The 144,179-nt window shown below is 47.7% G+C and overlaps 1 protein-coding gene across 1 annotated transcript; it reads left to right on the top strand.

Moving 5' to 3' along the window:
• Positions 1-33,617: 33,617 nt before the first annotated feature.
• FSIP2 (fibrous sheath interacting protein 2) lies at positions 33,618-84,891 on the top strand. The gene is made up of 15 exons (XM_059704841.1): positions 33,618-33,698; positions 34,875-35,033; positions 35,580-35,719; positions 36,675-36,816; positions 38,900-39,010; positions 41,214-41,340; positions 50,265-50,416; positions 54,706-55,111; positions 55,205-61,212; positions 61,273-63,688; positions 65,947-75,356; positions 77,848-78,234; positions 80,588-80,685; positions 82,949-82,995; positions 84,755-84,891. Exons 1-15 carry the CDS (start codon positions 33,618-33,620, stop codon positions 84,889-84,891), a joined length of 19,821 nt encoding a protein of 6,606 aa, XP_059560824.1.
• Positions 84,892-144,179: the final 59,288 nt, after the last annotated feature.

Genomic DNA, 144,179 nt, shown 5'->3' on the forward strand with positions numbered 1-144,179 from the left:
ATTGGGCCAGAGGGTTTGATGGGAAGAATTCAAAGGAGAGGTTTACACAGGGGGATGGATCCATGCAAAGGAAGGGCAAGAGGCATTTGGATGATAGTTTGCGAGAGGGCGGCTCCCTGGATGACCTGTTTGTAAGCACGCCAGGTAGAAAAGGCGGAAGTTTGCTGACCTGAAGGTTCTAAATTAAGTTTGGCATAAAGTTTATTTGGTGCCAGTTTATGTAGATGAAGCTGAGAGCTAACATCCTGTTATGCAGGTATGTGCGCTGGGATTGCCACTGTGAGAGTATTTGCAGGAAACAACCCCATGCATGGTGACAGGCTCAGTAAATCACACGTGTGAATGTATTGCCTCCTCTAGTCCCTGGGTTTTCTGTTTCTACACTGTCCTACCTGGCCCGCCGGCTAAGGAGCATGATTAATATAATGATCAAAAAAACCATTTAAGGGTTTGAATGACCTTGTTCTTACTTTATGTAAAAGTTGCTTAAAATCATCAGGGATGCTTAAATTATACTTTCAGACTCCCAATATAGATGGTTTATATTTTTACTTGGAGTCATCTATAGACTATATTTCTACTGGAAAAGAAGAAATAGAGATAGAATGGCAGAGTGTGAAGAGCATAATCACCATACAGTGACTATTCCAGCATAATATACTACAGTTTGAAGATTCTACAACTTACTTATACATTCTACCTAATGAATGGACATGTAGGCTGTTCCCCATTTGGCATTCATGAATACCCTTAAATAAATATTCCTGTGTATGTTCTTTGATGGATGTATGCACTCATTATACATGAATATATGCAATTATTTGTCCGCTATATTCATGACATATAGCTAATCTGATCTAGTGAGCAAGAAGTGGATAGTACCTAACCAAAGCCTAACCAAATTTCCCAGCAGCATTTATTGAAGGCCTTGGTAAGATGTGTCTTCCATTTCATGGTTAAGTTCATACCTCTCACAATACATTTTTTATTATTATTTGTCATTTATAGTTTTCATTTCTAAGTATTCAGTTAATATATTACCAATAGAGTCCAAATTACTTGTCCCATTCACTCACTCTCTCTGTCAATAAATAGTTAATGAGCATTGCTCTATAAAAGACTTTATATTAAGTATGTAGACTATATGTATATATATATATATATGTGTGTGTGTGTGTGTGTGTAACCTATGTTTATATACAAAACTATGACTCATAGTATGCTTATTTAATCTACATTCTGCATTCCTACATAACTAACTGTAAGACTAATTTCGTAGAGATTTTTCATACAACTAACCAGTAGACTTTGAAAGAAAATAAAAGACTATCAAATTGGTCAATTTTGTCTGAGAGCTATTAACAAAATTATTTAAAGCAGAGAAACATATTTTGGTTTATGTTTCTCTCCTTTTTTCTGTACAGCAGGGATATAAGAGCAAGCAATATAATTTGAAGGGAGAAGATAATTTCTACATTCTAGGTTAATCTCTTAAAAAAACTAACGAGCAAAAAAGTACATTTATTTCTTAAGTTGATTAAACTTCCATTTTACTACTAACATTGACTTTGACTATTTAGAAGTTTAAACAAAAGACTAAAATTATAGTGTCAGAATTACCAAAAATTTATCATTGTCATAAATTAATATTAGCAGCATATGAAGACAATTTAATTGAATACAACTGACCTTGTTTATGAAACATTATCCTTGTAAAAATCTATCATATTTTACAATGGAACATCTGGCAGGCTCCATGACATTTATTAAATTTGGCTCTTTCTAATGTAAGGCATGCCAAAGTTTCATCTTAATGAACACTGATGGCTCATGCCAATCATTTGTTCCCTGACAGCCCAGCTATGCATATTTGTTTTGAAGGATTTGGGGCTATATGACATTCAAAGTAAAGAAAGCAATGTCATCAGAGTCAAAATGAAATCAAATTACAGGTAAAAATTATATGCACAGAAGGTTTTTACTTTGCTGTAGTCCCATTTGTTTATTTTCCCTTTAGTTTCCATTGCTCTAGGAGCTGTATCGGTGAAGAAATTGCTTCGGCATATGTCTGAGATTTTGCTACCTTTGGATTCCTCTAATATTTTTATGGATTCCCATCTTGCGTTTAAGTCCTTTATCCATTTTGAGTTTATTTTTGTGTACGGTGTAATTTGGTGGTCTAGTTTCACTTTTTTGCATGTGTCTGACCAAATTTCCCAGCACCATTTATTAAAGAGACTGTCTTGACTCCACTGTATGTTCTTGACTCCTTTGTCAAATATTAATTGAGCATAGTGGTTTGGGTCAATTTCTGGGTTCTCTATTCTATTCCATTGATCTATATGTCTGTTCCTGTAGGAATATATCCCAAGAACCCAGAAACACCAATCAGAAAGGATATATGCACCCCTATGTTCATAGCAGCACAATTCACCATAGCTAAGATTTGGAAACAGCCTAAGTGCCCATCAGCAGATGAGTGGATTAGAAAACTTTGGTACATCTATACAATGGAATACTATGCTGCTATAAAAAGGAAGGAACTCCTACCATTTGCAACAGCATGGATGGACCTGGAGAGCATTATGCTAAGTGAGATAAGCCAGTCAGAGAAAGATAAATATCACATGATTTCACTCACTCATTTGTGGATTATAATGAACAACATAAACCGATGAACAAAAATAGATCTAGAGACAGAGAAGCATCGATCAGATGCTCAAACCTCAGAGGGAAGGCAGGGGAGGGTGGGGCTAAGGGGGAGAGATCAACCAACAGACTTGTATGCGTGCATATAAGCCTAACCAATGGGTACAGACACCAGGGGGTGAGGGCATGAGTGGGGGGATGGGGGGACTATGGGGGGATAAGGACACATTTGTAATACCTTAATCAATAAAGGAAAAAATAAAAATAAATTATATGACATCCTAATTTACAGGTAAAGGAAATATATAATCATTTGGAACTGTTTGATTGATACAACCTTATCCATATGTAATGAAAAAGTACCCTAATAAGAAAACAGGAACCAAATACTTGATAAAGACAATCTCTGTGTCATTATAAACCATGGACATCCAGTTCTGGCAACGCTGGCATCCATCCCAGCACAGAACGAGAATGGGCAGAGTCAAAATTCACCCCGTCCTTGCCCAAATACAGGCAACAAACATGAAATACATTCTCTGTTCTGAGTACCGCACCCATCCTTTCCATCACAATGTCTTCCTACCCTTTTAGTGCCATTGGAACATCCTCTCTTGTGTAAACAAACTAGGCCTCCACCTCTTACAATACTTTCTCCACTAGCCTTTCCCCTTCCCCAGCACAGCTATTCTCCTTGATGCCAATTGTCACAACCCCGTGGATCAATGCCTGCATGTTCCTTACACATCATTTTCCTAAATATATTTTTATTGATTTCAGAGAGGAAGGGAGGGAGAGATAGAAACATCAATGATGAGGGAGAATCATTGATCGGCTGCCTCCTGCACCACCCCACCCCCCCGCCATGGGGATCGAGCCCGCAACCCAGGCATGTGCCCTTGACCGGAATCAAACCTGGGACCCTTCAGTCTGAAGGCCGACGCTCTCTCCACTGAGCCATGCCTGCCGGACCTTACACATTTTTTTACTTGGAAGAGAAAGGTCAGAGCTGACTTAATTCCTCAGGGGAAAGGCATTCTTTCAGAGATTCTACCTTATCTCATGGTAAACAGGGAGATTCATACGAATCCCAAATTAAATTAAATGTTTTCCTGTAAATGTAAACATGTTTATAATTTTGCTTTTGAAATTATTTGGTATTAATTTACTCAAGATCATTGAGAGCTTCCTTTTGGCAATTATCTATCATGTTCAGGAATTATTACAAATTTGAAAAGCTATCAAATGCTGTTTTTTCAGGTGGGATTTTTAGCCTCTCTGCTATATTCTCTGGTGCGTTTCTGGGGGTTCCCTCTGTACATGGACTGCTGAGGAGCCATCCAACAAATTCAGGTGAGTATTTTAGAAACTAGGTGACCCCTCTTTCTCAGTTCTAGCACTTTTCAGCCCAAACTCTGATCTGGGAATCCACGGCCCAAAAATATTGCAGCCAAATCCTCGGATTCTTTCAGTAAACGTGGAACTGTGAACATGTGTCCTCAGGAAAAAATCCAAAATGAATGTGGTTTCTCCTCATATTTACCTTTTCAAATTTTATAATTGCTCAAGCCCTGCCGACATGGACTCTTTCTCCACCCCTTTAATCACTATTTGTTTAAATAATAAATATCTGTCCAATAATTAAAATTGCTTCAGAAGGAGGGCTAGCTCAATATAAGCTACTTCACCACAAGCAAAACTGGAAGTCATATTTAAGGTGTGTGTTTTTCCCTTTCCATGTGCAATACATACAAAGTCCACTCTACCTCACATGTTGTGTGTAAATTTCTCAGTAACCTCTTTGGGAAGCTATCAATACCATCTTATTTTGCTTATATTCTATCATATTTGGCCACCATCATAGAACCTCTCACACCATATTGTTTTTCTTTCATACATCTGTTTACTTGATTTTAAAGAGCATATTTTATTTTATTTTTTTCAAGATGATATTAAATCACTTCTTGATTACCCAAGATAATGGATGATACACAGGCCTCATTCCCATCTATAATTTCATCTGGTCCCATAATTCAGTTTATACGTATTGCATAGGCTGTGCCAACAATCATTAATAACCCAGTAACGTCCATGACTCTGCTCGGGCGACCCTTGTAACGGTGACCTCCAGGTCACAACACCGCCAGGGTCAGCCCACCTGCGCCAGGGGCTCTGACGACAATGGCTCTGTGCCCAGCGAGTGGGAATAAAGTTCAAGTGGAACCTGCCATCACTCAGAGGAACGGCCGCTGCTGGTAACTTACCCAGAAGCCTCCTAGAAGACTCACTCTACACAGCACAGTTAAAAAGACTCATTTCCTCAGCGTCATTACAGACCATTACACTTAGCAATCTCCAGACTCTTCATGGTATTATTTTATTTGTATAGGAAAATAGAGAAAGATCACCAGAAATTTGAGAAAACCTATAACATACAAAATAAGAAATGCAGTTTAAAAAAACACACACAAAAACAAAAGAACAAGAAAAGAGGTATTTTAGCAACAGAAGTGCCATCCTACATAATAAAACCATAATATGCAAATCGACCAAACGGCCAAATGACCCGCAGAACGAGCAGTTGCTATGACACACATTGACCACCAGGGGGCAGACGCTCCATGCAGGAGCTGCCCCTAGCCCGCAGGTCCCAACTGGCGGCAGTGGGGGACGGGGCTGGCGAGTGGGCAGCACCAGGCTGCCAACCAAAGCAGGTGCCAGCGGGGCCCCCCCAACGGCCCCGCCGATCACCCCGCAGATCAGCCCTGACCGCCAGCCAGGCCAAGGGAAAAGTACGTGACCCTGCCCTGCACAAATTTCATGCACCGGGCCTCTGTTAAAAATAAATTGTCATTTTTTAAAAAAGACATTGCAGTGTCTAAAAAGCAAAGGTCTATAAAAATGAACTGGAAATTGAATAAATTTAAATATCACTAGTTATTGTTTACTTAAAAAATAGAATTTTAACCATTTAAAATCCAAAAACTATCTCATAGAACAGACAAAATAGACAGATACTATTAACATAAATTAAAAGATGGAGGATCTATCTGAAACCAGAAAATAGAGAAAAGCAAGAGGTAATACTTTAAATAGATTGTGAGAAATTTCATATAGCTAGAGGAAACATTTATGTAGACAGGGCTCTCTGTAAACACATTTAAATAACATGTAAATTTTAAAAATTATTTTCACCTTGGATGCTTTTCTCAGATACATTTCTAATCAAGTGTGGAAATGGAATCTGTAGGATGCAGAAACTTAATGCCCATAAGCCTTTTCTAGGAAACTATTTTACAATCTGCTGTAGAACACAAGGACATAAGCCAGCAGCTAGAACAGGAGATTGGACAGGAGCGGTACGGCGTCCAGGCCCCTTCCACAAAGCAGCTAAATGAGGCAGATGTAAACGCCTGTCAGAGAAGGATAAAGGGCTGCCATCTTAAAGAAGGATGATGATTTACCAGAACAGATCACAGTATCCAGACTTCAGAAATCTTTATCATAGAGTGAAAACAGCTGAGGGAGTCTGAGCAGTCCTTCTCAGTCTTACCAAAAATTTCTTTTAGAGCCCGGAACACTGGATCCCTATTAAAGGCTATCATTGCCAATTCAATTAAAGTACTATATTTGGTTATAATTATGTAAAAGCTATATATTGGCCTTTTAATATTTGATATGACAATATATCCATTGCATTGCCAGGCGCCTCCCCCGGGAGCCACACTCGGCGTCTCCCCACCAAGCCGCCACGGTCTGGACCTGTGTCGGAGAACCTGGGCTTTATCTCGATTTCCTGTCTGCGTCCCTGAGCAGTGCATCCTAAGGTAACAGCTTCTTCACTTTGTGCCATTTGGGCTGACGAAAGGTTGCATCTGAAATGCTCTATTTTCAGGGAGTCTCGAGTAATTCCTCCGTATGTTTCCCTCATTACCCTGGTTTCCAGTGTACGTTTTGCGGTCTACATACTGATAATGGATTTGTCATCAACAGCAGAGTAATTGCAGCAGTGGTATCCCTGGCATTTCTTCATCTCTGCACATCTGCATCAAAGGCATGGCTTTTCATTAGTTCACAGCACAGCGGGTTGACAGTGTGGTGATCGCACAGCATTTGTTGCCAAATCTCATTATTGCAGCTGGACTGACGTAGGAAAGGTTACTGCTATGCTCGTGTGTGACACACTGGCAAGCCCTGACTCTGCTCCTACAACTTCTTAATCAACAGCGTCCTTACTATTCAGCTGGTGCACCGCAGAGGGGCCCACATTCATTACAGCTCACTGAGAAGTCAGCGTGACGGTCGGGACAAATACTGGAAGTGATGCTGTTAACGGAGGCGATTTATGATTAGATTCAGATTTTTTTTTAACTTTGCCATTTTTCCTCTTATGCAATATGTGTGCTTGGCAAAAAGTACGTGGTTATATGTCTAAGTATTTCTCACTGTCTACTCTTTTAATTTTACTCTCCTATTGTATCACTTTAAATACATTATTGTTGAGATTTCATATTGAAACACCAAGGCAATATAACTTATTAAAGAAAATCCAATCAGCCAGCGTGGCTCAGTGGTTCAGCGCTGACCTATGAACCAGAAGGTCATGGTTCAATTTCCAGTCAGGGCACAGGCCGGGTTGTAGGCTCCATCCCCAGTGGGGGCATGCAGGAGGCAGCCGACCAATGATTCTCTCTCATCACTGATGTTTCTATCTCTCTCTCCCGCTCCCTTCCACTTTGCAAGGTCAGGTGTAATGTCGAGGTGTAAAGTCCGCCGGTGTCCCAGCCACTCTCTTTCTACAAATCAGCGTCATGAGGCAGCAAAGCAGCTACACTTAGACCTCAGGCATCGTCCCCTCTTAGAAAGCACTGGCCTGTGCACTGCAAAGTCATACAAATGTAAATGGAACAAAATGCAATAGTCTCGCCTTCAGGTTGCGTGCAATCTCACCAGGGCCTGGACAATCGTTTTGACACGACTACTGGTTCTTGGCACTGGTTAGGTTCTCCCAGTCCCCTGTTCTTTGAACCGGTGACCTCTCGCTACGCTTTATGAAGCATTCCCTCATGTCAAAATGCAAACTATAATGTCTGCTCAGAGATCTCTTCCCCCTAACTTTTAATCAATGTTTTCACTCTTAGGTTTCTAAGCTGTCCATCATGAGAATAAAATTTCAATAAAGGGCTGATCAATACTAATTATAGTAGGGGATTACTCTGTAAACCCTATAAACTATAGACCTACCATACCTTTCTACATTGCTATTTATTAATTTATTTTTCTACATTGCCATTTCTTTTTTTTTCTTTTCTTTTTTTAATATATTTTATTGATTTTTTGCAGAGAGGAAGGGAGAGAGATAGAAAGTCAGAAACATCGATGAGAGAGAAACATCGATCAGCTGCCTCCTGCACATCTCCCACTGGAGATGTGCCTGCAACCCAGGTACATGCCCTTGACCGTAATCGAACCTGGGACCTTTCAGTCCGCAGGCCGACACTCTATCCACTGAGCCAAACCGGTTTCGGTTACATTGCCATTTCGATAAACAAATGATATCATGGAAAACATCTCAATGGCAAACGGGCCTTCCATTATGTCATGTCCCATTATGACCATTTCCCCACATACCTGTAAGACCTGAAAGTGTAAACTCCTCAAGGAAAACATAAGCGAAAAGCTTGGTGATGCTGCAGGGATATGACACCAAAAGCACAGCTAACAGAGCAAACACAGACAACTAAGACTGGATAAAGCCAGAGTTCTGCACAGAAAAGGAAACAATAGAGCAAAAAGGCAACCTATGAAATGGCAAGAAATATTTGCAAACCACACATATAAAAGGGATTATTATCCAAAATATATAAGGAATGACTGCAACTCAACAGCAAGAAGATAAACACCCAGCTGACAACGGACTGAAGACGGGAAAAGGCATTTCTCCAAGAAGACATAAGCATAGTCAATCTATATAATAAAAGCCTAAGCAACCCTTATGGTGAAATGACCAGAACGACCGATCACTGTGATGTACACTGACCACCACAGTGCACAATGCAGCAGCTGCCCGCTGGTGGTCAGTGCGCTCCCACAGGGGGCGCGCTGCTCAGCCAGAAGCCAGGCTCAAGGCTGGTGAGCACAGCGGCAGTGGCGGGAGCCTCTCCCCCCTCGGCTAAGGAGCGGTGAGCCTAGAGGTAAAGAGCAGCGATCAGGCAGGTGGTAAGGTGCAAGGGGTCCCAGTCATCCCCTGAGGGGTCCCGGACTGCAAGAGGGCACAGGCCGGGCTGAGGGACCTCCCTCCCCCAGTGCACGAATTTCATGTACCAGGCCTCTAGTAGGTATATAAAAGATACTGAATGTTACCAGTCACCAGGGAAATGCAATCAAAACTACAGTGAGAGTTCAGCTCACAACTGTGAGACCAATAGCAAAATAATAAAAACAAAGAGAAAATCAAACAACAAAAAAGAAAATAAATGTTCCAGGGGATATGGATAAATGGAGAGACCCGCACACTGTTAGTGGGAATGTGAAATGATGTAGCCGCTATGGAAAACAGCACGAGGTTCATGAAAAATTTGAAAATCAACGACCACATGATCCGGCCATCTCACTTCTGATTATCCTGAAGGATCGGAATCAGCACCCTGAGGAAGTGTCCAGACTCCAAAGTTCAGGACATCACTATTCACAATAGTCGCGGTGTGGAAACAAACTTAATGTCCATCAAGACACAAACAGACAAATAAAATGCGGCGCATACCGACAATGAAATATCCAGCATGAATGAAGCCAGAGGACATTGGTGATGGGAAGTGTCAGCCACAGGAGAATAAATACAGCAGGGCCCCTCACATGAGGCATCCAAGAACGGTAGCCCCCAAGGGCTGGAGGTGTGTGTGTGGGGGGGGGGGGGTGGGAAATTGCTAATCAATGAGCATAGGTTTCAATTATGCACAATGAATGAGTTGTAGAGATCCACTGTACAAACTGTGCCTATACTTAACTACACTGTTCTGTACACTTAACACCTGCTGAGAAGAGAGATCTCATTTCAGGTGTTACTTCCACAATAAAAACAAATTAAAAAACAAACCTGTAGGTAAACTGATTCTAAAGAGAGAAAGATACAATAATTACCCAAATCAGAAAAGAAAAAGGGGCCACCAGTACACATCACGTAGGTAAGAAAAGAAAAGAAATGCTCTATCACCACAGATTACGCAGTTACTGGAAAGAAAGGGTGTGTCTACACCTTATTCCAATCCAGTGAGCAGCTTAGACACAGTGGGCAGATGACGTGGAAGACAAATGCTGTCCCTGAGCATTCGATTCATTTTCACGTGTGTTTCCTGGAATTCTAAGTTTAGGAAGAGTAGGCCTGTCTTCCCCATTCATTTCTTTATTCAAATGTTTATATTATTCATTTAGATTAACATGGATATTTATATTATTCTATGAGTTCTAATCCGGTTTACTTACTTATTCGAAGTGTTCCAGATTGGGCCATCGGGAGCTACTGAAGGTTGGCATTGGTGTCCGATGTAGACGTCTTCATCATCATCCTGAAACCCTGAAATGACAAACCCAAGAGCTGTTTTTAGCGAGGTCCATCTGTTACAAAAATACTAACATTTTACGAGAGAAATTTACATTAAACTTGAAATAAAGCTCCAAAACACACTTTTCTTTAAATGACCGTGTCTTCTAGAAGCAGGTACTCTTGGCTGGAAGCTGATGGTTTTTCATCTGCTTCGTGCGACAGACGGAGAGCGGGAGCTTGCTAACCCCGAGACAGTCATTCTATCTAACAGAGAGTCTGTGTAAAATTACATCTCAAATTCATAAAGAGAAGAAACTTATCAAGAGCAAACAAATGTTAAAACGTATAAGCTTTTTAAAGATTCTCCAGATCCTCATTGGGACCATGTGTGTAATTTGTTTCAACAAGATGACTTCATTGCTGTTCTCATGTATGCCCGTGCCTGAGTGAGTTTTAATATTACTTATGCACAGTTTTAGTGTCTTTTAACTTGTATTAAAGAAGTTTAATCAAGTGGAATAAAAATCCCCGATTGAAGATATTCTTTTCTTTCTTTATTAAAAGTAAACGGCTGCCAAGAGTCTGGATGAAAGTCTCTATCCAACAGGAAATCTTATTTTTAATAAAAAGAGATTTGATGAATTCTATGCTTGAAGCAAATTTCAAAAGCAGTTACTATAGCCACAGAGCCTTTTAATTCCTCAACTCCCACACATAAGTCTTAATAACTTCCTTTTGACTGCAGGTTTCAGCCACTTCTCTGAAAGGAAATGGGTTTAATAACTACATTGTAAACTTGGCAAAAATATATATTTGAACATGTCATGCAGAATTCAGAACTTTCCAGTTAATAAAATAGTAATCTCATCAAAGTTTTGAACACTTCCAATTCTTTAAATGTCATTTCTTCCTGTGTCCTACATAGCCAAAGGCAATGCCATAAAGAAAACCCTGAGATCGAAAGAAATGTTTGGATAATATAAATAATTCTGGAAATACTTCTGTGCTTAATTGATAATAGATCTAATATTATTGTGCATTCCCTAAATATAAACATAGAGCTGTCAATCATTTAAACAAGGCAAACATCACCCTTAAATCCCCACCAGAATTTAAAAGCAGGTGTTGTATGAGCTCACTTATATGTGGAATCTAATGAACAAAATAAACAAACAAAATAGAACCCGACTCATAGAGACAGAGAACAGACTGACAGCCGGCAGAGGGAAGGGCTTGGGGTGGGTGAAAAGGTGAAGGGATTAAGGAAAAAACAATAACTCACAGACACTGACAACAGTGCGGTGATGACCAAAGGGAAAGAGGGGAGGAGGAGGCAGAAGAGGGTGAAGGGGGTAAATGGAAATGGGGGGAGACTCGCCCCGGGAGGTGAACATACAGTACAATTCACAGATGATGCATCGCAGAGCTGTCCACCTGAAACCTATGTAATTTTATTAACCAATGTCACCCCGATAAATTCAATAAAAATTAAAATAAATAAAATAAAAACTCTAAATAAATAAATGGAACAGGTCCTGTGATTAAAGCCTTTTCGTAGGGGACAGACTTGGCTTCTTACCAGACAAAAAACAAGGATCACAAGAATGTTTAACATGCTCATCATGCAAAACTATTTTGTAGGAGGAATTACTTTAATCAAATTAGTGCACTTTCATGGAAGCCTTTCCTGCTTCTACCGTTTGCTCTTTTGACACCTGGTCTGTTCAATGAGGTGCTGCAAATGCCCTACCGGAACCTCTACCCAATACTGCTTTCCTAGCCCTGCCGGCGGCTCAGTGGCTGCTGCATAGCCCTGCACACCTGAAGATGGCGGGTGTGTTTCCTGGGCAGGGCACACACCTAGGCTGTGGGTTTGACCCCTGGTGGGGTGCATACGGGAGTCTACACTGATTAGTAAGAAAAAAGAAAATCTCTTTATTTGCATGTCACGCAACAACATATAAAAATTCTTACTAAAAATATCCTGGCAAGCTACGTGTATTAAAAGGTCAATTTTGCATGGATTCAGCATGCAACATCAACATAAAAAATATAGATTTGTTTCTATGTACTAAGCACAATATTAGAAATGAAATTCAAGAATATAAACAATTTTGCAAAGCATTTTAAAAACTACTCAGAGAAGTTTAAGAAAATATGTCCAACCCTGTGTGTTGAAAACTACAAAATATTGCTTAGAGAAAATACTAAAAGACGGCCTCCATGACTTTAAAGACAGAGTTTATGGTTTGAAAGACTCAATATTGTAAAGATGACAGCTACTGTCAAATTGATCTGCAGGCTCAAAGCGATGGCAGTACACACCCCAGCCAGTTTTTCTGTAGATGTAGGTAAGTTATTTTAATACTTGAATGGAAACAAAAGAACCCATAATAAGCACGTTTTAAAGGACAATCAACTTGAGGGCTCCCACCCCCTGGTTTCTATTCCTTCTCTGAGCCTGCATAACCGTTATTTATCCTAGAAGACTGAGCTAACTAACCTATGCTGAAAAACCATGACAGTAATTCTTTAATATCCGAATTTAAAGTGCTCATTTTCTGTAAAACTATGTGGTATTTCTCTTAAGCGTGAATTGCTGAATAATCTAATTAAGTTATTATTTAGATGAGTTCTACTATGTAAAACAGAATTTACTTTGGCTAAAAATGACAACTTTATTTTGGGTTCAGCACCCGGTAGAAGTAGACTCTAAAGTCATGAGGACTGTCTTTCATTAAGCAACTGAAACTGAATATATGTAGCTTTCAATTGGTTATTAATTTCAATAATGGAAAACTGATGTTGTAGATTTGTACTGAACTAAAGTGCCAACTGCCTAAAAACTTGCCCTGAAAGTTTTTTATGAAGAATGCCACATCTAATTAAAGTTCACAGTCAAAGGAAAAAGCCTTTTAAACGTTCCTAGGAGTGCGATAACTACACCTTTTCAACAAGAACACAGTACCAAGCTTTGTGTAACATTTCTGATTTTTCCCCTCAGAAGAGCAATTCCAAATTACAGGTAATGAGCCATTTTGTATTCCTCGAATTACAGAGTGAATAATGTGAGTTAATGTGATTTACCTTTTAAACATTTCTTAAATAGTTTTCCTAAGTTTCTTAAAGAGAAAATGTGTTTCAATCACATCAAAAGTTAAGCGCCACTATTCCAGGTGTGGAGAATTGCTGTTCTGATTTTATTTCTTTTCGGTAGATGAAATAAACAGAAAAAGTGGTATCTATAAACCTATCACTTGATTGAGCTCAGTCAGGTAAAGCTGATGTTTTAGAAAAATATCAAAATATCTCACTTTGGAAATAAAAATATATTTTATAAGAGGAAGCAACGTTAAAACGTATATTCTCCTCTCGGTTATCCTCTCCACTGAGTGTTAGGTTTATGGTCAGACAACACTTCTCCATGCCCAGAGTGACCCTCATTTCGTGGAGTAAGACTCCCGGTATTCTCCTAACATGGTTTGCAACTTGACAGGTTATAGGCATAGAAATCCAAAAACCACCACACTTCGCCTGAGGCGCTTACAAATATGAAGGAAGAAGAAATTACTCATGAAAGTTAGGTAACACTGAATGCTGTCATTATGACATATACAATGATTTCAGCCACGCGGTCAGCAAAGTGATTTTTAACTATTTAGGGCCATGGGTACAGTGTTGTTTCTTCCTTTCTTCTAGAAATGCCTATTGTCTTTGCAAATTTGCTGACGTGATGGATGTGTTCATTCACTGGATGGTAATCATCATTTCTCAATGTATATGCACATTAAATCATCATGTGTACCTTTAAAAAATCAAATTCTAGAACATATACACAATTTTTACTTGTCAATCATATCACCTCAATAAAGGTGGGGAGGAAAAAACCAATATAAAATAAGGCCATAAATAAATAAAATACAGATGGCTTCCAAAATAAATAAATGCTTAGCATCGACAAGTGCCAAGAACTAAGCTAGGCATTTATTTGGAACTAGAGGCCCAATGTTTAAGAGCAAGCTCTAAACGAAGGGAACAAAAAGAAATTATATTTCAGGTCAGTAGAGTGGACAAAAGACCTACCCAGTGGAAAACTAAAAGTGGGAATTACAGAAGCAAATACAAAGCATCCTGGAGATTTCTGATAGCAAGAACATGGCACCTATATTCTTCAGATTCGCCCAAAAGAGACGGAGGGAGGGTGTCTGAGTTGTCGGGAGAGCAAAGGGAAACTCACCGCCAGCATCTCACGAAAGGCTCAGAACACAGCGGGAGCAGCCAACGATCGCTCAGCATCGAGCCCAGCGTAGGGCCCCGGTGCTCGGTGCCCACGACAAAGGGTCTTGTGAGTCACAGAAACCAGAAGCCACCACCAACTGCCCAGGAAGGAACCCCCCTGCGCTCCGGAAACCTCAGCGAGAAGTCTGAGAACACCCGTGCGAAGGGGCTTCGAGACCTGGGAGCAGCTCCGGGGGCCCTGGGGAACCCCAGGAGAGCGTTTCCCTTCACTGAAGAGCTGTGAGAACAGGCCAAACACGAGCCCAAGTATAGCAGGACACCCGTGTCTCTCTCCATCTGCAGCTCCAGGAAATCAGAGAGTGCAACCGACGGCATGTCCTGTCTAATGGGGCGCTGGTCCTTTAAAGGAGGAGCTGTGCCCTGGCCGGTTCGGCTCAGTGGACGGAGCATCGGCCTACGGACTGGAGGGTCCCGGGTTTGATTCCAGGCAAGGGCACATGCCTGGGTTGCAGGCTCGATCCCCAGTAGGGAGCGTGCAGGAGGCGGCCAATCAATGATTCCCTCTCATCATTGATGTTTCTATCTCTCTTTCCCTCTCCCTTCCTCTCTGAAATCAATAATATATATATATATATATTTAAAAAACACTTCAATGAAAATAAATAAATAAATGGATGGATAGATAGACAGACACACAGACAGACAGACAGACTAAGAGAGGAGCTGCGTGCCTGTACAAACAACTGTAGTGCATTTGGCCTCTGGTCACCCAGGACAGACGGCAGAGGTCAGGAAGGCCTTGTTTCTCCCGTTCACTGGATGCCATGACCTCGCTGCCCGTTCCCTTTTTAAGTCACGCGATAGCTACACAGATAACGTGTGATCAGTGTCTCCCCTCCCCCACCCTGTGCCCTCGTCCTGTGCTGGTGAGGAACTTGGAATAAAAGAGAAAGGCAAACATGGGCCGCTTTCAGGGATGGGGACAAATAGTTACAAATGGAATGAATGTGTCAAGATAAATTCTTTGCAGTAACTGATTTCCCAATTCACAGCTTCCCCAACGTCCTTTAGGACAGAGAACCTGATGGGAGGGCTCCCACTCCTTGTAAATCTATTTACTGTCCTCAAGGGGACTGTGTTTACACAGTTCTTTCTATATACATATTTTTACTGATTTCAGAGAGGGAGGGGGAGGGAGTCAGGGCAAGGTGTCAGCATGCTACTTGGAACGGTACACAATTTAAAACTCATGAACTGCTTATTTCTGGAATTTTCCATTTAACATATTGGACTGTGGTTGACTGCAGGTAATTGAAACCACAGAAAGCAAAAGTGCAGATAAAGGGAAACGACTGTATTTATTCTTAGGAAATAAAAATATATGTTATGTTCATTAAAAACAGAAAGATTATATCTATTTCATTCTGTACGCAATGTGTATTATTGTATAACATAACGGTATAGTAAAATATGCATACAATTTATAAAAATCCAAATTAAGTATCAGAACGCTTAATATGGTTTTGCCAGTCAGGTAAGTTGCACAGAGAGGTACGCAATCGATAAAGTTTGGACATCGCACTGTCTTTGAGGGCGCACTGGAGAAATGGAGAGGAGAGCTGAAGGCCGTTTGGAGGACAAAGCAATGATCTGGAGATAATTACAGACTAAACTAAGGGAAAGGCCTCTGACTGAGGAGCAGCAGTTCCTGCCCGAGACCTCGCCTCTGGGGTTTGTCCTGGAAGGCCCGGACCAGCCCTAAGCCATGACACTTGGGGTTCGGGGCCACCCCGTCGGGTCCTGCATCCCTGAGCCAGCATCGCGGCGCCCGTGGCCGTGGGTCCCTTCGACAATGCGTCCTGCGTCCTGTCTGCAGCCTGTTCGCCCGGGCACCCTCCACGGTGGCCAGGGGACGGGAGAGCAGCCTGCCTCTCCCAGAAAGTCGCCATGAGCCGCAGCGGAACAGGCAGTGAGCAGGGACAGCGCCTCCTTCTTAGGTGTTAATTTAAAAAAAAAAAAAGAAAAACAAGACAAAGAAAAAAACAAGAAAACCCATCTGGAGCTTTTGGTTAGTTCCGAGGTTTTGGACTGGGGGTGTCCATGGAGGGAGCTGAGGGAAACTTTTACTCCAGAGATGAACAGAGAAGGAATTGTCAACGGGGGAGAAAGAACCGCCATCGGGGCTCCGTTCCCCGGACAGCCGTGTCTCCAGCAAGTGGTCCTGCAACTTCAAGCCCAGAAGGCCGGCGGCAGTGGTACCAGCTGCCGCAAACCACGCGCGGCCTCTCAGCCCGCCGTGAGCTTTACCGAGAAATGGAAGCTTTCGCCCTGATTTGACTCGCGGAGATAATGCTGAGCCACTGACCACCCAACGCACCCAGCAGCCATCGCCACCTCTCCCTCCCGGAGGCCACAGGGTCCAGAACACATTCATATGGAACTTCCTGTTGTGTTTCCATATTTTGCTTTCCTAGTCGTGGTTTTTTCAGGACATAAAGACATAAAGAAGTAATTTAGACTTTGAACCAAGAGGTCCAAAAAAATCAAGAAGTATTGCTAGTTTTTATATTTTCTGAGTGGCAGAGAGTTCATTGGAATTCGTATGTTTAAAATAAAGCTCATCTTGCAATATACTTTGCCATGAAATTCTAACAGTCAATCCAAGTGCAGTTAGCAAGAGGAGCTTTATTTTTTCAATGGCAGTAGGCCTAGAGCAGCAGTTCTCAACCTGTGGGTCACGACCTCTTTGGGGGTCGAACGACCCTTTCACAGGGGTCGCCTAAGACCATCGGAAAACACATGTATAATTACATATTGTTTTTGTGATTAATCACGATGCTTTAATTATGTTCAATTTGTAACAATGAAGTTGGGGGTCACCACGACATGAGGAACTGTGTTAAAGGGTCGTGGCATTAGGAAGGTTGAGAACCACTGATCTAGAGCTTTCAGAAAAAAAAACTTTCAAAGGCCACCAATTACCGATCGCTTTCAAAACTGCCTCATGCCATAATAATATGACAAACTTCATTTCATTATTACGTTTTCTTTTTAAATAAATGGAAGTTGAATGGGAAGAATAGATGTTTTTAAATTACATCTTTAAAATATTCTCTATGTTACTTATATCCGAAGACATAAATAACACTAAGGGAAACTTTAAGAACACAATCGTTTATAATTCCCCGTATCTTCTGGAAGTTCTACAAAGTCAACAATATAAGAACTAAGGGTTAGCCAGGAAGCAAGCCATTTGTTTATGTGACAAATATTTATCGAACGATATTGATCAGCAGGCTCGGTGCCAGGCACTCACAGGCCATTGCAAACACCGCAGAGAGCTTGGCGGGTGCTTGTTCATGGCGGACGGCCACGGCCCCAGGAGGAAGAGCCTGCAGGTCCGAGAGGGTGTCCAGCCTTCCCGCTCACAGCTGCCAGGGCCAGCGCCGCCCAGGAGCCGGCTGGCGTCGCAGGAGCACTGAGCACACGCACGGGAATGACATGAAGCATGACTGCTCCTGTCGGACCGATGGAGAAACCCGGGTGCAGTCAGATTAAACACATCACGAGCTAGTCTGTGGCTGAGTGGGTATTAAGACCTCTTGTTTCTCCAAAGCCCGTGTGCTCCTCTCTGAGTGTTCCTGATGCCCCTATCCTTCAAAATCCGCATTTTCCTGAAAGAAGACCAACTGCCGACTAAATGGAGCATCTATCACCTACAGCAGTTTCCAGGAGGCCTTGGAACGTGGCTCATAAGAAAGCAACAAATCTGCCCTGGCCAGTGTTTCTCAGTGGACAGAGCGCCAGCCTGCGGACTGAAGGGTCCGGGGTCCATTCCGGTCAAAGGCACGTACCTCAGCTGCAGGCTCCTCTCCGGCCCGGGCCCTGATCAGGGTTCGTGCAGGAGGCAACCAGTCTATGTGTTTCTCTCACAGCGATGTTTCTCTCTGTCTTCCCCTCTCTCTTCCACTCTCCCTAAAAATCAATGGGAAAATATCCTCAGGTGAGGATTAACAAAAATTTAAAAAAAAAATTTAAAAATAACAAATCTGCTTAGCCTTTCTCAGCTGTGGGGATTGTCTGTGCGAGATGTTTCACTGGAAATGTATCTAAACTGCAAGAAGTGAAATACCTTTCTCTCTGGGCCTCTCCCGCCCTAAGGGCTGCTCAGATCTACACGCAGGAAGACGGGCTCAGAGAGAACAGCCCTTTGTCCCCGCCCGGAAGCCGCACATCTTAGGCCAGAGGTGAACCAGCCACCGCAGTGAGTCCCGGTAAGAGCGAACGCTCACCTATCCCCACCGAGAGCTGAGGGTGGCCCTGACCACCTGCCTGTTGGAATATTAGTAGATTTCCGGCTGTATTATAGGCCAGCTATTTTCAACGGGCGTGACACAGCACACTGGTGTGGCCACAGGCACTTTCAAAGCATGCAACACCTGACTGTTCAGTCAGGGCACTGACCCCTTTCCCCTTAGTTTGTCAAATAAAAAAATGACAGCGGCCAATCCGATAGCTCTCCAGTGTGAACGAATCAAAATTATCCCTATTCTTATTCTGTCAGATCAGCCAAAAGTACATTTTCGGTATGCCACAGAATTTTAGTAATTAGTGCATGTGTGGCAGGAGATGGAAAAGGCTGAATATCACTTTCCATGCATTGCACAAAAAAGAGAAACTCAAATGGCTCTCCTTTTCCTAATTATATACCTTTGTGCATTGGTTCCTATAAATGCGAAAGGCATTGTTAACAGAATACACGCCTCTAGTTCTGAGGGTGGCTGTGCAGCGATGAGGGAAACATAATTCTGACCTTGTATTCATGATCTGAAATATTGCAGTGGGACAGCCAGGAAGGTGTATGGGAGAACTGGCACTAAACTAAAGACATGGAAACGTAAGGAAGTTCAGCCAGTCTACATAATGGCCAAGTTCACCAGTGAAGAGTCCAGCTAATATGAACAACTTGATAAAAATGAACAACCCTCTAACCTGATTACATATGGCATCGCTTTACATCTGTCTCATTTTATGCGAAGCAGTCATAGAAAACACAGTCAGAAAAAACAACTAATGCTTTAAAAAAAGATATAAATATGTTAGGTTTCGCTTCACTCACACTCCACCTCATTTGGGATTTTTAAGAATAGGCTAATATATACAATGTCTAGATCCCATGGAAATTAAAGACAACGTAAATGTGAGATGAGCTTACTTTGATTAAATCTGCTTTTTTAAACAGAAAACTGTGTTTCTATTCTAAATTTCTCCGTTTTCTAGTCCAGAGATGGCTGTGTAGCTAACAAACAGGAAGGAGAAGAAAGCCAGGCATTATTCTCACATGTCTGCTTATTGTACATGTTCGCTGTGTTACAAGACCTTTCGAATCTCAAATAGTGTGACACCAATAAAACATGGGTGCTGGCTTCATTAGCATTTAATGAATAACAAATTAGCTGGCGTGGGCTGGTCCTCCTGCGTGTTCATTTACGCCATCTCCTCTCCTGCAAATTACGGAGCTGCACCAACACAATGAGATGAGGCAGCCAGCTCTGCAGCAGGGAACAGGGAACCATCGCACAGTGAATTACAGATCTATGTCCTCTTCTGCTGGCAACCATCACACAGGGCAGTGCAGGCAGACTCCAGCTTCTTCCTGCAGTCTCCTCTCAGGTAGAAGTCACATTAACACAAAGACAGCGTTCAGGGAAATGAATTAACTTGTTTTCCCTATTCTGTTTCTCCCATGAATATTCGATGGCGTCAAGTCTGGGGGGACCGCACAGCTGAGCATTTGTGCTGAATCCGAAGGCGCACCCTCCCCAGAACTGCTGCTCCCCCCAAAACAGGCAGGGCACGCCGCCCGCCTCGCTGCCCACGTGATCTGGCTTCCCCAGCAGAAGGCGGGTTCTTCAAACCAAAGTAGAATTGGACCCAGCCCCCCGGGGTCATTTCCCAGAAACAAATAAGAAGTGGCTGCCGTGGCGCAGGCTCCGGGTGGAGCCATGGGGTCAGCGCCCTGTGTTTGCGCCTCTGCGGCCCCCACTTCTGCCAAAGCTGCCCAGGCATGAGACGCACCTTCGTCCAACACTCCCTCAGCTGCCCTGCGACACGATGCCACCCTCCCCATCATCCGTGCCTGAAAAGGAGCGACATTTTAATGCACAGAACTAAGTGCAGGCAGCAAATGACACAGCAGTAAAGGGTCAAGCCGGTGCTTACACACAAACCCGAGTGACTCCACAAACTACTCCTCGTCTTCATCACACTGACAGCCAGGACACAGGGCTTTTTCTGGGAGGAAGGGAGGGGGAGAGGGATAGAGACATCAATGACGAGAGAGAATCATGGATCGGCTGCCTCCGGCACGCCCCCCTCAGGGGATCAGGCCCCCAACCGGGCATGGGCTCTGACCAGGAATGGGACCATGACCTCCTGGTTCATAGGTCGACACTCAACCACTGAGCCATGCCAGCTGGGCCCCAAACATCTTTTAAAACCTTTTTATTACAACTTCTAAGACGACTGTATTTAATATCAGAGTATTTTAAAATTCAGTTACACATCACTGTTCATTTGATTATGCTTCTTATGCTTTAGACAACAGTAACCATTTCAAGAGAAAACGACGTCAGAGGATGTGCGGACAACCTCTCAACAACACGCCGAGACTCTGCCCCAGGAAGCTGGGCTTTGGGAGACGGTGCAACTCGTCCAATGAGGTCAGTGCCCTGACAAGAGGGTCGGGGAGGAGGGGGTCTCTCCCACCAGGTGAGCATCTGAGAAGACAGCCATCTGCAACCAGGGCGGGGCTTGGCCAAGGACCCACCATGCTGTCAGCTGGACCTCAGACTTCCCACCCAGAACTGTGACAGATGAATGGGTGTTAAGACACCCAGTGTATGGTGCTCTATCTTACAGCCCTAACTAAGCCATCAATGTTATGAAAAAAAAAAAACCCACTATTGTCCAATGCTTTGCTGGTTATTCTTGTGTTGGACCAAATGCTCGGTAAAGACCTGCCTGCAAACTTGACTTGAGGGCACCTTAGTCGGGCCTCTCTCCTTTCCCCAGACCCCTGAACTCTGACCCACCATTGAGCTGAAGCAATGAAATGGAGAACAATGTCCTGTTAATATTAATGGCATCTTTTTGAAAGTCAGTGGCCACAAAGAAATCACTTTCTGCTCATTTCTTTGACCATGCCCCCTGCTCACACCACCCTCTACACCCAGTCCTTTCCAGCTGTTTCCTTGTCCCTAACGAGAAGAAACCCCCTTCTTTCTTCACGCTGAGACACTGTCCCTTTGCCAGAGGACTTTTACATAAAATCTTTCCTCATTTAAGTCTGGGCATATTTCATCATGATAAGTTGAAATAGTTTACTGGGTGGATTGACCTTGGTAAAGTTCAGAGAGACATTTTTGAGGACATGAAAGATGGTTGTGTTGAAGAGATCTTTCTTTACTACCCTAAAATCTTTAATTAAAAATGATGAGGCCTGGCCGGCATGGCTCAGTGGTTCAGCATTGACCTATGAATCAGGAGGTCACGGTTAGATTCCCAGACAGGGCACATGCCTGGGTTGCGGGTTTGATCCACAATGTGGGTCATGCAGGAGGCAGCCCACCAATGATTTTCTCTCATCACTGATGTTCCTATCTCTTTCTTTCTCTGACTTCCTCTTTGAAATCAATAAAAATATATTTTTTAAAAAATTTTTTAAATGATGAGAAATTTCAGAGTGTAAACTAACTTTTTAATGTTGACGAAGAGCAACTAAAAAAACTTCATTTTAACTCTTGTTGCGCATCTGCAATGAGACAGAAAATGAACTGAATGCTTCCAATGACCATCTCCTTCCTGTTGCCATTCCGCTGGGAGAGTTTACCTCACTTTCACTTTATGAATGAGGAAAACCAAGCTCATGGACACAGGCGTGCGCGTTTGAAGGTCACACAACTGGCAGTTATATGAACAGTTGCCATTTGAAGGCAAGTCTCTTCGTGCCAAACCAAATGCAGCAGCTGCAGCAAGAGCCCATGCACTATTGGCTTGTAAAAGAAAAAGAACATTTCTCTGTATAATACTGAAAGTTGAACACTTTCAAAGTCATTTTTGGCATCTACAGGCCCTGAGAATGTTGTTATTAAACAAGGAAACAAAACACAGTGAGGACACTGAGGGAAGTCTTTCCACACAATGAGACAATGTAGTGCCCGACGGACACTTGCGATCTTCCCATTTGTTGGTGGCATTCAAGAGAACCGAGCATCTTACATGACGTGTGAGGGGTGTTTTCCATGGTTGCCTGTTATTGTTCTTCTCTACTTGGATTGTTTATACTGCCATTATTTGAAAAAACATAGGAAATCTTTCAAAATTATTTGAAAATTAATGCACGTTATATTCTATTATTACTCAAAATTATTTTGTGTAGAAATAAAATAATTTTTAAAAATTTTATTACAATTTTCTCTTGGTATCTTAAGATTGTTTTATTTTATTCTCTACCTGATAAAAAAAAAAAAAAGCACTTAACAATTTTGGTCTAGCGAATGACGAATCATCAGTTATCTCGACAAGACTCTAACTAGGTGGGCTTACGTGTCAAGGTCATGGGTACCGAGTCCCATCGGGCAATCTCCCGGCTGCGTGGGACTGAAATTCTTAAACTCATCTAGAATGTGGGTCTTGGTCTCTGACTCTGGTGCAGTTGCAAGTCCACTTCAAAGAAAAAAGTTCTAGCTCCACGAAGACACTTGACAAGTTGTAAATTATGATTTACACAATTCTTCCTTTCTTTCTTCCTCTCTCTCTCTCTCTCTTCCTTCTTACACTCTCCCTTTTACACTCTTTCCCTCCCTCACTATTTTCCTCCTTCCTTCCTTCCTCCTTCCATTTTTCTAGTGAAGTGTACATGCTATATAGAACTTGTTTTTGTTTACGCAAGTCTTATTTGGGGGTAACCTGACTTGGAAATTTTCAAGTGCCAACACCCAAGTATTGCCATTACCTGCACATTACGATACAATGGCTCTGTGCTATCTTTAAATAGGATAACTATTCACTATTAGAGGCTATGCCTCTCCCAAGAAGACCTCACCATTTACATATATCATCCCTTTATCATGTTACTGTGTCTTAAACATGTGGTTTTATTTAATTCTATTTCAACCCTAGTTGAAAATTATGATTTACACAATTCTTGAGAAGAAAGAAATTTTAACCTAATTTCCTGTGCACAACTTCTCAGAATTTTTTTTAAATAGAATTCACTGGGAAACAACTTAATATATATATATTAATTTAAGTTTAAGAATATATATGTGTGTATATATATATATATATATATATATATATATATGTTTCTATAGTGTCCCAAAAATGTGTACACACATTTTGAATAATTATAAAGACAGTGTTTATTAAAATACATTTTATTTTCAAAATTGAGCTATCAGCTGTTAATATGTATAGACATTTTGGGGGGGACACCTATATTCTAAAAATTCCTTGGGTAGGAGGTTAGTCCAAGAAGCTAGGGGAGGGGGGTGAGGTCAAGGTAACCAGGACATCAGAGATCAAGATCTTAGAGAAAGGAGGTCTAATCTCAGAGAGAATGGAAGTGACCAGAAGCGAGCCTCGTCCTGGCCGGTGTGGCCCTGTGGTTAGAGCATCGGCCCATACACTGAAAGTTCTCAGGCACAATTCTGGTCAAAGGCATGTGTCTCTCTCTTACCTCTATCTATGTTTCTCTCTCTCTCTCTTTCTCTCCCCCACTCCTTTCCACTCTAAAAATCAAAGGAGAAAATATCCTCAAGTGAGGAGAAGGAGGAGGAGGAGAACAAGAGGAGGAAGAGGAGGAAGAGGAAGAAGAGGAGGAAGGGGAAGAGGGAAAGAAGAGAGCCTGGCACCCAGCAGCGTTACCCTCAGGGCTGTTCTAATTGAACGGGACAAGTAACGGCATCAAACCAAGGAAGAGCCGCCATCCAGTCTGCAGAGCAGGGGCACCTCCTGATGCTGAGCTGAGACTCGCAGCGCGGGCTTCCCCGGACTCTGGGAAGAGAGCCCCGGTGAGCACGCAGCCAGCGGCTGGGCCTGGAGAGCAGGGCCTAGGAACCGGTGCCAGCGGGAGAGGGACTGAGCTCCCAGCACTGCAGTCCCATCGGGAGTCAGCTCGGTCCGCGGTTTGCTTGTGATAATCTCCCTTCTTCTATCTCTCTGCAGAAGGATGGGATAAATGCTCAGCGACAGAACACGAAATAAGTCGGAGCCGATAAGATTTGACACAGACAAAACCAAAAAAAAAAAAAGTTATTAAAAATTGTTTCTTAAAACAACAACAAAAAGCAGACACGGAAATAAGGGAAATCAACTCAGAAACAAAGCCAGATGTTGCCAAGCATTGGAATGATGATTAAAAAAAAAAGAAAAACATAATATTGTGCTAAGTGAAACAAGCCAGTCAGAGAAAGACAAATACCGTATGATCTCACTTATATGTGGAATCTAATGAACAAAATAAACTGATGAGAAAAATAGATCCAGAGACACAGACGCATGAAACAGACTTCGGAATCGCAGAGGGAAGGTGAGGGAGGGTGGGAGGGAGGAGATCAACCAAAGAACTTGTATGTATATTTGCGTATCCCAGGGACACAGGCAATACTTTCAACAATAAAGATTTAAAAATATATATTAAAAAACAATAAAGAAAATAGTCGGTAATAAATAGAATCTTACCAGAGCACTGGGAACTATGAATAAGAACTGCATGGAAATCCGGAAGTTAGAAGAGCAGTATGTGAGACCTAGCATTGAAGAGCTGCATTCACTAATAGACAGATAGAGCGGAAGGCAGATTAGATGAACACGTGGATCAGCTGAGATACCAAAATCAGGAAAAAAGAAAACTCAGCAAGAAAGACTAATAAACACATAGGACTTGAATGAAAGCCCTAAAATATATGTCAGTAGAGACTCAGAAAGGGAAGAAGCAATCTGTGAAGAGACAACGAATAAGAATCTTCTAAATCTAATTTTTAAAAATCAAGGTACAATTTAATGAAAATTGAGGAAGATGAACACATAGAAAACCACAAGTAGTCATGCCTTACATAAAGCTTCTGCTAATCAAAAGACAAATAGGCCCGGCCAGCATGGCTCAGTGATTGAGCATCAGCCCATGGACCAGGTCACAGTTCGATTCCTGGTCAGGCCACATGCCAGGGTTTTGGGCTTGATCCCCAGTAGGGGGCGTGCAGGAGGCAGCTGATCCATGATTCTCTCTCACCAGTGATGTTTCACTCTCACTTTCTCCCTCTCCCTTCCTCTCTGAAATCAATAAAAATGTATTTTTAAGAAGACAAACAGAAAATCATGAAATAGCCACAGAAAAGAGATAGATTATTTGGGAACAAAATAAAACTGACAGCTTCGTTCTCAAGAAATGCTGCCTTGGCCAACAAGGGGAAAGGCAGCATCCTACAGACCCTACAGGCATCAAAAACATGAAATTGTCTGCTGCCCAATTATCGGGAATCTGAAAATTACTTGAATGAACAAATTCTTAGAAAACCATCACTTAAAATTAATCACAAGAATAAATGGAAAATGTTAACATTTCTATGAGGTTGAATCTATAAGTAAAAGCCTTCCCACAAAGAAAATGTCAGTTCAAGGTTGTTAAAGGCCATGCCTCCCTGACATTTAATCAAACACAAAAGAGCGCCAAGGTCAGGAACGCCTTCCCAGAGAACAGGAAGCGGGCGAGCGCTTAGCACTTAGTTTTATGCAGAGAATATCTTTTCTTACAAATGTGGACAAGAAAATTCCGGAAAAGGAAAAGTACTGGCTAGTCTTGTTAATGATCGTTTAGCATGAACTGCTGGCTCCTTTACAAATGGGCACAAGAGTAGAGAACTAGAAGAAATCTCCCAAAGGCGAGAAAGGTCTTATTTCAGGAACTACAAGGTCCTATTTTTAACCAATTGAACACAATAGGAGAGTCCATGGGGTTAAGAAAAACGAAGTTACATCTTTGAGAAAGTGACTCAAAACAGTAGTTTTCTAAGATCACTCTGTCAACCAAAGGATTATTAATTAAATATTTACATATAAATTTCAGAAACTCAACCTCTGTATTTAAGAGTATTTAACATTAGTGCCTTCAATGCTAAACGTGTTTTCCCCTTGCTTATAAAACTTGTATCACATAAATATCTGTAGATAAGTTGATCTATTTACAAAATAACTGTGCTTTTTACCATAGCATATACAAGGCCTTAGACCAGGGGTGGCAAACTTTGTGACTCGAGGGCCACAATGGGTTCTTAAACTGGGGAGGGCTGGAACAAAAGCATGGATGGAGTGTTTGTGTGAACTAATATAAATTCAAAGTAAACATCATTACATAAAAGGGTACGGTCTTTTTTTTCCAATAGTTTTATTCATTTCAAACCGGCCGGATCCGGCCCGCGGGCCGTAGTTTGCCCACGGCTGTCTTAGACTATTCTCCTCTGCACTCCTATAAAGTTTTTATCTGTGTACTTCAAGCCACCGCTTATTGGTAAAATAATAAATCATAATAAAAATGGAAATCTATTAGTTAGAAAGCACTCGGAGTTCATACCTTCATTACCTACAGCCTCACGTGGTTGCTGAGGAGAATGTGATGACCCTAAACCCGATGACGATGACAAGCGTTCAGAGCTGGAGAGGGTGGGGTTCATTCCTTGCTGCACCGCCTCTTACCTGGAGCCCATATACTAGTAATGACCGCTCGGCATGGAAACCCAAGTCCTTATCTTTAGGAACATGGCTTCTATCATCAGACTATGAGTCAACACGGATCACGTATTTATAACATCGTCTGGCGGAGTAAGTCAGGGTTTGATTGATGTCTAGAAATCAGAATGCTACAAAAGGGGGGCTATCCACACCTTTCTGAAGTCAGCCTGCACTACTGCCCACGCCACTGCTTCCGGCAACGCGTCCGTGTCACAGCCTGACATCCACTCCTGGAGGGACCACACTTGCTCCGAAGGTGATGTGTTGTCTCGATAGTCACAGGCGGTTCACGCACTGTTTTCACTGTCACTGCCCAAGACCAAGTCACACTTCCACAGGGACCTTCTCTGCTACATTGGGGTATAGAAGCACCTTCTTTGAAACAAGAGGGGTTGCAGTAACGCTGTCTGGATTTCATTTTGGTTGTGACAGATGTTGTAGAGACAAGAGGGAAATTCTAAATTACTTTTTTGTGTTGTTTTCGTTACCATTTCGTCTCTCACAGTATCTGAAATGCCTACAGTGCAGACAAGTAAGGAGACAACAGGCACACAGTCGTTGCAGATATCCCTAAAGCCGGCTTGGCTCCCTGCTGGTCTGGTTGGCCGTTCTAATGGGTAAAGTAAAACAGGAAAATGGGCACAAGTCCATTGACATTTTGGAATCAACTATTTATCAATCAATATGAACTTATTTTAATGCAAGGGGAACATTACACTGTCTGGTTTTCAGTCAAAGTTCTCCATGATTTAGAGCAAAACCATTTGACTTTTCCATTCTTTCTGAAGTATTATGTCACAAATTTTGACACTCCCCAAAGTATATTTCAAATTTGGTTTGTGGCGAAATTTTCATCTGTCTTTCATCAGAGGGGCCTTTAATGCAGCACCATTACAGATTTCGATGAATTCTGCAGTCACCTCAACCACCTAAAATTCACAGCCAGAGTGCCAGTACGTCAGTCACCTTTGAAGACAGGCATGCTGGTGAACCTATGACACGCGTGTCAGAGGTGACACTGGAACTCATTTTTTTGGTTGATTTTTCTTTGTTAATATTAAAATAAATATCAAAAATATAAATATTTGTTTTACGACGGTTGCAAATATCAAAAAATTTCTCTACGTGACACGGCACCAGAGTTAAGTTAGGGTTTTTCAAAATGCTGACACGCCGAGCTCAACAGGTTCGCCATCACTGGTTGAGGCCATGAGCAAACATCTGAGGTGAGTCTCCAAAACCCTGAAATGCTGGTCCTGCTGCCTCTATTCGTGTTCTTGCTCCTTTCCGGTCTCTGCAGAAGGAACCGCTCATAGAGTACCATTCAATCTTACAACGACCGAAAGGGATGGCAGAAAAACGAGTTTAAAGTTGTTAACCTGGAAATACAAAGCCCAAGTGAGAGGCAACCAGCGTTTATTTGAGATCAAAGAACTTGCATCGAGGGGCTCGTTCAGGCAGAAGCCCGAGGCTCGCGTTGCCCGTTCGCTCGTTCCAGAGGTTCAAGGAGGCAGCTGTGCCCGGCAGCGCCTCTCGAATGGCTGCTCTTGCTCCTCTCGGAAATGGCTCCACTCGTGCCAGCTTCCCACAAACAACAAGTACAGTGACAAGTGCAATGGCGTTCAGTGTCCACGGAATGTCTGTTGGTTATCTGACACGTTCTGCTAATTAACGCTACTTGAACTACAAACATTGAGAAAAGACTGCCGTCCCCGCCAAAGCGGAGAGAGACCAAATGAGGTCAAGCTGGCACCAAGCGGCCGGCTGGCCTCGGGAGGGAGCCGACCAGGACCTCGGCCCGGCCACGGGCGCGCTGAGCGGGTACAATAGCCACAGGGACCCTGGCGGGAGACCTCATGATGCTCGAAGTCAGCTACTGCTTTGTCGCCAGACACACACAAAGCCAGCACCGACAGTAACAGCCTATTCTCCATCACGGTTCGCTTAGGGAACAGTTCGGAAGTGTTTCTGCTGGACGGTTTGGCTCACACACTCAGGTCCCTGCAGATCGAGGGCGACTAGAGCTGGAGCGGGGGGTGGGGGGGGGCAGCAGTCTCACAGTTTCAGGAAGAGTGAGGCCTGTGTTGCTCAGGGGGTGAGCTTCAACCCATGAACCAGGAGGTCAGGGTTCGATTCCCAGTCAGGGCACAGGCCTGGGTGTGGGTTCAATCCCCAGGGGGCGTGCAGGAGGCAGCTGGTCAATGATTCTCTCTCATCATTGATGTTTCTGTCTCTCTCTTCCTCTCTGTAATCAATAAAAATATAGTTTTTAAATAACAGTGAAAATAGACTCTCCTCCCCCTTCTCAATGACTGAAAAACTGATTCAGGAGAGGAAAAGTGAAAGGTATGAATCTGAAGTATTAGATGTTGGTTTTATATCTCTATCTATCTGCCTATCTGTCTATACATAAATATATAAAAATACAAGTTGTATGTATTATATACATAACGTTTACTAATCTGTAAAAATATGAATGCACTAATAAATAGCTTAATAGGAATAAATTTTATTAGTATTAATCTTACATCTATCTCTCTTCCCCAAAAAGCATAGAAAAACAACCATTTTTAAATAACATACCATGCCAGATTTTTTAATAACATTCATTGTCTATTCAACTATCCCCAATTCCTTAGTAGAGATCTGCAGCTCCATAACACAAGTTAGTTGTACGTGACTTATTTTTTCTGAGTGTGAACAGATAGGACATATTTTATTGTAACTTCTTAAGACTGGCTTATATTTAAATGTATTTTTAAATTGCCCGACTAAGGGAAATTGCTCATGAGAAGCAATGCTTTTTATTGCATTCTTTCTAATAGCTCACAATGACCATGTTAAAATGTGCTTCCACTCCTTTTTATTTTTATTTATTTTCTCTTTAAGAACCACAAGGGTGTTATTCGTGTATTTGCATTTCTTTTCTGATACAAAACTCAGATCTGCGTCAGGAGTGCTGATGTGACCCTATAGTCCATCTGGCCATTGGAATGTACTCTGAACCTGGCGTGCGGTTCTAACCCTGTTCTCGGGCTGATGTTCGAAATAGTAATAAGCTACATGTAAAAGTCAAAACAAAAAATGGAAACATGGGGCTGAGGACACAGAGGAACTAGAACAAAGGAGAGTTTTAAGTTCAGAGACGAAGGTTTTGAGCGAGATGCTAACATGGTGGCCCAGGCACAGCTGCAGAGCTTGAACAGCGGCCGAATGGAACCACCCGGGGAGAGAGACCCCATGAGCAAGGCATCGCCCCTCAGCGCATAGATAAAAGGCAGGAGGGCGAGCCCAGAGGCCGGGCGAATGGAGGCTGCGGTGCACTCCCAGGACTGCAATGGGCAGCCTGTGCTGAGCCAGCAATGCTCCTGCTGCAGACACACCCCGGGCCTCGCGGCTCTGGAACAACACCTGCCACCCCGACCTCCTGCCTGAATCCTGCTTCCTCAGGTCACCCATGGGCGCTGATCCCCGGCTGGACGTCAACCCACAGGCCAAACCCAACATGTCCAATCTCTGCCCTCCACTGTGCCCCCAACATGCATGCAATCCCATTGTTCTCACAGGGTCTGGCCAGAAGCCTGGATGTCATCCCTAACCCTTCTCTCTCTCTCTCTCTCTCTCTCTCTCTCTCTCTCTCTCTCTCACTTTCTCTCTCATAAATACATTTTTATTGATTTCAGAGAGGAAGGGAGAGAGATAGAAACATCAATGATGAGAATCATGGATTGGCTGCCTCCTGCACGCCCCACACTGGGGATGGAGCCCGCAAACCGGGCCTGTGCCCTGACCGGGAATCGAATCCTGACCTCACGGTTCATAGGTCAATGCTCAACCACTGAGCCACGCCGGCAGTGCCTTTATTTCTCTCTTACACGCCTTATATCACATTAGTCAGGAAATCCACTGCCTCGAACCAAACATGTACCCAGAATCCTACCACCTCTCGCCTACCAAGAGGCACCTTCCTCAGCCGCCACACCTCCCCCCTGAGACACAGAAACAGCAGCCTGGCCGGTCTACGCAGGAATCGGGGGCCCGAGAGCTGGGACAGAGGGGACACTAGCACCATGCAGGCGCCCCACCACCAGAGCCAGGGACAGGCAGAGAGCCCCCTGTGGGTTTCACAGACCCGGCCTGCAGGCCTGATCTCACACGACCCGCCTTCAGAAGGACAGGACAAAGGATGATGCTGCTTTAGGCGGCTTGCTCTGAGCTACTGCGTTAGGCAGTGCTGGAACCAATACCATGTTTGTGGAAACTTTCTGTATTCTTTTTAAATGTATTTTATGTTATTATTGACACTATTACAGATGTCTCTCGTTTTCTCCCTTTTTGGCCCCCACCACCTAACCTACCCCCACCAGGCCTTCACCATCGGGCATCTAGGGCAGGTGTGTCTTAGGAAGGGAGTGGCAGTAGGATGACACCCCCCAGAGTTGTCTACATCCTCATTGCCAAGACCTGTGACTGCTCTGTCCCATCGTACTGGACAGTCAAGGCTGCTGGTGGCATGGAGGCTGCCAATCACCTGACCTCGGAACCAGGACATCTCCTGGGCCCTGGCGACGAGCCCAGCGTCATCCAAAGACTCTTCATGGCAGGAGAGGGAAGCAGAGGTCTGAGGCGGAGGGCGGTCTGAGGGTGTGATGTGCTGGATCTGAGGTGGGAGCAAAGGGAAGCTTCTAGAAGCCAGAAGGAACAAGGATGTAGACTGTGCCCTACAGACTCCAGAAAGAGGCAGACTTGCTGGCACCTTGATTTCATCACCGTGGACTCATTTCAGACCGCTGACCTCACCTATGCCACGGTCACACCTCGGTGCTGTGTAAGCCACCAAGATTGGGGCCAGGTGTTCTGGCAGCAACGAAAAACCAACACGGGACCAAGTCACAGAGGCTGCTACGTGCTGTGTGTTCAGTCTCCCTGGGAGGAATCAGGAATCTAATGCGGGTAGAGAAACGGCAGCAAAGACGAACTTGGTAAGAGACGATGGACTGTTGGGAATAAAGGTTTGTTCTGAGGCTGTGGAAATCAGACCAAAAAAACAGAGATAAGCTGATGGCCTGGGGAGTGCTGTAGAGATGGGTGAGAGAGGACCAATAATTTCAGTGATGAAACCAGTAGGACTGAGGTCACATGACTGTGGGGAGGAGGGGAGGGAAAGTACCCAGGAGCACTTCGCAGCTGTGAAGGGTGGATACTGGTGTCCCCACAGAGATGTGAAATGCAGGAAAAATGGGCCCTTTGTGTTGTCCGTTGAGGTGGAGAGTGTGGGTTGAGATTTGAGGACCCCGAGTTTCAGAGGGTTGTGGCCCATCCACGTGGGGAGCGAGGGTGGACTCTATGCCCAGGTTAGACTTCCAACTTAGGTGTCCTAAGCGTGTGAGCAGCATCACAGCAAAGCAAGACACTGCCTCTGGGGGCTCCACACCATAGTGACTACGATTCGTCTTTAATCTTTGAACAGAAACGGGTGATTATCCGCAAGGCTGTGACCAAGATTCAATGTGGTGCTTAGCCCAGTGTCTGGAGTTAGTAGTATATTCTCAAGAAATGGTAGGTATCATTACTAAACGGCCCAGGAATCACAGGGAACAGCAAGGCTATGGAATCCACGAGGCTAAATCCAAATTCCTGAATCAGGACCAGCCGCTACCCTCGATGTCCTTACTGCCTACATAGCTCCTAGGAGAACAGGGTCGTATTTCAGTCCCTGCCCAACTCAGTGACTGGCCAAGGGCGTCAGGCTTTGTGTACGTTCTGGCCAAATGGCTAAGAGGAGAAAGAGAGGAGGCCGAGAGGGGGGAGGAGAAGAGAGAAGAGAACTAGAAGGAAAAGAGGGAAACTACCAGGAGGAGGGGAGGAGGAAGGCAACATTCCCACAAGGGAGCCAAAGTATGTTACGAAGATCTGCATGGGGAGGGGCTGGGGGAGCCTGGGGTGGGGTGTGCTCATCGTCTGGGGGCACAGGGGGCAGCCAGGCCTCTAGCCTTGGGACAGGCAGTACAATCACTCCTGGGGTTTTTGTTTTATTTGTTTTGTTTTCTGGACTCACAGCTCTTTGGAGGCCAGAGAAACTAGCCAGCTGTGCACCAGCAGAGCCACATATGTCGTGAGTCGGGGTTTGCTTGGACCGTTGGTTTGGTGTTGGTTTCAGAGAGAAAGGCCATTTCGATGGTGGGACCCTTAGACCAGGCTCTGGAACTGACCGATTTCCCCAACTCTGGGAGCTCAGGCCTCAGGCTAGAGGGGGACAACCCTGAGGGTTCTGCCCATCAGGGCCCCCACATTCTGACTTGGAACTCTGCCACAGTGAGGTCTTGGAGACGGGGGTCCTGCCACTCCTGGTCCCATCGGGACAAGGGACGGGAAGGCGAAGGGTCGGGCGACGATGGAGCTGTACTTCAGCTCCTGCTCCAAGGCGGCCAGGGCCACCTCCACCAGGACGGCTGCCAGCAGCCTGGGTGACGAGGTGAGGGCAGGGAGAACCCCCACAGGCCCCACGTGGTAACCAGGCACTTGGGGCGCCCTGGGGGGCTCAGTGTCAGCTGCTACTGGCTGGTGGGGGACCCCAGGTCCTCTGTGCTGTCTGCAGGGGGCGCCCTTCAACCCTGGCTGTGTGGCTCTTCACTTCCTTTGTTTACAGCCGAGGTAGACAGTCCTCACCCAAGGAAATACAGCCCAACAATACAGTGTTGTTCACTCAGAATGTGTTAAACAACCAGCTCTCTCAGTGTTCTTACTGCAAAATGAAAAATAAAAAGAAACCCAAAAAAGTCTGGGAGACGTTAGCTATGTATCGTCCCCTTGATTGTGGTGATGGATCAGAGGTGCTTGCCTATGGCCAATCCCATCATAGGGATTATACACACGACGTGCGTGCAGGTCTTAAATGCCTACTGCACCTCAGGAAAGCGGGTGGACGGTAGAGACACCGTCCTCACCTGATGAAGCGAATCTAAGACCATCCACAGCCCGGCTCTTCCTCCTGAAGGAAGCCTGGCCTTTGCCGTGTCATCAGGAAAAGGGTAGTGACTCCCACTCCCAGCTCTCCTCCGGGCGTGGCCCAGCCTTTGCAGGAATACAAAATCTGACAGACAGAGAGACAGGAAAGCAAGGAGGAAACTTCTATTGAGAGTACAGTTGTTTCAACAAAAACTTCCATGGAATCTAAATTATTAAAATTTGTAAATGAGTATGGCAAAGTTCAAGAATAAAAGGATAAAATAGCAAAATCAGATCGGTCCTATTTTTAACAACTGTTGTTTAATTGCCATTATTATACACAAAATGTAAAACGCCCGGGGGGAAATCTAGCAGAAGATGCTCGCTCTCTCTGCGATGTAAACTGTGAGTCGTTAATGACAGAAAACAATGAAGATGTAACTATATGGAAGGGAAAAGGAGGAGATGGGGGTCCATGTAAGTGGAGCAGCCCTTGTTTCTGACAAAGAGGCCAAAGCAATTAAGTTTCATCTGCCTGGTGTTGGTTTCAGAAAGAAATGATATTTCAACTCTGGGCCTCTCAGACCAGGCCTAGGACTGATTTCCCCAACTCTGGGTGCTCAAGCCTCAAGCCAGAGGGGCCAGCCCGCTCAGGGCTCTGCCCTCTGGGGCCCCCACATTCCGACTTGGAACTCTGCAACAGTGGGGTCTTGGAGACGGGGGCCCTGGCGATTTCAGGTCCCGTCAGGACCAGGGACTAGGAGGGGAGGTGCCAGCTACGATGGAGCTGTACCTCAACTTCTGCTCCAAGAAGGCTAAGGCTGACTCTATCAAGACGGCCACCAGTAGCCTGGGGGAGGAGGTGAGGGGCCAGGCCAGGTTCTGGTCTTTGGTGGGCGGGGCAGGGAGAGCCCCCACAGGCCCCACTGGTAACCAGTGCCCTGGTGGTGCTCAGCGTTAGTGTGAGCGGCGGGCAAGGCCCCAGGTCCCCTGGCTGCCCTTCCACCCTGACTGTGAGCCTCCTGGCTTCGTTGGCAACAGTAGGAGCAGGGAGGTCTCACCCCCGGAAATAGAGCCTAAAGGAAAGACGAACACTCCCCAACTGGCCCCGACAGGGAGGCTACGAGCCCGCTCCCCAGGCATCGAGTGGGCGGCTGGAAAGGGATGATCTTTGTCTCCCCTTCTCAGGGAGAAACGTTTCCTTTGGTTCAGTTTCCCACGTCTGTAATAGACGCAAAATACACTGAGATGGCGTTCAACAGAATTAGCTCTTCAGAAAGTACAGGGGGGTTACTGGACACTACGTAGAAAAAGGCGTATCAATGGGACGTCCTATTTCTGGTAAACTTTACACTGTATATGCACAGAGATAAGCGTATGTGCACGGTGCACACTTTTATTTTAATAGAAAATGCTTACAAGGCAAGTCAATCAACTACAAGACAACCACCAGCTACCTGGACATCCTGAAGTTACCCAGTTCCAAAACTGGATGCTGATGGACCGCGTCCCATCTTTCAGGGACCAGGAGCGGCTCATACGGCACAGGTAGGGCTGGAGGGGAGGCCCGGTGTGTGTGCACCCTGCACGCCAATAAGCTGGGAAAATACTAGAAAGAACTGGAGTTGGGCATGTTTTAACACAGTCGACACGATCTAACGCCACTCTTGCCCTCAGTCCAGAGAGGCAGGGAGACCAAGGGGCACAGAAATCGGGAACGTGGATGCCAGGGAAGGAAGCGCAATTTCCAGCAGAAACGCTAGGGCTTCTGGGAATCCAAGAGGTGGTCCACACTGAGGGCAGGGGAAAGACTCCGACTCAGTCCTTGCTGCAGCTGGAGGGAAAGACCTCTTAGCACACTTAGCCGCTAGCAGCAGCTTTTTATGGCTCATCTTTAAGGGCCGACGGATGGCACGAGCCTGAGGAAGTTAGTGCAAAGTCAAAAACGGAGGTGGATTAAACTGTCTCTAATGCTGATGTGGAGCTGCACCGTCCCTAAAAGAGACAGTGTGAGCGCTCAGGTCCCTCCTCCTGTCCCACCGCTGCCGTTCTGGGCCCAGCCCGTAGCTGAGGAAGCGGAAGGGCTTTATCGTTTGTGGGCTCCCCCTCCTCCTGTCTCCTCCTCCGTGAAGGTGAGGGGTTGGGCGGCACAGCCTGACTTTCATGTCCGCGGGATTTATTTTGTGGTCGTTCTGTAAGCATATGACATACCCGAGACCGGACTCCAGATGGTCAAGGCTTTGTGAGTCCCTGGGGACCTGGGATACAACTTTTTCTCAGGAAACATGGGTCTTTTTCTCTCTGTCTGAAATCAAGTTCTCGGTTATTTCCATCTCCTTTGCGAACGCAGACCCTTAGAGCCGCTGAGTTGGGAATAACATGGTGCCCCATGGTTTCACCGTGTCTGCTCCCCTCTAACCATGGTCCCGTCCGCAGCAGACACTGGTGCCCACGGGGAGGGGTGGGGGGGGATGGAAGCCGCTCACCCGCGCCTGCGCTGCAGGTACCTGGACATGATCAACCGGGAGCTGGAGTACCGGGAGCGCCGGGCGGAGGAGCAGCGCCGGCTCTGGATGGACCGGGAGGACCGCCGGCACTGGGACCACATGCGCAGGAAACTGGGGCTGCGCAGGAAGATCGAGGAGGTGAAACGCGGGCGTGGGGGTTTCATTCACAAGTGACTTCGCTGTCAGCCTCCTGACGCCATGCCAGGCCTGGGTCCCGTGCCCACACGCATCCTCTCCTGGCTCCCCCAGGCAGCGGCTGCACCCACCAGCAGCTCACATCACAGCTCCACGGGCCTCCACAGGCCTGTCGGACCCGAGAGCCATGCCTGTGAACATCACAGACATCATTTATTTCTATGTGTTTAATATATATACACGAGAGGCCCGGTGCACAAAAATTTGTGCACTTGGGGGGGTCCCTCAGCCTGGCCTATGCCCTCTTGCAGTCTGGGACCCCTCGGAGGATGTGCACCTACTGGCTTAGGCCTGCTCCCCGGGGGATTGGGCCCAAGCTGGCAGTCAGACATCCCTCTGGCAGCCTGAGAGCCCTCGGGAGATGTCCACTTGCCAGCGGGGAGCAGACCTAAGCTGCAGTCAGACATCCTTAGCGCTGCTGAGGAGGCAGGAGAGGCTCCCACCACCACCGCTGTGCTGGCAGCCATCAGCCTGGCTTGTGGCTGAAAGAGCTCCCCCTGTGGGAGCGCACTGACCACCAGGGGACAGCTCCTGCATTGAGCATCTGCCCCCTGGTGGTCAGTGTGTGTCATAGTGACCAGTCTTTCTCAGTTGTTCTGCTGTTAGGGTCAATTTGCATATTACCCTTTTATTATATAGGATAGATGTCTGGTACACTGGTGGGGGCCAGCTGGTTTGCCCTGAAGGGTGTCCCGGATCAGGGTGGGGCCCACTGGGATGCCTGGCCAGCCTGGGTGAGGGGCTGATGGCTGTTTGCAGGCTGGTCAAGCCCGCCAGTGGGGACCCTCACCCCATGGGGGTTTGGCCAGCCTGGGTGAAGGGCTAATGGCTGTTTTCAGGCTGCCCCAAATCCCTTCAGGGTGGGGGTCCCCACTGGGGTGCCTGGCCAGCCTGGGTGAGGGGCTGATGGATGTTTGCAGGCTGGTCAAGGCCCCCCTCAGTGGGGACCCTCACCCCATGGAGGTTTGGCCAGCCTGGGTGAGGGGCCAATGGCTGTTTTCAGGCTGGCCACACCCCCTTTAGGGTGAGGGGTCCCCACTGGGGTGCCTGGCCAGTCTGGGTGAGGGGCTGAGGGCTGTTTTCAGGCTGGCCAAGCCCCCCCGGCGACGGAAGCTCCCAGCCTCTCCTTTTTTTCTTTCTTTTTTTTTATTCTAAGATTTATTTACCTCCTATAATTGAAACTTTGTAGCCTTGAGAGGAGCTCAGAGCTGGCCAGGACAGGCAGGAGGGAAGCTTGGCTTCCTCCATCGCCAGGGGCAACCAAGCCTCCTGCTTGCTCCAGCTCCGTGGCCACGGCCGGCTGAAAGCAGGTATCTGGGGGTTATTTACCTTCTATAATTGAAACTTTGTTGCTTTGAGTGGAGCTCAGAGCCACTGCGGCAGGCGGGAAGCTGGGTTTCCTCCATCATTGGGGTAACCAAGCCTCCTGCTTGCTCCAGCTCCATGGCTGCCGGCCACCATCTTGGTTGGGTTAATTTGCATATAATCGCTCTGATTGGCTGGTGGGCATGGCTTAAGGCATAGCAAAGGTAAGGTCAATTTGCATGTTTGTCTTTTATTAGTGTAGATTATTATTGTAAGTATTACAGATTTTTTAAAATATATTTTTATTGACTTCAGAGAGGAAGGGAGGGAGAGAGATGACACATCAATGATGAGAGAGAATCATGGGTCTGCTGCCTCCTGCACACCCCACATTGGGGATGGAGCCCACAACCCGGGCATATGCCCTGACCGGGAATCGAACCTTGACCTCCTGGTTCCTAGGTCAATGCTCAACTGGCCGGGCAAGTAGACACTAACTGGTCTGGAGACCTCAGTGTGAGGAGGGAGCTTTGGGGGGAAAATGCCAACTTCTCCGCCTGCCTTCCCCCGGGGCCGGAGGAAGGAGCCCCCTTTGGGACCAGTGCCCACGCTCACTGCCCGGGGCCTGCTTTCGGGGCCCTGACTTGGTCGCATCTGCCGGGTGGTGGTGGACAAGGACAAAGGCTTGGGGTGCACACTCACAGCAACTCTGCGCCTCCAGGAATGGAAGACAAAGGAGATGCTGCTGCTCACGAGAATCGTAGAAGACGTGAAGCGAGAAGCACGAATAGAGGAGCAGCGGCGGCGGAACCGGGAGGAGAGCGACAGGAAGGTAGACAAGGCCTCCCCTCTGCCACATCGGGGGTACAGGCGGGGGCTAGTGTGGGCTCCCCTCTGCCACATCGGGGGTACAGGCAAGGGCCAGTGTGGGCTCCCCTCTGCCACATCGGGGGTACAGGCGGGGGCTAGTGTGGGCTCCCCTCTGCCACATCGGGGGTACAGGCGGGGGCTAGTGTGGGCTCCCCTCTGCCACATCGGGGGTACAGGCAAGGGCCAGTGTGGGCTCCCCTCTGCCACATCGGGGGTACAGGCGGGGGCTAGTGTGGGCTCCCCTCTGCCACATCGGGGGTACAGGCAAGGGCCAGTGTGGGCTCCCCTCTGCCACATCGGGGGTACAGGCGGGGGCTAGTGTGGGCTCCCCTCTGCCACATCGGGGGTATAGGCGGGGGCTAGTGTGGGCTCCCCTCTGCGGGGTACAGGCGGGGGCTAGTGTGGGCTCCCCTCTGCGGGGTACAGGCGGGGGCTAGTGTGGGCTCCCCTCTGCCACATCGGGGGTACAGGCGGGGGCTAGTGTGGGCTCCCCTCTGCCACATCGGGGGTACAGGCGGGGGCTAGTGTGGGCTCCCCTCTGCCACATCGGGGGTACAGGCAAGGGCCAGTGTGGGCTCCCCTCTGCGGGGTACAGGCGGGGGCTAGTGTGGGCTCCCCTCTGCCACATCGGGGGTGCAGGCAAGGGCCAGTGTGGGCTCCCCTCTGCGGGGTACAGGCGGGGGCTAGTGTGGGCTCCCCTCTGCGGGGTACAGGCGGGGGCTAGTGTGGGCTCCCCTCTGCGGGGTACAGGTGGGGGCTAGTGTGGGCTCCCCTCTGCCACATCGGGGGTACAGGAAAGGGCCAGTGTGGGCTCCCCTCTGCAGGGCACAGGAAGGTAGCTGTGGCCTCCCTCTGCGGGGTACAGGCGGGGGCTAGTGTGGGCTCTGAGGGACACGTGCGCTGCAGTGTGTCGCCCCGAATGGGGTCGCCGGCAGCTCCGAGCGATGAACACGGTTCCCACTTGGGCCACACTGGGTTCTGACTACAGTTCAGAAAGCACCACCCCAGGGTTTGACGGTCCCACACCATGAACCACACTTGAAATTCCTACAGGAAACAAGTGATGGGACTGATTTTTTTCTTAGAATCAAAATTTCTTGGGAAAAGTTCTCCATTTTCACCCATCAGTTAATTTCAGAGTAAATGCTTTTAATTTTAAATCAGATATAATATTTTAAGATTTTGAGTCTCAAAAAAGAGAGCGAGAAAGGATTGGCAATCCCAGCCCCACGCCATGAACGACTGGCACACGCCCTCCCAGAGGCACGCCTCGCACACAGTATCTCTGGGGGCGTCTGGGATTGACGTATTTCCTGATGCTTTGTATGCTTAGCTGCCTTTGAGCGGAGGCGCGATACACCATGAACTTGACTTTTGGGGTGCTGAATCTTTTTCTTATAAATACTATTAATTGTTGTTGTTTTTCTTGGATGGAGATGATTTATTTAGAACCCCTTTGATCAGTGTGGTCTTGCTTTATAAAATGTGTTAGACGGAGCCAGACCGTGTCTAACCTGAGACTAGTTACCCCCCATCCTGCTTCTCCACCCAACGCACCGTGAGCGCCAGTTCCCAGAGTGGCTGTGGGGCAGGCGTGACAGGCGGCCCGGAGCGCGGTGCTCCCGACCCTTCGGGACGGTCCTGGCCGTGGTCCGGGGCCGCTGGCCACGTGCAGGTGCTGCTCCGCTCTCTGCTCGGGAACCGCCTGAGGAGGGCGGGGGCTCGCTCTGGGCAGCTACCCCCTTTCTGGCACCTCCAGGGCCACTCTTAGCCTGGAGGTTCACAAAAGGAAGTCGCGTGTCACGGTTCTATCATGTTTCCCTCGGGTCGGCCTGAGTGACTGTGGGTGAGTCCCTCGGAAACCCCCCCGATGGAAGGTGATTAAAACGTCCTCAGCTTCCCGGACGCTAAGCAGTCAGAGCCCCTTCCGACCGGACTCTGGACGAGGTCCCCGAACACCTGCGGGGAGTGAACTGTGTGTGCCCATCGCGTCTGAGCACAAGTGGAAGCGCACCCGGCTCCCCTCCTGGCGGCGCCCCAACAGCCTGACCGGCCACCCGCCAGGAGGAAGCTTGTGTCCCAGGCGCCCTCGCACCGTTCGTGTTTGTTCTGCGTTTCTCAATGGCCAGGTGATGCTAACCGATGCATTTTCTTTAACGTTTCAGAAACAAGTTCTTTTAGAGAAGAAAATGGCTTATCACTTACAAAAAATGCAACAAAATGGCCTCAGAAGAGAAGACGCAGGGAAGAATACACCAGATTACAGAGGACAGGAGGGCGCGTGCTCTGAATGTAAGCACTCGCGGCAGAGGTGCTTCTGTGGAGAGCATGTTGCTGTGTGCGTAGATGGAAGTGCTTCTGTAAAACAGGGCTTGCTCTCCTTGCTGTGTACCAGGCGCAGCTCTAGACGTTCCCCTATTCCGTTCAAGGTGAAGAGTAGACATGTATGTAAAAACACAGCAAAATAACCTTACAACGTGGTTCAGTAGACGAGGCTGCCTACGCTGCAATTCTAACCAATTTCTCTAGATGTAAAGTCCTGTCTTCTTTGCTGCTACAGCGGTTCTCAACCTTCCTAATGCCACGACCCTCTAATACAGTTCCTCATGTTGTGGTGACCCCCAACCATAAAACTATTTTCGTTGCTACTTCATAACTGTAATGTTGCTACTGTTATGAATCATAATGTAAATATCTGATATGCAGGATGGTCTTAGGCGACCCCTGTGAAAGGGTTGTTCGACCCCCAAAGGGGTAGCGACCCACAGGTTGAGAACCGCTGCTAATGGCTAAAAAAGTTGCGTGAAAGATAATGGCCAAGATATGCCAACCGAGTTTTCTGCGATGTTGCCAGCCAGGAAGAATAGCAGTCAGTTCCAGGACAAAGCAAGGAAGGAGGGGGGCTGAGGACTTAGAGAGGGAAGGGGAGTGAGGAAATTGGAAGGGAAAAAGGACATGAAAGTTTAAGGAAGGAACATCAGGCCACAACTTGGCCAGGCCCGATCTCTACTGGATTCCTTCCATATATAATGTTATAAAACTATTGGGGACTTTATCGCATCAATTTAATTCATAACATGAATATTTCATGGCCAGAACACAAAGATGTAGACTCGTTTTAATGATCTGTGACTCTATAGTATCGGGAACACACGGTCACCCCCATGCAGCCATCAGCACAGCATCCCAGCCAACCAGCCTCTGCCCCCTGGTCCTCTGTCCAGGTGAGAGCCTACCTGAGTCACCCCCATAAATCCCTAACTGGTCCCCACCAGCTCTCCATGTAACCCACTTCAAACCCATTTTTAAACAATGACCTAACGATGTTTTAAACTCTCCTGATTGTTTCTGCTCCTGGCCCCACAACTTAAGGAGCCCAGGACCTCTCAAATGGAGCTCTGCCTTCGTAGGCAGCCGGTCATCTCATTGATCGCCGTCTAGAGTCCTCACCAAGTCTAATGTTTCACTGTATTTCCTATGTCTCCTTGAAGGCAGCTGCGATCTAGTCGCTAACATGTCCAGGCTCTTGAGCCAGATGCGAGAGTCCACGCCCCGCTGTACCGCGTCCCTACCATGCAAATAGCTGGGAAGGTCACTTCCCTCCCCTGAGCCTCAGTGCCATCGTCTGGAGACAAAGCGCATACTCCTGTTTAAAAGTTCTGGCCCACAGTAAGCACTCAAGTCAGTTCACTGTCCAATCAAATGAGATGAAAGGCCGCTCCTAAAACACACATCACCTTCCATATTTCCAGGCCTCCCCTTCCCAGTCTCCTCAGCCTGGTCTGCATGCTCACTGACCAGCTCTCCAAACCCAGCTGTAAAGTCAGCTCCAGAAAGCCATCCTGAATAGACCCAGCTGGAGCGTCCCTCTCCTTGGGGTCCCTGCAGTACCTTGGGTCATTCTTTTTCCTTTTTGATGCATTCAAGCCACATTGTTATTTTATTTTTTAATTCATCCTAGAAAGAGGAAGGGGGGGGAGAGAAGGAGGGGGGAGGGAGTAAGGGAAAGAGAAACATCGATGTAAGAAAGATCAATTGGGTGCTTCCCGTACAATGCCCAACTGGGAATCGAACCCACAACCTGGGCATGTGCCCTGACCGGGAATCCAACCCACCATCTTTTGGTGCACAGAACGATGGTCCAACCAACCAAGCCACATGAGGCAGGGCTGCTTTGTGCCATTCTTGACCCACGTGTTACACACTCCCAGCCACCCTCACCAGCCCTCACATTGCAACCTCGCTGTTTCTCGGGCACCTCGCACTCTGCGCACGTATGTACGTATAGACCACATGTATGTTTGCTGAATGAGCTAATTCGATCGATTCAGCTCTTTGGGATAATGACAGCAATGCCCCACTTCCGAAATCACTTCAGTAACTATACATATTCCTTTCTCATCAACTGGGAACTTTCTCACTTAGTAGGAAAAGGAGTTTCGAGTGGGCATTTTAAACCCTTGTTACCTCAAATCCCCCTTTTGTGAAGAAGTAGGTTAGAGGTGAATATATGCTATGGAGGCAACAGAGGACAGAACATGTTTCTCAGATGACATGAAAGCATAGCTCGGTAGTAATGTCATCCCCACCAAGCACACGGCTCCAGGGGCACAGAGAGAGGCCAGGAAGGGCCTACTGAGGGGATCTGCTCCGGTGGGGACAGATGGGTCTGCTGTCATCTCTCTAACGGACCCCCTGAGCGCACCGTGAGGACCCTCCCCTTACATGGTGAGGACCGGGAGCTAGGAGAATCTTCTCTGTCACAAACAAGGGGTCAGTATGGACGTGGCCGCCTACGCTGGGCTGTGGGCACGTCTCAGGACTGCAGTGGCCATGCTGGGCTGCTGGTGCGCTCCCCACAGAGGGGAAACTACCCTGTCCACTCGAGCTGGGGTAGCCTCTCCTCTCGTCCAGGAGAAAACACTGGCTCCCATTTATTCATTTTTTATTTTTTTATTTAAACTAAAAAAAAATAATAATTCATGCATATCTCCCTCCCCCCACCCCTGCCTCTGGCAACCACCAACCTGTTCTCTGTATCTATGAACTTGGCTTGCTTACTTTTAGATCGCACACAGAAGAGAGATGATCTGATATTTGCCTTTCTCTGTCTGTCTTATCTTACATAGTGTAATGCCCTCAAGGTCCATCCATGTGGTTGCAAGTAGCAAGATTTCATTATTTTTTATGGCTAAACAATAGTCCATATTTTATATATATCACATCTTCTTTTTTATTATATATATATGTGTGTGTGTGTGTGTATTATTGTTGAAATTATTATAGATGTTTCCCATTTACCTGCCTCCACCCGCCCCGTACCCAACCCCCAGGTCTTCACCACCCTATTGTCTGGGTCCATGGGCTCTGTCCCTCATTTGATCAGAAGGGATACTCTTTCAAGAGCTGTTGTCTGTCTTCCATTCCACATCTCCCAAGCTCCTCATTGCCTCCCCACTGGCCCACTGGAAATCAGCATAGAATTTAATTCCTCAGGCCAGGAAAAGGGGGTCTATCTTGGGTAATTCTGTCATCACCATTATTAAAAATAAGTGTTTTCTTACATTTCTTTAAGCTTATATTCCAATGAGGAAAAAGAAGGCTTCTGAAGACATAAAGACAATTTACACTGTTGGCGACCAAAAACCACATAAAGGAGGCTATGGTAATTGATTAGTGAGATAAGAAATACTAAAAGAGTAATTTGGGAAAAGGCTGGCTTTAGACGCCCCTTTTGCTTCAATGCAGATACATCCTCTATTCTCTGTTGTCCAATGACTGGTTGAGAGGGTTTCTTACCAGAATTTGATCTCTAACTACTGACTTAGTGTTTCAAACTTAACACGATAGCATCATTTTAGAAAAATTCAGTGAAGGTTCAGCGCCATTAAACAAACGGTACAGGAAACCTAACAAATTGAAAAATAATTTTATAATGCTCAAAACGATTTTAGGAAACTCTGAAGTGAGTCATAAATTAAGTACGTGAACTGCAAAGCCACCGTGAAGTTATTTATCTCATACCGTACTATGTCACGTGTCTGTCAGAGCTCACCCGAACCCAGCAGGCAGCAACATCCTCCAAATCAGCTGTTGCCAACCTTTGGGACCTCACGGACCACCAGTTGGTGGCCATGCTCCAAATGATACATGATCAAAAGTACAAGACTATTCAAAATGGAACACTGATCTCCTCCCACAATTAAATTTCTGGGGGAAAGCAACATGTGACAGTTAAGTCCCCGTGTGCTTATCAGTTAGCATCTAAAGAATAAAATCCAAACTCTTTCCTCCCTGAGCCTGTAATTCGCTGAGTCTCATCAGGATTCAGAAACCTGGGAAGAGACAGGGCTGCCTTGGGGGCAGCCTAGTGTCACTCAGAACCACGGAGGTCCAGGTCATACATCTTGAAGCTCCATGGATCCCACTTTTATTTTTTTAAATATATTTTTAATTGATTTCAGAGAGGAAAGAAGAAGGAGAGAGAGAGAGAAACATCAACGATGAGAGAGAATCATTGATGGGCTACCTCCTGCACACCCCCGCCAGGGTTGAGCCCGCAACCCTGGCATGTGCTCTTGACCTGAATCGAACCTGGGACCCTTCAGTCCACAGGTAGACGCTCTATCCACTGAGCCAACCCAGCTAGGGCAGATCCCACTTTTAAATTCCAAAGACTTTTGTATAAAACACCAACGGGGTCTTACAACACACACAATGATGACACCACTGGCCCCACGTCTACTAAAATGTAGACCCTGAATCTAAATTCTCTATGTCTAAAGCAATTATCTCACCCACAGTGATCTTCTCAAACTCAGGGGTTTAATGCAGCCCAGGCTGGTCTTACTGATATTTATAAAACAAACTCAGTGGTACTGAACGAAAAGATGCTAGATATAAATTCTTGTTTTCAGCCTCACCAGGCTGCCAGTCTAGCTGAGACAACTGTCGGGGGATCGGACCTACAAATTTAAGTCTAGTTGGGAGGAATTTTCCACGAAAAGATGAATTCTGGAAGCGCAGTGGTACCTATCGGGCACGGGGTGGGGTTGATCTATCTAGTCTCCGCTCTAAGAGTGGCATGGGAGCCATTCTTTTTTTTTTAAATATATTTTTATTGATTTCGGAGAGGAAGAGAGAGGGGGAGAGAAACAGGAACATCAATGAGAGGGAAAAGGCTGCTGCTCGGGTACATGGTATGTAAAATGGTAAAACCACTTTGGAAAACACTTCGGCATTTCTTAAAAGTTACACACACACACACACACACACACACACAGAGAGAGAGAGAGAGAGTAAAAGGAACAAATTTTAATACAGGTGACATTGTGTTAAGTGAAAGAAGCCAGGCAAAAAATAAGAGTACATCCTCTAGGATTCCATTCATGTAAAATTCTAGAAACGTGAAATAACATTGTGTGAGAGGCACAGAGCAGTAGTGTTCAGGGATGGTAAGAGCAAGATGGGTGGACTACAAATGTGGGTGAAATCTTTTGAGGGTATTGGGAGTGTTATTTTGATTTCAGTGATGGTTTCACAGCTATAGCCATTTTAAAATTGATTAAATCATTTAATTTAAATAAGTACAGTTTTTTATACTTCAATCACACTTCAATAAGTTGTTGGGTTTTGTTGTGTTGTGGGTTTAAAAAAAAAAAAAAAAACCTAGTGTTTTTTTCTTTCATTTACGTTTAGAACAGACAATAGGTGATCGTCAATCTCCAAGTACATCCAAGAATATTACCAGAAACTCATCAAATCCAGCTATGTTTCACGATAACAGTACTGAACAAAAGGTATGAAATGATGTCCCCACCTTTTGTATGGTGAACATTAATTTACCTAGAGAACTTTCACCTCTATGAACTATCTCTTTCACTATTCGCAGGGCACTGACTATTTGGGAATATTAGGGTCTGTTCTTGAGATCTGACCCTTTTCCTTGACACTGCTGAGTTACCTTTGTGTAAACTCATTCTATAATTTCGGAGAAACTAACCTAATCAAACATTTAGCAATTATAATCATAGCTAATATTTACTGAGCATCTACTGTTGGCAAAGCTCTGTGCTAAGCCAGAGGGAAGGGAGGATGAGACAATGGGGTCACACAGGATACAAAGATAAGCGAGACAAGCACTTGAGAACTCCTTGTCTAGCAGGCCAGAGAGACACAGTAAAATGTTTTTACAATAAAATGAGATTCTGTGATGATGAATTTTATTTTGATTCTAAGCAATGTGTTCATTAAGCATTAGATTAGATTAGAGCAGATTGGATTATCTTTCCCTGAAACAAACTGAGTGACTCTAAACTTTTAGAACTGACCATTGAATGGACTCCATGCTTTAAATAAAACATGGGATATTAGAAGAGGAACAAATTTGTACATTGCTATATGCCGAAATCAATTTCAAAATAGTTAGATTTGAGATTCCCGTGAAAGGTGTCCGAGAAAGTTGGTAAGACCTATTGTTCCTGAAACAATTTTCATGAGAGAATTAGGAGATAAAGGGGTGAAAACAAATCTGTATTTGGTTCATAGAAGGCAAATTCTTTTCGAGTACAGTCACCAATAAATGTTTTTTTCTCTTTAATGTTGTATCACATAGAAAGATGGATTGCTAACTAAAAAATCAAGTATTACCAATGGCAAAGGTAAGAAAATGAAAAAAATATAATTGTTTTGTTGTTTATTAAGAATATAATTATGGTTTCATCATAGTTTTTCAAGCTATTTGTTTTACCTTATTATAAAAATGGTGGTTATCTTAGAAAATAAAGCATGGTGTAAGATTGTTAATGATTATAGATGTTATAATTAGCCCAAACACCTGAGTGATTGCTTTGTGAGTGTGGCTTTTGAAATTGGCCAAGTGTGGAAATGAGGGCCCCAGTATGGCTGTGTATCATAACAGGCAGAGTAAGTTACTGACACTTTATGGCTCAGCAGGTTACAGTAAAGAAATGTGTCCCCAGGAAGCAGTGCCAGCAACCCCCGCCAGACAGCACCTCCGATTTCCCATACCCCCTTGAGTGGAATGTACATTAAAGAAATAATTAGGCCCTAGCCGGTTTGGCTTAGTGGATAGAGCATCGGCCTGCGGACTCAGGGGTCCCAGGTTCGATTCCGGTCAAGGGCATGTACCTAGGTTGCGGGCACATCCCCCGTGGGGAGTGTACAGGAGGCAGCTGATTGATGTTTCTCTCTCATCAATGTTTCTAGCCCTCTATCCCTCTCCCTTCCTCTCTGTGAAAAATCAATAAAATATATTTTTTTAAAAAAGAAATATTTAGAGGGAAGGCAGGGCAGGAGGAGATTAACCAAAGAACATATGCATGTATGCATTACCTCTGACACAAAAAATAGGGTGGTGAAGGCCTGGGGTGGGGTGGGAACTGGGTAGAGGGAAGTAATGGGGGTGGGGGATATCTGTAATACTCTCAACAATAAAGGTTTTCTGGTGTGTTTTTTAAAAAATACATTTTTATTGCCTTCAGAGAGGAAGGGCAAGGGAGAGAGAGAGAGAGAGAGAGAGAGAGAGAAACATCAATGATGAGAGAGATTCATTGATTAGCTGTCTCCTGCACGACCCCTACTGGGCATGTGCCCTTGACCAGATTCGAAGCTGGGACCCTTCAGTCCAGAGGCTGATGCTCTATCCACTAAGCCAAACCAGCTAGGGCAAAATAATAATAATAATAATAATAATAATTATTATTATTATTAATAATAATAATAATAATAATAGAAGTTTTTATGTGTCTTGTTAGATTTCTGGAAGTCCCTAAAAAGTTCCTTCCTTACACATATCTAAATATACAAGCAGAAAATATCACACATCTCCATCCAGTGGCCAATGATGACCTCAAATTCGATACAGTCAAATGCATCATCTTCCTGACCCAGTTTCACCCAGGAACAAAACCGAGTTATCTTGGACTCTTCTTCTTTCTTGTAGTTTGCATCCCAAAGCTGTCTCTTTCTGTCCAATCTGCCCTCTTCATTTCCCTGGCCGTCTCCTCTGCTCCATTCGTACAGCTCCTGCCCAATGCTAGTCCCCTTCCTCCCGCTCTTCCTCCTCCTCCTCACGCACCATGCATTTGCTGTGAAAGCGTTCTTCCTAAGAAAACAGCCTTGGGCCCAGCTGGCGTGGTTCAGTGGTTGAGTGTCGACCTATGAACCAGGAGGTTATGGTTCGATTCCGAGTCAGGGCACGTGCCCAGTGTGGGGCATGCAGGAGACAGCTGATCCATGGTTTCCTCTCATCATGGATGTTTCTGTCTCTCTCTCCCTCTCCCTTCCTCTCTTAAATCAATGGAAATGTATTTTTGAAAAAACACAAAAACAACAACAACAAAAACCCAACAGCTTTGGTCATTCAAGTTGTTAGAAGTTTTTCATTGCAGACTGAATGAAGTGAAAAGTGTTCCAGGCCATGGTCTGTGGTTAGTTATAGGGATTAAGCTGGTCATCATATTAAATAAATTAGGAACAGAAGTTAAAGATTTGAGACTTTTCCTTGGAACCGATGATGAACCACTGGAAATCTGTAGTCAGTGAACATCAAAAAAGGCCATGCTATCATTTCACTGTATTTTATTTTATTTTATTTTATTTTCCATGCTGTCCTTTTAGATACTTCCTTAACTCAGACAAATCCCCCATATGGTAATCCAGTGACTGTAATAGCTCAGCAGGGAGAACACTGGATCAATTCTACTCATGAATATTCACCCAGGCCTAGTGGTCGGCAAACTGTGGCTCGCGAGCCACATGCGGCTCTTCGGCCCCTTGAGTGTGGCTCTTCCACAAAATACTGACTTTTGTGCATGGGCCACGAAGTTTCAATCGCACTGTATGTGCACGCCCACACGTGGTATTTTGTGGAAGAGCCACACTCGAGGGGCCAAAGAGCCGCATGTGGCTCACGAGCCGCAGTTTGCCGACCACTGGCTTAGTGGCTAGAGTGTTCGCCAGCAGGGGTTCAATTCCGGTCAAGGGCACATACCTAGGCGGGGAGGGCGAATGTGGGGGGTCACCAATCGATATGTCTCTCTCACATGGATGTTTCTCTCGCTCTGGCTCTTCCCTTCCACTCTCTCTAAAAACCAGTGGGAAAATACTCCCAGGTGAGGATTAACACCAGTCCACTCACCCCTGCTCCAGCAGTCTGGCCTGCTCTGTGTAAAAGCATCGCTTTTTCTCTCTAGGTGCCGCGTACACCTCAGCTCCAGACACCCTTCTTTCCGCTCAGAATTCACCCACAAGAAATTTTCACAAATCTTCACAGTCTTACTTGGGGCCTACAAAAGTTGACGAATACAACATTTCTTTTGCCCCACGTACAAACGTATTGAATGAGGTACCATTTTAAGACCATCCTTTGTATAAAAGCATGTCGTTTGCAAAGGGACCATGCAGAGGGGAGCTGCCAGAGCCGGCTGCAGGCAGTGACCTCAGCTGGCAGGGCCGGCCTCGGGTGGGTGCTGGGGAACGGGCTTTCTCACATCCCTGCCTGACACAGCGCTTCCTCCTGGCGAGGGCGGCATTGGGGCGGTCTCGCCTCTGGAAAGAATGGCATTTTTGCTGAGCACCTGACTGCCTTCGGGGAAGTGGGAATTTGCTCTGCACGAAGGCAGGGGGTCTTCAATCGGAGCCCTGAGCGCTGAATTTCTCATGGATTACCCCGGAACACTGACTCGGTTCGGCGTTTTTCGTTGCTGGAGAAGAGAACAGGTTTAAGCCAGGGCCTCCCGCAGGAGAGAGAGCACGAGGGCCACTGTGCGTGGAGTTCCCCAGACCCGCCCGTGTCTTCCCCCTGACTGGTCCTACAGGGGGTCTTTTTGTAATAAATCTTAGATGTCAGTACACACACATTCTGAGTCCCAGTGGCTTAACAGGTCACCAAGCGGGTGAGTGCTCTTGTGGCCCTCCTATGATGCAACTGTGCTGTTTCCAATTCTGTTTAAGTGACAGACGTGATCGCAACAGCACGCAATGGCATGCATCTTAAAAACTGACACGTAAGGGATGTTCTCCAAATCTTAGATTTCTGCAGGGAGGTACATAGATTTAGCTGATGCTCCAATCCTGGGGAACCCTCTGAGGATATCTGTTTGTTTTGTTGGTTGGTTACACAGAAGGACATAAACGCTGCTTGGAATAAAAGACAAAACAGGAGAGCGAGCTATGGCTACGACGCAGGTAAACACCAGCCCAGCCACTGGGTAAACACGCTGTCTTTTCACTCATCCTTTCCACCAACACTTACTGGGCTCCAATTCGTGCCGGGTCTGGGGCTGAATGAAGAAAACCCCGGGTTCTCACCCAGGGCTGTGCCCGTGAAGTGGGGGGACAGGCCTGCTGATAACGGCGCACGATACAACAAGTACGGTAAAGACAGTGCGTGTGCACACACATCAGGGCAAGTAGAGAAACAGCCAGAGATTTACTGATGCCGCAGATGGTGAGCAAGGCTTCCCGAGAGGCCAACGCAGGCTGAGTGAGACCTGAGACACGTTACAGGAAGGCAGCGGGTCCTTCCGACAAAGGACGCAGCACAACCAGGACGCGGAGGCACGGAGACGGAGTCCAAGAGGGAGTTATAAGCGTTTCTGTGTGTTTGGACCACAGTCCATACCTGAAAGACCAGCCGAGGGGACACTGGCCAGGGAGGTCAGAACAGCAGAGTGCGGGGTGCATGCTATGCCTTGCTAAAGGAGGGTTGGCGCTTCATGACAGTGAATTTCTGCAGACTTTAAAACTAGGCCAGGACAACAGAGAATAAACACCCGCTGCAGGGGCGTAATTGCAGTTGTGTAAGTTGCTAGGGAAGGGTACCAACTATAATTCTCTTTTTCTGGTAAACAGGACTACAGGATCCGGACCCAGTCCCAAATGCTTTCCCTCCACAATTTTTCACAGACATGTAAGTATCTAAGGACATTCGTGTGTCATTGTAAATTAGTATTTTCATAATGACACACGCTCCAGTCCACAGTGAATGGTGCTGTGCCACCGGGATGCAGTGAAGGTTCTGCCTTCGGGTCCCGCTCAGCACTAAGCTCAGATGCTGGAGCAGACAAGGGGGATGTTCTTCCTTCCCCATCCGCCTCTCCTCTCCGTGGCCCCACACTCTCCCTGTGGGATTTTCAGGCGGACGTGTGTTTTATGCAGTTTATACAGGTATGTTCTATCACTCCTCTGAGTAATAAAGCATGTGGGTCAGTACAGGAGGAGGAGGAGAAATGGGTGGGTCTTGGAGGTGGGTTGACAAAAGTAAAGTTTATTCTTCCTTTTGAGTTTCTGTAGAGAAGCTCTCAGATATAATGGGGAGACACTGATCAGAAATGATCAGAAATTTTAGAAAAGTATCCATAGATTTTTGGCCTTAAGTAATAACTCAATGATCCCCTTTCTTGACTTTACAGACAACGGAATCACCTACAAAAAAAAGTACGTATCATAAAATCCATTGATAAAGTAACAAATTAATAATACTTTCTACTGTGTCATAATAGGAAAAGAGCTGTGAAGCAAATAATGAGTAATCCTCTATGGCTATCAGTCTCTCTCTTTGCCCTTATTTTCTTCTTTAATGTTTTCTTTTGGTTAATTCTTGGATTTTGCAGGGGTCTAGAGTTCTTACCAAAGGGGATGCTGGCCTTGCAGGAGGGGGTCTCATGGGGACAGAGGGGCAGGGGCGTTAAGGGACCTGCCCATTATAAGGACATCATCAGACACACACACCCCCTCTCCCGTGGGAAACCATTAGTGCAGACTTGACTGACAGGCTGGGATGCCTGGGTCTGTCCCTCGCCATTTTCATAGGAAGAGGACTAGTCACCCATGAGAGTCACATAAAAAGGCACCTGGTCACCCACGAACTGAGACGTGCAGCAGACGGATAGGAGGGTAGGTTTGTAAGTCACAACCAGGTAGGAAAGAACAAGGGGCTGGAGGACAGCACGTATTCCGGCATGCTTTTATCTCATGGACACCTGCTCAGTCCATAGTAAGTGGAGCAAATACAAAAGCTTTGATTCCAGGGAATATTTCGCAGTTTAATATCATAACGGGATAGAATGCAACTGAAAACTAGAGTCTATTTTCCATAGTTCACCACATAGAAAACTTTAGGAATATCTCTTTTTCGCATCTCAAGGTTGGAAACACTTCCTCCCCCCTAGCCAAAGAATGACACTGCAGATCTGTGGCCTATTACCTCTGATTATAAGAAACACAATATACTCGTATATTGAATGTCTTCGTTTGTATGTGTTAGTGGATTAGGACAATTACTTCCTCTGTGAAAATTTAGATTTTATTCTTAATGTAGTTGATTTAGGATACGATTATATGAGACAAGTATTATGCAACACATGCTGTCATCCAACAGATGTTGCACAATCAGTGAAAAAGTATCTCTAGGAAATGAAAAAAATGGCTGTCCCTGGGGTGCCTCCGAACACTCTCAAATGCATCAGGAGAGAGTATGCTATGGATGTGTTACCTTGTCGTTGAATGTTGGCCTGAAACACGGAGAATGCCACGCTAACGTCAGGCAATGTTGGGGATGTGAACAGCCTCATTACAAGAATCCTGCCGTTCACCTTGTACCTACACAAAGCCTTGCATGCTTTGCTGCCAATTCCTGTTTGCAGCCTTCATGTCTTAAAAGTAGTAACAATTTAAAAACCAGTCTACTAGTTTACGACAGGCAACAAATCGAGATTTTTGCAAGCCCAAAGGAGATTCTCAGTAATCAGGGGTACGTAGAGTGTTCTGCTTCTACTCTTGGTCCTGACCTCTGGGGAAATGGCCATCCTTTGGTTTATACTTCCAGCTCAAAAGGAGAAGTTCTCCAACTCCCGACCCTGGCTCAGCCCTCCTGACTCTTACAGACCCAGTTCTAGCTCGGCCCTTGTTATCTATCTAAGCTAATAGTGCCTCCATTGCATCATCTTTTCTCAGCCTTCCTACCCAAGACACACTGCACTGATACTCTCTGGTTGGGTACAAAGGCATTCAATCTCCACAAAGCATTAACTCTAGGTTTTCTACCAAATAACCCTTGACAACGAGCTGTAGTCACTCACAGATCACAGGCTCATCCCTGCATCAAGGAATGGGGCAGAGAGACGAAATATTTTCCATCCTCTCATGTTAGCTAGGCAGGTGCTTCTACAGGCACCCACGTGTTTTGACAACATCGGTTTTGAAAATACTGTGTTAGAAATAATCTGGTGTCTTTTTAGAAATCTGCTGGGTCATAGACCCGATGCTCTTCTTGCTAAAATACTTGCATGTTAGGATTCTAGAGAGCAATTTAGTGACTTTCTTTCTTTCTTCCTTTCTTTTTAATCAAAAAGTCATCTATCCCAGCAAAATAAAATGTTGGGGTCAGGGAGAGTTCAGCAGGAATGTGAATCAAATGGAAACATATCTAAAAGTATTTTACGGTAGAACAGATGAAACCAGCTAGAAATTAATCAGAAGGTTTCAATAGATTCTGTACCTGTTCTCTTTATGACCACGATGACATGCAGCGATGCACGGCTTGTTATAAAAACAGGTAAACGCTACCCTCGCTCCCAGAAGGGAGAGAGTGGCTCCATGGTTTTCCTTTCCTTCCTGCCTGCTCCCTCCCAGGTGACTTCTGACGAGCTGAACAGTATACTTCAGAACATAATGGCCTGGGTGGTGGCCACAGTGACCAGCATCCTGTACCCAGCCATCACCAGGTATGAGGAGAGGCTGCAAAGCCAGGCGTACCCCAGGGGCGCGGAGTCCACCCTGTCTTCGGAGAGCTCCAGCTTCTGCAGCACCTGCAGCGAGGGCTTCGCCTACGGCAGCTACACCACGGCCACCACCAAGACCTTCCCCGGGGAGCCCCGTGCCTTCGCCGTGGACATCGCGGTCCGGCACCCGCCCACGCCGCTGAAGCCGCTCTCCGCCCACGTGGAGCGGACGGTGGTCGAGAAGACCTACCACACGGAAGGCCCCCCTTCCGCCCACATAGAGCGGACGGTGGTCGAGAAGACCTACCACGCCGAAGGCCCGCCTTCTGCGCACGTGGAGAGAACGGTGGTTGAGAAGACCTACAGCACCGACGGCCCACCCGTGACCACGACCCTCACATATAAGACAGCCACCGGCGTCTATGTCCGCCCCAAGCTCAGAAGCTGCAAGTCTGACAGCCACCTCCTGGCCCTTTTTCAGGGAGGCGCGCAGAAGTCCAAGGACGCCACCACGGAGACGGACGGCCTGGAGAGCCCGCTGCTTCCGAAGCGAAAAGCCAGAGCTGAAATCAAGAACTTGGAGAAGATCTTTGTGAACTTCAAGTGCCACCTGAAAGGGGAAACGGAGCTGATTTTAGAGAGCGTCTTCCAGGAAATCATGTCCGACCTAACGCAGGCCGTTCCCGCCATTTCTTCCGTCACCGCCGAGGTTTTCGTTGAACCGAGTGAGCCCGAACTAGGAGACGTCCTCTCCAACGTGGACATCAGCTCCGTGGCTTCCGAGATCGTGGAAAACATGCTCGAGACGCTCCAGTCCGCCGTCGAGAAGAAGTGCGTGGAGATGTTTTCGCAGGAAGAGTGGCCGGCTGACATGACGCCCAGCTTCCTGCCCATCGGAGAAGGCCCCCGCCCGCCGAGCGGGAGACCCCCGTCGGCCCCCCTGCCGCAGCCCGGGGAGCCCATGTGCGACGTGGCCGAGGACATGGTGCGGGACATCCTGAAGAAGCTGATGGCTCTGGCGTCGGGTAAGCCGGACGAGCCTCCCCACCTGGCGTCCGTGGCGAAGCCCCCCTCTCAGCAGCGCATGCCCGGCCCCGTGGGCACGTCCCTGCAGAGAGCCGACGCCAAGAGAGGGGGCCCCGGGCCCGACGGGGCCAACTTCCTGGTTAAGGAGGAAATACAGAGTTTGATCTCCAGCATCTTTGCCCAGTCCTCGCTGGTGGGCTACATCGAGGAAGCCATCAGCACCATCCTCGGCTACGTCCAAACCGAGCTGAACAGCGAGCGGCTGGTGGCGTCTGAGGAAACCGTGGTCTTTCTGCGGCTGCTGGACGACATCTTCACGCAGCTGCACCAGGAGCCGGTCAGGGCTGAGGCGCCGAAGGGCAGACGCCCCCGGCCCAGACGCCCTCCTGACACGGAGGAGAAGTACCGGCTGGCCGGGCCCACGCCGGCCAGTGGCTCCCGGCCGCGGAAGCCGCTGCCGCCCATCAACGTGCCGGGCATGGTCCTGTACTCCGATGACGACAGCGAGGAGATAGACCGGATCGTGGAGAACGCGCTGGACTCCTCTCTGAGGAACGAGAAGGCGGGATCGCAGGAGCAGGACCCCGAGTGCTGGTTCACGGGGAGGAGCGGGCGTTCGGACAGAAACAGCAAACTGGCCCCACGGCCCGCTTCTCTCAGAAGCAAAGTCGTGTTTTGCGAGGGATCCAAGACCGAGGGGTCGAGTGTTCGCAAGAAAGAAGTTTTCAAGGGAAAAATCTGCTCGAATAAAGACACGCTGACCTTCAGCCAAGACCAAAGGCACCAAATACAAGAGGCGTCGGCAAACGTGATCAAAGGCATTTTGACGGAGATGCTCAAGGAGCAGCCGCCTCCTCCTCCGCGGCCCTCGGGCGGGAGAGCCGGCACGGACACCGCAGTCCTGCTCTGCGGGAAGCCCCGAGGGCTGCCGGCGCAGGGCCAGTGGGACCAGCTGTTCTCCGTGGGAGAAGTTAACACGGTGGCTCAGGACATAACAGAGGCCGTGATCAACATCCTCCACGAGGCACTGAACCGCATCCCCGGCACCCCCAAAAGCTCCCTCCTACCCGCGAGGCGTCAGACTCCGCCGGGCCATTCGCACACTCCCGACGTGGCCAAAGAGGCGCCACATAAAAAACCTTTGAAAATATGGTTTGACAGTGAGAAGAAAGTGAAGTATTTGTCGTCACTTGACGTAGGCCCTGAAACCCCCTCCCCGTTTGGGTCTGAGGCGTGTGAGCCGAAGGCTGTAGATGACATCTCGGAGGACATCATTGACACGGTGTTCAAGAAGCTGAAGGGACTCATTTACCCAAAACTGCAAGTGGGCTCCACACCGCCCTGCCCAGAGCCGTCCTCGCTGCACCACCAGCTGAGCGCCTACACGACCAAGGTGGTGGGCATCGTTCTGCAAGCGATCCAGAACGAGCTGGAACTCGATCAGAAAAGCCAGAGCCCGCGGGAAGCCGACGACAGCAAGCCCCTCCGAGGCAGAGAGCTCTCGGCTGACACTGACGACGCGGATCTCAGCGAGGACATCAAGGCCTCCCCACTGCTGACTTGCATTTGCGAGATGTTGTCAAGCGCACGTTCCGACCGGAGCGGCGTCTCCCTCCCTCCCGATGAGCCAAGGCCTTCGGTGGCGTGTGGGCCGGACGGTGTTGGCAAACCATCCACGCTTCCAGGTCGGCAGGAGAAACAAGCTTTTTACCAATACCTGGCGACCCCATGTGCCGTCCACAGCGGCCCCCGTGGCAAAGACCTCAAAGACCAGGGCAAGCTGCAAGTGCTGGACAGCATTGGGGAAACCCTGTACGAGATGCTGTGCAAGCTCCTGGGGGCCCGCCCGGAGGGCCAGCCGCCCCGAGAGAAGACGAGTGAGAACCGGGGAGCGGCCACGAAGCTGCAGCCTAACCTCCAGCTCCTCTCCCAGGCCATCCTGGACGGCATCCTCGCGAAGCTGTGCAGGGTCGACGCGGACACCAGCTGCCCGGGTTCTGGGATGACAGCTGCCTCCGAGTGCCCGGATATCGATAGCCTATCGTTCAGGTCGATCATCGAGGAAATGGCCAAGTGCACCGACATCATCTCCGGCATCGTGTCCAGGATGCTGCGGGAGAGTCACAGAGAGGAGACGGACAGGGACGCGAAAACCGTTGCTCCCGGGCCTTGCACATCAGGGAGCACGAGAGAAACGCATCCAAACAGGCTGACGGCCATGGCCACCGACATCCTCAACGGGGTGTTTGCGAAGCTGGAAGGGTTTGCCAGTGGCAACCTAGGAGCCCTGGACCCCGTCAGCAAGGGACACAAGACCCGCGCCCAGGTGGACCTGCAGTGCGACGGCGCCAGCGAGGCCGTGGACGCCTGCGAGGAGCTGCTGCGCTCGGCGCTGTACATGCACGCGAAGAAGGCGTCCGGCGCCATCCTGAAGGCCATCCAGACGGAGCTCGGTGGGAGCCCCGGGGACCTGCGGGCCAGCGCCAAGAGCCCTTCCCCGGAGAAACAGCTTCTCAAGAATGTGATCAACTTGATTTTAGACGTGGTGTCCTCAGACGTGCTGGACGACACCGAATCCGAAGAGAGAACCATGGAATCCTGCGGGTACCGGCCGACCTACGGGAACTTCCTGCCCGGAGGGGCCGAGCCAGACCCGTGTCTGGAAGACGCTGCGCCTGCGGAGAAGGAATTCGGAGCCGAGGGAACCCTCCCGAGGGGAGAAACGCAGCCGGGTTCTCTGAAGCAGTGGGTTCTGGAAAGGACCCTGAACAAAATTGAAGGGAAACTGAAGGAGCCACAGAAATCTCCCATCGTGCCCATCATCAGGAACATTTTGAACGAGATTTTCCAAGGGGCTCTGGTCAACCAATTAAACGTGCTTTCTCTCTCCTGCCCGCCGCTGGGGGGCGCCCCGCATGATGTGGGTGGCGAGCCGCTGGCGCCGACGTGGGTCCCCTTCATCGACCAAAGGACGGGCCCCTTGGTGTCCGAGGCCGACGTCACCATCGTGGTGGGTGACGTGGTCACGACTGTGCTGCATAAGCTTTACGCAGCGGCCATGACGCAGAGAAACGCCGGCGAAAACAGGTACAAAACCATCACCTTTTCAGCGAATGTTTCCTTCCACGTCCCCGCCTGCGCGGAACAGTCCTCAGTCGCTGTGCTGGATGGGAATCCGTGTCCTGTCCCGCCCAGACTCAACGCCAAAGGAAACGTGGCTGAAGACATCATCCAGGAGATACTAACAAACCTAGAAACCTTCGCTACTTACAAAGTAAAATCCCTCTTTTGTCCCCAAATCAAGTTCACGGTCCCAGTGGCTTTCCCTGTGCAGCAAGGTAAGAGCATTTTGAGCAAAGCGTTGTCCGCCAAAGGCCTGTACCCGGATGATGGGTTTTCTCCCTGCTCCGTGGATCATTTTCTGGAAAAGACCAACTCGTGCCAACTTTCTTTAAACAAACTAAACACACACGCAACCGAAGTGGCCAGAAAAATTTTACAAGGCATCAAACACGAGCTAGATAAAGAAAGGGAAAGTCCTTTCTTAACGCACAACATCGTGGTTTCTGAAGGGATCGCGAGTCAGATCGTGAACACGGTGCTAGAGATCGTCTCGTCCAAAGGCAAGTTTGACAAACACGATTCTGACGAAGAGCTTCCCTCGGGTCTGCAGGAAGGCGTCATTGAAAGGATGTTCAACAGGACCGAGTATCGCAGAGGGCTTCAGTTCCAAATACAGGATGTCATGGAAGGCATCCTGTGCGACATTTATGAAAAAACGCTGCATCAAAACAACCTGGCCTTCGCCACGCCCAGGCCGAGCGGCCTCACCGTGGGACAACACCCAGCCGCGGACGCCGGGCTGCCCCTGGAGGGCGCCAACGCGATCGTCCCCCCACTTCCTGTCCCCAAGTCGGACGTCATGCTGATCTCCAACGACATCGTGGACCTTGTCCTTCATAACCTCAGCTCCGCCGTCACGCTCGGCACAAAACCAGAGCACGCTCCTCCGGCACGGCTGCCCCTTCCCTCCTGGGATGTGTTCCCACAAATAGGGTGCCAGCTGCCTCCGCTCACGGGCTCGCAGAGGGGAGGAGACACAGAGCGTCTTTCATCGTCAAACCATGTGAGGCCCGCGTGCGCTGTGGCGAGTCAGATAACTGTGGTAGGGAGGGAAGACCCCACAAGGCCCGCCCCTGACCCCTGTGAGGAAAACGCTCACTTCATCACCAAAACTATCGTCAACCAGCTGGAATCTTTCGCCACCGAGAGAATAGACTCATTAATCACTCTTGCTTCCCAGCCCACAGAGAAGCCCTTTGCTCGCCCTGGCCTGGAGCCCGGTGAGCCCGAGGACGGCGTTTTTCGTGAGCCCAGCCAAAGGGCGTCCAATGTGAACGTCCTGAAACTATCGACGGAAACTGTTCTCAGCCACAAACTTGCAGATCCGGCGTTTCTGCGTTACGGACAAAAACGGGGGTCCACCGTTCACCTCTCCCAAGCCAGCCTTAAGGAATACGCGGACGTCATCGCCAGTGTCATTCTGAAGCTTATTAAAAACGACTTGGACCTGGAGATCCAAAGGGCATATCTACACCCAAACAATATCTCCTTCCAGGAGAACGTCCTTGTGAGTGAGATTGTCAACAACACCTTAAAGGTTCTGAACGCCAAGAGGTCTGTGAACGAAGTTCAGTTTTACGCAAAAGACCACCCCGGCGCCTTTGCACCGTTAGCTGTACCCACGGAAATGCGGCTAGGACAAAGAGAGCTGGGCCAAAACACCAGGTTATCTCTGTTTTCACGGTACCCGTTCGAACCAAACCAACGGGCAACGGGGAAGGAGAGCCAGAGCGTTGTTTTGGAAGAAATATTTCTGAGACGCGGGGGGTCCAAGCACAAAGAAAAGGCGGCCTTGCTCGCTCCAGTGAGAGAGGTTTTAAGGAAAGTGCACCAACAAGTAACGAAAAGCAGAGGCCCCCTGCCTCCGTTCAGTGAGGCCCCCCCGGCGGCATCTAACTCGAAAGCCAGAACATCAGACGTAGCGCACAGAAGCTTCGTCCAGTCCCACATTAACGGCGTAGCCAACGACATAGTCGAGAGTGTGTTGGGGGAAATGTACGCGGTGGTTGTGACCTCCTTACGGGAGAGTCACCAAAAGGAAGCCGTCGAAGACAACGGCCCCTTCCCTCAGCCACCGCCGTGCGTGGGAGAAGCAAAACCAGCCGGGAGAGGAAGTAATCCCACGGGGTACGTGACGCCACAGGCCGATCCTTCCCCAGGCGACCCAAACGCCCCCCTGTTCGAAAGCAGTTTCCAGCAGCACTCGCCGCTGCAGGTGGGGAAGGAGTTGGTCCAAACGGTGCTCGATAAGATCACACATTTTGCCTCAGTTTACCTGGAAGAGGCCCCTGAAAGATGTGCTGATGAGCTGCAACCTCAAAGGCTCCAGAGCCTTAAAGTGAGCCTGAAGGGCAGCCTCCCGCCAGGTTTTAAGACAAGTGTAAAAGCAAAGGCAAAAGTGACCTCTCTGCCTAATCTGAGGACAAAGCTGGCCCCGGGCCCTGGTGGTGCTAAGGCCAGAAGCAAGACCAAGGTGGGGCCCGGGGAGAGGACTCTGAAGAGCAGCCAGTCCAAGACCCGCCTGGGGCTGCCGCACACGCTCACCGCCGGGGACGCCAAGGGCGCGCGGGGCGCCAGGCTGCCCGCCGCAGACCTGAGGGCGCACGCCACGCACGTGACCAGCGTGATCCTGGAGACGACCGTGACCGAGTTTGAAAAGGCCACGCAGACGAGAGCCGTGGTCAGTGTGAAGGCGCTGCCGTTTGACCAAATCGGGGCAGCAAACAGGATCGTTCGCGCCGTCCTGCAAGGGGTGTGCGCGCCGGGCACCCACGGCCTGGCTGCTCCGAGCACATTCTCGGCTCCGGCCGACCTCAAGCCTTCCCCGGGGCGCCCGGGCGCGGGGGGCTTCGCTGAGACGCAGGCCTGCTTCTACTTGGAAAATGTCTCTTCCCAACTCGAGCAGATCTTTCCCAAGGACGGGATATTTAAAAAAATGTTCGACAAATGGCAGGCAGAAGCAAATGACATGGAAAGTGAAAAATGTAACTTGCTGGTAGTGGCTGAAAATGTTTTGACTGTCATTTCAATGAAATCGAAGGAATTAGAATATTATCTTTCCCTCTTAAATCTGACGCACCCCGAGGACTGGGAAAGCAGGCTCCATAACCGCCTCAAAGGAGCGTCGGTGCGAGCGGAGGCCACCAAGGCACAAATCAACATGTTCTCGAGGGAGATCGTTGAAATGCTCCTTGAGAAACTACAGCTGTGCTTTCTGTCCCAGATGCCCACCCCGGACAGGAAGGAAACTCCAGCAAGTGGGAAGGAACCCGCCGCTCGGATCAAACACGGCCTTTCAGCCAAGGACGTCCTCAGCGGTGCGCCCATCTGCTACATGGACGCGAAGGACCACATGCCTTTGGGCTCCACCAAGCAGGTTGTCCTCGACATTGTGGAAAGGGTGCTGGGCATGCTGGAGGCGTTTGTCGACCTGCAGTTCAAACACACCTGCAAGTACGAATTTTCCGAAATGGTGAAAATGCCGGTAGAAAACCTGTTTCCGGCCCAGCAGAGACTGCTAAGCAAAAAGATGTTGCCCAAACTGCAGTCGCTGAAAAAGCTTGCTGATGACTGCCGGTCCAGTGCTATGATTTCCAAGGAAAACGTACAGAACGTTTTTCTGCAGGTCCACTCATTCCATTCAGAGTTGCTTACCTGCGCTGTGACCATCACCAGCGACATGCTGGGTGTCCTCAAGGACAAGCTGGACAAGGAAATAGGCCAAGCGGAGCCGCCGGCCAGCACGCTGCACGAGAACGTGGCGGCGAGCGAGATCATCGGCGCGCTGATGGACCAGTGCACGCACGTCAGCGAGTCTCTGATCAAAAACCTCCCCAGTCTGTTCCCAGGAGTGGAAAATACCTACATTGTTAATCATCTTGCATTCGCCACTGATATGAAAATCCCCAAGTCAAAGGAAGTTCATTTTGGGAATGGGCCTCCTCCACGGGTTAGCATTCCTGGTTTGGTGTTTGATCCTGAAGACGACACGAAGAAAAGGTGCAGGGGCCCACCCAACGTACCTCCCTATGCCAGAGCCCCCGGAGAAGGCCCGGTCAGAAGCTCGGAGCCCAGGGGAAGGCCTGACTCAGGGAATGCGCCATCCTCCTCTAGAAACGAGGTCCCAGACCACGGCCCCAGGGAATGGTCATTTGATCAAGCCACGCCCGAAGGCAGTATCTTACAAAAACTGGCTAACCGGGTGACTGAGTCCACAGAAGAAGCATTGAAGCAAGGCCTGTCCTTCATAGAAATGCGAAAAGCTAAAAACCCAAAAGTGTTTCATTACGGGACCCCAAAGCCGGTTGGTGGGCCTAACCAAACTCAGACAGCTGTTTCTCCACTCAAGATATGTTTAGCGGCAGAAAATATTGTCAATACTGTGTTGTCAAGCTATGGGTTTCCTAGTCAACCACCCATTAACGAAAGCACAGAGACAATGAAGCCATTTTTCATATCCACACCAAGCCCCGCAGGACAAAAGGAGGAGAAGAAAAGTGTGTTCGCCACGTGGGGTGACCGGACCCGCTGCGTCCCCAGGGGAAGAAGCAAAAACCCAGAAGCCGGCAGAAGAGACTTTTCTTTATTGCAAAAGTGGGAGAAGAGCGACCCAAAGGTAAAAACTGTGAAAGAATTTGAAGTCATTGCTTTTGCTGATCATGAACTGGGTCCAAATGAAATCAATTTGGTAGCAAGACATGTAACCACATGTGTGGTCACATATTTCCAGAACTTCAAAACCAGAGGTAAGCAAAAGAGAGAACTTCCTTTAGACGTTGACATAATTTAGAAAAAGAACAGTCAGATATGTTTAAAGGTCTCTAGACCAGTGATGGCGAACCTTTTGAGCTCGGCGTGTCAGCATTTTGAAAAACCCTAACTTAACTCTGGGGCCGTGTCACATAGAGAAATTTTTTGATATTTGCAACCATAGTAAAACAAAGACTTATATTTTTGATACTTATTTTGTATATTTAAATGCCATTTAGCAAAGAAAAATCAACCAAAAAAATGAGTTCGCGTGTCGCCTCTGACACGCGTGTCATAGGTTCGCCATCACTGCTCTAGGCGGAGCTGCATGGGCCATCTTCCTGAAAACAGCCTTGGAGGTGGGGACTTGGTACTTCTTACTGTGTCAGGACCCTGACAAAGAGTCCAGCATTCACGCGGTTGGAACCTGAAAGGGTGTGGTGGTCAGTTTCCCGCATCCTAGATGAGAGATAATGGGACTATGTGAGAGCCGGTGGAGCACAAGGCATGAGCTCCAAAGAGCTTTTAAGATTCTCGTGCATGGCTCCTTCATGCCAAAGCCACAGTTAGCGGATTGCAGGTTAGCAACTCATCTTTTCGTGGTGTACAGTTGACGTCTTTGCCATTATTAGTCACAGTTTGTAAGAGCAGTGGCATTCAACATCTGGGTTTTTTTTGTTTTTGTGTTTAATATATCTTTATTGATTTTAGAGAGGAAGGGAGAGGGAGCGAGAGAGAGAAACATCAATGATGAGAGAGAATCACTGATCGGCTGCCTCCTGCACGCCCCACACTGGGGATCCAGCCTGCAGCCCAGGCAATGTGCCCTGACCAGGAATCGAACCACGACCTCCTGATTCATAGGTTGATGCTCAACCACTGAGCCACACCCGCTTGGCTAAACACCTGGTTTTGTTTACATTGCAGTATTCTTAAATTCCTATTAGGTGCAGTACCATAAACATATTCTTACAAAGGTATTTTCACTCCCTTTCTAAGAATGTTTGCCTGCATATGTTAGGTTGAACCACATGTAATAGCCATTCTTGCATGTCCAAACCTGTTGATTATTGGCAATTTCATAAAATGGAATCTAATAATACTGTAATAGCTCTGAACTGGATCAATAATTCCAGTTACCAGTACACCGCCAGTCCAGATACATCACTTGCCCGACATTCAAATATGAGAGCACATACTACCAGACCCGCCACCTGCAGGCAGAGGTCATTCTCCAGCCTTAGAACTGGCCTTTCTTCTGAGGTGAGCCGTGTGTAACTGCAGCTTCAGGCTCCTAAACGGCCTGTCCCCGAGCAGGGCCTGACTGAACTTAATAAAGGAAAACAAAGCCAACAGAAGCAGATAGGTGACTCCATCCCGTTGGTGTCTGGTGCCTCCCAGGGAGCGCACTCATGGTCCTTCTTTCATGTGGAATAGTCCTTCCTCACTCCCTCCATCTCCACATGGGACCCTCTTTCAAGCAGTCAAAGCTCAGCTAAACCCCTCCCACCTCCTGAGACCTGCCTCCTCCCACACCTGGGGGGTAGATAGAGGACTGTGTCCTGAGGGAGCTCTGAGAACCAAGGCTGGCGCTCTGATCAGCCCTCCAAGAAGTTGGCCACCCCAACCAGGTGTATGGTTTGCAGTAAATATCTTGTTGAGTGGGAGGAAGAAGGGACTCCTACGCCTGGCTGGGTTGGCCTTCCGTTTTTGTGACAACCTACAATCCAGGGGTTAGAAAACTACTGCCATGGCCACAGAGCCCCTACACTTCTGCAGTGAGCACAATCCTACTTCATTGTGTTCTTATGGCTACTCAACTCCCTCGTTTCCTGAGTGACACACAGCATACCATGAGATGTTGTGACTCAAAACATGTCCTCAGTAATCATACGAGGTCCCCATGTATCACTGTGCACATGCTAGGATGTAAAACTCAACTCGAAACTCATTTTTCTGCCCCAGAATTTCCAACTTCTTAAAGCCCGTAACTATCTAAGCAAGTCAGACATCAGCACTTGACTTAGAATTTTAATTCTTCATGGTTAATTTTCTCAACTTTCTGGCTAAAATTATGATTCCACAAGGTGGGAAGTAAGTATCAGAAGAAAACCCAATTTCTTTCTTGACTAAATTTTTCTTTTTCTTTAGTGAAGTGTTCCAAAGGAGAAATTCATATGTAAATAATTTACCGATATATTGAATTTTCCGTATTTCTCTTAATGCATCTACAAATTATGTTTTCTCTTTGAAGTGTCCAGTGAGAAGATGTCTATTGTTTCAGCACTGTCAAAGAAAACATACGAGTCAGAACAGCGTCTAAGAAGCATATATAATGATTCTTCGCTTTGCCAACTTTGTGAGCATCTCACTGAGTCTGTCATTTGCCATTTAATTTCGAGGATTTCTGATGGCATCCGAGGTGGCAGAGAAAGTGCGAAGGCATGGGAAAGCCAAAATTCAGGATGTAACAAGATTATTTCCATTGATTCTCAAGTATTTGAAAACAGGTCGATTTCTATCGGAGAACTTGCCTTAAGTATTTCCGAAATCATTACTAAAATCCTTTGCAATAGTAACATTATAGAGCCTGACATTGCACAGCAAAGGTTTTCTTTAAAAACAAAGTACACTTATTGCCCAGGAGTCACTGCTACTGACTTTGACCATATTTTCCAGGATCTCTTAATAGGAGTGATTCACGTACTGTCCAAAGTGATGGGAATAACTCATCACCTTGAAAGCAATGGAAGAAGTAAACCATCTTCTGTGCTTAGAAGCAATAGTGGGTCCATGCACAACAAAACAAACACCATGAAAAGACAGATAAGTTGCAGAAACTGGGAAGCATCTACTCACCCAAATGAACACCCCATTCACAATGAGAAATTAAATTATCTGGCATACAAGTTAGACAGTATTGTTAGTAGCCTGAAAACTCGTGAATCCAAAGAAGTAGTCAACAAGGTCTTCAATATTGTTTTAGATTTGTTTTTACCAGATGAACGCAGAGGTGAGGCTATGGATTCTTATGAAAAAGCAAGAAAATCTTTATCGTCCTCGAATAATAACTTAGGGCTCACCCCTAAATCCGTTTTTCTTCTCAATGTCGTGTGTGAGAAACTTATCAGAACGCTTTTGGAAAAATGCACAAACACTGCCTTTCTTGATCACGGCCCTCTTTCTGATGAAATGTCTGCAGAAGAATGTCAGCTTTTAAAAATGCTTCAAAGTGTAGAAGACGAGGGCTTTGGTGACTGTAAGGGGGCAATGGGCTGTGAACAGTCCCAAGGAGATTATATGTCAGACCTTTTGGAAAATCTGGCAGAAATGGATACAGATGTGTCGTCATCTGACACTATGCTCACCCTCGTTTCCCACACCTTGGTGAAGTCCCTGATGGACAAACTCTGTCACAACATTGAACCCCCTCACAGCTCGCCCAGTGCAAGCCAGCACCTGAAGGGTAGAACACAAGAAAGACAGTCAGGTCTTATAAAAGCAAAAAGGCCAGAATTAGCAGGATTCGGACAAGGTAAAGGTTCTGCCGGCTTCACCAGCTGTGACAGTCGCGCTCTGACCGGATCCCTAAATCTCTCCAGCATGGTCCGCTCCAAAGCACAGTCACCGTTTGGCAGGAAGTGTTCAGTAAGCTCCTCTTCTGTGACACCTCGTAGGAGGCAGGAAACAGCCATCCATAGCAAGCTACGCCTGGGGAGTAGGAGCACAGGTGTTTATTCGGCCACATTTTTGGAGGAAATCATTTCAGAATTGTTTTTCGATCTCTCCACTTCCCTGTGGGGCAAAAATGAAAGCATCACGGAGGCCCAGCTCAGTGAGATGAACACATTACTTGTCAACAACGTGGTGAGGGAGTTCGCGCGCGCGCAGATTGCTGTTCTGCGGAATGTGGAGGAGAGACTGTGCTTCCCGCCGGTCCAAAAGGAAAGGGTACGCAGGGTTGTTGACTCGGTTTACCCCGACGTTTTGCAGAAATATCAATTGAAGGTGACCTGTGGTGTGAATCTGGCGCATGACAACTCCTCACTAGCAGGACAAATAGCGAACGGCATACTGTTAGAGATCGTGGACTATCAACTCCCACCCTGCTTCCGGGAGAAGCTCAGCCCCAACTCCTGCTGCCCTCTCCAAGCGGAAACCATCCTGCAGAAACTACAAAGGGCCCTGAGAGAATACGCTTCCACATCCAGGTCTGCGGGAGGCTACAGCACCAGGGTATCGCACTCCTTTTTAGAGGATATCATCAGGAGGCTTCTCGCCCAACTCACTGCTCCACCTAGTAAGGCTTCCTCTCTGGGGAGAAAAGAGTTCATGAGTTCAGATTTCAGTGAAATGTCTAACTGTATCATAAACAAGGTTCTTTCAGCCATTTCAAAACACAAAATTTGGCTCACTATATGTGACAATCCACAGCTATGTGCAGGGAAAAACACCCAGAAGATGGTGGATTCTGTGTATCGGAACATCATGCAAATGCCTGACTCTCTCGTCTCAATCCAGAACAGCCTGGTGAGCCGCAGCCCAGTTATGGTGGACCGAATAGCCAGTTTTATTATCCAAGAGATTATTGAAAACCATCTTCAACCATTTTTGTGTGAAGAAGGTTTGCACCGGCCAAATACTCCACTGGATGCAGTGTCGGACATGGTCAAACGGGTCCTCAGTGAGGTCACGGAGTCGCACAGACCCAAGAGGCCCTCACCCTCAGGCGTTTCCCCGGACACATTCATAGGGGAAATTGTGGCCAGACTTGTATCAAAGATATTCAGCTCCAAGCGGAACACTGACAATGAGCTGGGAAACATGACACAAAAAATAGTGAACTCGATAACCACCCACTTCGACAAAGCTACAACCCACATCCTCAGTGGCGGCAAGGAGGGCGCCTGCCCCTCTGTAGGCACCGACATCGTGGATGAGCTCGTGTCCTCTGTTTACAGAAACGTGTTACAGCAGCACAGGCTAGACCCTGAGGCTGACAAGGAGTCTGAAGACAGCGAGACTTTTGTGGAAAACATCACCAATTTAACTGTAGCGGCCATTTCTGATTACCTTCTTCACCCGCTGTTCTCTGGCGATTTGTCGTCTTCCTGTTCTATTTCCGCAGCTGAGAACATGATCCAGGACATCATTAGTAACATCAGCAAACCCACCACGCCGAGCCCGAGTTTATCGCCGTATAATACCTTGCTGCCATACACGTTTTTAGAAGACATGATCAGAGTACTATTATCTAGAATCTTTTCTTCTGCATCCGACTTTGTTCCAAACACAGGAACTCTAAAAGACAGGTCAAGAGTGAATTTCAATGAAATTGCTTCAAATATAATCAGTGATATTAGGATGAAAATTTCTCAACATGACATCCAATTCTCAAAAGATGATGAAGAAACCAAGTTTGTTTATTCAGAAGATGATGTCCAGCACCTTGTGGACTCCGTCTTCGAAAACATTTTACAAAACTCCGAGTCTCAGGAATCGGTTGAACGAAACATCAAAGGCAGCAATGACGCTCTCATCGATAGAATAGCAGGTTTCATCATCAAGCATATTTGTCAACAACATCTTCAGCCGTTTGTGGACCAAAAGGCATTGCCTTCCCCCACAGACACTCACCCTGACGGCGAGCGAAGGCCATGGCCCCCTGCCAATGTTTACTCGGCAGCATTTTTGGAAGATGTGATCTTTGGAGTTTTAAGGAAAATATTCCACAGGGTGTTGGGCATTGTGCAAACAAAGTCAGCAAGAGACTCGGAAGATGAGCTTTTGGATAAAGCTGGGAAACTCATACATCTGATAGCAGAAGAGCTGTCAAGAGCCCCGGTCCGTATCCTGGAGAACGCCGAGGAGCACTGCCTTTTGCCTCCAGTGGAGAGAGAGGTCCTCAACAACGTTGTGGACATGGTGTTCAGCAAAGTGCTGCAAGAATATGAAATGGACATCCTGCCCGATTACGATTTCCTCAATGACACAAAAACCTTGGCAGCAAGGGTGACTAAGAGCATCCTGGCCCACACGTTTGATTTCCAAATCCACCCAAAGCTGATCGGAAAGCTTCGTTTTAAGTCGTACGCCAAACTGAACGTCGATGTTTTGATAAAGAGAGTCCAAGGCTACATCACTAAATCAAGATTCCAAAGACAGGCGTCCACTATCTACACCACCATGTTATCGCACACCCACCTAGAAAAAGTGGTCACCCAGCTGATCTCTCAGGTGAGCCCACTGGCCTCCAGCGCAGAATGCAAGGGCACGTCCAAGTCGGAGCTAAGTGACAACGTCATAAGGCTGATAAACGAAATTATGTCAATCATTTCCAAACATGCAATCTGCATTGTCAAACATGGCAGTGAGAAACAGAGCATGATCTCCGAGAAAGATATCCAGTCCATGGTGGGTTCCATCTACGCCGACCTTTCACACTCAAAGCTCTACCAGTCTCTCACAAAGGATAAGAAAGGGATAAGTAAGATGCCTGTTTCGAAAATAGCGAGTTTTATCATAAAAGAAATATTTAACCATCATCTCCAGTCATTTTTACCTGGAGATAAAACATGCCTCTCAGCTGCGGTTGATCATGATAATAAACAGAGAGCAGCCGACTCTCAGCAAGGAAACTTGGCTTTTGTGGTGAACTCGGCTGCCTTCCTGGAGGAGGTCATCGCAGAGCTGCTATGTAAACTTTTGTATGCGTTCTCACACAACGTCTTGGCTGCTGAGCACCCAGACATAGTGAAAGTGAAAATTACTGACATTGTGACAACATTAGTAAAATCAATTGTTCTGGAGTTCACCACGTCGGAGATTGTAGTGTCGAATTATTTCGATAATGATATGTGTTCTTCGGCAAGATACAAAGAAATGGTTCAAAAAACAGCCAACCTGGTTTATGAAAAGATATTAGGTGATTACAAATCTCTGATTCAAGTCTACAAGGTTATGCAAAGTGACACGACTTCTTTCGGCAGGAAAATTTATCACTTACTATTGGAAGAAATTTATGATCATCAGATGCAGTCGTTAGTGTCAGGAGAATTGGTGTCTTCTTCCTGTTCTTCCCTTCAAACCGAAAACATCATCAGAAATGTGCTGAATGTCATCACGAAGGCCGGCCCCGCCAGCCCGTGCGTGACCGTGCTGCCGCGCGCGCTGTTGGAAGACATCATTTACAAGCTCATAGCGAGCATCTTCCCTCCCACCCACACGGAGGGCGAGCTCAGGGAGGAAGGCGCTTCACCCGATGACGAGTTTGTGGCTGCAGCTTCAAAACTGACAGATGAAATTATCAAAGAAATTACGGAACATGAAATCCGTCTCGCCAGGGCGGAGGAGAATGCCGACAGTTCCCAACTAGACATGATTGAGAACTTGGTTGACTCGATATGTAATAATATCTTGAAAAAATCTGAATTTCAAGCGGAAGTGCAAAGAGATGCAGACAAAAAAGCAGGCTCGTTCCTCAGCAAAGTCGCAAGTTTCGTTATGAAGGAAATTATGGACCATCATCTGAGGCCATTTTTACAGGGTGACGGGGGCTCTGCACTCACCAAACCTGGGAAAGAAAAGACTCAGCCTTCCCTCTACTCAGCTACATTTTTGGAAGATGTAGTGGTTGACCTTGTTCGCAAATTTTCTTCCCTTCTAAGTATTACCGAAGAACCTAAGAAAAAAGGGATGTCGGAGACAGAACTTGTGGGGTTGGCCATAAAATTTGCAAATTCTCTGCTAGGAGAATTCAGGAAAAGTGAAATTAAAGTTCTACCGAATGCTGAAGAAGTCTTTGCTTTCCCACCAATTGATAAAGAGACAGTGGATAAGATATCCAACTTTGTGTACGATCAGTTCATAGGGAAGTATGACTCCGGTGACATGCAGAAGGATGATAAAGGTCACGTGCTAATAGAAACGATTGCTGCATTAGCCCAGAAGGCAATCTCTGCCTTCAAAATTCAACCCCTGTTTTCAGGAAACTGGTCTTCCACCTTCTTTTCATTTCTAAATCCAGATCACATCACCCAAAGGGTTCAACACCTGCCACAGAAAACCACGGCACCGAGTAGCACAGGCCTCAAAGGAAACCAACTTACGTTTTCGGAGCAATCATATAAATACACTTCTCCAACCTCAGTCCGGAAACACGTGTTGGGAACTCTGGAACTAGACAAAGGGACAGCAAGTAGAAAGAAAAGTGTCCAGAGTGAGGAGGCGCCCGTGAAAAAGGGCGAGACCCAAGAACGGAAAGTCACCTCTCTAACTAGAACCATGAAGTGCAATCTGCTTAACCTGCTGCCAGGGGCAGCTGCAGGGGTGGCAACTAAAAAGAAAGAGAATGAAAATAAAATGACAATTTCAATTAAAAATTATACTGAGAATGTATCAACAGTTACATCTCCAACTACTAGTGTGAAAAGTAAAGATAGTCAGAAGTCAGATTTGAAGGGAGCACGTAAAAATAATGAAACTGAGAAGAAAAGCAAATCGGTGTCAACAGATGAAGAGAAGCCACGTAATGAGGCATACACACAGACTCCAGGAGCTCCCGGTGAGACAGAGCGGAAGGAGGGAATGGTTGGACCAGATTTGGACCCAAACAAACAGAAGATTGACAAAACAAGAGGAAATGCATTGAGAAAAGAAGACGAGCCCTGTCCGTTACCTTTGACACCCAAAGTGACAAATGCAGCGACCAACACAGAAGACACATTAACTCTAAAGCCGAACACTGAGTGGAGAAAAAGCACTCTCCCTCTAGTCGATATAAATAAACAATATGCAGGCTATGAACGTGTTCAAAATATCACTGAAAATATTTATGACAATATCTTAGAGACATGTTTTGCCCCAGAATCAGATTATTCAAGTTTCCAAAGGACCCCAAGTGATACAGTCCATGTCACCCAAGAGGTCCGCAAGGATTCTGCCCAGTCTGTTTCAATAAAGGACTTACCCCTCTCGGTCGACAAAGATCTCCCTGCCCCGGAGAAGGAAGAAGAAAAGGATAACGAGAAAGCGAGAGAAAAAGAGAAGCAACAAGAGGGAGGAAAAGAGAAAGTGGAAGTGAAGGAGATCAAAACTGAACCCAGGAAACCGGACAGTGCTCAGTACCCACCGAAAAGTAAGCCTGGGATTTTCCCTGCTAAACTTTTAGAGGATGTTATCATCGAAATGGTTAACAAGTTGATCTTTTGTGCCTCACCAGAAGCACAAACATCTGACAGATGCCAAAATGTCAGTGATGGCCAACATCAAGCCGACCTCTATGACACAGCCATGAAGCTCATTGATTCGCTGCTGAAGGAGCTGTCCAAGGCTCAGATTAAGGTATTTAGGCCAGAAAAGGAAGGCCCGCCAGTCCCTCCCGGAGGTAAAGGGTCATCCGTTCCTAAAGGGCCTCCTGAGCAGAAAGAGCCAACGGCAGATGGAGCCTCACCTCCCACTAAGAAAGCAACGGGGGCGGAAATGTCCCAAACGCAGAAAGTGATTAAAGAAATCCCTCTGAATAAGGTGTCGTTCCTAGATAGAATCCCGGCCATCGATAAAACATTGGTTAACAAAGTTGTTCACTCTTCTGTATGCAATATTTTGAAGGAATATAGGTCTCAAGACTCCCTTTGTCAGAATATAAAGAGCAACGGGGGAAATTTAGCGAGAAAACTGACCAGGACAGTGATCAATGAAATTTTTCAGCAGCAGCTGAACTTGGAGCCCAGCGATGAGGTCCCATCTTCGGCATGTCTGCCTCTGGAATGTAAGGATGTTGTCAAAAAGGTCCAGAAGGTGGTGCGGACAGCCAGTAAAGAGTGTCAGACGTTCTCGCCGTACGCCATCCTGCTGCCTCGCGAGTTTTTACAGAACGTGATTTCTGCTCTTTTACAGAAGGTTTTCTCAGTCGCACCCAAAACCAAAGCAGTCACCTCGGAGGGCGGGTGGCTCACAGAACTGGATTTCCTGAAAATGAAGTTACTGGGCACCATCATGACCGAGATCTCCAAGGACAAAGACGTGACCATTCAGTATGTGGAGTCCTTACATCCCAACGACGACGAGGTCATCCAGCTGGTGGCCCTTTCTATTTATGAGAACCTCTTGTCCCAGTTTGGCTCGAAGGAGATTATACGAAACTGTGTAGCCAGCGGCTGCAGAATCCTCTCCGAGACCATCGTGGAGCTGGTGCTGCGAGAGGTGTCCGGGAACCAGCTGCAGAGCTACTTCTCGGGAGAGCTGACCCCGTGTCAGTGCGCAGAAGTGGACAGCATCATTGAGAACATCCTCAAGGACGTCATCCGCAGCACGGACACGCCCCGGCCCCAGCCCGCGCCTGCCCACAGGCTGCCTTACAACGTCATAGAAGAAATCGCCGTCCAGTTTCTATCCAAGCTTTTATCTGTGTTTCCCAAGGTGGACAAGAAAAGAAACAAATCCCTAGAAACTGAAATGCAAAACATCATGTCCAAAATATTAACTTCCCTGCAAGAATTTATCTCAAAAAGTAAGATCAAACTCATACCACCAGCCAAGGCATTGGCGACTGTACCGTTATCTGACAATGAAACGATCAAAAAGGTCGTCAATTCTGTCTACACCCGGGTGTTAAAGCACTCTGGCTCCCACGTGTCCATCTTCAAGGACCTAATGGGGAAGAGCAATGTCCTCTCTGACGTAATAGGCTTCTTGATGGTGAAGGAAATTTCCAATTCTAAATTCCAACCGCAAGCAGAGGAAGAAGTGTCGAGCTCAGAACTGGTGCTGGAAGCTGTCAAAATCATGGAAAAGGTGGTCAAAATTGTTGAATTGAAGTCCCAGGACAGGTCTTCCTCCAAAAAAGGTTCCATGTTGGATGTCACGTGTTTAGAGGAAGCGCTGGCCTTGTTCTTAGCCAAACTGGTGAAGCTGCCCAGTGCCTCAAGCAAAGATGCCAAGAACTTATCAAGGCCCGAGTTAAACAGAATTGCATCTCAGCTGACCAAATCTGTGTCGGCGGAGATTTCCAAAAGTAACATTAGTCTCGTTGCTGCTGACCCTGAGGGGCAGCTTTTAAACCCGGAAAGTGTAGAAATGATCTCTCAGATCATCGACTCTATTTACAGCAATGTGCTGATACAATCCGGGACCTACAAGGACCTTTACTATGACATCAAAGGCACCAACAGAGTCTTCCCCCAAAAGGTGGCCAATTTAATCATCGATGGCGTCTCCAGCGTTTCCTTAGACACAGACACCGACTGCCCCAAGGCTTCCCACGCGGACCACTTCGGAGATCTAGACGTGAACAGGATCGTCCAGAAGGCGCAAGAACACGCTTTCAAAACGAACCCTGACACGAAGACCGGAGCGCCCGATCCAAACACATGGGGAGAGGAAACGCAAATTAAAATCGTCCCCCACATTGGGAACAAGCCCATCAAAATAGACCCCGGCATTCTTTCCGAACACTTGGCAGTCATTTCGGTAAAAACTGAACCTCTGGAGAAGCTTCAGATGGAGTGCTTGAGAAACACCGGGCACAGCATAGCAGAAGTGAGAAGGGCATCGCTGCAGGGGAGAAGCTATTCCTCCGCAGACACATCTAATGAGGAAAAGCTAAAGAAAGAGAGACGCACCTCGCTGAACAGGACGGGGCGTCTGGACATGAAGCCCTTAGAGGTAAGTGTGAACGCAGCTGCAGGCGAACAGGTGAAGAGTGAGAGGAGGTGGCCGTGTGACCCTCCTCCTCCAATAGGTATTTGGGGTGCTTTCTGGTGGCGCTGCTGCGGCCCAGCCCAACAGGGGCATCGGTTGGGCTGGTTCAGCCCCACAGTCATCTGACTTCCTGGGACTTGGCACATGGGTGGCTCCCTCTAACGGTCTCAGGCCAGGGTTCCTAAGACAATCCGTTTAAACGGTGTTGCTTTGTTTGTAAACAGAATGGGAGCACAGGGGCATACCCTTCACAGTAAAAGCAGGCTGACTACGGCTGTGATCTTCATGTGAAGATTCAGTAGAAACACAATCTCGTGCGGTCCCTGCAGTTCTTACCGTGGATGTCGAAAGACGCCTCGAAGGGACAGCTAGGCTATCAGGACATAGGAAGGTTCAAAAACTACCTAAAGTAGCTCTAATTGCTCAGACTTGAAGCTCTCCCGCAGCAGCAACCTGCTGGCTTTTAGCAACATGTCCACCAACATTAGGCGGCAAACGCTTAGATTACACTTGTTTCTTACGGTACGACTTTCATTAGCCTTTTCCAATTTCTTCTATCCTGCAAAGAAGTACACAGTTCGTCCCTCTCCCCCGCTTTTCCTGGACCCAGCACCTCTGATGCTACCACATTGACAACCCCGTGTCCTCTTTCTGTAGACCTAGCCCTGCCCTGCCGCTCACATTCAAGCCCCACATACACTCAACTGCCTGGGACTTTAAAATGCCAACCTGATGCCCTTGTTACAAGGACACGATGCCCCTGAGGACAGGGGGGTCTGGACAGTGGGGTGACCCTGATCCACTGCACATGTTTCTTCGTTATCAAAGCCCCTGGTCTCATGGTGCTCGTTCAGAGGACGACTAGGTGTGTCCAGGTAGATAGTCTGTGGCCTGGAAAACGAGCAAAAGAATGTATAGGACCGAGCTCCCTGCCCTGCCGCCCACAGAACTCAGTCTCAGGGTCGGTGAATGTGTTACCGAGGGCTTTCTGTTTTCATACCCAAATAACTGAGTTTCTCGTGGGCTGGGACACTAATGTCCTAAACTTTTTGGACCAATCCTTTCTGGCTCAAAACGTTCCTGTTCCATTGGGTTCTCATCATGGCCCTAGCATGCGACGTGGTAGTCTTCACTTACGTACAAGGACGCTCTCGGGAGTAAAAGAGTGTGAGCAGACTGTGGTCTAACACTACTCAAAATCAGTTTTTAATTATCAGTAGAATTTCCTGTCACAAATATTACCCTTAGTTGCCAGCTCTCTTTGCTGAAGTCATTTAAAGACCAAAGAAAGCAGGAAAAGGCTATGTCAACCAAACTATTACCCCGTCCTCTGTTCTCTAAGGGGAGAAAAGCCATCCTAAACATAAAGCTTACAAATAAAGAAGCAGACATAGCGAGCTCTGCTAGGATGTGTCACCTGCACCGATCTGGGTACCAGTACAGTCTCTCTCCGCACAGAGGACGGAAAGACAGAAGACAGTGAGTTAGATCAGAGAACCAGGAGACTGTCAGCCGCACTCCGGGCTATACTTTCTGCTCTGAGGTGACAAATTCCCAGCACTCGAGGTCACACACAGTAACAAATCTCACAGCCACATAGAATGACTTCAGATTTTCTCAACCACCGGTTCCCTCCACTAACACAGAAAATCAAAATGGACTGTTTTAATTTCCTAAGAAGGCAGTTTCTATATATTGTTACATATTCCTTTAGGGCACTGTTTTCTAAAAACGGACTTACCACGTTGCAAAGGCATGTTGAGGTCAACGATTATTAACTTGTCAGTTTAGAGGCTCTGTGGCATCATCAAAGGCTACAAAAGTGGGGAAACTTATTTAATCATCGATGTCTTTGAACTGTCTTTCGATGTGGAGGATGGAAAGTGAGGTTCAATGAGGGAGATGAGAGAAGAGTGGAGATGTATGTTCTAAACATTCTTTTGAAAAACATGTGTCCAAAGAACCAGGAGCAGAAGGATAAGGATCAAAATCAAAACGTTCACAATTTTGTATTAGTCTTTTTAAAATCAAAATTAGATAATAACAGGTTTTTATTGGGGAAAGAAAAGGTTACTCTATGGTTCCTTATCTGGAATTTTTGAAAAATAGATGATCACGGCTACTTCTATTACAAAACTTTAGAAGTAAGTGGATAAAAAGTAAAATACCAAGTTTAAGAAAAAAGGACCTGTTATAGACCTTCTATACTTTGAAGTAAGTTATGGTAGATTAATATGATCTCCGAATGTAAAAGAAGTTATGATAGACACCAAGTATTTCTCATAATTTCCATTTGATCCTTAAAATGCTGCTAACATGCAAGTGAGTGATAGGGAAGGAAACAGTATTTAAATTGAAAACTATAAATCCTATTAACATGGCTCTAAGACCACAGAACCATAGAAAAAGGGGTGGAGGCACTTGTTTTTAATATTCTTTGTCACTTCAATTGCAGGCTGTTGGCCGAAATTCCTTTCAGAACATAAGGAAGCCTGATATCACCAAGGTGGAGCTTTTAAAAGACGTTCAGAACAAACAAGATCTTCTCATCCGATTAGTAGTTCATGATATTGAGGGTGAGTCAGAAAGTCACATGGGAGAGGAGCCGACCACTGATGACTATGAATTTGTTCTGAGAGAGGACATCCGAGAAGCAAGCTGTGAACTATTTGAGGACGAAGCTACAGAGGCAGATACGGAAAGCCCGGAGGCCACCGGGAAGCCTCCAGGAGGACCGACGGGGCAGGAAGTGAAGTGGCCCGCCGCCCAGATGGACCAGCCCACCCCCTCCTCTATCCTGGCTGTCACCGACTCCTTCTGGGGGAATGAGCCGCAGTGTGAGGTGAGTGAGGACCAGGGCTGCCGGTGACCTGACATGTATGCAAAAGGGAGCGATCTTCAGGAATGCTGTCCAGAATACTCCTTCATTAGGCAGAGGAGAACACGAAAGTGGTTCCTGTCACTCGGGAGCCTGGTGATGTTCATAGGATAAGAGCAAGGATGAACATAAAACTAGCGAAGCCATAAAACTCAACCGAGGGAGCGCAGGTCACAGAAGGAGACCTGGGTTAGTTAGAGGCCCCGGGAGGACATAAAATGGAAACCATGTGGGAGAAATGAAAGCTAATTATTTATATCTATTACTTAATAGACTCCAGCCTTTATTGTATTTTAGCTAATAAATACCCATTGAAGATTCTCTGTAGAAAAGCCTTATGCAGGTAGGATATAACCAGAGGAAGGGCCAAGGTAGGAAGAAAATAAAAGATCCACACAAATTCAGATGATCTAGGTTTGAATTGAAAATTATTTGAGGAAATAATGGCTCAAAACATCCCTAATTTGGGAAATGAAATAGACATGCAGGTCCAGGAAGCCCAGAGAGCTGAATGGAAGACCTGAAACAATAAAATTCCTTGCCACCTCCTTGACATCAGCCTAGATGTTATTGTGGATCTGACTACAAATGCAAAGGAAACAAAGTAAAAAAAAAAGGAAAAAATAAACAAAAGGGACTACAACAAAATAAAAGACTTCTGTACAGTGAAGGAAACCATTGTTAAAACGAAAAGACGGCCCAGCCAGCATGGCTCAGTGGTTGAGCATCGACCTATGAACCAGGAGGTCATAGTTCGATTCTCGGTCAGGGCACATGCCCAGGTTGTGGGCTCAATCCCCAGTAGGAGGTGTGCAGAAGGCAGCTGATCAATGATTCTCTCTCATCATTGATGTTTCTATCTCTCCCTCTCCTTCTCCCTGCCTCTCTGAAATCAATAAAAAGGAAGACAACCCACTGAATGGGAAAAGATATTTGCAAATCATACATAACAAGGGGTTAATATTCAAATATATATATATATAAAGAACTCATGCAACAATAAAAAAATAACCCAACTGAAAATGGACAGGGGATCAGAATAGACATTTTTCAAAAGAAGATATGCAAACGGGCAATAGGTACATGAAAAGATGTTCAACATCACTATTTACTAGGGAATTGCAAATCTAAACCACACACCTGTAGAATGGCTATTATAAAAAAGATAAGAAATAATAAATGTTGGGGAGAACGTGGAGAAAATATAACCCTTGTATACTGTCGATAGGACTAAGTTGATGCAGCCACATGGAAAACAGTATGGAGGTTCCTCAAAATATTAAGAATAGAACAACCACATAATCCAGCTGTTGTTCCACTTCTGGATATTTATCTGAAGACTATGAAAACACTAATTTGAAAAGGTATATGCACCCCCTATATTCATGCAGCACTGTTTACAGTAGCCAAGATATAGAAGCAACCCAAGTGTCCAACAATGAATGGAGAGATAAGTTGTGGCTACATATATGGAATACTATTCAATAATAAAAATAATGAAATCTTGCCATTTTGACAGAATGGATGGACCTTAAAGGTGTAATGTGAAATGAAATAAGTCAGAAAGAGAAAGATAAATAACATGTGATTTCACACATGTGAAAATTTAAAAAAAAATTAAAAGCAAAAGAAAAACCATAAAGAAACCTAATAGATGCAGAGAACAGATAGGTGGTGACCAGAAGTTAAGAGGGTAGGACTGGGGACAGGGGTCAAAGGGGTCAATTGGATGGTAATGGAGAGTAACTAGACTTTTGGGGTGATCACTTTTTAGTGTATACACATGTTGAATTACAATGTTGTATATGTGAAACTTGCATAATAATATTTTTAAAGACATGTTATTGTATAACATTAGCAAAAGTCAAAATATATTGTGAGTAATGTTCCCAGTCATAATAGCCTTTTTGGAGATTCAGAATAAAGGTATTCTCATAAAAGGGATGGCCATGAAACTCACATATGACTTCCCAGCAAGCAGATGAGAGAGCCACTCACAGTGACTGACCTGGTAGCTTCTGAGTTGACCGGGATTATATCTATTCCCTTTATTTTTGAAGCCAGTAAAACCTGATGAAAATACTAGTGAAGTGCAGAAGTGGAAAGCTAATATTCTTCAAACATCGTGCAAGGTTTACCTTTAAAACCCATTCAAACTCCTACATTAAAATACCGTCTTCACTGAGCCCTGCCCACAGATTCCATTGGAAAGAGACATTTTAAACAGAACGATGGGTTCGTCCATCTTCCAATAACCCCTCAGGCGCTCCCTCACGCTGTGCATGTGAGTGCCTGACGCCTGGGTTCCTCTTTGCAGAAAGGAGACAGGGAGTCCGCGGAGCCGATCCACCACCTCATACACAGGATTATGAGCACGTCGTCCTACAACCAGGAGGACCTGGGCTCACCTGCCAGGTACGTGGCCGCGAAGCAGCACGGGAGGAGCCATCGGAGGGGAAGGGCCGGGTCGGGAGAACGGGCCCTGGAAGAGCCACGATGGCGCCGTGGCTCAGTCCCAGGCCTTCCCTCGGCCTCCTTCCCTCCCGGAGCCCCCACGGTGGCTGCTCCCAAAGGCCTCCCCTTCCCACGTGACCCCCATGTTGATTCCCGGGGCCTCTACGTGTCTGGGATCAGATGTCCGAGTGTCTTGTTTCCCTTCGTTACTTGTTCTCACCGGGGAGATAGGCACCTGGTCCCAGCGGCCTCTGCGGCGCCTGCCGAGGGTTCCCGCTCAGTCCCCGAGTGCCCGCACGCCCCTGCAACCGCCTGTAAGAACTGCCCAGGGAGAGAGGGCCTTGCAGGCTGGAGGCGCCGAGGTAACGGCTAGGAGCACGGGAGTTCGCTGAGCGACGGGCAGGATGGGCAGCAGCTGCATGAGGAGGAGACACCCAAGTCAGGCTGACGACGGAGGACAGGGCACAGCACTTATTAGTTAGACCTGCCATCTAACCGATAACCAGGCCTGAAGCGGTTCAAGTTTATCTAAAACGGCTCTAAGTCCACACACGGGCGTGCGCTGCAAGAGGCAGCGTTCTCCGTTGTGGGAGCGCAGTGGGTAGAAGGAGAAAGAGATTCCTGCTGCGCTGTCCCCTTCACCCTCCTTCCCCCAGCACGAGGGAACTGTTTCTTCCTGACACTGACACTCACGCCACGTGGGGATGTTTGCTCCTGGACCACGCTTGCCTTTTATTCCCGCACGATGGTTCCTTAAACACACATACTTAGTCACGCAAGCACCTCTCTCCTGCTGATAGCCAAGATGAGGCCCCGGGCACGGAGCGAACCAAATCAAAACCAAGTTAGGGCAGGATGGGAGCGGGAAACTGCGGGCTTTTGTTTGCCAGGCAAACAGCTGCCGACACAGCAACGTCACAGGAGTCCGGGGGCACGCCCAGGGCCAGCAGCGACCAAGTGAAGGCCCAGTGAGCGAGCAAGCGAGCGAGCAAGAGCCACATTCACCCTGGAGGGAGATCCCACAGGGTGCACTCGCCCTTCCCGGCGCGCTCTGCACCAGGCGTGGCCCATGGCCCCGTTGGGTAGAAAGAGCCCAAATCCCAGTTCCTCCCTTGGGGTGGGAAGGGTAGGTTTCCACTTGTCAGCAATATCCCGGCCTATCCGTACACGTTCTGAGGGACGGGAGATGCTCCCCCGTCTCCCCTGAACAGAAGCGCAGCCGGGGGTGGTGGCTGGATGGTCTAGGCCTGGACACCCCAAGTCAGTGGATGGGGGCACCAGGCAGGAACATCCCGGGGGCAGCCGGTGCCTGCCCACCTGAGAGCAAGGGGTGGGCCATCGGCCGAGGAACACACTAGAACTCCTAAGGTCCTGCGAAGAGATACGATAACAACTCGGGAAAGAAAACATTTAAAAGTCGATCAGGAAGGCGGGGGGGAGGGAGCACAAAAAATAGGTCCTTGTATGTTACTGTTGGGAATTTAAAATGGTACAGTCGCTGTGAAAAACAGTATGACAGTTTCTCAAAAAAACTACATGTGGAGCTACCGTACGACCCAGAGAGCCCACGCCTGGGTGTGTACCCCACAGGACTGAAAACAGGGCCGCCCAGAGTTCATGCCCAGCAGCGTTGTGCACAATCCAGATCTAGGAGCCACCCCACTGGGGGACGGTGGAGAGAGAAAACGTGGTGCACGCAGGCAGGAGGCTCAGATTCAGCCTGTAACAGGGAGGAGGTCGGAGCACGCTACCACACGTGTGACCTGAAGACACTGCTCAGTCCGTCAGGGGGGACAGACCTCACATGATTCCACGTCCATGAGGCACTTCATGGTCACACTGGAAGTAGAAGGGCAGCCCCAGGGGGTGAGGCGAGAGGAAGGTGGGTGTTAGTAGCTGAAGGGTGCGGGGTACCAGCTGGGGAAGAGGAAAACGGCCTGGAGAGGATGGCGGTGACGTCTGCCGGGCAACGCGAACGGGCTCAGGCAGGAACCGTCCCTCACGGCAGGATTCAGTGTTACACGGTGTGTGGGGTGGACTTCACCAACATTTGTAAAGTGGGGGGAGTCCGTTGAGAAATCACGGCTACCCGTTCGGAAACGCAGGGATCTGGTATGTCGCGTTCTCTTCACGGGAAGAACGGCTGACAGCTGTCCTTTCGCTGAGTAATTCCTCCCCCGGTCGATACGCAGGCCATGAAATTCTCCTTTTCCTTTGCTTTCAGTGAGACCAAGGACTGTGCCCCAGACACGCCTGCTAAAGTATCAGACGGTGAGATTTATTTTTTTAACTTACATTAGAAAGTATTCAAAAGAGGACTTTGTCTACTGCTTTGATCAATAGTTTAGTTATCAAATCTGAAATTGATCCTTTTTTCTTACTTTCTCTTTATTGTTGAAAGTATTCCAGATGCCCCGTTTTTCCCCACTGACTGCCGTCCACCCCACACGGGCCCCTCCCGGGCCTCCGCCGCCCTGCTGCCTGTGCCGTGGGCTGTGCGCGGATGCATAGAAGCTCCCGGGTTTGGTTTTGGAGTGGCAACTGAGCTTTTCACTGTCTCCTTGTAGCATGTGAGCTCACAGCTGTTCTCCCAACAGCCCAAGACAGGCACGTAGGAGGAGGAGGAGGCCTTTGGTACAACAGGGGGGCGATGGGAGTAACAGGGGGGCGCGAGCATTCTGGCTCGGGAAGCGGAGACTGAGGGCCTGGTAGATACTCAAGCTGAGCTGTCACCACAGGAACAGGATATTTAGGTCTGGAGTTCAGCGGGCGGCCAGGGCTGAAGACACGCATGCTTGGTTTCCTAGGAGGCACACAAGGAAACCTCAAACCATTTAACTCTGAACACTGAGGTCCTGCACCTCTTTATCGAAGAGCTAAGCCGTGTACAAAGCTTTAAGGGAAAAGGCAAGAGATGACCACCTCCCAGGTAGCCAAGATTTTGCCATTTTCAGACAAAAATGTTAAAGCTCTGCTTATAGAAACGCCCATGAAGTAACAGCACGTGCACTAGAATCGCATGGGAAGCAGCTGCTCTCCACAGACCTGCAGTCTGCTCGCTCCGCTCAGACCCAGGGAGCACCGCTCCCTGCTGCGGGCTCAGGATTCTGCGCTCTGCTTCTTGCACCTTTTGATCTGTTTTTATTGATTTTGGGAGGGAGAGGGAGAGGGAGAGGGAGAGGGAGAGGGAGAGGGAGAGGGAGAGGGAGAGGGAGAGGGAGAGGGAGAGGGAGAGGGAGAGGGAGAGGGAGAGGGAGAGGGAGAGGGAGAGGGAGAGGGAGAGGGAGAGGGAGAGGGAGAGGGAGAGGGAGAGGGAGAGGGAGAGGGAGAGGGAGAGGGAGAGGGAGAGGGAGAGGGAGAGGGAGAGGGAGAGGGAGAGGGAGAGGGAGAGGGAGAGGGAGAGGGAGAGGGAGAGGGAGAGGGAGAGGGAGAGAGAGGGAGAGGGAGAAACATGGGTGGTGAGAGAGAATCATGGATCGGCTGCCTCCGGCACGCCCCACACTGGGGATGGAGCCCGCAACCCAGGCCTGTGGCCTGACCGGGAATTGAACCCTGACCTCCCGGCTCCTAGGTCGATGCTCAACAGCTGAGCCGTGCTGGCGGCTTAATGCTCGCCTGCTCCCCCGGGGCCTTCTGAGTTAGACAGCCTCCCTGCACACACTGAACGCTGGCTGACAGGGGAGCTCAGCTCACCAGGCTTTTCGGGGAGTTTTCTGCTGGAAGAAGGAAGGCACTCTTTCTGACGGTTCAGGAGGGAGAATGCTGCCACAAGAGTCCGGGGCTGGACCCGAGCCCACCGTGGCCACTCTCTGCTCCTGGGAGCCCAGCAGGGCCTCTGACCTCGTCAACAGTCAGAGTCCAAAGTGGAGACCTCCTCCTCCTCGTTCCCTTCGCAGAAAAAGCACCTCTGAGGGTGACCGTCAGCCCCTAGAGTGTGGTCCGCGTCAAGGCCTGACCTCTGACCACGCGGCCGGTGGGCAGCGTGAGGATGTCTGAGAAATGCCACGTTGCCTTTCTGCTTTGTCCACAGAAGCCACCCGGCCCAGAGCTTCCAAGCAGGGGTCCAAGATGCTGGCCCGGGTCACGTCGGTTCTGTCCAAGGTGTTTTCTCGCACCAGCAGCAGTGCGTCCAAAGCTGCGTCGTCCCCGCCCCAGGCTGAGCGCTGAGACTTTTATACCCGAGACTTCTAGGCTCACCTCCCGTTGAAAATAAAGTGATTTTTGCAGCAAAACCCCGTGTGAGCGGAGATGCTTTGTAGAGCATGGAGCCAAGGTGAAGGGCAAGAGGAAGGAAGCGGGCGTGGGTGAGGGAGGGTCGGGGAGCTTCTCTGAGGGCCCCTTGGTCCCAGGAGGGGCTGGCGCTGCGATCCCCCGGAGCCTGGAGAGGAGGAGACCGGACGTGGCCGGAGGGCACCCTCAGCCCCAGGCACAGCAGCACGTGAACCTGAAGGTTTTCCTGTTAAATGTTTAGAGGTATTTGTATCAAAATAGTTAACTGAGGTGAAACTGGAGCGGAGCCTACGACCCCGCTATAAAACTGCCTGGTTCACCGTTAAAGTGGATGTGGATGTGCAAATCAGAGTATTTCCACCAGACAGAAGAAACCGGCTTTCCACCTGAAGATAAAACTTCGTCCAAATGTGGCTAAAGCACCACAGGGAAGTAAGTAATCACTTTGCATAAACTGCTAGAGATGCATAAAATGACCCCTGGGACTGACAAAACCCTTCTCAGACACAATATCTTTGGGGATAAAATACCATCAAAAAGTCATGGACCAGTAAAGTTATTAAAACCTTATGTAAGTATTTTAACATGAAAATAGATAGCAAGGCTCTATTTATAAAAATAATAAAAAGTCAAGAGAAAATTTAATAAGATGGAGAGCTAATTCAGTGATAAAAGAGCCCTGGCCGGTGTGGCTCAGTGGATAGAGCATCAGCCTGCGGACTGAAGGGTCCCGGGTTCGATACTGGTCAAGGGCGTGTACCTTGGTTGTGGGCTCCATCCCCAGTAGGGGGAAGAAATTTTTCAAAGTCAGTTAACACGGTACTTGGTGATTTTAGCACGTTTGCCCCTAAAATCTAAGGATCTTGTTTAAAAGATCCAAAAAGGCGAACAAAACAGAAAGAGTCCACCACATCACTGCCAGCCCAACGCCGACTTGGGAATTTTAAGGAATGTGGTATCTTCTTTTGGATCTAAAATTTTCTTGGTAGGAGCCGGTGCTAAAAATTGAAGCATCTGAGAAAATTCTGTTTTGCCAAATTGCATTTTCTTTAACAAAATCAGTCAGTGAGGTTGGGACAGGACGCTCCAGAGAAAAAGATGTGACTATAGAGTAAAATGTTTACATTCCAATGAGAATGAAATTATTCAATTAGTAATTTAGTCAATTCATAATAATCCCAAACATTATTTAACATTGACTTCTACTCAGATAACCACCAATCCTCTTCTTAAAAACTAAATTATCTAAATCAACTGCTTAGTCATTTTTTTCTTCTTTGTTCGTTATTGTTGTTGTTAATCTTCACCTGAGGATATTTTTCCATTGATTTTTAGAGAGAGTGAGAGGGGGAGAGACAGAGGGAGATAGAGACATTGACTGGTTGCCTCCCACAGGAGCCCGGACCAGAACCTGCAACCGAGGTGCATGCCCTTGACTGGAATTGAACCCGGGACCTTTCAGTGCGCAGGCCGACACTCTATCCACAGAACCAAACCAGCTAGGGCCTGTTGAGTCACTTAATAAATATATTTTATCTTCCACTTTATGCCCAGAATTGTTCCATGAAATATAAATTCAGAAATATAAATTCAAAGGCCCTGCCTTTAGATCTTGTAAAATAATGTCTATAGTTCAGAGTGCTGCGGGCACTCGCAGGGCAGGAGGGAGGGACAGCCGTCAGGCTCGCTGGGCCTCTGGGTGAAACGTCACCAGCAGCAGACGTGCAGACGCACAGGATGTTTTCCATTAAGAAACAGCGCAGCACACAGTCAGTCTACAGGGGATTCGTGCGAATGGCTGTGCCCTGTTTGTCACAAACTGCACAGTAATGTTGGCGAGACACAATATTGTCACATAACACGTGGTAATGGGAGGGTTTTTTAAAAGGGGAAGTAATACTTTGGGGGAAATAACTGACCAACCATCTGTAGAACCAATGCCAGCTGACTATGTCTTTGCTGGGCCGGTGGCTCAGCTGGCTGGCGGGTCGTCCTGTACAGGAAAGGAGGCAGGTTAGAGTCCCCGTCGGGGCACATGCCTGGGCTATGGGTGGGCGGGACACATACAGAAGGCAACCGATCAATGTTGCTTCTCTCTCTCTCTCTCTCTCTCTCTCTCTCTCTCCCCCCCCCCTACCCTTGCCTCTCCCTCCCTTATTTTTCTCTCTAAAATCAATGAAAACATATCCTCAGGTGAGGATTAAATAAAAATTACTATGCCCTTTAAATATTTTGTTTGAATTCTTTGTTCCAGTGCTTTATTTATTCGGTATCTGGCTTTATTTTTTGTAAATCCAGTCTACTGAAATCCTCTTTAAGACTTATTCTTTGCCACTGTTGCTTTTAACTTAGTATTTGAAGACATTGTAACTTCAAATAAAAAATCAAAAAAGTAAAAAAAAAAAAGTAAGAAGTCCTAATTGCAGCATAGAAACTGAAGCTCTGAAACAAAAGTGAATTCCGCCCTCGAATGACAGTGACCTCAGATGCGCCCATGTGACGGGTGCCCCCCACCTCCTTCCGGAGCCGTTGGTACCAAAGGGCTGCAGCCAGACCCCAGAGCGTCAGACCCGTTTCCGGTGAGACGGGGCAGAGGAAGCCCCCTCCCTCCTGCTGCTCCCCCGAGGCCAGGCCTGGCCTCAGCTGCCACCACCGAGGTCCCCAGCCATGGAGGCACTGAGGTGGGTGGTGGTCACCTTCCCTTTCCATCACCTGGTGCTGCACAGCTTCGGCCACGAACAGCGAGGACAGTCCCCCTGCCAGCGCCACCGGTGGGACAGTCAGTCAGAAAGGGACGCCCAGAGAAGCCGGCTGAGGGGTCCACCCCGCTCTACCCTCCAGCCACCGCCTGCTGCTTTCTGACCAGTCGCCCTGGAAACGCTCCGGGAGGTGTTGTCAGAGCTGAACCGGTTCCGTCTGAAGCGATGGAGCAGGACAGGGTGCGGTCAGCTCCCCGGCGAACCCCCCGAGGTGACACACAGAGGTCCTGTGCACGATGCCGCCCCAAGGCGGGTAGTGCAGGGAGAATTCCTCGTTTGCTCCAGCAGAAGCGGGGAGCATGGTGTTGCTGTGACTGTTGTTTCCCGGTTTCATTACAAAATCACCGCCTGGTAATTCAGCCAGGAGCCCAACGAGAGGGTCTGGACCCACAGTGGGGGGAGTCCCCGCGCTGCCACTCTTGGGGAGGTGCTCATGGAGAAATTTTTAAAACTATTTGCGTTTTTTGTTTGTTTTTAATTTATCTCTATTGTTGAAAGAATTACAGATGTCCCGCTTTTTCCCCCATTGACCCCCTCCAGCCCACCCCTGCCCCACCCCCTCCCCAGGCCTCCCCACCCTATTGTCTGTGTCCTTGGGTGACACACACATCATGCAAGGTTTTTGATCTCTCCCCTCCCCTCGTCCCACCCCGTCCCTCTGCGATGCCTCAGTCTGCTCCTGCTTCCGTGTCTCTGGATCTATTTTGTCTTTGGGCTCTAGTTCCTGCGTCTGCAGAACTCCGTCTTGTCCTGCCTCAGGTGCACATGGTCGCAGCTCAGTAACCGCTAGCTGGTCACCCCTGACGGAGACACTGACAACGGGCTTCCCGGCAGGCGGGAACACAGTCCGGGGAGGTGTCCACTGCCGCTCTCCAGGTTTCATACGAGAGCAGACCAGCTGCACAGGTAGACCCTGGAGGACTGGGTTCTCACTGGGTCCTCTGGCTGCCCGGGAACCACCCTCCTCCCATCTCGGTTCCTGTCCTGATCAGCATCTTCCTCTGCTTGTCCTCCCCTGCCCCTCGACGCGCCTCAGCCATCTTCCTCCTCATCACCTCCCCCCGCAGACAGGAGTCAGCGGTTATGAATTTCTAGGCATGTGCCAGGTCTGTTATTTTACAGTCATTCTCTAAGCATTTCTCACAATAACTCAGGAAATGTGGTGTAATTTTATCCCATCTTACAGAGGACACTAAAGCTTTCAAGGGGCTAGGTATGTTTTCCAAAGTCTTTGAGCTAAGCAATAAAAACAGAGTTGAATGATTTTTTTTACATGCTGTTAAAAAAAAAAATTAGCTATGTTGTGACGTGATTTTCAGACCATACAATTCACCCATTTAGGGTGTACAATTCAATGGTTTGTGTATATTATATTATTTTTTACTATTTTAATGTTTTTATTGATTAGAGAGAGAGAGAGAGAGAAGGATAATCATCAGTTGGCTGCCTTCTGCATGTGCCCTGACAGCGAATAGAACCGGCGGCCAATGGGTGCATGGGATGATGCTCAACCACGGACCCACACTGGCCAGGGCTACGTTATTTTTAATTGTGGTAAATATATATAACAAAATTTACCATTCTGGCCACTTTTTTAATGTATAATTCAGTGACATTTATTATACTTACAGTGTTATACAACCATCAATACCCTCTACTTATAAAACACTCTTATGGCCCCAAATAGAAACTCTGAAACCATGAAATAAACTTCACATGCCTCGGCCCTGGCCATGGCAACCTCTAACTTCCTATGAATTCTGTCAGTGGCTGTGCCACGTCCAGACATTTCCTGTGAATGTCGCGCAGCCCTTGTGCTTTGCGTCGGGCTCCCCTCATGCAGCAGAATGTGTTCGAGGCTCCTCCACGGGGAGCGTGTGTTCGAACTGCATCCTTTCCGTGGCTGAAAATCCTCCCGTTTAGTGTGCGTGCTGTGTCTCACTCATCTATTCATATTCTGATGGGCATTTGGGGTGCTTCCACCCCTAGACTATACGGATAATGTTGCAGTGAACACGGATGAACAAATGTTTGTTCAAGCACCTGCTCTCAGCGCTTTGGGAATACTCGGAGAGTTGCCGGGTTCTGTGGTAAGTCTGTGCTGTTTACTGGGAATCCCCAGAGCGTTTTCCATAGCAGCTGCGTCGTCTGGCGTTCCCTCAGCACGGGAGCGAGGGCGCCCGCTGCACAGCACTGAAAGCACTTAATATTTCTCTCTCCCTTTTTATGATGCTAACCATTCTCCTGGGTGTGACGTGGAATCTCACTGTGGTTTTGATTTGCATTTCCCTAATGAGCAATGACACTGCACCTCTTTTCATAGACATTCGTATATCTCCTTTGGCAAAATGTATATTCAAGCTCTTTGCTCATGTTTCAATTGTGTTGCTTGTCTTTTGTTGTTAATTTATATTAGTTCTTTTATATTCTAGGTATTATGTCCTTTTCAGATATATGATTTGAAAATATTTCCTCCTATCCTATAGGTTGTCTTCACACTTTTCTGATAATGTCTTTTGATGCACAAATTTTAAAATGTTGATGTAGTACAATTCTTCTTTGTTGTTGCTGTTCATGCTTCTGGTAGGATATCTAAGAATCCATTGCCAAAGCCAAGGCATGAAGATTTACTCCTATGTTTTCTACAAAGAACTTTGTGGTTTTAGCTCTAGATTTAGGTCGTTGATCGTTCTGAGTTATTTTCTGCACAGAGTGTGACTCAGTGGCCCAACTTTATTCTTTTGTACGTGAAAATCCTGTTGTCCCAGCACCATCTTTTGAAGAGACTTTATTTTGCTAATTCAGTGAAATTGGTGCCCTTGTCAAAAATTAATTGGCATGAATATATGACTTCATTTCTGAACGTTCAATGATATTCTACTGATCTACATGCCTGTTCTCATGCCTGTATCTCAGAGTTTTGATTACATCGCTTTGTGGTAAGTTCTGAAATCAGGACGTATATGTCCTCCAACAGTGTCCTTCTTTCTTAAGAGTGCTTGGCAATTTGGGACTTCTTGCCATGTCATTTAAACTTGAGGATCAGCTTTTTTCATTTCTGGGGGGCGGGGGGAGCCATGGGTATTATGATGTGGATTGTGTTAATTCCGTAGATCATTGTGTAGAAATGACATCTTGACAATATTGTCTTCCTCTCCAAGCAAGTTACTTTGTGGATGTCAACAGAATGATTCTCGGGTTTATATGGAAAAGAAAAAGGTCCAAAATGGCCAATGCAACATTGAAGAAGAAAGTCAGAGAACAGAAATTACATTCTCTAAAGCTATGGAGCAATCAAGGCCGTGCAGGACTGTTGAAAATGCAGATAGATCAATGGGACGGAACAGATAACCCAGAGGAGACCCAGACAGACACAGTCAGCTGACCTCTGACCGAGGGACGCAGACAATGGAAAAGGCACCGCCTTTTCAACAAATGCTGGAGAGCAAGTGAGTATCTGTGCGAACCCATGGATCTCGACCGTGACCTGAGACCCCTCACAAAAATCAACTCAAAATGGATCGCAGACCTCAATGCAAAACCCAAAACTATAAAATTCTTAAAAAACACACAGGAGAAAAATCCAGGTTACTGTGGATCTGGACAATATTTTTGAAAGTGGATTTCATTACATTTAAAACTCTCTGCAAAAGACACTGCTCAGACTGGATGGAAATAGTGGCAAAACAAATATCTGATAGAGGACATGAATCAAAATATAAAAATAACTCTCAAAAGTCAACAAGAAACCCCCCAATTAAAAAGTGGGGAGAAGATTACAACAGACTCCTCACCTGAAGATACACAGGTGACAGATGCGCATGTGAAAACACTTCACATCGTATGTCATGAATTAATTGTGAATTAAGCAAAAATGAGGTCCCACCCACCACACAAGCTGCTGCATACTTTAATTCTTGAAGCCACCCGGCGGTGGTATTCTGTTGTGGCAGCACACACAGACTCATACAGACCCCGATTAAATATTGGGATGTGTGGGGAGCAAAAGGAAGAGGGGCTCCCCTACCGGACTGACAGTGGAGTAAAAGAGGGTGAGATCACTGTGTGCTTACAAAGAAGGCCCAGCCTGTCAACGCCTTAATGCCCCCCCCCAAACATCTGTTTTTCACCAAAGTCTTCAGCGACTCAATCTATAATGAACATTATTATCCAAACCATCACTGAGAATTAAAAGTTTAAGCATCACGTGCACAGGACCACGGCCATCCTGCTGCAGTTTGGGTTCCCAGCCCAGTGGGACACCTGTGATGAGCACATAAAGGTTTTTTGTCCAAACACATTGTGCAGTGACCTCCAGCCCAGGCCTGACCTTCGCAAGGCCCTGCAGGTAGGTGTCCTCCCCGCCTCTGAGGGGGCAGCCGTGGCTGCGGGAGGAGGGGGCGGTCTGGGCCAAGATGTGGAACCCGATTCAGATCAGCCAAAGAACCCTTCCTCAGAGGAACTTAGAGTCAGAACTCAGAGTCCAAGACCCCGTCTGGGTGCTTCTTGAAAAGCAAAAAAGGAAACTCAAAAGCTGGGAAAGAGTGGGCGCTCACGGTGGGTGATTGCAGATGAAGCTGATGCTCAGAGGTAAAGGGCAGCGGGCAGCCTGCAAAGAAGCCCCCTGACACACACACCCCTACACACACACACACACACACCCCTACACACACACACCCCCCACACACACACACCCCTACACACACACACCCCCACACACACACACACCCCTACACACACACACCACACACACACCCCTACACACACACACCACACACACACACCCCTACACACACACACCCCTACACACACACACACACCACACACACACCCCTACACACACACACCCCTACACACACACACCCCCACACACACACACCCCTACACACACACCCCCCACACACACACACACACCCCTACACTCACACACACACACACACACCCCTACACACACACACCCCCACACACACACACACCCCTACACACACACCCCACACACACACACACACCCCTACACACACACCCCCCCCACACACACACACACCCCTACACTCACACACACACACACACCCCTACACACACACCCCCACACACACACACACACCCCTACACACACACACCACACACACACCCCTACACACACACACCACACACACACACCCCTACACACACACACCCCTACACACACACACACACCACACACACACCCCTACACACACACACCCCTACACACACACACCACACACACACACACACCACACACACACCCACACACACACCCCTACACACACACACACACCACACACACACACACACCACACACACACACCCCTACACACACACACACACCCCTACACACACACACACCACACACACACCCCTACACACACACACACACCACACACACACCCCTACACACACACACACACCACACACACACACCCCTACACACACACACACACACCCCTACACACACACACCACACACACACACACCACACACACACACACCACACACACACACACACCACACACACACACACACACACCCCTACACACACACACACACCACACACACACCCCTACACAAACACACACCCCACACACACACCCCTACACACACACCCCTACACACACACACACACACCACACACCCTTACACACACACATACCTACACACACACACACCACACACATACCTACACACACACACACACACACACACACCCCACACACACACACCCCCCCCCCACACACACACACCCGCCATGCTCCAGCCCTGTCTCAGTTCCCTGGCCTCCACTTCCCTCTGTTTCGGGGAGAGCTTTATGTCAGGGTCCTTAAACAAGGTCCCGTTTTACAAGGCACCGCAGAGGTTCTTTCGAATGTACACCCTAAGCAGTCTCACTTCGCCCCGTCCCATGTTACCTGGGAAGAGTTTTCCAAATAATGGCAGGGCCCCGGGGACCCAGCTTGAGGCCCAGAGGGGAGAATGAGGGTGCTGGCCTTTTCGCCACCTTGTGTAGGGCCTCGCATGTGATTCTGACGCGCAGCCAGGGTGGAACCACCCTGTGCTACAGGTAAACATGGAACAAAAGGCGCCCGTAACCCATGCTGCAGGGATGCTGGGTTTCATTCATACATTGGCCATGCGTCTCTAAACGAGACATCGGCGTGCGTGCAAAGGACATGTCCAATGCTTGCGCTATGCACAAGTCATGAATGAAGAGCGAGGGGGACTGTTTCTTTATGGAACGTGCACTGACCTCAACCTTCAGGTGCCTTTCAGCATGACAGTTTAGAAAACGTTAACCTCTTCCTCTTATTGGTGATCGCTTAGGTAAAGATGACATAATTTGAGGTTAAATGAAAGGCTCAAACTGTTCAAGTCATGCAAATATATTGTAAATTAGGATTAGCTTCTTGAAATATTAAGACCTTATGACTGAAATTTTCATTTGATTTATTGCCAGATAAATCCATCCTATGTAAATTCTGTGTATCTGCTCTGGGCCATTCTCTGAATTATATGCCATCCATCATCCTGATGTTACTAAAATAGCATAAACCTCTACTGATAAAGATAATGCATTTTAAATGCTGCTGCTGATATTCTGTTTATATTTCCATGCACATCAGAAGAGAGTCCTAAAAATTAGCAATATTTAAGCAACATATTGACCACTATACACTGTGATCCCCGGGGGGGGAACAGAAACGGGTGATGAGTTTTCTCCACTAATTAATTTACTTATCACTCATACCAACCGTCTTAATATGAGGAAACATATAGAGACGTTATGTACAAGCCTAGACGCGTCCCAGCTCCCAATCCACGGCCACCCACTTCCACTTGCGCCTCTAGTTGAGCCTCACGCAGGTCTGTGTGGCACATAAGCCAACATCTGTTCAGGTTGGTAAGAGCAGGAGACACTGTTGCTTTTCCTTCCTTGCACTTCATAACCCTGGATTCCAATCCCATTTTCCATGCTCTTGTAGAAATTCAATAATTTTTTTTGAAATGTTAAGATCCCTTAAAATTTTCCTCTATCAGACAGATATAATCACTGTTCATAAGTTTCATCAACTTACAAGACTTGAATGCACAGTTCGCCAACTAGCACTGATTTGGGAGCCAGAAGGTAGGAGTGTATCTTCCCGATGAGAGGAGTCACCACCTGCCAGGGCCAGCCTTCAGCCTGCAGGCTCAGAAATAAGATGTTCAGCCCGGCCAGCGTGGCTCAGTGGTTGAGCATCAACCTATGAACCAGGAGGTCACGGTTCGATTCCCAGTCAGGGCACATGCCCCATTGCCAGCTTGATCCCCAGTGTGGGGCGTGCAGGAGGCAGCTGATCCATGATTCCCTCTCATCACTGATGCTTCTATCTCTCTCTCCTTCTCCCTTCCTCTCTGAAATCAATAAAAATGTATTTAAAAAGTAAAAGAAATAAGATGATCACTTGCTGGGTACTCTTTTCAAGTTCATCAATCATAAGCATTTCTATGTTTATCAACTGCTTATTCAATTTTTGTCCCATTTTTTGCAGTGTCAGCATTTTCTCATTGATTTGTAATAATATTGTATCATAAATCTTTACCACATAACTTGCCAATATTTTTCTCAATTTTTTATTTTTCTTTGATTTGCTATTTACTTTCACAGCTCCAAGGACTGTGTAACTGACTTCAGGCAGGTCACTTAACCTCTCTTTTTATTTTCAATTTCAAAGAGAGGACGAGAGAGGGAGAGAGAGAGAAACATCAATGATGAGAGAATCAGTGATCGCTGCCTCGTGCACCCCCCACTGGGGAGCGAGTCCATAGCCCGGGCCTGCGCCTTTGTTCTTCCCGTCATTCTCCTCAGCTGTTCTCAGTGTTTTCTCTGCTGCTCCCCCTGTGGCCACAAACAGCTTCCCTGGGCTGGGACCTTCCATGCTGACAGGACAACATGTGGGGAATAAACACGTCTATTCTCATGTTTTTACTAAGAGTAAGGATCTTATTGTCCAAAATCATGCACATGCCTGTTCAGGAGAGCATAGCAGAGGGAATGGGGGGGCCTCCGGGGGCCTGAGAAGGAGAGGGGCTCCCTGCACACCGTGAGGGCTCTGCCTGAAAGAAACGGGGAGGAGGAGAGTCCGCTGAATGCCATGCGAACGTTCAACAATGTCCATCACGTCAACCACTATTTTACTTAAGGAAACATCTATCGAATACCTACCATGTTCCAGGCTCTATGTATTAGGCATCGGAAATAAAACCAAAAACAGGAAAAGTGAGGTCTCTGCTCTCATAGCAACAATTTGTTAATGGGGGGAAAAAAGCAAATGTTAATTTAAAAGTATGAAAAATAATATTAAATACAGTGGACACTATAAAGAAAAGTACGTAGATATAAGATATATTTTAAACAGATAAGAGTATCTGCATGCAAACGGTGAGAGTAAGGTAGGAACCAGGGATGACTGTGCTGACTGAGGCGGGAAAGCGTGCGGGGCCTGTTTTGGGGTATAAGTGGGGGTGGATGAGAGTTCTGCTTTGGCCACTGTGCTCGGAGGTGGGCGGGAGAAAGAGGAGATACTGGACACATGAACCCGGAGTCCCAGGGAGCATCTGTAATGGATGATCACATAGTCAGTCCATAGAATAACCTCTGATTCTCTGCATATTTATTTTTAAAAATAGAGATGATGGGAATGCAAAGTAGTACAGCCATCCTGAAAGCCGTGTGGGCCATTTCTTACAAAGCTAAACACACTCTCGCCAAACACTCCAGCAACAGTGCTCGCTGGCATTTACCAGGAGGCATTGGACACAGAACCGTACACACTCCTGCACGGGGGTGGCCATGAGAGCGTTATTCACAATCGCCAGAACTTGGAAGCAACCAAGATGTCCTTCCGTAGGCGAGTGGGTGAGCCGAGGGTGTGAGCCATGCCGCATTCAGGCAAGGAGATATTCTCCAACACGAAGAAGAAATGAGCTGTTTGTCCGTGAAATGCTCTGGAGGAAACCTCAATGCGTATCATGGAGTGAAAGAAACAATGCAGAAAGGCTGCGTGCCGCCTGATTCCAACCATATGACACTTTGGAAAAGGCAAAACTATGGAGACGTTTAAAATAAGGGTGGTGGCCAGGGCGTTGGGGGTAGAGCGGGAGGATGAACAGGGGTGCAGAGGATTGGGGGCAGTGAAACGGTTCTGTGTGATACAATAATGGTGGGTACATGTCATTGTATATTTTCCAAAGTCCACAGAAGATGCAGCACCAAGAGCACGCCCTGTGTCTGCTCGAGGCTTTGGATTGTACTGGGGTCAAGGCTCATCATCGCAGCGGAGGCACCGCGGATGGGCAGGTCAGTGGTTGCGGAGGCTGTGGGTGTGGGGGCAGGGGGACGGGGACCCTGTGAGACTTTCTGTGCAATTCTTCTGGGAGACAAAAACTGCTCTAAAAGTACATTTTCTTTTAAAAGTTGCCGAAAGATATTTTAAAAAATAGACTTGGCAGATAGGGCTGTAATAATCCCAGATCATAAAGAGGAAGCTCTCCCTCTCCATCGTGCTCTGCTGAGGTAAGCGAGAACTTCACAGAAAACTGATGACAGAAAGGGAAAACACGGAACGCCGTTGAAATGTTATTTCCCAAATGGAGTTATCAGTAGATGTGCTCTGCCTTTAAAAATTACAAGCATCGTAAGTTCATCAGCCCTGTTTCCAGCAAATTTGCTCTTTCTTTTTCTCATTTCCAAGGAGCCTGGAGGGCTTCATATGAATGGCTTTTGCAGAATGAGCCCAGCTAATTCCTTTCTTACTGACACGCAACGACCCAAAATGTGACCTGGTGTGCTTCTGAAGAGGCTGCCCTTTTCCTTGCAATGATGCATAATGCTGGCTAATTATGTTGCTGTATCAGGTTTCTCATAAGGAGACAACTTAATGGGAAATTATAATTCTTTCCAATAACTCAAGATTTAAAAATTAAATTTTAAAAATGCCTAAGAACTTAACTCCATGAAGCTGACTACAAATGAAACATACAGTCTGGTGGACAGGGCGCCATACTAGATATCTTTTGAAATAGTCTAGCATGCAAAGGCATAAGCTGTATGAAGACCATGCATATAAAGAAGCAGCAACATTTAAGAAATTTACTAGGAATTTAGACAAGGGGGCCCAGCCAGCGTGGCTCAGTGGTTGAGCATCAACCTATGAAACATAGGCCATGGTTCAATTCCTGGTGAGGGCACATGCCCAGGTTGCAGACTGGATCCCCATTGTGGGGCGTGCAGGGGGCAACCAATCCATGATTCTCTCTCATCATTGATGTTTCTATCTCTCTCCCTCTCCCTTCCTCTCTGAAATCAATAAAAATATCTTTCAAAATAAAAAAAAAAGAATTTAGAAAAGGGGGAGTGGACTTTGCATCTGTAATCTCAATTACTGATAACATGACAACAAGAATGTATATTTGTCTGCAAGTATGTAATAAAAGGAACCAGAGTGGGAAGGGAAAAACTTCAAGAAGATGATAAAGGACAGAATGAGTGATTATTAATACGATTTTGGTAGATCTGGGTTTGTGCATTTAGATCACTATTTGTAACTTAATGGTTAAAACTATGTGGATGTAAATATGTACATCAAGGTCAATCCTTAAAGTCACAGCAAACCTCTACGGTACTTGTGGTTTTCGTTACCTGGGACTAGAGGAAACAGATAAAGAATGTCCATAACCAACGTGTGAATTTAATTTGCAATCTCTACAAACCTGGGCATTGTATATTTTGTAGCCATGCATCAGAATCTTAAATTGACCTTCTACCAAGATGGAAACTTAGGGAGCTTACTTTTCTTTACAGTCTTGGGAAATTTCTGTATCTTTATGAGCTTTCTCAGTGGAAATGTTTTGTTGTCGTCGTCAAATCATGTTGCTTGTGATGCTATTTGTTCCTTTTCTTTGACATACTCTTTCCCATCCTTCTTGGTAAGTGAATTTGTTTCTCCCCAAGAGCTCAACAGAAACACGGTTGAGTTTAAATTTTAATTCTTATGTAGCAAAGTACTTCTATATGTTTATAGTGATAACTCTGTGTTTTATACTTAAAAAGTGACATCTCTAAACATTTAAATACACACCTGTATAATGTGTTAATATGTCATTCAGTTGAAAACAATCCATGAAACACATATAAATAGAATGCTTGAACTAATGCATAAATATCAATGTGAATTTATATAAACACTGAATTGAATTCAGATATAAAATTATTTCTCACAAATAAAAAGTGATATAAATCAATTTTCATGGCATTTGATTCTGAAAAAATAAACTTTTTCCACAACATATAATGTAGTTACAATGGGTTATAAAATATATTGCATACACCCAAACATCATAAAAATGTGCCATTACTTCAAAACAAATTAAAAAATTATAGGTCAAAACCCTGGAAAGGCATTTGATTATAGTGATTTACTTGTAAAAGTACCAGGGAGGCAATTTCTAGACCATGAAACAAAGCTGGGTAGCCAAGCTGAACTGACAAAGAGAAACTGCAATTTGACATGTTCAAGGAGACTTAAAAGGGTCCAGATGTAGTAGTGTGGTTCAACTAATCCTAAAGGGATCCTACTCGGGCCTGGCCTCGCAGATCTTAAGAACTGGCTATCGTATATAATAAAAATTACCTACAATAACTTAAATGCATGGTCAAACCAAGAAAAATACTTTTTAAAGGAAGACAACAAAATCCAGGCAAGACAACTCTCAATGTCCAACATAGAGTAAAAATCATGTCCAAAAACAGAACAATATAACCCATTTCCTAAAGAAAAGTCAGCAAGTGGGAAAACTCAGGAATGACAAAGGTGCTTATACTAGCAGAAAAGGGCTTTCAAAAAATTTTTTTAAATAGATTCCATATGTTCAAGAAGAGAGAGAAATTAATAAATATAATAAAGAACTAAAAACTATAAAAACAATTGAAGGTCTACAGATGAAAGTACAATATATGAAATAAAATTGCCCCTGGGTGAGAGGAACAGCAGATGAAACACTGAGAGAGAAAAGATCGTTGAACCTGAAGACACGACCGTGCAGCAGAGAGAGGAAAAGCATTAGTGCCCTGGGCCCTGGTGCTTCTCATTTCCTGTTTCCGGACTCCCACACTCTCCCCCTGGTGCCCAGGTGTGAGGCCCTCCTCTTGTTTCGGTTTTCTATAATCCAGACCCTGTGTGACGTCTGCCGTCAGGCTCCCTGGGGGGGAGGGGAGGGACTTACGATCACCACTTCCTCTATCTTCTGTGGAAGGACAACCAACTACTTGTCGGGTGTCCTAACCCCCTCAAAGCCCTGACCCCTCCAGTCACCACAAGACGCCCCAGTTCTGGCTGCACTGCTGAGCCACGCCCTGATGCCTGAGTGAACAAGGAAAACAAGGGCTCCACCCCCAGGCTCTGGGGGGCCTGGTCTCTACAGTCACACTACTTATCCGTCTATCTACAAGTCTTTTCAGGCTTCTATCTGCTTTTTCCTCCCTGTTACTAGACCAACTTTCAGGAACGAGGCAGAGGAATAAAGAACACTGTCCTGTGTTTTCTGACCTTATCCCTCTCCTAAGTGGCCCTCCAGGGAACATTCTGGGCTCAGGGTTGTCCTAATCTCTCTCGGGAATAGATGCCTAGGGTGTCAGCAGCCTCGTAGGCAACACCAATTCATCATGCCGCCGGGAGTTAGGTTGCTCTTGGCTCAAAGTCAAGTTCAACCACTTATCTACTGACCTTGGGCGCGTCCCTTCACTTTCCTGGGCTTCAATTCCTTCTCTCAAGTGCAATGAAAATATCATGTGTCCATAGGTGAGGCTTTTCAGTGAAGCTTCACTAAGAGAATGTATGCATGTCATTGAGCTCCGCACCAGGCACACGGGATGGTCACTGAAGATTACTTATTATTCACTCTGATACTGTCACCATACCCAACCCCCGACCCCAAAAAAAAATTTCCTCCAGTGATTTCTTAACTCCCACAAAACAGTTTCACATGTTCGCAGGTACAATGCCTTGTGTCTGCATCCCTGATACCATACAATTCCCTAATTCTGAGCAAACTGAACTTCAGCTAGAACCGAGGAGAATGCTCAGTTTCTTAAAATCCAAACCAGGGGGTTGTTATTTCCGCCCCATTTAGGGAGAGAGTCCTACGCAGCTGAGCACCGCATTAGAGATAGACTGTGCTTCCCGGAGGCCTCCACGCTGTCAGTCACGGGCGAGGACATCAGCGAGACGGCCCTCCGGAGACGATGCACAAGGCGAACCGTTAAATATTTTATCAGCTGCTGTTGATAGCAGGCACTTCAGCCCAGTGAGTCTGTGACTACTTCCTCTCATTTATTCCTGAGATGCTTTTTATCTCTGTTTATCGATTGCTACCTTTTAATTTTTTATTTCACACTAGTGAGCGGAGAGATATGATTAATAAACTTGATTAAATTTTTCAGTAGAAAATCATTGTCAACGGGCTTGCACAAATGTAACTGGCTGATTTTCTCACAGATCCTTCGGTCTGTCTTTGTATCCGCTGCTTTGTTATGCGAGGTCTCTGGATGCTGATGCTCCCGTGAGGGGAACTGGGAAATTGTACCTAACGCTTGGGGGCGGGGAAGGTAGGCTATTTTCAGAAGAGCGATTCACCCGGGGCCACATGCCCAGGGTCAAGCCTAAACCTCAACAAGAAAAAAACAGAACAGCCAGCGATATATACACAGGCAATATTTATTCTCAAAAATGACCGAAATTGGCTTGTGCTCCTTCCCCTTAGCAGGTAGCACGCAGTTGTCAGGAGGGATCCGGTAAGCGGTGGGAACGTGTATCCGGAGCCTCCTGGAGCTTCACGCGCAGTCAGAACCTGAGGCCACCCTTTCCCGCTTCAGCAGCTGCAAAGGCGCAAAGGCGGGCACGCAGCGCTAACGGAGTCCAGCGGCCCCAGCGGCCCCTGAGGCCCACGGGGAGGCCGCTGCGCTCGCGGCTGCTCCACAGGCTCCGGGCCCGTTCCTCGCCCCTGCCCAGCTGCGGTCCCTGGTCCCTAGACGAGGGGGATGGCCGTGCTCTGGCCAAATCTCACTCAGATCAAACATGATCTTCCCTATTTGTAGGATCTAAAGAACAAAATGAACCACCAACAAAATAAGACCCGAAGCAGGAAGGCATGGAGCAGACGGACATACCTCGATGTGGGGTTTGGGGGGAAGAGGAGCGAGAAACCAAAGAACTTACATGCTGACTAGAGGCCTGATGCACGAAATTCATGCAAGGGGCTCGGCCCTCGCAGCCCTGGCTTCGTGCGGAAGGACGTCTGGAAGGATGTCTGGAAGGTCAGCTGCCAGGTCTAATTAGCATATTATGCTTTTATTATTATAGATATGCACAGCCCATGGACATGGGCAATAGGGGAGTGAAGACCAAGGGGGTGGGGTGGAGGAGGGGAGGACGGAAGAAAGGAGGAAAATGGGAGACATCTGCAATACTATCAACAATAAAAAATATACTTAAAGATGAAAAAAATTTTAAAAAGAGACAGTAACATGCAGGAAAGGGTGGTGAATGACTGGAGATGTATAGAGAGACTGTCTCTCTCTCAATCTGCCAGCCTTGGCTGTGGTTAGAAGGCCCTGGAAAGATTTCAGGAAAGTCCTGGTGCCTGAGCCACGCCCCAAGCCGATGAAATGGGACTCTCTGGGGGATCCTCAGACAGACCTGAGCTTGTTCTAAAGCCCCCGCCCCCCCCCCCGACCCCCCCGCAGATGAGTAAAATGAGCGGCCAAGGATGAGAACTGCCCTAACCTCGGCTTCCCGCCAGGCAGGATGGACTTAGAGCCCTTGAAGGGTTACAGATCCGGCCGACAAATACAAATGTACTCCTGGTGCTGTCAGCTCTGTCTGAAGGTGCAGTTGGCAGAATTCGCACACAACTTACATGCACACACGTGCACGAGCTCGGCGTGTTCACCCGCAGTCCACCGGGCAGGTGCGTGGCCTGCAGTTATTGAACTTTCCAAAGACACAGAAGCGAAGCCAGTTCCAGAGAAGTGTGCCGGGTCCTCAGTCTGCTTGAAGCCGGGGCTGAGCCCTTCCGCACGCCCCTCACCACAGACCCTCCCCAAGACGACATGCAGGGTCAGATGCACAGAGCGGTCCAGGCCTTCCTCACCCCTGAGAAAGGGCCTCGCACTGGGGCTGTCCCCCGGGGGGTCCGGAAGCCTCCAGGGGCTGCTGGGGAGCTTATGCTCCTGGCAGAGGGGGTTCCCCGAGGACCTGGGTACCTGCAACCATGGCTGAGGCCGCAGCCAGGCCACGGGGCCTGACCCCGCACGTCTCTCAGAGGCCCTCCACCTTCGGGCCCTGACCTCCCTGTGCCCTGGGTCCTCTCCACCCTGTTCAACCCTCTCCTGACCCGTGGGTTCCCAGCTGCGTCCTATGAGCCGTCTCTGGGAGACAGGCCCCCTCCCCCCTTCTGAGACCCTGGGGGCCCTTCCCAATGACCACCGAATGCTTTGCAGAGCTCAGGGCTTCACGGAAAGGTGAGCCCTTTTCTCCAAAATGGGCCAGGGAACCCCTCTCTTGGGGGAAGGGATGCTTTGGGGAGACCCACATGAGAAGGAGTCAGGCCAGAAAGACGCGGAGAGCAATCCAATGCCTCTGCTGGGAGCAACGTGGCCTGTTGTCGGGTGAGAATACAAGGTAGAACTCAGTAGGCCATGCGGGAGCCGTGGTGAAAGATGGCACAGGAGAGAGACAGGAGCCCACCCACAGGGGAGAGAGACAGGAGCCCACCCACAGGGGAGAGAGACAGGAGCCCACCCACAGGGGAGAGAGACGGGAGCCCACTCACAGGGGAGAGAGACACGAGCCCACCCACAGGGGAGAGAGACGGGAGCCCACTCACAGGGGAGAGACAGGAGCCCACCCACAGGGGAGAGAGACACGAGCCCACTCACAGGGGAGAGAGACACGAGCCCACCCACAGGGGAGAGAGACGGGAGCCCACTCACAGGGGAGAGACAGGAGCCCACCCACAGGGGAGAGAGACACGAGCCCACTCACAGGGGAGAGAGACACGAGCCCACTCACAGGGGAGAGACAGGAGCCCACTCACAGGGGAGAGAGATAGGAGCCCACTCACAGGGGAGAGACGGGAGCCCACTCACAGGGGAGAGACGGGAGCCCACCCACAGGGGAGAGAGACGGGAGCCCCCCCACAGGGGAGAGAGACGGGAGCCCACTCACAGGGGAGAGAGACGGGAGCCCACTCACAGGGGAGAGAGACGGGAGCCCACTCACAGGGGAGAGAGACGGGAGCCCACTCACAGGGGAGAGACGGGAGCCCACTCACAGGGGAGAGACGGGAGCCCACCCACAGGGGAGAGAGATGGGAGCCCCCCCACAGGGGAGAGAGACGGGAGCCCACTCACAGGGGAGAGAGACGGGAGCCCACTCACAGGGGAGAGAGACGGGAGCCCACTCATAGGGGAGAGAGACGGGAGCCCACTCACAGGGGAGAGAGACGGGAGCCCACTCACAGGGGAGAGAGACGGGAGCCCACTCACAGGGGAGAGAGACGGGAGCCCACTCACAGGGGAGAGAGACACGAGCCCACTCACAGGGGAGAGAAACGGGAGCCCACTCACAGGGGAGAGAGACGGGAGCCCACTCACAGGGGAGAGAGACGGGAGCCCACTCACAGGGGAGAGAGACGGGAGCCCACTCACAGGGGAGAGAGACGGGAGCCCACTCACAGGGGAGAGAGACACGAGCCCACTCACAGGAGAGAGAGACGGGACCCCACTCACAGGGGAGAGAGACGGGAGCCCACTCACAGGGGAGAGAGACGGGAGCCCACTCACAGGGGAGAGAGACGGGAGCCCACTCACAGGGGAGAGAGACGGGAGCCCACTCACAGGGGAGAGAGACACGAGCCCACTCACAGGGGAGAGAAACGGGAGCCCACTCACAGGGGAGAGAGACGGGAGCCCACTCACAGGGGAGAGAAACGGGAGCCCACTCACAGGGGAGAGAGACACGAGCCCACCCACAGGGGAGAGAGACGGGAGCCCACTCACAGGGGAGAGACAGGAGCCCACCCACAGGGGAGAGAGACGGGAGCCCACTCACAGGGGAGAGAGACGGGAGCCCACTCACAGGGGAGAGAGACGGGAGCCCACTCACAGGGGAGAGAGACGGGAGCCCACTCACAGGGGAGAGAGACGGGAGCCCACTCACAGGGGAGAGAGACGGGACCCCACTCACAGGGGAGAGAGACGGGAGCCCACTCACAGGGGAGAGACACGAGCCCACCCACAGGGGAGAGAGACGGGAGCCCACTCACAGGGGAGAGAGACGGGAGCCCACTCACAGGGGAGAGAGACACGAGCCCACTCACAGGGGAGAGACGGGAGCCCACTCACAGGGGAGAGAGACGGGAGCCCACTCACAGGGGAGAGAGACGGGAGCCCACTCACAGGGGAGAGAGACACGAGCCCACTCACAGGGGAGAGAGACACGAGCCCACTCACAGGGGAGAGAAACGGGAGCCCACCCACAGGGGAGAGAGACGGGAGCCCACTCACAGGGGAGAGAGACACGAGCCCACTCACAGGGGAGAGAAACGGGAGCCCACTCACAGGGGAGAGAGACGGGAGCCCACTCACAGGGGAGAGAGACGGGAGCCCACCCACAGGGGAGAGAGACGGGAGCCCACTCACAGGGGAGAGAGACGGGAGCCCACTCACAGGGGAGAGAGACGGGAGCCCCTCACAGGGAGCACTGTAGACCAGGTCAAGGAAGCTGCCTGCACTGTGAGGGCCACAGAAATGCGAGAGGGTAGAATCTTGTAGATATTTTACAACCGACCCACATGGCTCAGAGGGAAGGGAGGGGAGGGTTAGGGGAAGGGGGAGAGATCAACCAAAGGATTTGTCTGCATGCAGATAAGCCTAACCAATGGATGCAGACAACAGGGGGTGAGGCATGATTGGGGGGTAGGGAGGCAATGGGGGCATAGGGACACATATGTAATACCTTAATCAATAAAAAGATAAAATAAAAATATTTATACAATATTTTAGATTTTATGAGCTTAGAGCCAAAATCAGATGTTGATGTTGCAAATTCAGCTGCATTCTGTCATTCTTCAGACAATGCTTGTCCCACAAGCCAGAGACATGCTGATCTCGCATGGAGCAGGACCTGGGATGGGACCAAGCCTTCGTTCCTTTTTGCTGGTATATTCCTAAAAACCACGTTAATTTGCGGCCACTTGTACAGCAGCTCATTTTCCAAATAAGATTGTTTCAGAATCCCTTTACTGACAAGGACTAAATCAAGAACAGCAGTCACCAATTCTCTGCAAATTATCCGAAACACTGTTTACTCCTGCTTTCCAGCCAAATAAATGAGCAGGTGGGATTCCGAGCGGAGAGCACCACAATATTATCAGAAACAAACTGCTCTTAAAACTGAAGCTAAAGGCCTTTAACAGCAAAATTGGGGTCAGGCCCTTGAGCATGTCCCCCATATATTCAGAATCAGTTTAATATGTCCTGTGGCCTGAGAGCTGAAAGCAATTGATATCTGATCGATGAGGTGCTGGAAGCACAAAGATTTTCACGCCTTCCCAGCCGCAAATCGATACGTAATAAGGTTTTAACTTATCGGGCATAACAAACGGCAACGGGCATAATGAAACCATACGGCCATGGTGGAAGAATTTGAGCAGAACATGAAATTTATAATAAACGGATCAAGCGGTACGCTTCATGTCAGCGCCAGCTCTGTTTCTCCTCAGATAGCGGCTGTAAATCTCTGCTGCGGCAAGGTTGAGTGACTTTTTTAAGCCCATCAAGTTACTTTCCCTGCAGTGAGAGAGCGTTTCTCTCTGCAGCCTCATTTGGGAATCGCTGTCCTATCTGCGACGCGGGCAGGGCTGCGCGATCAAAGCACCCGGCACAGGTCCTCCGAGCTGAGCCTCCGCAGCAGCTGCAGGTCTATTTGAAACACACTGGGTTGCCCAGATGTTACCGCTTTTTAAAAAACATGAACTACATTTTACAGGTTCTTAGCTTATAAAAGTAACGTATATAAACATTTGAGGGGAAATACTAGCTAAAGGGGAAAGAGGGTCATTCCTACAATGCTCCCCCAGTAGTTTTTTGGGATTTCCCCTTATTTTTTTTTCTATAGTAATATCTTCACTAACGGGGAAAAAAGGTCAAACTACATGGGGAAGTTTAACGTAAATAAATATAGTCACTTTTTAGTTTCTCTTTTCAATATGAATAAATAATTAATATGCCTATGAAATCATAAAGAACCTGCTAGGAACAGACAGGAGGAAAGGCTCCTCTCCTGACCCAGGGCCTGCACCTGGAGTTGTCTGTCCGGGAGTTGTCTGTCCGGGAGTTGTGTGTCCGGGAGTTGTCTGTCTGGGAGTTGTCTGTCCCGGGAGTTGTCTGTCCGGGAGTTGTCTGTCCGGGAGTTGTCTGTCTGGGAGCTGTGTGTTCAGGAGTTGTCTGTCCGGGAGTTGTCTGTCCTGGGAGTTGTCTGCCCGGGAGTTGTGTGTCCCGGGAGTTGTCTGTCCGGGAGTTGTCTGTCCAGGAGTTGTCTGTCCAGGAGTTGTGTGTCCAGGAGTTGTCTGTCCGGGAGTTGTCTGTCCTGGGAGTTGTGTGTCTGGGAGTTGTCTGTCCCGGGAGCTGTCTGTCCCGGGAGCTGTCTGTCCCTGGAACGGCTTTTCTCTTCCTCTTCCTCCTGCTCATCTCTGCAGAGCAAGGCTCTCTCGTCCTCCCTCTTTGGCGCTAAATTCTCAGGAACCTCCTGACGGCCCCTTATCCTATCCTCCATTACTTCCTCCCTCGTGCCTTTCAAGCAAATGTCACAAAATCAAAATTATGTTACTTTTATTCTGTTGTCTTCATCATGTAAGAGAACTTATCTCTTCTGTTTGCCATTAAAGACCTTGTATGGTATTTGGAACAATGTTGAGAATATTTTTTAAATGATGATGGAAATCATAATGAGTATCTTTTCAAACCACGATGGTATGAAACTAAAAATCATTAACAGGAGGAAACATGGAAAATTCACAAACACGTGGACACTGAACCACATAATCCTGAAGAACCAATGGGCCAAAGAGCAAATCAAAAGGCAGAACAGAAAGTATCATTAGATGAATGTAAGGAACAACATACCAGAGAGTATGGGATGCAGCAAAAGCAATCCTAAGAGGGCAGCTTAGAGCAAGCGTGTCACACTCCAAGGCTAACACGGGCCAAATACACAAGGTTTAAGTGTATGTGGCCATAAACAAAAGCTTCAATTTTCACAGCAACGTAGGTTTATTTCGATAGAGACATGCTGAATACAAAGGGCTGAAATAAATGAGTCATCATTAACATAAAATAACAGAACATTTTAATAAAAATTCTTATTTTTCTTGAACATTAACTTACAAGATACTGAATAACTGCACAAATTAATAAGCATAACACAAATAAACCTATTTTTCTTGTTCTCCGAAAGCAAAATATTTCCTGTTGTGCACACCAAACAAGTCAGTACAAGACTAATGATGTGGCAATTACTTGCTAAAATATTCGCTGGTATTAGTGGAGAGAAATGGTGCGCCTGCGCATAAGGTGCGTAAGGGAAATGAATTCGACACGATTATAGTAATCAGTCATCAGCGAACCTTGTAGTTCGTTATTAATAATTATGTATAATAGGATATTGTAAAAATTAAGTTACAAAAATTTTATTAAAATACTTGTTACATATCGTTATATTGGCTGGGCCACAAAAATATCTGTTGTGGGCTGCATGCGGCCCACGGGCTGCGAATTTGACATGCTTGGTTTAGAGCAACAAATGCTACATTAGGGGAAAAAAGATCTAAAATAAACTAACTTTACAACTCAAGAAACTGTAAAAAGAAGATTAAGAGTAAACCTAAATTTAGAGAGAAGGAACTAACAAAGATCAGAGCAGAATAAATGAAATCAAGACTAGAAACAGAATAGAAAAAAAATCAATGGAAATAAGAGGTGGGGGCTTTGGGGTTTGGGTTTTATTTTGTTTTGTTTTTTAAGATAAACAAAATTGGCAAACCTTTAGATAGACTAACCAAGGAAAAAGAAGGAGGACTTAAGTAAAATTACAAATAACAGAGGAGGCAATGCAACTGGCACCAAAGAAACACAAAAGACCCTGACAGGCTACTATGCACAGTCACACAGCGATGAATTAGATAACCCAGAACCGTGGTCGGCAAACGGCAGCTCGGAAGCCACATGCGGCTTTTTGGCCCCTTGAGTGTGGCTCTTCCACAAAATACCACGAGTGGGCACACGTACAGCGCGACTGAAATTTCGTGGCCCAGGCACAGAAGTCGGTCTTCGGCCTGGGCGAGTCTATTTTGAAGAAGTGCTGTTGATATTTGGTTCTGTTGACTAACGAGTTCGCCGACTGCTGACCTAGAAGGAGGGGGCAAATCCCTCGAGACATACAACCTACCAAGGCTGAGTCGTGAATAGAACATATGAGCAGACAAGTAATGACAAAAAGATTGACGTCGTCAGCAAAAGCCTCCCGACAAAGAAAAGCCCGGGACCAGGTGGGTTCACCTGCGAAGTCCCCAAGCATGGAGAGAAGAGTCAATGCCAATCTTTCCCACCGTCCCGGACAAACCGGGGGGAAAACCACCCCAGACAATTCAGTGAAGCCGGCCTTGCCCTGGGACCAGCGCAGGTGAGGACACTCCACGGAAAGAAAACCACTGGCCACACCCTGATGGATACGGACGCCAACATTTTCAACCAAATATGCGCAAACCAAACTCAACAGCACATGGAAAGCATGTTCACGGGTCGACGTTCAACCACTGAGCCACTGGCTGGGCTCACGCATGGTTTTTTAATGAAACAGTAAATCGCTGTGGCACGCAGTACACGGAGTGAGACCGCGTAACAGCAGCCTGAGGCAGAAAAACTTGTAAACACGTAAATAATTAGGATATCATTTCTTTTCCCTTCTTTCCAATGAGACAATGAAACTGGATTAAAAAAGAAGAAGAAAAAGAGAAAGCAAATGAATATATCCAGCTCTTTGGACAGATTAACTTTACTTTTTACTGCATATTTAACCCACGTTTCGCTGCAGGAAGCCATTCAGAGCCGATCGCTCCATCTATCACTCGATGCTCTTTACAAAAGCTGGTAAGTGCACTCATCCCAAATCTCATGTTTGCAGGCAGGAAACAGCTCAGCGCTGGTCCCGGGCGGCTTGGAAGATGCCAGTGAGATGCCAGAGGAGGCAGGAAAGAGCACCTGTCCTCTGCTTCCCCCCAGGACAGCGAGAGAGAGACGGCAGGACAACCACCATCCCAGCCACAGGTGCTGCTTCTGTCGGGTCCGTTCCCGCCTAGAAGACCCCGACCGGAGCCACCACCTACTGAACAGAAATCAGGCCCTGACAGACGGCCACGTCAGGCACAGGAAGCGCTCGCCAATACGAAGACTTCAGCAGGGTGTTCAGGGGTGTCTGTACAGGCATGCGGGTGTCTGTACAGGTATGAGGGTGTGTGTACAGGCATGCAGGTGTGTGTATAGCTATGCGGTATCTGTACAGGTATGTGGGTGTGTGTATAGGTATGCAGAGGTGTAAAGGTATGCAGGGGGGTGTGTACAGGTATGTGGGGGTTCGTGTACAAGTACACAGGGGGCATGTTCAGGTATGTGGGTGTGTGTACAGGTATTTGGGGTGTATGTACAGGTATGCATGGATGTATGTACAGGTATGTGGGTGTGTTGTACAGGTATGCAGGGGTGTATATACAGGTATGCAGGGGTGTATGTACAGGTATGCAGGCGTGTATGTACAGGTATGCGGGTGTGTGTGTGTGTGTGTGTGTGTGTGTGTGTGTACAGGTATACTGGTGTGCACGTACAGGTAAAAACAGTGTATATAGGGCTCCATACCACTGGGGACTTGGAATGTATCCCCTATGGCTAAGGGGGAACTATTGTATACTCAAATAAATGCACATTATGCAAAAAGATATGTTAACATCTAGCCTATGTTTATAACAATTTACTATAAAACACATTTAAACCGATAACTATAATGCAGATTCCAGACGAGGAAAAGTTGCCCCACAGATACAGCTCTGAAACTGAGCGATGACACATCTCCAGATGCCAGAACTGCCTGAGAGTTAACCCTGAATCCCCCGACACGTGATGCGCCTTCTCTCTCTGCCCAGAAGCTGTAAGACTCCACCCTGCTCAAGCAGGGCCTCCCGCCAAACCTCAGAGGAAAACACCTTTCAATTCCAAGTGCAGTATAGAAATCGGGATGCAGTCAAGGTTTATATCGTGCGTTGATCCATCGTGTTTCTGAACCCCGTTAGCGATCCCGTCTCAAGCCCTAATCCCTTTAGGTCTGTAAGTAGCAAAACCTCCTATCACACCCGACCCAGGTCCTCCTCCCTCCCGCTCCACTCGGTCACGCTCAGCTCCATGGGGCTGGGGTACCAGTTACGAAGAGTTCAGGGGGCATTTCCTGGAGTGGGTTGTGCTGGTCACAATGCTGCTTCCACAGCGGCCCTGCCTAGGTGTTCTGTGTTCCGGTCCCAGAGCTCCTCCCACGATATCAGGAATAAATACTCCGTGTTCCATGCCTTACAAAGCACCCCAGTGAGGGGAAGCAGCTGAGGTGAATGTTCTTCTTGTAGACATCAACTATTTGTCACAGATGTACATTTTTAAAGTATATGAGAGCCCAGCCAGTGTGGCTCCGTGGTTGAGCGCCCACCTGTGAACCGAGAGGTGATGGTTCGGTTCCCGGTCAGGGCACAGGCCTGGGTGTGGGCTCGGTCCCCAGTGTGGGGCGTGCAGGAGGCGGCCGATCCATGACTCTCTCTCATCACTGATGTTTCTCTCTCTCCCCCTTCCTCTCCGAAATAAAACTGAAACAATTTTTTTTATAAAACCTCATTTCTGGTGATGGCTAAAAAGAAATAACTCTCCTAACCCAGCTCTAGGTTTCCTCTCTGGATAGCTTTATTGAACTTATTTAATTTATTTTAAAAACCACCCCCACACACAACAGGAGCTGGTGGCCACCTGCAGCCATAAATCCACACAGCAGCGCAAGGACCACAGTTTAATCCGTTTTGTGCTTTAGGGTTCGGCTGTCCTCCGCCTCTCACTGCCTTTATCTTGGAAAAGTCTGCTCGCGTGGCCCAGACGGGCACCGGAGACCATTGACGGGCTGAGCAGGGTCAGTCCAGGCCGGGCCGGACCAGACCGGACCGTCAGAGCTGCTGCTCAGCTGCCCGCCCCCTGGCTGCCGGCCCCTGCCTCCCCGCCTCCTGCCTCCGCCGCCTCCGGCCTGGGCGGTCCAGCAGCGGCTCCCCTGGGCCAGTGCTCTGTGCCAGGAGGCCTCGCCTTCCGCTCAGCCAGGAGCCGGGCGGCCTGCCCCCCAGGAGCCCAGCCCAAGGGGCACCCCTGACAGCCGGTCAGGTCCGGGTCAGGTCCGGGGGTCCCAAGTAGGAATCAGGCATGCCAGCAGGTTGTGGGGGGGGAGAGGGCGCCTGGACAGCAGGCGCGGAGGGCAGTGCAGGTCCCATCCAGGCTCCGGCCCCTCCATCCGCTATGCGCAGGGCCTGGCTCCGGAGTGGGGGGGCGGGGGCTGCTGTTTCTAGGGGAGTGCTGGGTGCCAGGGGAGGCGGGGTCAGTGCGGAAGGGAAGGGGGTGACAGGATGCGGCAGCGGGTGCTTCTGGGTGGGGAGGAGCTCCTGGGGAGGCCTGGGCCCATGGCGCCGGCTTCGTGCAGAACTGTCACTGCCCCGCCCTGCGCACCGACCAGGCGCCAAGGCACCAACCCAGGCGGGCGCCATCAGCCTGGGACACCCTGCGACTCCCGGCTCCTCACTCCCCCCTGAGCACCCCGCTCACTCCCCCATGAGCACCCCGCTCACTCCCCCCTGAGCACCCTGCTCACTCCCCCCTGAGCACCCCGCTCACCCCCCCCTGAGCACCCCGCTCACTCCCCCATGAGCACCCCGCTCACCCCCCCCTGAGCACCCCGCTCACTCCCCCCTGAGCACCCCGCTCACCCCCCTGAGCACCCCGCTCACTCCCCCATGAGCACCCCGCTCACTCCCCCTGAGCACCCCGCTCACTCCCCCCTGAGCACCCCGCTCACTCCCCATGAGCACCCCGCTCACCCCCCCCTGAGCACCCCGCTCACTCCCCCCTGAGCACCCCGCTCACCCCCCCATGAGCACCCCGCTCACTCCCCATGAGCACCCCGCTCACCCCCCCCTGAGCACCCCGCTCACTCCCCCCTGAGCACCCCGCTCACTCCCCCCTGAGCACCCCGCTCACTCCCCCATGAGCACCCCGCTCACCCCCCCTGAGCACCCCGCTCACTCCCCCCCTGAGCACCCCGCTCACCCCCCTGAGCACCCCGCTCACCCCCCCCTGAGCACCCCGCTCACCCCCCTGAGCACCCCGCTCACCCCCCCCCCGAGCACCCCGCTCACCCCCCCCCGAACACCCCGCTCACTCCCCCATGAACACCCCGCTCACTCCCCCATGAGCACCCCGCTCACTTCCCCCCCGAGCACCCCGCTCACCCCCCATGAGCACCCCGCTCACTCCCCCTGAGCACCCCGCTCACTCCCCCCTGAGCACCCCGCTCACTCCCCATGAGCACCCCCGCTCACCCCCCCCTGAGCACCCCGCTCACTCCCCCCTGAGCACCCCGCTCACCCCCCTGAGCACCCCGCTCACACCCCCCCCTGAGCACCCCGCTCACCCCGCTGAGCACCCCGCTCACCCCCCCCCCGAGCACCCCGCTCACCCCCCCCCGAGCACCCCGCTCACTCCCCCATGAGCACCCCGCTCACTCCCCCCCCGAGCACCCCGCTCACCCCCCCCCCGAGCACCCCGCTCACCCCCCTGAGCACCCCGCTCACGCCCCCTGAGCACCCCGCTCACGCCCCCATGAACACCCCGCTCACTCCCCCATGAGCACCCCGCTCACTCCCCCATGAGCACCCCGCTCACCCCCCCCCTGAGCACCCCGCTCACCCCCCATGAGCACCCCGCTCACTCCCCCATGAGCACCCCGCTCACTCCTCCCCCTGAGCACCCCGCTCACTCCCCCCTGAGCACCCCGCTCACCCCCCTGAGCACCCCGCTCACCCCCTGAGCACCCGCTCACCCCCCCCGAGCACCCCGCTCACCCCCCTGAGCACCCCGCTCACCCCCCCCTGAGCACCCCGCTCACCCCCCCCCCTGAGCACCCCGCTCACTTCCCCCATGAGCACCCCGCTCACCCCCCCCCCCCGCTCACTCCCCCCTGAGCACCCCGCTCACCCCCCCCTGAGCACCCCGCTCACTCCCCCATGAGCACCCCGCTCACTCCCCATGAGCACCCCGCTCACCCCCCCCCGAGCACCCCGCTCACTCCCCCATGAACACCCCGCTCACTCCCCCCCCGAGCACCCCGCTCACCCCCCCCTGAGCACCCCGCTCACCCCCCCATGAGCACCCCGCTCACCCCCCCATGAGCACCCCGCTCACTCCCCCCTGAGCACCCCGCTCACTCCCCCATGAGCACCCCGCTCACTCCCCCCTGAGCACCCCGCTCACCCCCCCATGAGCACCCCGCTCACTCCCCCCTGAGCACCCCGCTCACCCCCCCATGAGCACCCCGCTCACCCCCCCATGAGCACCCCGCTCACTCCCCCTGAGCACCCCGCTCACTCCCCCATGAGCACCCCCGCTCACTCCCCCATGAGCACCCCGCTCACCCCCCCCCGAGCACCCCGCTCACTCCCCCATGAACACCCCGCTCACTCCCCCCCCGAGCACCCCGCTCACCCCCCCCCTGAGCACCCCGCTCACCCCCCATGAGCACCCCGCTCACCCCCCATGAGCACCCCGCTCACTCCCCCCTGAGCACCCCGCTCACTCCCCCATGAGCACCCCGCTCACTCCCCCCTGAGCACCCCGCTCACCCCCCCCATGAGCACCCCGCTCACTACCCCTGAGCACCCCGCTCACCCCCCCATGAGCACCCCGCTCACCCCCCCATGAGCACCCCGCTCACTCCCCCCTGAGCACCCCGCTCACTCCCCCATGAGCACCCCGCTCACTCCCCCATGAGCACCCCGCTCACTCCCCCCTGAGCACCCCGCTCACCCCCCCCTGAGCACCCAGCTCACCCCCCCCTGAGCACCCCGCTCACCCCCCCCTGAGCACCCCGCTCACCCCCCCATGAGCACCCCGCTCACTCCCCCATGAGCACCCCGCTCACTCCCCCCTGAGCACCCCGCTCACCCCCCCATGAGCACCCCGCTCACCCCCCCATGAGCACCCCGCTCACTCCCCCATGAGCACCCCGCTCACTCCCCCATGAGCACCCCGCTCACCCCCCCATGAGCACCCCGCTCACTCCCCCATGAGCACCCCGCTCATCCCCCCTGAGCACCCTGCTCACTCCCACAGGAATGCCATGCGCACCTCTGCCCCAGCGCCCCAGCGGGCAAACCTGCATAGGCAACAGCGGCCTTGAGAGCAGGATGGAGCGAGACAGCCCGACAGAGAGAGAGACGTCGCTCCCGGGTGGAGCCTAATGAACCACAGGAACCAACTGGTGCACAGAAACAGACCCCCAGGCACAGGAGCATGCGCAGACGCGGGACCTCGGAGGGAAGGCGGGGGGGGGGGGGGGGGGGGGGGGGGGTGCATGGGAGGAGATCAGCCAAAGACCCTGTGTGCATAGATGCATAGCCCGTGGACACAGGCAAGGGGTGGGGAGGGCTGGGGCAGGGGGAGAAGGCTGGGGGGAGGGCCTGGGAGGGGCCAATGGGGGAAGGGGAGGACCTATGTAATACTTCCAACAATAAAGATTCTTTTTAGATGAGAATATATCTCTAGTTGTGTGTTGATCTTTACAGATGTTAACTGAGCAACAGTAACAAAGATAAAGAGCACATTAAACCTAAAAGCGTTTTAAAAGTGGCCCAGGCAAGTAGCTTGAGTTAACGCTCACAATCTGTGTGTTTTACTAAAAAAGGGGGAGAGACGTAAATATGACTTATTCCCGCAGGTGAAGGAGGAGACAAATGGGGAAGTAAAAAGCTTCTGACCAGCCAGCCGGGAAAAACATGAACAAGTTCACCAAACCTTAAACACCATTAGTGCTCAGCAGAGGCCGGGTAGTTCCCTAATGAGGCCCCAGGGGAACCTGGGAAAGAAACAGAAAATGAAGACAGTATAGGCAAGTCGGTGTCAAAGCTGCGTTCCCAGGTGACCACAGAACTGGTTTCATCTCCAAGATGCGCCCCAGGAGCTGTCCAGCTACAGGGTCGTGGCACAATGCAACCAAAACACAGCGTAGCTTGCAAAACAAAGCCCCCTCCGCCCTCCCCTCCCCCCGCCCCTACACACACACACACACACACACACACACACTAGGACCGCCAATCGATCTATCGCGATAATCTGAGGAGTTGACACCGAGATATGATAAATCGGACTGGGATGGATCATTACATTGACAGAGGCTGAGCAAAGTCACCACCAGAATCAACGTGGGAAATACACATCCTTCGATTCCCCAATGTCTCCTGGGCAGATACAAGCACAACCAGTACACGATAAAACGGGTCGTCTCTCATTCCTTTCACGCAGCTTGAGAATTGGCCGCCTACCCCCTCTACAATGAGTGTCATCTCCTGTTTCTAGGAGAGAGAAGCCACTCCGAGCAGATTCTCCCAGAAGAGCAGTGAGTCTGCGGGAGGCGATGGGATGGAGGTGGCTTGGACCGGTCTGCTGAAATGTAGACCTCAGACCTACAACTAGGCTCAGAGCCATCCGTGCAGTTTGGAAATTAGTTTTCCATGTACCTCTCCTTGTGGGAGTGCCTTAAAACCCCTCAAAATTGATAGGTTTACTAGTACACGAGTCTGACATAACCATCCCAAATGACTCGTTCCTCAGTTGGCCTGAGTGCAATGCATGTTGATGTGTGAGGCTGACATTTTTCTACCAGTGGGTGGGTTGAATGTGTCCTCAGAGGAACTGGGAAGCATTATAACTTTTGGCAAAGTTTCCTTCTTTGATAATAAAACAGAAAATAGCAATATCAATGAAAATAACAATGCAGCTCTCCTAATAAACATTGCAGTATAACGTTTATCTTAGTTCTTTCAAAGTTCAGTTCGTCATTAACAAAATCTGTGAGTTTATGATCATCAAAATTTGTGAATTTGTGATACAAAAATACTAAACCAAGTGTCAGGCTTTGTATGGTAAATTCCTCACATGGAATATTAAATTTTCTTCCATTAAAAAGAAAAGCAAAAGCAGTACAAACATGTCTATGTCAGAAAATGAGCATGTGTAGACCTAACATGTCTCATGAAGCAGAGATATCTTTGAACATGTAAACATCAACCGCTCAGAGGGTTGTGGTAATTAAACATCTCTCCCTAAGGAAGATTTTTAAGCAGTTGAGTCCATTATAAGTACAACCCCCCTGCTCTGATAGGCTCTCTTAAGAAAAAATAATAATAAAAGAAAATTAGATGTTCTTACCCTAATACCTATACCCCTGCATTACACACACACACACACACACACACACACACACAGCTTTGGTAAAAGAATATCTAAGAGAGGCCTAATCATACTTTCGTTTAAAAGTGCCAGGGAGCCCAGATGACATTGTTAGGAATTGTTTCAAACATCTTTGAAACAATCCACCAGCCCCACCACAGGCATGACTCAATGACTGAGCATCGACCCATGAACCAGGAGGTCACAGTTTGATTCCTGGTCAGGGCACATGCCTGGGCTTGGGTCTCAATTCCCAGTAGGGGGTGTGGAGGAGGCAGCCGATCAATGATTCATTGATGCTTCTATCTCTCTCTCTCCCTCTCCCTTCCTCTCTCTAAAAAATCAATGCAACTATATTTTTTTAACTCTATATATTTGACCCCCTTTTCCCGGTTCATGTTCCCACTACCCCCTTTCCTTCTGGTGAACACCATTCCGTTGTTAGTATCTGTGGATTTGTTTTTGTCTGTTTCGTTAGTTCATGTATTACTTTTTTGTTTTCTATTCTACATATGAGTGCAGTCATACTTTTTTTTCTCTTTTTCTGTCTGACTTACTTTATTTAGCATAATACCCTGAAGATCTATCCATATTGATGGCTATATTTCATCGTCTTTATGTCTGAACACGTACCTGTATACTTCACACCATCACCTTTCATTTAGGAGAAGCTTATTTAATACCTGCAATTGGAATAGATCCCCAAAGTAATTAACCAGCATGTTCAGCTCTTTCATAATCCTCATTCATCTGCAAAAAAATCTGCACATCACCCTAAATGACAGCATATCTAAATATTTGAAGGATGGTCATATTTTTTCTACAATTTAGATTTATCAACATTAACTTCACTCTAATGCAGTGGTCAGCAAACTCATTAGTCAACAGAGCCAAATATCAACAGTACAACGATTGAAATTTCTTTTGAGAGCCAAATTTTTTAAGCTTAAACTACATAGGTAGGTACATTGTTATTCACTTAACTAGGGGACTTCTAAGGCTTAGGAAGAGCCACACTCAAGGGGCCAAAGAGCCTCATGTGGCTCGCGAGCCACAGTTTGCCCACCACGGCTCTCATGTAATGAATATGATAGTGAAGGTAAGTATCAAAAACCTAAAGCTCACCTGACACCTATATGATCGTGTTGACCAGTGCCACCCCCTGTGCATTTCCTTAGAATCACTGTGGGCTGTTCCTCACTGTAGATGCCAAGTACTCACGAACCACGTGACGAAAAGACGCCCGCTCCCAGAGAGGCCTGGAAAAGGGAGCGCGTGTGCAGCTGGAGACGGACCACGAACAGCTCCCTACAAACCACAGACCGGGACTTGGAAACCGCCTTGAGTGACGGGAAAAGAGTCCAGTGGGTGCTTTACGTAAACAGATGCGGAACACAGGAAGCACACACCGTTCTCATAATGACGGGAACTTTAGCGAGGGCGATGTCCTGAGCTTTAAGGAGACACGTCAGAGTCCTTTTGTGGCACGTTATGCAAGGCCCTGCGAGAGGGTGCACTTCCATCGTTACACAATGGACCTGGCCAGCGGATAGAGGGTCGGCCCATGGACGGAACGGTCCTGGGTTCGATTCCAGTCAAGGGCACAAACCTCGGTTGCAGGCTCAATCCCTGTCCCTGGCATCCCCAGCCCCGGTCGGGGCGTGTGCAGGAGGCAACCAATCGATGTGTCTCCCACGTTGATGTTTCTGTCTCTCCCATCCCTTCAAAAAATCAATGGAAAGATATCCTCAGGTGAGGATTAACCAAAAAAAATTGTTAGACAAGTGTTAAAAAAAAGACAGTAAATTAGGGACTTGTTTGATTTGAGCTATGCTTTAACAGAAAGCTATCCAGAACCCGTCGCTTGGTCTCCATTCTTACTAACACCGAGCGCATCTCTGTGCTGCCCGCTGCCGGGGTAAGCGTGGAGTCTCTCATTACTGTCACCCGGGAAGCCGTGAGTCCTTTTCACTTCACGTTCCCCAAAAACTACGGACGGCTCTGGACAGTGCGATTCCAGACCCATCACCGTTCCCGCGGTCCCCACATAACGCCCGCTCGGTCCGAACGCGTGCCTGCCGCCTGACGCGCATGTCCCCTCCCTCTGCTACTCAGCTGGCAGCCTGGGCCTCGCTCTCATCTCTCTGGATGAGAATCCTTGTGCAGCTGCTTTAAAAAAACATGTCGATCCCTAATGGAGAGACTACGTTCTCAAACTTCCTTACCCGGGGCACTTCTGCCAAATCTGACTTGAAATATAAACTGTAGGTGTCCCCAAGTGTCACTTACAAGTTAAAATAAACCCTTTGCACACAACATAACACGACTCTCTAGGAGAAACGCATTTGCGCAGTTTTTACACAGTTCGTCCTCACTATAACTTATTCAAACGGGCAGGCCGATCCACGTGTTTGAGACAGCCTTTGTCAGGGACTATAATTTTGGATATAGGTTCTGTGAGGTATATAGGTATACATATGTACACATGTATACATCTATATACGTGTGTACATATATGTGAACTCATAGAAAGCACACACTATTTGGAATTTCAGAACTTGGGTTCAAATCTCAGTTCTTGCTGCTTACAAACCTGATGGACTTAGATAAGCCTCTCACTCCCATGTACCCAGTCCCCACCTGTCTTTCTATTTATAAGGGAAAGATGAAAGAATGAATGCATGAATGAATGAATGAATGCTTGACAAAAAGAGAACTAGAAATGACTTATTGGTCCACTGAGAATATTTCAAGAAGGAAGAATGAGAATTGTGAGGAGGAAATATTTGCATTTTTTCATGGTTTTAAAAGTCTGTTCTTCCATTTAGAGGTCGAAGAAATTGGAATTCCATTTAATGTTGCTTTATTAGAGGGCTAAGAAGAGCATAATGCATCTAATTACTTTCCGGGTTATGGTGCCATTTTAATTACTTCAGGGTGAAGTCCATTGCGCTAGGACAGAGTGGTGAGAAGTCTAGACCCTCAGTGGTCCCATACTCTGGGGAAGAGGAGGGAGAGTGCTAAGCTTTGAATGCCAACCTCTCCAAGCTGCACTAATGCCCGCTGAGCACAGATTTTGTGCTAGTCAGGTACGACACACACTAGCTGAAAGTTCTTAGTCATCAAGTATATGCACAGACTCATCAGAGATTTCCCATCCTGACACACTGATAGTGTTTCTTAGGGAGCCATTGAGAAAAAAGCTATTTTTGAGTCAGTTTCATGGTTATATTTTAAAGGCCATCAGTACTTAACATTTACTAAAATAGTTCCCTATTTAAATAAGCAGATGCTGTCCGACTCAGCATCAAAATAAGAACTGTTTATACCAGGATTATCGAGCGGCTAAACTTTATGTTTGCCCGCCACCAGCTCCATCCCTTCCTTCTCACTCGCCGAGCGCCCTGTGTGTGTCACCACTTTCCAGATCCGCCCACAGGCCGTCCCCACTCTGGGTTGTTGGAGAACATCTCGCCTCGACAAGAGGAGCCGCTGCCCAGTGTCCGGGATTGGAGCTCGTATGCATGAATCCCCAGTAAGGTATTCATGGGCTATTTTTTCCGAAATAATTCCCTGCAAATTTCACGCTCCAAGGAATAATGAAGAAAAGAATGCCTCCGTTCATCTGCATCGTGTGGACAGATTTGCTCTGCGATGGGCCACAGGTGTGGGCGACTGACTGGTCTAAAGCCAGGGGTTACCAAGCTTGCTCTACAAGGGACCAGGGGGCACGAGTTTGGGCCCTGTGAGCAGCACTGTCTGTCACAGTTATTCAGCTCTGCCACCACTCCATTCTGCCCCTGGAGCCCAAAAGCAGCTGTGGACAATCCCTGGCTGAGCAGCCCGGGCTGTGTAACAGCGAAACCACTTTCAAACTGCTGTGAGTTGTGATGAACCAGGTGTGACCCACGGACACCGTTTGCTAACCCCTGGTCTAAGCCAACTATGAACACACAGAAAAGCACGCTGGCCTGGGGAGGAGGCCTGGCTACTGAAATCAAAGTAACGAGTTCAAACCCTGCCCCTGACAATTGACACAATTTGAGGCCAACCATAATACCCCTTGAAGTCTGTTTCATTGTCTCTAAAAGGAGGTTATATCTCACACCTTGCACATGGTCTGTGAATATTAAATAAGGGATGTGTGTAAACATTTTAAACAAAAAAAATAGAATGATGAAAACAAAAATGATTTAAAAATAACATTTTTTTTGCCCTGACTGGTTTGGCTCAGTGGATAGAGCATCGGCCTGCAGACTGAAGGGTCCCAGGTTCGATTCCAGTCAAGGGCATGTACCTTGGTTGCAGGCACATCCCCAGTGTGGGGTGTGCGGGAGGCAGCTGATCGATGTTTCTCTCTCGTCGATGTTTCTAACTCTCTATCCCCCTCCCTTCCTCTCTGTAAAAATCAATAAAATATATTTTTAAAAAAATAACATTTTTGTTTTTGTGAATAATAACCAGTATTATATCCACTTCTGTTGATCCTGCCTCATACTCAGTTCTGTGCTTAACCTAGAAGGGTTTGTACCTATATAAACTAGATAATTTTAAACTATGCTAATGGACAAAACACCATAAATATGAAAACTTATTAACTATCTGAACAGGAATCATCAATTAGTAATTTGAACAAAACAAAAATGTTTCATTATGTAATCTCTTATAGTTTTTATTCAGCAAATGAAGACTTGTGGGTTATGATAAAATTCATCTTGAAAACCCGTTCTATGTTTGAGATATATGACGTCCCATATAATTTTGCAGCATTTCTATGATTTAATTATTCACAGAGATCTTCATAGTAAAAATATTTTTTGCAAATTATGCTTCATTTACATATATTTATAATTTTTAAACTTGCACTTGATTATTCTGAATAAATATGAATGCCATAGTCTTACCAGATTATCATTTCCAAATTTCGATTAGAATAGTTAAGAGTAGCTACTGTTAATGAAATTCGTTCACCATGTCTCTTAACCAAAGTCAAATACAATAATTAAAAATTGCTTATGGTGCCGGCCAGCATGGCTGAGTGGTTGAGCATTGACCTATGAACCAGGGGGTCATGGTTCGATTCCCGGTCAGGGCACATGCCCAGGTTGCGGGCTCCATCCCCGGTGTGGGGCGTGCAGGAAGCCGCCCATCAATGGTTCTCTCTCATTGTTGATGTTTCTCCCTCTCTCTCTCTCTCCCCGTCTCTCTTCCTCTCTGGAATCAATAATAACATATTAACAAAAAAATGCAATACTTGGAGGCTAGCACTTTAAATGCAGTAATTGAGATGAAAAGATGTTAGGATGACAAAACAATAGGTAAAATATCCACACAGAAAGCCAAGTGCCCCAGCTGGGCTCCAGTACAACACAAGCCCTGGAGAGCCGCAGCCAAGGGAGTGGCCGGCCGGCGGGCTGTGCCACACTAGGACCGGAGGCAGCCAGGTCTCAGGTTGGCTCTGGGTGGCCATAAACACTGATACTGACGCCAACAGAGACTGGAATCAAGCTCACGACCGGAGGCCGGAGACGGAAAGGCTCGGAACCGGGCCCGCAGGCTCTACAGAGAAGGCCAAGCCAACGCTCCCAACGTCCTGGGTGCGACTACGACAAACAGGCGCTGCAGGCGGGAAGACAGGCCAAACGAACCACCTGGCAGACTGCGCACAGTCACTGCAACGAGGAGATTAAAAACCAGTGGAAATGTGATGGTTCTACATCAGCTTCAATTGCTTCTGTTTTTATTTCCACGGGTCACGCGAACTTTAAGATTAGAAGGGAAATGCTCGCACTTCCATGTATGACTCTGTTTAGGAAGAAGGAAGTAGAGCCCTCTTGTTACTCGTTCACTGACTGGTTTACTAACGGCCACAAGCACCACCAACGTTATCAAAGGTCATGGGAAATGATACCGACGAAAAGCAAAAAACAAACAAATAAGCAAACAATGGCAACAGTGGCTTTTACATACGGTTTCCTTTCAACCCGAAGTTTTGCTCCTTTCAGTAGGCCTGTGCTCGCAGCTCTTCTATGCAAACGGTTTCGTCTGACCCTCTACAGTGAAGCCAGGAAATGAAAATAGAGAGCGCGGCAGCGACATCAGGTCAAGGGCAGAGATGCTGCTTTACGCTCAGGGCACCGCATGCCCCAGCTGCTGGGGGGTGGGGGGGTCCCCGGAGGCCTGCAGCAGCAGGGGCGGGAAAGGCAGGCCCCGCAGGGCCCCGGGACCCGAGTCCACGAAACCACGGCGCCCACTTGGGAGATGACTCTCCTTGATTGCTGGGCCCAGTGGTGTCTCAGGTCCCTGTCCTGAGCCCACATCCCAGAAGAGCGGCATTGAGTTGTCGTGTGTCACTGTGCATCCCACCCAGAGGGAGAGAAGAGGACAGCAGAGCCCAGGCTGCATTGCCCGGCGTGTGTAACGCATCGACATACATGGAAAAGGCATGTTTTACCCAAACCGTCTGCAACAGGATGGGTTCATGCTGTTTGTACCTTTATTCCCACAGCAGCACAAAATGTATCCTTGCCTGCCTACTCACTAAAGAAGAGCAGCCCGGCCGGGGTGGCTCAGTGGTTGAGCGTCAGCCTAAGAACCAGGAGGTCACAGTTCAATTCCCGGTCAGAGCACAGGCCCAGGTTGCAGGCTCGATCCCCAGTGTGGGGGGTGCGGGAGGCAGCTGATCCATGAATCTCCCTCTTTGTTGATGTTTCTATCTCTTTCTCTCTCCCTTCCTCTCTGAAATCAATAAAAATATATATTTTTAAATAAAGAATAAAAATCCTTATACCTACAAGGCCTCCAAACAACCAGAATTTGACATGTAAGTAAAAGGCAAAACAATGGATAGAACAGACTCTATACACATATAGACACACACACACCCCACACACACCCCACACACACCCCCCCACACACACACACAAAAAAAAAAACAATAAATAAAAGCTCTGAATTCCTAATCACATCTGTCCCCAAAGATACTGAGTAAGAGACTGGGCTTGTACTAACGATGCAGGCCTTAGAGTGAGTTATTCCTGGAACCAGAGATGAAGAAAGAAAATAAATTATTCACACGTTATCTAAGTGAGCGATCTGCCCTTAAAGAATGGCTTTAAATGTGAGCATCACACTCTATTCCAGAGAGCAATCATGGGATTTTTGAGAGAGTCGTATGTCACATGCACAGAAGTTACACATCGGAAAGTTAATCACTGGAGCCGAGGACTGGAAGTTGTGTTCACATGGAAAATGGAGCTCTACTCAGAATGGCCCACGGTTAGAGTTAGCCCAGCACCGTAAGAGCATATCATTCTTACTAACTGCGTATGTGGTAGACAGACGTTCTTTTGTCTTTAAATAATAACCCTGCATATTGATTCTGATCGTATTCATCTTTGAGTTCAACCACGAATGGGATGCAACAGCTTATTGGAGAACTTGACACTGAAGAGCCTGATTTAATAAGAAGCTTAGCAGTGCTGCTGGGGGAAAATACATTTTACAAATACACAGGCACATTCACATGTTGTCAGGACTGTGAAACCCTGTATTCCAGATCAAGGTACTGAACACATCCACACAAATGCACAAAGTGTCTAATGAGCGGGGATTGGTGCCACAATTTTGGGGGCGGGGGTGCAGTTAGAGAAGAATATTGTGAGATATTAGAGCAGATCCAATGATGGTGTTATCGGTGGGAGTGGGGTTCTTAGATGCTACAAGGAAGAGAATTTCCTGAGGCCCCTGTGGGAGGATGGGGTTTTGTGGAAAGCTTTGTTGATGAGGTAAAATTAAGGGGTTCCCCTCTAATGTCCCACCTCTGCCCACCCCACCATGGAAGAGTCCGATCCTGTCGTCAGCAGGGCCAGGTTGCAGGACCCTGCCCATAGCTTCTGCTCCACCTTAAAGTCCAGTTCAGTCCCGCGTCTGGCCAGCTTAGCTTGTGCTCCCAGCTGTAATCCATCGCATGTGGGGTCCACACAGCCATGGGCCATGCGACTGCTTAAGGCCACATGGTACGGAAAGAGAAGAGGTGGGTGTATGGGCGAGTGTGGGTCACAGAGCAAGAGAGAGGCAACTCTTGGTCTGGGGATGTTAACCTTCCAAGATTCCGCACTTCCTGATGGGGCCCCTCCTTAGCCAATCCATGTTCCCAGGCTAGACTGACGGGCAAGCCCTTCCCTAGATTACCCCGACTTCACTGCCCATGTGCCCATCTCCCGCCTTGTTGGACCCTTTCCCCTGTGACCTTCAGGGAATGGACGGTGGTTCCCGGGGAGCGTGACGTTGCAGCTTCCCAGTGAAGCTGCCCCGGGGACCACGCTCACAATGTCTGGCCTCCCCTTCGCTCTCCTCCTATTATCACTATTAACTAAAAACAGTCGTTTTGTTCATGAAGATATACTGACACTGAAATATACGTTGATAAAAAACATATATACAAAATAAACGTATCCATGAGACCATGAAACAGAATGAAATGCCTTCCAATATCAAAGTTGGATTTCTTTTGAAATATTCTTTTCTGTGCCCAGAGCTTTGGGGTCCCCTAATTGTGAGGAACCTCCTTCTGATGAGGAAAAACTGGCTACTGTCTCTTTGGAGAAAAACAAATAAGGTGGCAGGACCCTTCCGAATCCCTCTTTAGGAAGGCAAGGACATTACTGTCCACTTATTTCAAAGAAATATTTCTTGATAAACTAAACTAGTTTTTTCATAAAATAATCTAATCTAAATATATTGAAATTATTCTGATTCCTGTGTCATATGGCTGTAAAAGGTAAAAATAATTCCAAAACTCCACATTATATTGATTCACCTTTAATTTGGTGTTTTATTCATCCATCAGCTACATGTGACATGCAATGATTGAATATCATTTCCTTTTGCGTACTTTGCGTGTCCTTATTAAGAGATCTTGGTCAAATCCAGTGCCACCAACGTTTTCTCCTGCTTCTTCTAAAGGGTTAGTCTCTCACATTTAGATCTGATGTCCATATTGAGTTAATGGTTGTAAATGGTATATGAGTTGGGCTCTGAACGTCTGTGTTGCTATGGCTACCCAATGCCATTTGCTGAAAGTCTGTTTTTCCCCCACTCAATTGGCTTGATACCTTTGTCAAGTAATGAATTCTGCATTTTTGTGTGAGATCTTAAGAGGTGTGTGTTTTTCCAGCAACCCATCGTATAGAGTAAATCATAAAGTTCGAGTAACACTGAGAAGGCTCTTAATACGAACAACAGCCTCAAATTTCATAATTGGTATGCAAATTCCATACCAATCGTCCACACTTAGGCCTCTCTCCCTGGTCCAATCACTCCGAGACCTTGCCTAAGCCTTCCCTGCAGCTCTTCTTTCCCACGTTCTGTTCATATATCCTCCACTTATGGGTAATAACCTCCACAGCTTCAACCCATCACCGCCAATAATTCTCAAAACCCACAGGTCTAAAATGTGAACTGGCTACCACCTCAAAGTCAGCTTTCATTCCACAGCTTGCCTTAGATCTCTCAAAAGCAATAAAACTCAGCATATCTAAAACTAAACTTACCTCTTCCATTAAACTTGCTCATCTTTCTGAAATCTCGTTTGTATTTAATTTCATCGCTTTCCCACCCATCACGAGGCATAAAATGTACTTATGGCCATCGTACTTCCCCATCATCCCACATGCACGCCTGCCAAGCAATAAGGATTATACTTCTTTCAATGTCTCTCATCAAATTCCGTCCTTCATATTCCCACTTCCACAGCCCCGGCTCTGGTTCCCATTTCTCTTCACCTGTTCTAATTCTTACTTCTAATTGGTCTTTTCTTTCCTTCGCGTTATTTCTGCCTGCCCACAGTTCTTCCAGGTATTTCCTGCAAATACTGCTCAGATCAAGTCATTATCTGACTCAGATCTTCAGCAATTTCTCAAAATAAAGTTTTTAGCAGACTTCAAGGCACCTCAAAGTTTAAGTACACTGGTTCTTTTCTAGAATTTTCCCTTACACACACACACACACACACACACACACACGCTGTGCATATAATTTATCTTCTGGCTTAACCAGCCTCACATTCTCTAAATTAGATCTTTAATTTTACATTCCTGTGACTGCTCATGGAATTTCCTCCTTGGAAATATTGTGACACTGTATTGCCACCTTTTAAACTGATTAAAAGCTATTTTTAAGGCTCAATTCCATTATCTATTACTTCTTCCCCCGTCCAGAAGTTCTCTCTCATTTCTGACTGTCGTATAGCAAGAATTTTTGCCTTGTATCCACTTCTTTATTTATGCCTGTCTTACACAGATGAAAGGCAGCACATACTGATATGACATATGACAGATTTTAAAAAAATCATCCCTCTCTTTTCATCCAAGTCTGAACCAGATGAGCACGTCATCAGCATGTGGAAATGAAGGCATCAACTTTACCAGCAGTCAGCCAGTGGAGGCCGGAACTGCTCCCCGGCTGAGTGAGCTCCCGGATACTGTCTCCACGTCTGACAGGTCCCCAACCACTCACCTCTCCGTGGTAGGAGCCGGGTCACGGGGTCATGGGGTCACGGGATCACATGGCCACCTGGTCACAGGGTCACGGTGCTGTAGACCTCCTGGCCGGAAGGGACAGAGCAGATCCTGTGCTCTCTGCTGGAGGCCACCTGACAAGGAGGAAGAAAAGCGGAATGGTTTGGGTCACAGCCAGTTATTTGCCCTAAATCACCAATAAAACAGACAACCTGCCCTAAATCACCAATAAAACAGACAACCTGCCCTAAATCACCAATAAAACAGACAACCATTCTCCCCGAAGAGGAGCGAGCGATGGCGCAGGGGGAGGCGCAGGGTATGCCAGCGGACGCCCTTCACAGGGGAGGAAAGGGCCTGGGAGAGAAAGTCATCCTCCACCGGACACGCAGGCGCCTTCCACGCCAAAGTGCGCAGCCGCTCAAAAGCACAGGAAATATAAACCTACTCAGGCCACAGCAAAGGCCCTCAGACACCAACGGCCAGTCCAGGGCGGAAAGGAAAGAATTTCCTTTTTAATTCATAATGTTTCCCATATTGACAATCACTGTTCTCAGTCAGCAACTAGGCATTAAAGGCCTCCTTATTAAAAAGTGTTTACGCTTTCAAATTCCACAAAAGCTTTATTTTTAAAATATGGCTACAGTGCCCGGCTGGTGTGGCTCAGTTTGTTGGGCGTCCAAGAGGTCACTGTTGCAATGGCAGGTCGGGGCACATGCCTGGGTCATGGCTGGATCCTCAGTTGGGGGCACATGCCTGGGTCATGGCTGGATCCTCAGGAGGGGGCATGCAGGAGGCAGCTGATCCATGATTCTCTCTCATCACTGATGTTTCTCTCTCTCTCCCCCTCTTCCTTCCTATCTCTGAAATCAATAAAAATATATCTTAAAAAATAAAGGTAAAATAAAATATGGATACAGGAAACTATGTGCCTTTCACAGAAAACAGAACTGATTTTTAGAGAGAAAGGAAGGGAGAGGGAGAGATAGAAACATCAATGATGAGAGAAAATCATCTATTGGCTGCCTCTTGCACGCCCCCTACTGGGGATCGAGCCCAAAGCCCAGGCATGTGCCCTGACTAGGAATCAAACCGTGACCTCCAGGTTCATAGGTTGAAGCTCAACCACTGAGCCATACTGGCTTGTTTTTTAATCGATTACCTCAAACTCCCCATGATGACTTCTTTATGGGATGACATTTAAAAAGTAGATATGCCATTATGGAGAAAAAATGGTATTGCTGAGTACTCTTGTACTGGAACTGACAAGTTAGCATTTTCCCTGCCACTGGAGAATAACAAATTTCATGGAAGAAAAGGTAACCTTTAATATTAGAACAGATAAAAAAAACTGGAAGTAAAGAGTTCAGCACTAAAATATTCTGGTTCAGTAACAGAACACTCAGTTTATATACAAAGATCACATTTTATGATCCACAGAATGTTTAGCTCTAAATTTCATTTAGTATATGAAGTGCCTCCTTTAAAATGCTTCTGTAACACAATGATGGGATATTTAGTTCTCCCGTTTACCTTTTTATTGGAAATGTCTAGACATTAGTGAGCTGCTAAACTGATAAGGATTCATTCGTTTTTATTTCCATTGATTAAAGCAGAAAAATAATTTTACCTATTGATAGCTTCATTGTAATCCTTAATCTCACAATTATAATAAACTATTTTTCATAAAATAAAATGACAACAAACTACCTTTCATGAGACTTGGCTTTTGCTTAAAGAAAATGGGGAGGTGGGCGTTTTGTTCTGTTTCTGTTTAAAAACACACACATCACAAAATAAATCCAGAGACAGAAACAAAAGTACAAAAGAGAGAAAAACAGCACAAGGAAGATTTACTTGATCTCCGGGATTCTAGAGAAGCGCCAGGAACTCGAGCAGAAGGTCATGGATGGATTACAGAGCAACGGAGTCCCATCCCAGCCATGCCCAGGGGACTGAGGGAGAGAGGAAGTTGTTCTTTGCCGTTGCACTTTGCAATTTGTTAGTTGTTTTGAGAGAGAGAGGCTTTCTGTCAGGTATTTACAAGCTTTTCCTTATTCATAAATTTTGTTAAAAAATTCTGTGTGGGTGTGTGTACACTTTAAGAAATGAAAGAAGCAAAAATGGTCCTACCATTAAAAAATAACAAATATTCATATGACAGCTTCATGAAAAAGAATCAACTAATTTAGTCAGCCTATTAGCTTCATTTTGTTAGAATTGGGGGGGCCTCTCTTCTTCCTTGCTGTGGACTTCCACAATTTATGAAAAGCACCTGGTAATTAAACCCCAAGATGGTTAGCTCCTCTGATTCAAACAGCCCCTCTGTTCAAACTTCAAAACAAGACAAGCTACTTTCAAGGTCACATTCTTGCATACCCCTCCTCCCTGCTGGTTTACAACGCAGGGATAAATCAGTAGAGAGTTCCTTTCCCCCTCAAACAAGCCACTCTTGAACTCTTCATAACTTTCACCCTACGAATGCTTTACAGGCTCGGGAAAACACGGGTAAGACACCTCCCTCGGACATCTGCCTGGACTGTCTCCTGAAGGACTAACAAAAACAACCCCCACCCCCAATGTCTGCTCAATTCCACCTCGCAACAGGAGCAGCTGGAAAATCCGTCCCCCTCCTGTCCTTGCCCAGGGTTTTTAAAGGGGGGGTGGGGGAAGTGAGAGCCTTTGTTCCTGGCCTTTGTATTGATTAGCAATGCCCCGGCCCTATCCCTTTGGGGAAAGTAAAAATAAACTTTCTCTCTGCGTCTACCTCTTCTTTGGTTGTGAATTCTCCCACAGCCCGCTTCACTGGCCCCCAAAACCCTAACACATTTCACTGGACCTGAGTCTAGAGACAAGACAGGCTATGAGAGCAGGTGTTCTGGAAAGATCCCAACAGCAGCTGGTGACGGGAAGGCTGAGAGACTCATGGAACACACTCACTATTTGGTAGGAAAACAACAAAAAAGCCAACGTTGTGTTAAGCCGTCCAATGACTGGACCGTGTCCTTTATAGTCCTCGTGGTCATGAGCTGAATCGGGCCGTCAGGCCTAGAAACACAGGCAGAGTCCACACGTTGGCTCCAGAGACATCTCTGATGCCAAGGCTAAGGTTCAGGTCTTTCACCGTCTATGGATGGGAGTTTCACGCCACAAGAAACCGAAAAGCTCTGACGAGTATAGGAGGAGACCTTGGAGAGCACACATGTCTGAATTCAAAGTACACCAGTCAGAGGTAAGTTGACTTCATCTTAGAAATACCATCGTTGGGGTACTGAAACTGGGCGAGGATTATGAAACGTCTCAATCGGTGAAGGGACAGGAGTTTGGAGTCCAAGGCTCTTTGGTTATTATTTGTCCCTTTTGTTTATACGTTTTGATCAAAATGAACTTGGTGAGAGATGTTTATCTCTCAGCACCTCACATTTTTCAAACATAATCATACCCCATTGGCTCCAAGAGTCCATGGGCGCCAACCTGGGCTCCACATTTTACATGTGGTCACAGGCACACAGGACTCGCTGAACACATCTGGGTGCTAGCAACAAACACATCCAACAATAGCTCTGAAAATGCTAATACTGTACTTGCTTTTTTAAAAATATGCTTTTATTGATTTTCAGAGAGGAAGGGAGAGATAGAAACATCATTGAGAGAAACATCAATCAGCTGCCTCCTGCATGCCCCCTACTGGGGATTGAGCCCACAGCCTGGGCATGTGCCCTGACCAGAAATCAAACCAACAACCTCTTGGTTGCATGGGTGGATGCCCAACCATTGAGCCATACCAGCCAGGCATGCTATTGTTTTTTTTATTTGCTAACTGTATCTGTATTTGCTAAACATGTCATTATCCTTAACTCTGAAGTTATGTGACGTGGATACAAGGTCATCATTTATGACTTTCACAAATTTAAAAGTCAAGCAAGATGATTATCAGTGCCCTGACCACGTCAGTTACACAGAGAAACCTGGACTTCATTGGATGAAGGAGTGTGTGCCCAGGGGTTCTTGCTGCTTTTGTGCTGCCCAGTTGTTCATGATCTGCCCTTCGCAATGGAATAAACTCATTAATTGTGTACATTTGATTTGTGACACTTTCCATTCTCAAATCCCTGTGATGAATTACGTGACAGAGTGGAAACAACTGGAGAGCAAAACAAAACACACCCCTGTGGCCTGCTAACCAGGACCCTGTCAAACAGAATCGGACGCTGCATCCACGGTGCCCTTTCAGGAGCAAGAGGAAAAGCGATGTTTCTCTAAACAGCCAAATGGAAAAGAAATCTTCATATTAATGCAGCCAAGAAAAAACTTTGGTGGTAACAAAGCTGCAAGAAAACCATGTTATCCATATAATAAAAGCCTAAGCAACCATTAGGGCAGAACGGCCAGAATGACGGGGCGCTATGGGACGCACTGACCACCAGGGGGCAGACACTCATGCAGGAGCTGTCCCCGGTGATCAATGCGCTCCCACAGGGGGAGCATCGCTCAGCCAGAAGCCAGGCTCACAGTTGGCAAGAGCAGTGGTGGTGGCGGGAGTCTCTCCCGCCTCCAAGGCAGCGCTAAGGAGCAGCAAGCAGGTGGGCGGAAAGGAGTGAGGGGTCCTGGACTGTGAGAGGGCACAGGCTGGGCTGAAGGACCCTCCCCCCAACAGTGCATGAATTTTGTGCACCAGGCCTCTAGTATATATATCCTATATAATAAAAGGCTAATGTGCAAATCGACCCAACAGTGGAACGACCAGTCGCTATGATGTGCACTGACCACCAGGGGGCAGACGCTCAATGCTGGAGCTGCCATCTGGTGGCTAAGCCAGAAGCCGGGCTCATGGCTGGCGAGCACAATGGTGGTGGCGGGAGCCTCTCCCGCCTCTGTGGCAGCGCTAAGGATGTTCGACTGACAGCCTGAAGGGAGCGGGCCTGTCAGTTGGACATCCCCTGAGGGTTCCCAGACCGCAAGAGAGTGCAGGTCAGGCTGAGGGACCTCCACCCCCACCCCTGCCCAGTGCGTGAATTTCATGCTCTGGGCCTCTAGTGTGTGTGTGTGTGTGTGTGTGTGTGTGTGTGTGTGTGTGCATGTGTGTATGTATAATGTGAAACAAAATAAAAATATTCTTTACAAGAACATGGGGCAGAAATGCTAACAGGTCCATTTATCTCATTCAGAAATAAATCCCATTGAGGGAGAAGCTATTTTAACAAGTAAGTGCCTGGCCGACGTGGCTCAGTGGTTGAGCATTGACCTATGAACCAGGAGGACAGGGTTTGATTCCCGGTCAGGGCATGTGTTTGGGTTGTGGGCTGGATCCCCAGTAGGGGGCGTGCATGAGGCAGCCAGTAGATGATTCTCTCTCATCATTGATGTTTCTATCTCTCCCTCCCCCTTCCTCTCTGAAATCAATAAAAATATATTTGTAAAAAACTCATAGACCCAAACAACAAGGTGGTGGTTCCCAGAGGGAAGGGGGTGAGGGCAGTGAAGGGTAAAGGGGGTCAAATATATGGTGACAGAAGAAGACTTGACTTTGGGTGGTGGCCACACAATGCAATATACAGATGATGTACCATAGAAATGTACACTTGAAACCTACATAATTTTATTAACCAGTGTCACTCCGATAAATTTAATTTTTAAAAAATAATAAAAAGGAAACATATTTTGTGTATAGCATACATTACACTTCCTTTTTCATTGAGAACAAATAAAACTGTCTATGTGATCCTTCTGATGAGTCAAATACTCCAAAAAGAGAAAAAGGACAAATTAGTTGGTAACAAAGGAAGTCTCCTACAACAACAAAATCAAAGGGGAATACTGAGCTGGCCCAGGAAGCACAAATCCACACGCGGAACTCAGTCACTGCACAGCAATGGCAGCTCGATTGTCTCAGAAATCACGAACGCAGTCCCTCCGGACTGGCCCTTGCCTGAGGCAGCACTATGGTGGGGGCAACACAACCTTAGGAGATGCTTTACCGTGGTGACCGCTGGCCCTTTGGGGAAGTCACTTTTCAACTAGCCCGAGGCAGGAAGAAGCTTTGCGTCAGATAACAAAATGTTTCTTTCAAAGAGAGCCAACAAAATCTCTCATTTCTAAGCTGTTCTGGAACAAAACAAAAAGTCAAGATAAGAAACACCTGATGTGGCAGATTAGTGACCAAATTACTTTCGTCAGAAGCTACTCGACATCTTTAAAATCATGTCACAGTCACTCATTCATGCCGTCTTCATGGATTCCACAATATTTGCGGAAAGTCACGGATCTGCCAGGTTAGCAGGAAGCATCACAGAGCCATAGGCTACTGGGAGTTCACCGTGGTCTACCGATTCTCAATTTATTTTTCATCTGTTTTGTGAAGCTACCTGTGACCCTTTTAAGAATCTGAATAAAAGCTCAGAGGAAGCACACAAAATGCTGAATTCCATAAAAGCCAACACACAAACACGGTGCAACTGGGTAACCCGGCAGAAACAAGTATTGGGAACTACGGAGAGAGGAGAGAAGAGAATAGGACTAGAATCTGTTTCTACATTTCGGGTTGTCTATGTTCAATTTCGGGTGAGCCAAGTGGGTCTGAGCTCAACTATAACGTAAGACACACTGCAGCACAAACCACAAATGACACCCTCTTCAGAGTCATGCCTTTGGAATAACATATGCCCACGATGCCAAAGAGCTTCAAGGCTATATGAGTCAAGTCTCTCTCTCTCTCTCTCTCTCTCTCTCTCTCTCTCTCTCTCTCCCTCTCTCTCTCTCTCTCTCTCTCTCAAGAATCTGGCCTCATAATCAAAAAGTACCTCTTTCTCTTACTTTGGAGTGTGGTTCCCGTATATTCACTTCAAATGACCAAGACCCCCAGTTCTAATGCACTGTGCATGCTAAATGTGCGTGTTCAATGTAAGGCATACAACGGCCCTAATAGACATCACTATTACTTTGAAGGTTGCATATGGAATATGGGAATATAAACTCTAACCTAAGTCACTAAAATCTGAACAGCATGAGAAAGGAATGAACTCTGATTTCTAACACCATGTGTGCTATACAACATGGACCAGGGGACAGCTCCTCCCCTCCAAATACATACACTTCCGAGAATGCTCTCATTCCCGGGAAAACTTATGAAAGGACAGAATACAACTGGAATATTTTGTATCATGATCTACAATAATTTTGAGGAGAAAAAATACTTTCAATGAATTAGTATGCGTCTGTGTGTGTGTGCACGGGTGTGTGGTCTGCCATCAAACTTTTGATCTCAGGATTTAAGTGAAGTGGTTTATTGCAGAAGAGATTTCAATTAGCAAGGTACAGAAATGAAAACGTGAGAAAGAGAAGGAAGGTAGTCAATAACGCGTCAGTTAAACAAAATAATCATTTCGGAAACAACAATCCTCCTTCCCTTTCCTGGGATTCTCCTCTCTCATCATCACCCTCTCAGTCCTCTGTGTGCCCTCAGATCCTCTCTTCACCCCCTGCCTTCTCTGTCCCCTGGGATCCTCTCACTCCTCCTGCCTCTCTCCCCTGGGTTCCCCTCACTCCTCCTGCTTCTCTGTCCCTGGGAGGCTGGTACTTCCCTCTGGCCCCCGGCAGGCGATCCTCTGAAACTCCCGCTCCAGATTCTAGTAAACACTCCGCCCCTGCACCCCTGGACCAGTAAGCCCAGGGCTGGGACAGCCTCTCTGCCAGCCGGGCTTCGGGGTGCCGCACCCCACATTGCTGCTATTCGGGGGAAGGTTGGATGCGCAGGAAGGGGTGCTCTGGTAGGACCTGGAGAATATGTTTAAATCTCCAAGTGGATCAGACTGGTTCAGTACAGAAGAGAAGACCCTGTGGCATCAGAGGAGGAGTTGGGGTCTGTAGAATAAGACACTGACAAAATAAATAGGGTGATAGATGATTGATAGATGATAGATAGATAGATAGATAGATAGATAGATAGATAGATAGATAAATACATAGATAAGTGATAGATGATAGATGGTTAGATGATAGAGAGACAGATAGATAGATAAATAGATGGATAGATAGATAGGTGATAGATAGATAGATAGATGATAAATACATAGATAAGTGATAGATGATAGATGGATAGTTAGATGATAGATAGATAGATAGATAGATAGATAGATAGATAGATAGATAGATGATAGATAAATACATAGATAGATAAGTGATAGATGATAGATGGTTAGATGATAGAGAGATAGATAAATAGATGGATAGATAGATAGGTGATAGATAGATAGATAGATAGATAGATAGATAGATAGATGATAAATACATAGATAGATAAGTGATAGATGATAGATGGATAGTTAGATGATAGAGAGATAGATAGATAGATAGATAGATAGATAGATAGATAGATAGATAGATGATAGATAAATACATAGATAGATAAGTGATAGATGATAGATGGTTAGATGATAGAGAGATAGATAAATAGATGGATAGATAGATAGGTGATAGATAGATGATAAATACATAGATAGATAAGTGATAGATGATAGATGGATAGTTAGATGATAGAGAGATAGATAGATAATGATAGATGATAGATAGATAGATGATAGATAGATAGATGATAAATAGGTGATAGATGATGATGATAGATAGATAAGACAACAGCAGTGATCTGATAACGAGCCAGATCCCCATGATGCCAAAGGACCAGATCCCTAAAGATGCCACTGGAGTAACTGTCCGTCAGACTCGCCGTGTCTCTACATCATTGGCAGAGAACGTCACCTTATTCTGTTCAAATCTGTTCACTGGGGCATTCCCTGCATCGCTGGGCTCCTCCTCAATCTGCAACTACATGGTAAAACACATAAGGCACAATATTGATCTTTCACTCATTGAACCAGCAGCAAACTCTCTGCTTACCGCCCACCCCCGCCCTCACTTAGTTGACTTAACATCAATTACAGCAGAATAGACACTAGTTAGGACTCACCATTTCGTAACTCAAGTGGCTCAAACAAGGGACACATTTTCACTCACGTTAACTAAAACTCCAGCAGCAGGCCTGGAATCAGCTAATCATGACCCAGTGGCTCAACCACGGTCACCATGAAACCAAACTCTCTTTCCACCTCCACTCTGCCCGCACCAGCGTCCTTACCCTCATGCCGCACACTTCCTCTTATCCCCGCCAACAGCTTCAGGTCATCCCCTGACCCATACTGGCTGCCAAGGCTCCAGCCCTCACATATTAACACTTCGTCATCCAGGGAAGTGCAGTCCCTTTCCCTCCCCTGGAGTTCACTGCCTCTCTATGTCCCCACACGTGTCATATACCCCCACCGAATCCAGCCAGGATGCCCAAGAGGTGGGATTTAATAACGGAGTAAAGCCAGCAGAGATCCACCGGGAACCAACCCACAGACAAATGAACATAAACTCTCAAAGGAAAATGAGGGTACTGTTGACGAGACAGTGGGGAATGGGTGCGAGGAAAGACACACACATTCCTCCCGGAAAGTACAAATATGAGACTTTGTAAAGAGTCTGTAAGGAAGAAAAAATCCCTCTCCTTGTGCCCTAATAAATCCTCCGCTGGAGCCCCTGTACCAAAAGACAGATTAACAAGAGAACAACATGTTTATTAACATACCTATCTCGCTTACACACGGGAGGAACCCAGGGGATAAGTAACGCAAAGAGGCGGCTGACCACTCCAGCTTATGATGGCATCTTCAAGGAAGAACCACAGCCCTAGCTGGTTGGGCCCAGTGGACAGTGTTGGCCCCAAACTGAAGGGTCCGGAGTTCGATTTTGGTCAAGGGCAAGTACCTGGATTGCAAGTTTGATCCCCAGCTCCGGCAGAGCATGTGCAGAAGGCAACCAATTAAGTGCCTCTCTCACATCGATGTTTCTTTCTTTCTTTCTCTTTCTCTCTCTCTCTCTCTCTCTCTCTCTCTCTCTCTCTCTCTCTCTCTCTCTCTCTCCCCCCCCCCCCAATTCCACTCTCACTAAAAATCAATGGGAAAACATCCTCAGGTGAAGATTAACCAAATAAAATAAGAAAGAAGAATAAACTTGCAGAGAAATGACAGGGCAAAGGAAAGTAGTCACAGGCTCCCATGGGTGGTAAACTGTAAATATACAAGAGGAAACTAACGGAGAAAGTTTCCCTTGCAGATGCCTCTGAGCCATTTGGGGCTAATGAGAGTCAAGAGTCCTCTCCAGTTTTACAATAGTAAGATTTGGAAACAGCCTAAGTGCCCATCAGCAAATGAGTGGGTTAAAAACCTGTGGTACATCTGCACAATGGAATACTATGCCGCTATATAAAAGAAGGAACTTTTATCATTTGCAACAGCATGGATGGACGTGGAGAGCATTATGCTAAGTGAAATAAGCCAGTCGGAGAAAGGTAAATATCACATGATCTCACTCATTTGTGGGATATAATGATCAACATAATTTGATGAACAAAAACAGATCCAGAGACAAATGGCAAGGGAGGTGTGAGGTGTGTGTGTGGGGGGGGGGGGGGGGTTAGAGAGCAACCAAAGGACTTGTGTGCATGCATGTTAGCATAACCAGTGGACACAGAGTCTAGGGCGGTGGGGGCTTGCCCAGGGTGGGAATGGCTGGGGGGGGGGGGGGATTGATCTTGGAAAAAGGAGACATATGTAAATCCTTAGACAATAAAAAAAGCAAGCAAGAAAGGAAAAAAAAAGAGTGCTCTCTAGCCAAGGGGAATTTACATTTTGCCTTTAGGTAAAAGGTGGGGGTGGGGAGTGGAGAGCACTTTCCTGTGCTTACTCCTCTGAATTTCTTTCAGCCCAAAATAATTCTCTAAGAGGCATAGTGTAGGGTGGCATATTCTGGTTTCCTTCCAGTTCTGAGTGGAGGAATCAGTCACTTGTAACTAGAGTAATCACTTAGTTTAGGGCCCAAAATGGAGTACTTTTGAGAGTGGAAGTAACTGCCATTAATAATTAGGCTGGCAGAGAGGTTATACCCCAGGACAGTCCCAGACAGACTAGGAAACGTGCACCTGCACGGCTCAGGTGCCGCCACCTGCTGCCACCTCTGCTCTGATGTCTCAGAGGCACTTGGAATTCAATATGATGAAATCCTTACATTCTCCCCCAAACGCATCCCCTTCCAACGTCCTCTTTAACAGTGAATGACACCATCCTCCAACCAGCGCCTAAGGCAGAACTGGGAGACTTAGCCTCCTTCCTGCTATTCAGTTCTTCACCCGGGCTATCAAATGCACTTTCTTCACATTTAAAATCTTCCGAACTCCCATCTGCACTGCAATCTCCTCAGGCCCCTGCCTTAGTTCAGATGCTGTGAGGCAATGCCAGAGCTGGCGGTTCAGAGTCTAAACCAGGGGTCCTCAAACTACGGCCCGCGGGCCACATGCAAATACAAATATTGTATTTGTTCCCGTTTTGTTTTTTTACTTCAAAATAAGATATGTGCCGTGTGCATAGGAATGTGTTCATAGTTTTTTTTTAAACTATAGTGGGGCCCTCCAACGGTCTGAAGGACAGTGAGCTGGCCCCTGTTTAAAAAGTTTGAGGACCCCTGGTCTAAACTTTAGACAACACTGAGTTCTGGAGGCTGGGGAGCCCCAGGTCAAGGCGCCCGCAGATTAGGTGTCTGGTGAAGGCCCTCTTCCTGGCCTGCAAGGGGCTGCCCTCTCACTGTGCCCACCGGGCCTGCCTCAGCCCTGCTCCAGGAGAGGGAGGGGCGGCTCTGGTCTCCCCCTCACTCTCCCAGCACGAGAGCTCCTCCTCAGAACTCACCTCCCAAGGGCCCACCTCCTGACACCATCACCTTGACGTCAGGGCTTCAACATACAATGTTTAAGGCGACACAAATGTTTAGTCCACAGCAGTCTCTTTTTCATTCCCTTTTTAAAAATCTTTATTGTTGAAAGTACTATATATGTCCCCGATTCTCCCCATTGATCCCTCCTAGCCAGCCCCCACCCCCTACCCCAGGCTTTCACCACCCTACTGTCTGTGTCCATGGGTTAAGCATATATGCACCCAACTGTACCCCCCACGCCACCTACTCTGAGACTCGGCTACTGTACCAGCCTTCTGAGTGGTCTCTCAGCCTTCACTTGCCTCCATTCCAGTCTAGATTAATCTTTCCAGAACACAAATGCAACCAAGTCAAGTATCCGTTTACAATCATCCAGGGATTTCATATTGATCTTAGAGACCAGAACCCTACCCTGCCATACAGTGCCCACGTGGCAGCATGGCCCGGCCCTGCCTGCCTCCTCGCCGACCCTGCTCCCAGTCTCCATCTCCAGCCACCTTACTTCTTTCCCCTGAAACCTGCCATACCGTCCCCCAGGGCTGTCATCAAACCTGATGGCTTGAAATAACAGAACAGGAAGTCACTGTCCTGCAGCCCTGGAGGGGAGAGGTCTGAAGTCAGGGTGTGGCAGAGCCTCCGGCCTCTGACCTTGCCGGGGAGCCTCTTCCCTGGTCCTCAGGGCAGCGGGTGGTCACCAGGCGCCAAGATGGCCCTCAGTGCGCAGCTCAGGCACTTCAGGCTCCGCCTCCAGGTCACATGACATCCTCCCCTCATCCATCTCTGTGTCTCTTCTCCTCCTCTTATTAGGGCACCAGTTACACCAGAGCAAGGGCTCATCTCATTCCCGCATGACCTCATTTTAACAACTAATTATATCGGCAATGACCCAATTTCTAAATAAGCTCCTGGGAAAGAGGACTTCTATATGCCTTTAGCCGGGACACACACAGCCCATCACACACGCCATATTTCCTTTGGCCACGACCTTTGCACATGCTGTTCCCTCCACGGGAAACACTCTTCCCTTCCCTGTTTGCTCCATTGATTCGTATTTATCCTTCAATCGCAACTTGTTTTTGTACGCTTTCTTTTTACTATCAATTATTTTCTAACAAAACACTCTATTCCCACCCTTAACTCCCTGCAATGAGACAAATAATAAGTTCATAAATATCACTGGTATAATAAAGGACAAATATGTGTGTATTTATACACAGAAAATAACATACTTTATACAATAAGGGAAAGTGAATTCCTGTGTTTGTTTAGTTTCATTGAAAGCAACCTCAGAAGTAAGACGAGCGTGCTATTTCCGCCAAGGCTCTGTCCCAACTCCACACCGAAGATGGAGAGCCTCGCTGTCACACAAGGCGACACCGCCTATAAATCCACTGGCCCTGTCCCCAGACCTCAGTATTTCTGGAGTTTCATTACAGCGTCACTGGCGGCCGCCTGAAGGGATATCATACCTACCATCATCATGCATTTTATTCTGAAAACAGCACGTCAACACACAGCTGTTTATCTTGTTTATTTCTATCATACTCAGAAAGATCAACCTTCACGCATCTCCAATCATTTTTCATTCTCTTCCTATTTTAAATTTATTTTTATTTTAACTTTACAACATGCATAGTTTTTTTTTAATTCTACTTAAATTTTATATACTTTCAGTAAATCCATACTTTTTCATTTATAATGAATAACCCACCTAGAGGCATTAACCTTAGGTTAAATTATATAAAATATGCCAAAAAATGATTTGACATGAAACATCTCCAGGCATATTTTAAATTTGTGTTTATATATTAAAAATACTTCATAACTATAGTTAATTTATAAAATTTTTGTTTTATTGCAGTGGTTTTATTTTCATGAGACATACATTTTAGTAATTTCCGTTAGCCAGCCAAGTTAAAGACCTGTGGCTGTTCCTCAAAGTTCAACATACATCAAAACCTAATCCAGGCCGATACGGAAAACTGGCAAAGAAGAAATTAAAATGTGGCAAGTCCCTGTGAGCTAGGAGCTATGATGTGTGTGTGTCTTGGCTACTATCTCACTAACTACTACTGTTTTGTTTTGTTTTAAATATATTTTTCTTTATTTTTAGAGAGAGGGAGGGAGAGGGATAAATAGAGACATCAGTGAGAGGATCATCGATGGGTTGCCTCTTGCACGCCCCCCACTAGGGGGCAACCCAGGCATGTGAGCAGAACCTGGAATAGAACCGGGGACCTTTTGGCTCCTGGGTCGATGCTCAACTGCTGAGCCACACTGGACAGGCACTACATACTACTTTGTACCACTATGACTCTACTTGTCCCTTATCTCTTTTTCTGAGAGACCCACCTGATACCATACATGGCTACTATGATATCACTGACTATGAACCCTGTGCTGCACTTCACATTCGTGACTGTTGTAGGAGCTCCAGTGGCACGAGCAGTCAGTGCAGGCACTTGTGTGCTGTTTTGACCTGGTAATCTGTATTTCTAAATCCCTTCATCTTTTTCACCCATCCCCAGCCCTCCTCCCATCGGGCAACCATCCATTTGTTCTCTGTATCGGTGAGTTCTGTTTTGTTGTTCATTTTTTGTTTTTTAGATTCAGCATGTAAGTGAAATGATATGGCATTTGCCTTTCTCTGCCCGACTTATTTCACTTAGCATAGTATCTTCTCCGTCCATCTATGTCGTCACAAATGGCAAAACTTCTTTCTTTTTATGGGTAATATTCCATTGTTTATATGCACCACTTCTTTGTCCATTAGTCTATTGATGAAGACTTAGGTTATTTCCATGTCTTAGCTACTTTAAATAATGCTGCAATGAACACAGGGGTATATATTATCTTAACAAGTTAGTGTTTTGGATTTCTTCAGAAAAATACCCAGAATTAACATTGCTGGGTCATATGGTAGTTCTCCATACTGTTTTCCATAGAGAGTTTATCAATTTGCCATTCCACAAACAGTACACGAGGGTTTCCTTTTCTCCACATCCTCACCAATTTACTTGTTTGTTGCTTTGTTACTGATTGCCATTCTAATAGGTGTAAGGTGATACTGTGTTTTTAATTTTCATTCCCTGATGATTACTGATGTTGAGCATCTTTTCATCTGTCTACTGGCCATCTGTGTGTTCTTGTGAAGAAATCTCTTCAGGTCCCCTTGCCCATTTTTTAATCAGTTGTTTGGTTTTTTTGGTATTAAGCTGCATGGGTTCCATATCTTTTGGATATTAACCCCTTGTTGAATATATCATTGGCTAATATCCCATTTAGTAGGTTGCCTCTCTGTTTTATGGATGGTTTCCTTCTATGTACAAAACCAATAACAAACTATCGGAAAAAGAAATGAAGCAAGCAATCCCATTTCCAATTGCATCAGAAACCATAAAATATTAGGAATAAATTTAATCAAGGAGATAAAAGACCTGTGCTCAGAAAACTGTAAGACACTGAAGCAAGAAACTGAAAAAGACACAAATAAATGGAAGGGTACACCATGTCAGGGATAGGAAGAATTAACATCATTAAAATGTCCATACTACCCAAAGAAATCTACGGATTTAGTGCAATCCCTATTCATATGCCAATGGAATTTTTCACAAAACTAGATCAAATAAATCCTAAATTATATATGGAGCCACAAAAGACCCGGAATAGCCAATGACATCTTGAGAAAGAAGAACAAAGTTGTCAGTATCCAACTCCCTGATATTAAGCTATACTACACAGCTATGGTAATCAAAACAGCATGCTACTGGCATTAAAAACAGACACATAGATCAACAGAACAGAACAGAGAGCCCAGAAATAAACCCACACCTATATGGTCAACTAATCTAAGATAAAGAAAGCAATATGCAATGGGGTAAAGACAGTCTCTTCAATAAATGGTGTGAGGAAAACAGGACACATACATGCAAAAGAACGAAACTGGATCACCTTTTCATACCATATACAAGAACAAACCCAAAATGGACTAAAGTCTTAAACGTAGACCCGAAACAATAAAACTCCTAGAAGAAAGCACAGGCGGTAATCTCTTCGACATCGCTCTTAATGACACTTTTTAAAACACGTGTCTTCAGGCAAAGGAAACAAAAGAAAAATGACAGAAATCAGATTGCATCCAACTGAAATGGTCTTTTAAAGCCCAGAGTGCACCGTGGGTGTCCCACAGGAAGCCACGAAGCCCTGAGAACATGAGATGCACACACTTGGCCGGAGCTGGTAAACACGCTACCCCCAGGGGCTGGGGGACGGCACCCCGGCACCGGCATGAGCAGGAGCACCTACTAGCATTAAGTGCTCGGTAAACGATGAGCGCCTGAGCGAATGATGGACGCTCGGACTTTGCCTTCGGCGTCTGACTCATATCTTCTCAGCATGAGAGCTGTTCGGGACCTTGTTGTTAGGATAGTGTAAGGGCTTTAAACAAAACACTTTCCCAGCATGCTC

Source organism: Myotis daubentonii, chromosome 7 (genome assembly GCF_963259705.1).
Source record: "Myotis daubentonii chromosome 7, mMyoDau2.1, whole genome shotgun sequence".
NCBI lineage: Eukaryota > Metazoa > Chordata > Mammalia > Chiroptera > Vespertilionidae > Myotis > Myotis daubentonii.

Bases quoted from the DNA above. Each gene is read 5' to 3' on its own strand.
- FSIP2 (XM_059704841.1), top strand. From the start codon at position 33,618: ATGGAGCTGTACTTCAGCTCCTGCTCCAAGGCGGCCAGGGCCACCTCC. The intron at 33,699-34,874 runs GTGAGGGCAGGG...ACTCTGCAACAG, and splicing joins CCAGCAGCCTGGGTGACGAG to TGGGGTCTTGGAGACGGGGG. The intron at 82,996-84,754 runs GTGAGATTTATT...CTTTGTCCACAG, and splicing joins GCCTGCTAAAGTATCAGACG to AAGCCACCCGGCCCAGAGCT.